The 144,179-nt window shown below is 33.8% G+C and overlaps 1 protein-coding gene across 2 annotated transcripts; it reads right to left on the bottom strand.

The window, feature by feature from the left end:
* Positions 1 to 40,642: 40,642 nt before the first annotated feature.
* On the bottom strand, positions 40,643 to 79,182 carry LOC142975890 (uncharacterized). 2 transcript variants are annotated; one of them, XM_076119018.1, is made up of 11 exons: positions 79,018 to 79,182; positions 68,310 to 68,370; positions 49,409 to 49,496; positions 47,095 to 47,205; positions 45,720 to 45,835; positions 44,745 to 44,930; positions 43,967 to 44,287; positions 43,499 to 43,595; positions 42,269 to 42,387; positions 41,306 to 41,374; positions 40,643 to 40,941 (listed from the first exon to the last, which is right to left on the bottom strand). In XM_076119018.1, the coding sequence occupies exons 2-11, from the start codon at positions 68,361 to 68,363 to the stop codon at positions 40,810 to 40,812; spliced, it is 1,293 nt and encodes a 430-aa protein (XP_075975133.1). In that variant the 5' UTR covers positions 68,364 to 68,370; positions 79,018 to 79,182; the 3' UTR covers positions 40,643 to 40,809. The 2 variants fall into 2 exon arrangements, with proteins under 2 accessions (XP_075975133.1, XP_075975134.1); XM_076119019.1 differs by lacking the exons at positions 68,310 to 68,370; positions 79,018 to 79,182 and adding an exon at positions 49,569 to 49,685.
* Between the last annotated feature and the right edge of the window lie 64,997 nt (positions 79,183 to 144,179).

Below are 144,179 nucleotides of genomic sequence, written 5' to 3'. Positions count from 1 at the left end.
TTGTATTGTAACCTACAAAATATAATAATAATACAAAGAGGTTTTTCTTTTATGTACTTTGTTTGTTCTCAAAATTTTAACATGAATTGGATGTAGATACAACATGTTATATAAATCGGTAATGGCTTTATACTTCCAAGAAATCTGAACTTTGGGCCCTATGTATTTTATGCTGGGATTGAAAATGTTAAAGGGTTTGAGTTCAGTTGATTTTTGTGGTTTATTGTTGACAAAAGAAAAGAAAACACGCTTGAAATTCGCTATAACAGTAAATAATAATATTAAAGTAACTTTGTAACTGGTGAACGGCGTTGTATTTCATTCACTTCTACTTACAGCTTTAGGTATAACGGGCGTGATATAGTATAGGTACGTGTGACCAGAATTTATAATAAGCATGCATGGTATTGACATTTACATAGTTATTTTAGGTGTTGTCTGCATGGGACTACATTTATCATAATATTTACGTCTGTGACGTCATTATCGCTCGTCAGTGGCGAAGCTTGTATTGTTTGGTTAAGTGCATGCCGCGCGGGGATCTTTTGTGCTCGCCCGCTCTCGGCTGCACCGCGCCACGGTTAATGCTTGATAAATACTTAAGTTCAAAGGAGATTATCTGAAGATGAATACAGAAGCCGTTCGAGGTAAACGGAAATTGTTATTGGTAGCACAATTTTATTGACAAGCTTATAATAAAAATGTTATGCCTGTGTTTTAAAAGAGGCATCGTGTTTGCTCGTGTGTATAAAACGCATTTTTTTGTTACAACTGTTGTTCTTTTGGGTTTAATAACGTTTATGAATATAATTTAATTAATACAAAAAAAGGCCACTAATGTTTTATGACAATGCATAATACGGTCAAAATTCTTATTCACTGGCGCAGGGTTCCATCAAAAGTAATGTGTTGCATGCATTTACAATAGACCCAAGTACAATTCAGGGTATTTCAAAAATCTTGTCTCCACAAGGACATCAAGATACAATATCACCAAAAATATAACATTAGCAGTTATAATATAAATGAATCTCCCCACTATTTATGAAAAATGACTTTGTCATTAAATTACAATTATTATGGAAAGACAAAACCTTGTTACCAAATATAATAGACAAAGGTAGAAAGTTCAGAACTGAATTTCCCATGACAAAGTTCAGACATCGCTTACATAGTTAGAGTACACGACAATTGAAGTCTCGCATTCCCCAAACTAGTCAGGTCCCAACTTTAGCCGAAACTTAACCAATTTCATAAGAAAATGTCATGTGTAAGGAAGTTTTACAAAGGCATTTAAGGTAAGAAACATTGGTTGATTTGATGTAATTGTATTAGCCTTTTAAATATCGTAAGGACTATAACTGAAGTTCGTCTTTTGATATTATTGTTTAACTAGCTGGCCCGGTAAACGTTGTTTTGCCATATAAATTAAAAAAAAATAGTATCACATGATGAAGTAGTGAGATATTTCAAGCTTTTATTCCTTACAAGTCAAAATGTTGTATTTTATATAATGTAAGGTATTGACAGCAAGTATTAAACTCTAAAAGGAGCAAGATAATCACTGATATTTCTGCAATTCATTTCCAATTGTAACGTCATCATTAGCAACATCGATTGACCAAATGACCAATGAGGTAAGCCGGATTTGAAACTGGAATCCTTCTAATTGGCGAACTGACAAGGCCGTTGCAAACCACTGTGAACTAGAATTATACAATTGCTCGATTTGTAGCCAATAATAATAATCTGACTGCCTCCGTGGTGCAGTAGTTTAGGTCGCCACGCTGATACCGTTGCGTCGGGAGGTCGTGGGTTCGATTCCCACACGGAGCAACTATTTGTGCGATACACAAATAATTGTTTGAGTCTGATTGTGCTTTGCGTCGGTTGTTAGTATGTTTGTAAAAGTCCCCGCGACACAAGAGTAATTCTTAGTGCGGGAGTTGTCTTTTTGTATATGCACCAACTTCTCTCAGAAGAGTGCCTCTAAAACTCAAAAGAGTGAGACAAGATACCTTTACTTATTTGAAATGACCGAGTATTTGTTAAATATCTCTACAAATGCAGAAACTTCAACCACTAAAATGAGATTTAGTTTACAAATCACAAAAATTGTACGCGTATCACTACAAGACTCTATTAAGGTTTACGACCTACGCATTGTCTAAAACAAGCGTATCTGTGAGTAAGTTTTTACCAATACTTACGATAGTGTATTTTTTTAAAACTACTACTCTATTCTAAAGACTATTTCAAAAAAAGAGGGTAGTATTTTTTCATGAGAGTAAACTTGTGCGTAACATTTGGCAAAGTTCATTGTCTATTATATTCTTACTCTTAAAGATATGAGATAGAAATATATAAAAAAATATATATGAATGATTACTGGTAAATTACTGTTTCTTAATTCTGCACAACGAAAGTTAAATAAAATTACTACTAAAGCTAAGTTTAATGCAATAACTTTTATTTATATGTAACCCAAAAAAAATATACGTCAGTTCGTCAATACAAACTTTTAAGTTACTATGAAAAATGTTTAAATTAAACCAAGTTCCTCGTATCAGGTTCATTAATTAATAAATAAGTGAAGTGCAACGCTCATTCACTGGAACATTTTAATTGATATTCTCTAACTCTTAAGGTTTTCAATATACCAATTAATAATAATGTCTTTATGAGACATGTTACGATAGTAGTTTCCACATGACATGACTTAATGGTGATTAAGTTCTACTAAAAATGCATTTATGTTTAGAACAAGATGATAACGTATTCAGAATAAATAGGACTTTATTGTAGTAAATGTTTGTACTTAAACGATAAATAAATCTATAATATAAAAATGAATCGCAAAATGTGTTGGTAAGCGCATAACTCAACAACGCCTCGACCGATTTGGACAAATATTTTTTTTAAATGTTCGTTGAAGTTTAAGGATGGTTTTTACGGCGAGAAAAATTAGAATTATCGCTGGAAAAATCCTAAAAATAACCCTTTTCTTTTTCTCATACAAATCTATATATATAAAAGAAAGTCCTTATAACTCAAGAACGGCAGAACAGATTTGGCTGAAAATTGGTAGGGACGTAGCTTAGAGCCAGGAGAGGGACATAGGATACTTTTTATCCCGCTCGACCGTGTTTGAACATGCTAGAAGAACAGAATATGGAAATAACAACACCAATCAGTCATGATCTCCTGGTAGCTGTGGATCTATTTTCCGATCAGAATTAGGCCTAAAAAACTAAAAAACGGCTCTATAAACTATAAAAACACTCTATAAACCTTTTCACAGTTACCAGGAGATCATGACCACTTGCTTGCTAAACAACTTTAATTTTTATAGATTTAGCTTCAAAACCGACGTAATTTCATAGAAACTTTTTCACCCCCGTTAAGGCAGAATTTCCAAAAATATTTATTGCGTCATTCTTAATTTCTAACTATGTAGCCAAATATTAATTTTAATCGAATTAACTCCAAAACTGACGGAGTTTCATACAAACTTACCCCCTCTTTCTACCCCCCTAAAGAGCGAATTTCCAAAGAAAATAGCCTATATGTTAGCGAAGACTAATAGCTATATAACAAAAAAGTTTCATCTAAATCCGTCCAGTTGTTTTTGCGTGAAAAGCAAACAACAAACAGACAGACAAAAAAAATTAATCATATTTTTGGCTTCTGTTGGTTGTATGAAGACCCCCCATTTTAGTTTTTCTTTAATATGATCTATAATGTGCAGACATGAGATTGTTATAATTTTATTATATGTATAGGTTTACAAACACTTTTTTAAAATAATAAAATGCCATTTTTATTTTAGAGACAAATACAAAAATATAACAAACTACATTCAAGATTTCTATCATCTATACTTATATTATAAAGCTGAAGAGTTTGTTTGTTTGTTTGTTTGAATGCGCTAATCTCAGGAACTACTGGTCCGATTTGAAAAAAATCTTTCAGAGTTAGATAGCCCATTTATCGAGGAAGGCTATAGGCTATATAACACCACGCTATGACCAATACGAGCAAAGCCGCAGTAAAAAATGTTTCAAAAACGGGGAAAATTATCTGTTATGTGACGCAAGCGAAGTTGCTCTCATATACTACGAAGGATTTAGTTTATGTTAATTAAATGGCCAATATGTGGACATTCCCCACTATCAGCCTAGAGTAATAAGTATAAGCTGCAATAATAACTTTTGCAGGAGATATGAAACGGAAAATTTATTTATTTATAAAAGACGCTCAAAATTTTGTTCTGATTTTAGTGTTATTTTTCTATATTGGAACAATTTGATCTCGCTCAAAATCATTTTTAGAGCAATAAGTTCCGCCATGAACAATGTTAGTTCCATGTAATAAGGGACGAGCCTATTGCCATTTACCGTGCACGTTACTAAACTCCTAGCTACTATTGAGAAATCTTTATATATATAATTCTTCTGTAAGTGAACTAATCATAAACGACTGGACCGATTTCGATGAAATTTTTTGTGTGTGTTCAAGGGGATCTGAGAATGGTTTAGATTCACAATTTTGTCCGCTGGACAATGATTTTTAAATTATTTTTTAAAAATTAAAGACGTGTAGACGGGACAACGTCTGTCGGGTCCGCTAGTAAATAATAAATATCAGTGGACAACTCACACTTGGTCATTTGATTCCAAACTAAGCAGAGCTTGTACTATGGTAACCAAATAACTGATGAACATACTTATATACGTCTAAATACATATACTTAGATGCATTAACATCCAGGCTCATAACAAATACTCGTGCTCATCACACAAAGATTTGTCTCGGGTGGGATTCGAACCCACCACACGCGGCTTAACGGTTATTGCGGCGAGGTAACCACTTTAACCACGGCGCCAAACGTGCAGGTAACTATATAAGCCTTTAGATGACTCGTCCAAGACCGAAGGTTCTATGGACTTGGTGAGGCTGCAGCTGTTGGTACATTGCAGTGGTCCTCCAACATATTATGTTTAACACCCTTATCCAGGTGCTTCAATAGTCCTAAAACTACATTGCAGATTATTGTCCCACAATCCATCCCATTTCCAATCGAACTGCGATATCAATTGACGAATTCGATTACAACATTTTGCGAATTACATTGTACTTTATGATAATATGATATTGTGATATGAAAGTAAATGATGTTAATGAACCACAATTATGGTATTTTAATCTGGAACATCATAATAAAATTCCGAAAATGAAATATAATACGATTGTTTTAATGGTTAAAATTACACAATTTGATAATCGGATTCAATGTTTCAAAAGTATTGGAAATGCGGCATGCATTCAATTTAGTAACAACATCACGATAAATTGTTGTTTTTTGCGATTCCGGGAAGTATTTCAACTGATAGAACACTATATTTAAGCTCTCTAAAATAAAAAAAAAAGAAAGTGTACATTAGAAAGGGAAATTGTTAGGTTCAGGGTCAGAAACTTTTCAAGGTCACTGTATTGGATTTATAAGTTAACTTATAGTAATAGCTACAAATATTAGTCTAGAATAAAAATATCAGTTATTTTATGAACGTCTGAGTTCGATTGCCTACATTAAAATTTATTGCTCTTAAATAATTGCCCTTGCATATCTGGCCGGTTGCCAAAGTTTGTTGTCAAGGGTATAGGGAGGAGCCAGGCTTGACTGATCACCATTTGACTACTGAACACCAATAAGTTATAATAGTACGTCTAGAGGACACATTCATCTTATGTAAACGTCTGGTAGCGATAACCCTTAACCCACAACTAGATAAACGGGACACAATAGATTTCCTACTGTAACGAGAACAGATGCGTTCGCTGGTAAAGGGTTAAATTGATACTGTTGGGATACAACACACTGGTTTGTGTGTTCAGGTAATTGTTTCTTAGCTTTTGCGAGAAATAAACGAGATTCGTGTCTAAATTTAACACCTCTGAGTACAGTAAAATGAAAACAAATTAAATTAATTAATACTTTCGAAAGTTCCAACCATATAATGAACGGTTGCAAGTTGATTATAACTTTTTTAACATAATATCCGTACCAAAAATAGATCTATCACGATGGATTTTACATAACGGACTTTACATAAATACAAATGACAACTGTATAATCATTTTGCTTTATCACAAAGGCTCGATAGCACGTACAGCAAAAATAATTAAGCGCGAAACCGAAACACGGCGGCGCATCAGTCACGGCGCGTCCCGGTGAGAAATATCCGGGCAATATGTTCGTCGGTATATCCGGAATAATCCCAGGACGGAGCGATGCAATTTGTCCGGGGACCCGTCTTCATGCGTGCCTGTACATTCAAAAGCACGGTGTAGGCTGGAACGAAACGTGACCACCGGTTTCAAAGACAAACGGAACAGAAATACGATGTGAAGTTAGACTAAGTTTCAAGAGAGGCTTAGTCTAACTTTAGGATGTGATATATTTAGGTACATTTGTTACGTATGGGTTTACTTTAAGACCAACTGATGTTCACAAAAGCCTACCTACAGTTACAAAAATAATTCCTACAGTCTAGTTACAAAACTATATTTTTTAAGGAATAATATTCGGTGATCTATATCTAGATTTAGACAACATGTTCTGTATTATTAACTAATTAACTAATTATTATAAATTACTCTAATGAATCAGAGAAACACACTCGATTTACCGCTAATCATCTTATTCTGTTACCAAGAGAATTTAACACAGTAATACACGAACACACACGAAGGCGAAATAAATATGACAAAACATGTGCGCCTGAAAATTTTACGAATAGTTCTTTAAGGTGGTGATATACGGCACACGCTAGTCCAGAGTGGTGAATTATGTCCTTATCCGCGCTCGCTATGAGAGGCAACTTGTCCCAAAATTGGGACACGACGTACACGTACTTTCCAAAATATAAAATAAAACATTCATAAAAATTTTACGACGATGCAGGTACTGTAATTTTTCGAATTTATCCAGTCGCAATTGTGGTTGTCAGACGAGTAGGTACATCTAGCGGGTTTTAATAACCGATCTTCAGTAGGATATGGGTTATTCCCGTGAGGAGTTGCTGGTCTCCCATCGGGCGCGTCCCCAGGTGGTGGATAGGGGATTGTCCCCCAATCATGAGGGATATCGGGATGTCCCCCGGCGCGAACCAAAACCAGCATATTGAAGGGTCGTCTGACTATATGTTGTTGGATGATGCCTTGATTTTCGCTTCATGGTATTCCTCTGTTAAGCAGAGGTCATTATGAACGTGGAGGATGCATCGGGTCTTATTAATTGAGATATTCAATTTGTAAGACTGGTAATTATATTACCACCGTTGCAAAATCGTAATCCTGGAGTCAGGTGTCGTGGTCATGTCTCGCGGCTTGATTTCAGGACCGAGGGTCTTGGCTTAATCGCCCGGACCACGAGGAGATAACCTCTATAAAAAATCCCTAATTTCTACGACTGGGGCGCCCTTCGGGGCCTTGCGCGGTCGTAGTTTGCTTGATTCCAAGCGGCTGGGGGGTTCATCAGCCATTAGCGGCCATCTCTGGAGGAATTTCCGCCCCTTCAGTAGTATATAGGGTTATTAGGGTATGAGGCCACTGCCCTGATGGACTGGATATTTGCAACTCATACTCGTGGGATTCGAATGGATTCAAACAAAACTAAAAAAACTAAAAATGCGAAGAGTCACAGTCGTGACGGAGAATTAAATGCTAACGAGGCGTGCTTTGTACGTCCTGCAACCCCAGTGAAATCTATAACACTGGACAATGATGATGAACACACTGACTGTTCCTCTATGTCGTCGGAATCGACGCTGTCAATAGCGTCAGAAGCATCAAAATCGCGAAAGCGACCTTTATCGAGCAAGAAAGGACCTAGGCCAAAGACACAGTCAGTTTTGATGAAAGGTCAAGAGGGGGAGCCTACAGATGCAGGAAGGTTTTCTGATGTTTCGGAAACTCCATCTACTTCTCATACTACTTGCAACTTTGCTAGTTCTGAAGATGTAGTACAGGAAATTCGAACTCAACCAACAGACCAACTTGGTGCCTGTATTGAAGAAAACTTAATGGCTATTGAGAAGGTTACAGATAAATCTAAATACCTTAAGGGAGATCATGTTAATACTATTCGAACAGCGGCAAGAAAAATACATATTGCTGTCAGGGAACTTTCTCAACGGAGTTCTGCTGAGCTTATGGTTGCCAGGTTGCAAAAGGAGAATGCAGAGTTACGATCGCAACTTGTGAATTTAACGGCAGAAAAACCTTTACACGTTGAGTCAGTAATGGCATCCAAAAGAGATGATGAGGCGTTTTTAGCACGTATCGTGGCTCTTATTGATCAAAGAATCTCTGTTTTCAATAATGCAAAAAATACAGCTTATAGTCAACCACAGGAGAATGAATCGGGAACTAACGGTTCTGGAGGATCTGTCCAAGTCAATTCAAGGAAGAATAAAAATAAGGTGAAACCTACGCGGAATCCGCCATCATCAATTTTGGAGTTACCACCTGTTGCAGCACCAATTCTTCAGCCTGTGCTAGCTTCTAAGGAGAGTTGGACTGAAGTTGTAAAGAAGGGTAAGAAGTCTAACCCTCTTTCTTCTCGAGTTGGGGAGGCATCAGTTAAGGCGAATCAACCAAAAAAACCGCTTTTGCAGAAGCTCCCTGCATCTGCGGCCATATTAGTTACAGTTCCAGAAGGTTCTGTGACCCTTTTAGGGGACGTAATGAAAACTGCAAAGGAGCAAATCAGATTATCTGATATAGGTCTTGGCGCAGAAAACATACGTCAAAAACGGTCTATCAACGGAGGTATTCTTTTGGCCATTTCAGGTTCTGATTGTTCAGTAAAGGCTGACACTTTGGCTAGTCGAATGCGAGAAGTATTCGCTAGCACAGACGTTCGAATTTCTCGTCCGACTAAACAAGGTGAAATAAGAGTAATGGATTTAGATGATTCCATTACCCCGCTTGATGTTGCAGCAGCTATTGCTAAAGCAGGTGAATGTACAGAAGATGAAGTAAAAGTAGGAGAAATTCACCGATCGGCTACGTCGTTAGGAACTGTATGGGCGAAATGCCCTCTATCTGTGATACACAAAATATCTGCTCTCAAGCGTATTTGTGTTGGCTGGGTTTCCGTTCGAGTTGAGGTGTTGCCAGCAAGGCCAATGCATTGCTTCCGCTGTCTTGAAAATGGACATGTTAGACAACAATGTTCAAATACAGTGGATCGAAGTTCTCGCTGTTATAAGTGTAGTGACACTAATCATAAGGCAAGCCAATGCAAAGCACAAGAATTAAAGTGTCCTTTATGCGTTGATCTGGGTTGTCCATCTAACCATCGACTGTCAAGTAAAAAATGTTTACCTCAGACTGGTAAGAAAAAAAAGATTAATCAAGCATTTTCTACAGCACTACAAATTGACAAAAATCCAACATGCCTACAGGATGAGAGCCCAGCGGAGGAAATGGAAGTCTCAAATTCCCAGCCATGAAAGTTTTGCAAGGCAATTTAAACCATTGCCGCAATGCGCAGAATCTATTACTGCACACCATTGCGGAGTGGTCAATTGCCTTGGCAGTAGTTGCAGAACCCTATAATGTCCCTGAACATCCACGATGGTTTGGAGATAATAGGGGTTCCATAGCTGTATACTGGGGAGGAGGGGAGGGAATTGCTTCTTGTTCCTTGTTAGAAAAGGGGCATGGCTATGTCGCTGTAGAATGGGGCCCTTTGGCTGTGGTTGGCTGTTATGTCTCTCCTAACATTTCTTTGGCTGACTACGAACGCTACTTAGACGAGCTAGGGTCTTGCATTCGCAGAAATTTGCCACGACCTATAATTGTTTTGGGTGACTTTAACGCCCATTCCAGAGTGTGGGGTAACAACCGAAATGGACCAAGGGGAGAGTCACTTCAACTGTGGGCAGCAGGACTTGACCTTCGTCTTTTAAATTGTGGGTCTATCAGCACGTGTGTTCGTTGGCAGGGAGAATCAATTGTAGATCTCACATGGGCATCTACTTCTGCGGTTCATATGGTTTCGGGATGGAGAGTCGCCGAAGAAGCAGTGACGCTGTCTGACCATCGGCATATTACCTTCGATGTAGTCCTAAATTCCCCGAATTATGACAACGTCAGTATTAGACACTTCCAACGACGTTGGTCCCTTAAGCGCCTCGATAGGAATCTTCTTATCGCTGCGGCTAATGTGGCTGCTTGGATAGGTCCTAATGATGCTAGTGTTTTGCCTGATCCGGAAAATGAGGCTATTTGGTTTAGGGACACTATGAGATCCATATGCGATGCTGCAATGCCGCGGGTTAAGAGACAAAGATATCGAACTGCATATTGGTGGTCACAAGAAATTGCTTTGCTTCGAATTAACTGCTTGAGGTACCGACGTCAGTTTCAGAGGACTCGGAGAAGGAGACGATCCACAGCTGAAGAAGTTGCTACTGCTTATGAGAATTATCGGGATGCTTCAAAAGCGGTCCGAGATGCGATAACGGAAGCCAAAACTCGGTCTTGGAATGAACTTTTAGAGGGACTTGACAGAGATCCGTGGGGACGGCCCTACAAACTCGTACTTGGAAAACTTCGACCATGGGTTCCTCCTTTGACAGAAACTCTAGAGCCGAATCTGCTCGAAGGAGTTGTCAGCACTCTCTTTCCTGCAGACCGTGTGAGTTCTTCAGTTTCTTCCATAGCAACTGAGTGGTCTGTAGAATTAAATGTGACGGAAACTGAGTTGAACCGTGCAATTCGTCGATTAAGTGCTCGCAATACAGCTCCTGGGCCAGATGGAATACCGGGTCGAGCATGGGTGCTTGCTTTGAACGCTCTTGGTGATAGGTTAAGAAGACTATTCGATAGTTGTTTTTGTGCTGGCAAGTTCCCATCAATTTGGAAGGAAGCAAAGTTGGTCCTAGTGAGAAAGGAGGGTAGAGCAATTGACTCTCCATCAGCGTATCGACCGATATGTCTGCTGGACGAAGCCTCAAAATTATTTGAGAGAATAATCGCTGATAGACTTAATAAGCATTTATCTCTTGTTGGTCCTGACCTTGCTGATTGTCAGTATGGCTTTCGACAGGGGAGGTCTACGATAGATGCTATACTCCAAGTACGGTTGATATCTGAACAGGCTGTCAATCAAGGGGGAGTGGCATTAGCTGTTAGCCTGGATATTGTAAATGCGTTCAATTCTCTTCCCTGGAATACAATTAAGGATGCTCTTATATACCATAGAGTACCTTCTTATTTGCGAGCCATTATTGACGCATATTTAGATGGCAGGCGTATCCAATATGTGGGGCGTAACGGGCTGCAACAAAAGGAAGTGACGTGTGGCGTTCCACAAGGGTCCGTTTTAGGGCCTTTGCTATGGAATTTGGCTTACGATGCTGTCCTTCGCGTTACTCTACCTGATGGACTTCATGTTATATGTTACGCTGATGACACTTTGATTGTAGCTTGTGGAGACTCGTTTTTGGAGACAATTCAACTTGCTGAGCTTGGAGTGGCTAGGGTGGTGAATAAGATCCATGAACTAGGTCTGAAGATAGCGCCTCGTAAAACTGAGGCTCTATGGTTCCACAAGCTTCGTCGCGGTAGAGAACCTCCAACCCTCTCACTTCTGATTGACGATACGATAGTTCAGATAGGCCGTCACATTAAGTATCTCGGATTGGTTCTAGATAGCCGATGGAAGTTTGATGAACACTTTAGTCAACTCATTCCACGTGTTGAAAAACTGGTAGGTGCGATGCACCGCATTCTACCTAACCTTGGAGGTCCTTGTGAGGAAGTTCGTCGCCTGTATGCAGGAGTAGTACGTTCAATGGCTCTTTATGGTGCTCCTGTTTGGTCAGAACGTCTTTTAAATGTCCGTCGATGTAGAAAAAAATTCTATAGCATGCAGCGCAAAATAGCTATCCGTATAGTGAGAGGATACCGTACAATATCTTTCGAGGCGGCCACACTATTAGCACGTTTTCCCCCTCTAGACATATTGGCTGATATGGATGCAAGGGTGTATAACCAATTACGCTGTATGCGGCTTAGTGGCGAGGGCACATCATCTAGAACGTATGACAACATCAAGCGGCAAGAGCATAGTCGTGCTATCCAAATTTGGCGTGAAAGGCTTAATGAGCCACAAAATATGCATCAGCGCATTGTTGAAGCAATTTTGCCGTCTTTTGAGGCTTGGATAGGGAGAAAGGAGCGTATCACTTCCAGGCTTGCTCAAGTTTTCACTGGGCATGGCTGTTTTGGCCAATATTTAAATAGAATTGGGCGTGAGGTTTCAACGCAATGTCACCATTGCTTAGATGATATGGATTCTGCTCAGCACACACTACAAGTGTGTCCTGCATGGGAATTGGAAAGGCAAAACTTAAAGGAACAAACAAGTCAAAACTTGTCTCTACCAGCTGTAGTGTCGTCCATGCTAGCAGATAAATCTGCGTGGAGGGCAATGGTTTCATTCTGCGAAATTGTAATGAAGAAAAAAGAAGATGCTGAGAGGGAAAGGGAAAGATCTGATCCCACTCGTAGGCGTCGACGTCGACCGGTATGATGGTTCATTGTCAGCTGATGTTGGTTTTTTAACGGCGTGTGGTGATTGATTTCACAAGAGGTGTGCTTTTCAGCAAGGTACATAGGAAAACTTTGGATAGCATTCAGCGGTACCAAAGTTTCCCTGATTAGTGCCGTTGGCTGGTCGAGGGTGGTTTTAGTCGGTAGGAATCCGACATAACACGACTTTCAGTACCTGTGAAAGTCGGGTATCTTACAGAAGATTTCCCCCTCGTTAATAAAAAAAAAAAAAAAAAAAAAAAAAAAAAAGGATATGGGTTATTGGAAATTACTGCATTTCTAATCAAAAGTAAGAACACTTGAAAAATTCGAAAATTCCTTTTTAACACGAGATACGTTCACCGATGTGTATAAAAACACAAATGAATATTCACTAAATTAAGTGTGACAATCAAAATTAATTTATACTTATAAAGCATATTAATTAATATTATTTCTCACATTATAAGTACATAATCTCTACATAAGAGACTCCATTTGCAAAATACTTAAAAGTTATTACTCAACGTGTTCTAACTAAGTTGAACTTAAGTTGGTATTTGCGATTTATACGACTGTTGAACTGACTAAGGAATCTTCTTCCTCGTATCTATTTATCTTTTCATTCTCACATATATTATGCACAGGACGCTTTTACTGTAATGGCTTTAGATATTCAAATTAAACTACTTTTATTAAAAAATACTGTTTCCAGAGCACTGGCATATAATTCGGGTAGAAGTGGGTTTATTTTGAAATAACCCAAACGGACTGACTGCGGAACTCTGACTCATCTCAAACGATTTCCAACTATCTCAAAGCTTAATTAGATTAAAATCGGTTAAGTGATTTATCCTTTAAAATTTGTCAGCCTAACAGACACTATTATTTTTATTTTCAATATGGAGGTAAGAACTTTTCAAATCACAGTTTTACCTCTATAAACATGTGTAAAAATTGTATAATTAATTATGGTAAAATGATCAAAATGATGTCTACTTTATTAATAAGTTAAGAGCTTGCTTCTTTTTATTTCAAATCGGTGGCATCCTTATGGTGGAGGTGGTATAGCTTGAGTGACTTTATTTTAGTACAGCAGATATTTAACGAACATAAAACTAAGTTAAACGGTTTATACCGAACAAATCCCTCGGCGAAGTTTAAGCGAAAACGTTCAGAAAATTATAAGATGTTTAGCTTTTATCGAAAACTACTGAACTACAACGGCCAAATATAGTGGATTTTGTTTTTACCAAATCAGTAACAACATGTTTTCAATTAAACAAAATATTTTGTTGAGTCTTAGAAAACATTAACAAGTTGCAATTTCTGAATAGAAAATGTAATAATCGAGCGGAACGACCAGCACTTTGTATGTTTTCAGTTCGACTTGCACATCGAAAAACTTTAAACTTTCCGAAAGTTCCAAGAATAAAATCAACGGCGCGAAAAACTGTATGAGTTTTACTCAATCCAACATGTCAATATCTTGGCAAGAATAACCAATACTTGAAACTAGCGCACAGCTAACAAAAGATCTCATCTAATCGTCTTGATATTTCAGACGGCAATTTACTTGACAACTTTATAATTAGTTTTTTAGTGACTAACTAGGAGGCAAGTTTATAATTACTCTCGCAGATAAAGACATAACTTTTACGCTCCGACTCAAATTAGCAGTTCATTACAGATTCTGTTTCGGAAATACCTCTTTAAAAACTCTAGTTGCGCTTGAATTATTTTAAGACTAAAGTGTTCAAGAAGTACGAAACAAGCTTCAAGATTGTGGTGAAGGCCTTAAATTAATTCACAAAACAAATCTAAGAAGAAAAACGTCAGCAGAAAAGCCCTGAGGCGTTTCACTCGAGGGTTTTTAATCAAACTCCGGTTTCGGGAAGTTGTGTTGCGTCTTTTTTGTAACACTTAGTGTACTTATTTAGCACGAATATACAGTGCACTTGCGAGAGTATGTTACAGTATAACATGCAATTTTTCAAGGAACAAATTCGATTCATTTTGGAAAGGCACGTTAAAATGGCCCGCAAGTCACAGCTGTCATTTATAAATATTTTTGACAGTCGCTACTAGACTTTTATGCTTAGCTCATACCTCGATTCTCTACCACTATCGACTACCGACAACCGGCTAGCTATCGAAATTTTGACATTTAGAATGTACTGCCAAAATGTTTCCTACGACACCCGTCAGAGGCGCTGATCAGATTTTCATACAAAATTTCTCGATGATAGTTCGGTTGTCGGTAGTCGATAGTAGTAATGAATCGAGGTACTAGTCATAAGCTTGAAAGTCTGCCAACCAGTGTTACCGAGAGGGCATCGTGTTATAACTCAGGTAACTGGGTTTTAGAGGTTCGATAAGCAGTAGCTCCATGTAAATTACTAGAATTCAGCTGCCTACAGTGAAGACTAAAAACCGACTAAATACCAATCAATATACATTCAAGTGCACCGTAATTGCAATTAAAAATAAACTCTTGTCCATTTAATAGAGTTGCAAGATACAATAAGATACTTACAATATACGCAATGCGTCGCCGAGCGAATGATTTCTCTTTTGAATTGGACCGTGCATTTCGGTCGTGTTCAAAGCGCTGCGAAACACAGCAGTCTGCGGTACTTATCGCTATCAATAAGATTCTATATACGATCCATAATATGAATCCCGCAAACCAATCACCGCTTTTCAGTCAAGCACCAATGGCTTTAATTAGACTGAATGGGAATTCAAACTAAAATATACAAAGCTACTGTTCAACCTCAGTGCAGTCAAATAATTATAAGAGACCGAAACATGACGATCATTTTATACGGTTTGATTGACAGCAAATGGGGTATAAAAAATATTTTTGCAAAAGTTTCCTGATAAATTGCGTTTTATAATGCGAAATGATTTTGTTTTACTAAATTGCGATTTTATAACTCGTATTTACAGTTTAAAAAAATGTGCATTGAAAAAATAAATGCTGTAACGTTTATCAAATTATATTCTGTCAAACACAGCGCTGGCTGTAAATAATCGACCATTCAATAGCATGGAATGACTTCTAGACATTTTGATTTTCTCAATACAATTGCAATAAAATTATAAATATGACAATAAACTCGGTCCACTTCGATCAAAACGTAAACCCTAGACAAAGCATTTTTAATATGACATGTGTTTACAAAAGCCAGTGTAGGTAAAGATTATTTCGTTAAAATGAGTCTGCAATCTTTAAATATTGTAAGGTTAATACCAACCAGCCTTCAGAGCCAAATACGTTCCCTAAAGTGGGGGATTAGTTATCAATAAATCATATAAGCCAAATCCCCATACTAGTTAATACAAGCGAGCTACAGGGCCGAACTTGCTCCGTATCTAAGCGGACAACAGCAGGGATCCTATGGGGCCACTATCGGGCATATCCGCACACATTCGCCGCACGAATTAAGCGAATGAAGGCGCTGGTCTAAGCTTAAGTTAGATGTAATACTTTGATGTAAATATTCCACTTTCCAAAATCTTTGTTCAACTTATTATTATTTGTAATAAGGCAAAACAATTATAATTATCTAGAAAAATATTAAGGGGTGGTTTACCGTGAAAGCTTGTGCTTTGATTACATTTCATTCCTCTTTTACGTATATTATGTCCATTTCTTGATTAGTTTTAGTTGAAACTTTGCCAAAAGCTAATGAGTTCTCAAGTATCACTTCAAGTTTTGTATTTTGGTCACGAAACAGCAAAGGAAATCAAAACCTCAATATCTAGTGCAATGGTAGTAGTATGAAGTCTACCTTATCTTTACTTCGTAAAAGCCATTTCAGTTCATATTATCTTTAGTGGTTTATATTCACCCGAGTCCCGTTTTTGACTTGGACACCCCACTTAAGGAGCCATCTATGTATTTATTCGCTCCAGTCTACACTGTAGATAGATTTTGAGCACAAGCTACTAGAACGCCAAGTCTTGCCAAGGATATTTCAGTGTTTGTGGATATATCCAATTTGGACTGACTGAGTACACGTTTCGTAGAAGCTGTTGTATAGACCACTAGCTTGTTTGTTGTCTTATATGTAGAATAGCAAGGTTCGTGCACTTGTAAGGGTTTGTATTCATAATATTTGTACTGGTACATTTCAATTCTGTTTACTATTAATTCATTCAGTGGTTGCAACTCAATTGTTTGTTCGGTTAAATGTGTTCGCAGGAGCGATTGCGATCTTCATTGAAAAATTACTGTATTGCCGTGATAAGCAACGCTCATAAAATACTGCGGCCGTTACAAACGTGTAAAATACGTAGGCAATAATGAATGGAATCGGAATTAGGAATGTCACAATGAGTAAGTGCAAACAAGCGAGTCGGAGTGGCCTCAGTAGCTTATTGTAACTGTTTAAAACAATATTCCTATTTTATACAAACCATAAAAAAGTAATACAAAATGTTGAAAGCTCATTTATACACGACATGAATATTAATGCACAACAAACTGACATAATTTTGTCATTAAAACATTCGGCCTAGGTATTATACGGACACTAAATAATTCACGAACATAAAGCCATATCGCGCATCCATCGTGATGGGTTAATCCTAGATAACATGAACTGTCATCGGATATCAGAGAGATCATTAACAGTAATGTGTGTGCCCCCAACAACCATTGGGTCGTAAATCATATCTGATAACTGACTATGTTTGTCTAAGCCTAAGGGTGCTTCTCCACCAGAAATTTGCTATGCAGCTATGCTACGAGGACGTAATAGCTATGCTATGAAACTATGTGACCGTTTTCGCCAATGCTAAGCTATGTAGCGGTGCGCGAAAGATGCGCTATGAATATGCGCTGTCGCAAAGTAGCATATGTATGTCTCCACCACTTGCGACTACCCATAGCATGCTTCCATAGCTCACATCCGTAGCACGTATCCTTTCATATGAAAAACATATCTTAGCTGAATCCGTTTTAACCAGTACTATGATATGTGCATCAGTGAGTATGATTGGTGAATATCAAACGTAGCACATCCCAGGTGGAAGGTGAAAAGGCACCGTAATACAGAGATATCATATTAACGGCCGCTTGCACCACTTCTGTAACGCGTTTACCTAAAGTAAGTACTATCGACTAACGAACATTTGAAAAAGTAAGGTGAAATTATTTCCTTAACATAAGTGATGTACAATCTCATTGTAGTTTCTTTTAAAAATATACAACTAATAAACAGACGAACATGCTTTGCTTGACTCGGAAATCTAACCCGGAACCTCGTGATCAGCGGTCGTACACATATTACTTACGAAAAAAATTGTTAATTAAAGACGATTAATCGGGTTTTTGATAACAATGCACTCACACAAAAATATGTCAAATCATCAAAATTAATTTATCAACCAAAGTCATGCAATATTAAAATCTTCCTTCCTCTTTCCTTCTTATTCAATCATCTGGATTAAATGAAATATATATGAATTATTCCAACCTAATATTTGTTTCATTGTAGCAGATTATAATATGCAATTATAATAGCTTTTTGACCTTAATCAACGGTTTCAAAATATAATACAATAAGAAAGTGTGCGGTAGAAACAAAAATAAGGATGTTTTCGCTCATCGAACGTTGTTTACTTTGCTCCTAATAACATCGCAAACAATCTTTAGAGCCTTACTTAATAGCCATTATACTTTAATATTATGGACTTTATTGCACTGGTATAGAGTATAAAATTGTTTGCATTAGATACGTGATAGTAGCTGAACGTAATGAGAGGACTCGTGAAATAGTATCTTCGCCATTTTTGTTGCAGTTTTATATTTGACGCACGCTTCGAATAAAAAAGAAGTTAAGATGTACGAATATCATCACTTAGATAATTTAATGGTATATTATATAGCAAAACAGAGTTTTTTATTCTTTGCCTAGTTTCATGAGTTTTTATACAACTGTAAACGGTACTTTAATAAATGAAAGTATCAAGAATCGTTATAAAAGTCTTTACTATCAATATTATTAGATTAGTATTTGATCTCACATTTGATCAATAATCGTGTATAATTGCTTTATGTTCCTATTTCAAGCACAATGCTTATGATGTTACTGGCTTTTGATCGAAATTGCACGAGCCATCGCCACAGGTAATGCATTGTGGTGAAGCATTATCGTAGCGCCGATTTAATGGTATCGCTTAAAATCATTGAGTAAAATAAATAGTTTATTCACTCTCAATAAAGAACGTTTAATTTTGAAAAAAAATGTAAACTATAAATTATAAAACAAGCATTGTATTTAATTTTATTAAAGCAGGTGTTTTAAACGCTTTGTAATCACAGTGTGTTTGCTACGCATTTTAAATGAAAATATTTCGTTGTATCAGATAATCGTTTTGCAAAATACTTAATTATATGAGTATTGGAAACCTTTGAGAGGTTTCCAGTAAACGGGGCTTTAACGAGTTGCGAACAATAAATGTTATAATCAAAATTTTGCGTTGCAGTAACATCGGGAAACATAAATTACAAGGCGTGTCGCCGTAACTTCATTTCTCCATTAGCAGGGTCATGCTACCTTTGCTAAATTACGTCAATGATGGATTGCGTGAAACAGTCCATTACAAATTACACCTAGGCGCGCACTTGCCAACGTTCTAGATATAAATTATCGCAAATTACTCCAAAACTCAGCATGATTTCACTTCAATAGAATCCTATTAGGGTCGCCCAGCCCTTTACCTGCTGAAGTTAGCACCACAAAAGTTCGGCTTTGTCACCGTATTAACCGCACGCCACTGGACGACCTAAAAAGCTACTTAAAAAACTATGAATTTTTATAAAGTAAGTAGTTTGGGTGGCTCGGAATATTCTTGTAAAAATAGGAAAACATTGGTTGTTTCAAAAAACTACGGATGATCACAAGCTCTGTACGATATTTTAAAAATGTATCAAACTGTGAACGCTTCGAAATCGAGTCAGGATTTAACTTTTTTATATGTAACTTTCAGGTTCTGGGTTAGTAAGTGTCTCACTGCTTACGAAACAGGACATAAAGTTAAAAGTCATTAATTTCCAGACATATTTCCTCGAAACTGCTCTTAGTTGAAGATTAAAATGTTAAAAAGTAAACTAAAACATTTACTCATTTTACACACAAAATATTCAAAGTTCAAACACGAAACGTAACATTCCGAATTCTTCGTACGTTTCCAAAGAAGTAAGTTAACAGAATGATTTAAAAGTGTTCCGACGTAATAAAACTTAAATAACCAGACTCGTACGGTTCGGCGGATATGTTAACATTGTTGGCAAGGCATCTGCAAAACGACTAGCAGGAGTACAAAGTATAGTGTAACGAGCACATGAACAATGTTGCCTTAATGGTATAGTCGGACACAGCTTTGGAATACCAAAGGTTTTTGTATAACGACTCGTTAGTAACAGTAGTAGAAAGAAAATGGTTGAAAAAGTGGTCAATGTTCATTAAAAATGTATGTCTTTATCACTACCAGAAATCAATAGATTTTCAACAGTCGTGCAAACACAAATGATATAGTAGATTTTTTGATCACGCATTACACCTTTAAATCGAAAAGGTGATGGAGTACTTCGTTTAGTTTTGTCTGAAAAATACTGACAAATCGTATATTTGTTATTCTTACTATCTACTTACTAAGGTGTAAATGCATGTATCAGTGACAGCATCAAAACGACAATAAATATAACAGAGAGAGGTGGAAAATTCCGAAATATCACGCAAAAAATAATTCTCCTTTTTTTCTCATTCCTAATGCGCAAACAGGAAAAAGGATTTACCGGAAAGTACGCTGCAACAGGCTGAATTGATTGATGGTTTGAATGGGGAAAACAAACCAATATTATTCGATGATTATGTATGTGTAAGTGATAGACGAATAATGACATGGGAAAATAAAGGAAATATTTGCAAGCAATAAATAAATTCACATTTGTGATGGATCAGATCAAATCTTCACCAAGTGGTGTGTGGTGCTCAGTTACCTAAATCTAGTTTACTACTTTGGGATGCTTTCCATTTTTTCTAAATAAATATTCTTGATTACTATTTAATACTGCACAGTGATTTAAAATCAAAACTATTATTTCTTGCAGACATTAGCCTAGTCTCGAACTTGCTATTCAATTTCCAAGCGAATGAATAAAAAATTCTATTGGACCTATTGGATTGGACCTAGCTGCGAAAAATATTGAATTACAAAGACTATAGTCTCATCGCGAAAACACGTAGTAAGGGTTTTGTTTTTGAAACGGACTCCCAACAAGCCCAATATTCCGAAATATCCTCCAAACGAACTGACATTAGATTTCATTGAACCGTGTCCAACGCTGGGACTGTCGTGGAATTTTTACGTATACTGTCGTCCTGCTATGAACCTAATCCGTTACATTTCATAGAATTTGTTAGTCTCTGACAGCAGGTTAATTATTAGTTTTAGACTAACTTGTTGTAGATCATCATCAAGCGTAATAAATATTTAAATAGCTTTGAATTTGCACCTGCTAAATATTACAGACCGAGACTATACAGCGTACTACCGCGCGATTTACACCGCGTAAATCCGCTTGTGTAGTACTTTTATTTCCTACTAGTTGACTAATTCCTGATAGATGTTTTTTCTCTCCGTAAAAAAAATTGCGTGAGCCCATTTTACAAAACAATAAGTAGAATTGTTGGAGTCGCCTTTAAGTTTTGCGTCTAGCAACACATTTGGATATTCATTTCTGCGTGTAAAATTTCAGCGTTTTTGTCTCCAATGTTTAATCCCATGTTATCAACTGTCCTCATTTAAAATTTTACTAAAATCTTTAAAACTTTAGTAAAGTATTAACACAGTTTATTTCAAGCATCTAAACAGACTACAGCTTTGTTTTATCTAAATCTACACTAGTTCGCCACATCGAACCGTGTGGCCTTGCGGCTTCGACATCCTATTGAAAGCTTCTTATCTGCCATCGAGCTAGAAAGCAAAATAGACTAGCTTTCGTAGCTTCTGATAATAATATGCACTTGCATCACATAATTAAAATGAGTATTGAAATAGTGATTATACCAGACGACGTTTGTAATAATTAAATGAAAAATCAATGGCTTTTTGATTAAAATCAATAATTTATTCGCCTCAGTTTCTTACTTCAGATTTATTCTGTGTTACAAAATACGTAAATTTACGTATTGGGTCCAATTAATTTTAAAATATAGTATTAAGAAAAACAGTTAAAAAACATTTTAACCCAATACTGTCCCAACTAGAACTGACATTGACTTTGGATGTTTAAACAACTATCAAAGCAAGTGTACATATATTATTTGTAATTTGGTATAACGTATTTGTAGACAAGTAAGGTCACAAAATGGAAAATTCCATTCAGTTTGGCAAAGCAACAAAAACATTATTCTCGTATTCTCATCTAACAAAACGACCGTGAAAATAAGTCAACTTGATCAATAAGAATACTCGGCAAATATTATGCCGGAAATTAATCCATCTATAAAGGATGATTATTCTGATGTATTTATTTTTCCTAAGTCAATGTAGCCTAAACAAACCTCGGCCGTGAGAAGTGGGCCAGTGGCGTGCGGCACTGGATTACGATCCAATAGGAATTGACTCACTTAGCTTAATCTTGCTCGACATAAGAGGTGTTTTTAAATTTTAAATGATAAATATGTTTCTACATTTTTTAAACAGTAACAATATTTACTATACTATACTATTTAGTTCAGTTTAAATTACAAATATAAAAAAATACAAATATAATAAATATTTGTAATAAAGAATCATAAATTAAGAATTAATTGTTCTATGTTTAAACAGTAACAATATTTACTATACTATAGTATAGTAAATATTATTATTATTAGTATAGTAAACATGGAACAATTAATTCTTAATTTATGATTCTTGTTTCTTTTTTACTAAAAACTTCCACGGGATAAAACATTCAAATATTTCGAAAACATAAAAAAATATCAGATTTTTACATTTATTCATAATATTATATCATTGACATACTTTGCTGCAATAAGAAGTATAGTGTTACAACTTAGTAGCAAACTTTGGCATGCAAGAAGAATCAAGATTGTAATAACTAGCCTGTGTATTTTAAAAATAAAATGGCCACATAAGTCTTTGTGTTGCTGATGTTCCAAATTCTGAATTTAGTATATCTCTGTCAGCCGCGAAACTTAAACACAAGGCTCTGTGCTAAATTTTTGGTCTATAGTTAAAAGAAGATTAATTATGATCTTTGTGAAATAGTTGTAAAAATTGCGTAGGTAGAATATAAAACCTAATAACTGTGAAATAAATTTCCTCGTTAACACAAAAGTATTCGAAAACTTATTAGAATTACGAACTAATCACATCTTAAAGATAATAGAAAACTTTTCGAGGTATATAAATTAGGATAAGAAATTATACGTTTGATAAATGTCAAAAATGTTAAACAGATTTGACTTACGAGAACTTTGTAGAAGTTAATTATTATTAATTACTTTTCTACCAAGCTTTATGTTAGTTTCGGTTTTGTAAATAAGTTTTCGTCTAAAAATTCTTACGTCGGTCTACGTTATTAAATAATCCACACTGAGAATTTCTTTTCAGTATTTTTGCTAATTACTTTAATTATAATTGAGGTAGATTTATGTTGAAGAATTAAAATTAAGACAACATTACTTTTATAATTTCTCATTTTTTTCGGAAATACAAACCTAAATATTTTAAATTATAAACTTACTTACTTAGAACGCTCGTAATACGAGCTTTTTCCTAATCTAGAATAGAGCAATTTGAATGAATCGGTTAATAAATAGAGGCAACGAAATCATTAAAGTGATTGCAGGAAACACAATCATCATTAGCAACAATTCGCCTTCACGCAATCAACTGGATAAACACAAACCAATCTACCGTGATCGATTTGAAAATCCTCAAATCTAGGCAATGCTGAGCAAGACAGAATAAATTAAAATATGATCTTAAACTGCAAGGGAATAAGGTTGAAATTAAGTAAATCACTGCTGTCATAACGATATGGAAAATTTTAGCGCGTGAGCTGTCGTGTGTGTTCAATGTTCTGCAAACGTGCATCAATTGTCCTATTTCATGGCTCGGAGCCAATAAGGGTGAAATTAAAATTCGAACCTCGACGCTATCTTTGCATGAATTGTGAAATCGGAAAAGCGTTATAGTGAATGAAATAATCTTGAAATACTAAAATATTTAAGGGTTTTAAGAACGAAGAAGGCTCAGAATTTAGTTAGGTTCACTTTGCGAGTTATTTAATGTTATGGTTACATCCAAAAAATAAGATACTACTAGAGCAAAGATAATTTTGCGCAACTAAGAACGTAAGAAAAATAGTCATCATTTAAGATGTATTCGTATTATCTCCCTTTTTTTCACATTTATATGTATTGTTAATGAAGCAATACAATATGACAAAGTAAATAAAGAAAAATATGTATGTACCTACTGCTTCTATAAAATTCTAAAGCAAAGTATTGTAATCAAAACGATAAGCAACAAACCTAGCAACATTTTATCGAGAACATTTCAAGGAAAATCTAAATAGAACAAAAGAAACGCACTAGACCCTTTGTCGAGAGAAAACTTAAAAGGCTTTTTACAACGTTCACAAGTACGGGTCGTCGTACAAACGTAACAAAAAGGTACTTACTTTGTGACAGCGTATAATAAAAATTATGTCAGCCCTTCGTAAAGGAAAGTGACCTGAAATGATTATAGCTAATTTCTTGGAAATCAAAAATTTAAGCGGGTCAGATGAGGTCAAGGTCAGGGTTGGAAGATTGCCTTTCAAGACAACACACAACTGACTGGGATATACTAGTTCAGAATATCACAACTTAAACCTTGTAAGTATATTAGGTACTTACAGAATCGAATATACACTAATAAACGACAGAAGCGAGGTAAGAGAGTTTCCTGAGCCACTTCAGTGCTTGAATTAACTACACAACTTATTATTTAAAATAATAACCTTTCATGAAAATAAGTGCATTAACATAAGAATCCCTTGGCCACTGCCGGATTATGACGGCATAAGTTAAAAACTTAAAAAAGGATTCAGAAGAGTTTTAGCATAATTCATAGTTCATCTTATACCAAGTTCATTTAATTAAGTTCACTCAAGCTGGGACCCACTTATTAATTCAAAGTTTTATTCAGTTGCGGTTATTCTCTTAAAAAATTAAGAGCAACAGATTTACGAGCACTCCGTTGGAAATTCCATTAAAATGCATGTTTGGGAAACGGAGTTAATGGTCAGTTAAAATTATTTTATTATTTATGAAGAAAAGAAAATAAAGCATAAAACTTGCAAGTTGCAGACTTGAGTGTGTTGGTGATGACGTAAAGGGTATCGTTGAGCGAAAAATCCAATAACGTGGTTGATTTTATTACTAGTTTCCGATTCCGATACCATTGTGGTTTTTGAGGTCTTAACTAATTTCGTGTTATGATAAGAGTACCGCCAAATTCGGACATTATCTACTGTAAAACAATGTTCTATTTTATTACTACACGTGATATTGTTTCTAAATAATTTTATACAAAAGTTAGTGAAACTAAACTGTTGTTTAAATAAACCTTACATATTGTGTGATAGTTTATTATTATACTAGAGTTAAATACAGCTAATACTTACACAATACAATGCTGAAACTCCCAGTTGCAACACCACAACGTTAGTGTAAGCTGCAAGAACTATATTTTGATATTTGTTTGAATAATTCATGTTTAAAAACACCTCAACATATATTGTAAATTACACAGCTTTGCTCTGTGAAAAGTGTTGAGAACTAAGTCTCGGTTTGTGGCGAAACTTTATTCCATTCTAAACGTTCAAGTCCAAATAATATTTTTCAAAGAATGTAACAGTGCAGAAAGATAACGTATGAGGGAAAGTTTGCATCTGCATTGTGGATGCTCTCTGAAATATTCTCATTTTTATTATAAAAAAACTCGAATATGATGTAAATGTAATGTGTTGGTACGAAGCGAATATGCTCTGAGCTTTTGTTGAACTTGCGGGTATAATATGCATCTTTTTAATCAAGTAATTTGTTGCTTGTATATTCTGCTGTGAAAATATTAATATTAAACTTTTGGATTATCGAAGTTGCGGCAACATTTGTATGTAAAATCTTTATATCCTTTTATGAAACTGAATATTTGCTTCCCACATTGAGTATTAAAAAAAATATTTTTACCTCAAAGCAAGATATAATTGAAATTCAGAAATCCGAATTTATTTTTAATGCAAGTATTGGACCTCATATACCAACAATTATTTGTTTCAAATGCTAACTAGGTACGTATGTGTAAAAAATTCGAAGTTTGAACATATTATATATTCATTCCGAGATTTATTCTACGTGTTTTAACGGATATCCTGAATTCTTGAACATTATTAAGCAAACACGTTTCAATAGGTTTCCCATAACTAAGGAAGCTCCATATCTACCGAAAACAACATTGAAAATTATACAAAGCCTCCTCCATCATAATTAGTATGCAAATAAGAATTACCGGTGATTAAAATTACATGCACGAACATACTTTGAGAGTTTATAAAATATTCATATTATTCAACTGAGTTTTACTTTGGGGTGTTTATTCATTGCATCTTTGGAACAGACTCTTATTGAATAGTAATATGTTATGTTTAAGAATGCGTAAAAAAGTAGCCGAGTTTTAAATTGTAGACTTTTCATACTTTTAGCAAACATGCTTCGTACTAGAAGAAGTCTCAAAATCGATTCCCACGTTGGACAAAATATTTTAAGTCTTTTTTATTTTCTTTTATAATACTCTTAGTAATTACTCATAAAGCATATTTTCATTATTGTACCGTCTTTAAATCTTAAACAAATTTCAAGTACAGAATATAAGCATGGATTGTACCAAGTGGCGATCTCTGGTCTCAGAATATAAAAAAATCGTTGATTTGTGTATGTATGTAAAATCTCAATTTTTCATTTTCAATAGGTACATGTCAATTGACGACCCAATCATAATTCATAACCACTACTCTAATCGTATGCATTTGCAAAAGCTTTTACCCTCTTTGATAAATTTACTGCACCAAAGAAATGCTTTATCTGGGGGCACGGAAGTGCCCCCGCAAGTCGAGCAAAAAAAAAGCGGCACGGCCGTACCATCCTTTTCTCGAAGCAATTCGGGCTATTTTCGACCCCCCTATAATGTCGTTGTGGATAAAACAAGAAGCCTGAATTTTCAGCAACTAATTATTCATTGTATAAACACGGTATATTTAAAATTTCAGTCAATTTGAACCAGTAGTTTAAGAATGACAACTTGTTAAAATTTTGAATTTTGTCACTCACTGATTCACTGACTCACTGACTCACCGATCATCAAAAGTCTAAGGTACTTCTAGCAGACTTAGAAGCTTCAAATTTAGAATACAAATAGGGTTTAGTGTCTTAATCATGGGAAAAATTCAATATTTTCTAATTTCAGTCCAGTTTTCTAAATACACTAACTGCAACATTAACTTTGTAATCCCATATAAATGTATAAGATTACAAGATTACATTTGCAGTTAAGAATAATTACTACTGAAGAAAATAATAAATAATAGGTGTAGATAGGTACATACTATACGAGGCATAACGGGAGGGGATATAGGGTGGGTAAGGGTGTTTAGCCCATGAAAATGAAAAACATTCCCATAGGAAAATATGTTGAATTATAAGAAAAAACGTCTTTCATACAAATTGGACTTATGTTCGTTCTACAAAAAGAAGTGAGATGCCACCAAAAACATTCTGTAAAAACCTCAAGTCTCGCAGCTCAGTCTTTCTGGCGTAAAAAGTGGTGAGATCTATATAATACCAAGTCGATTAATCTATTTCGTCTCTACTTAAAGGACCTTCTGTCTTAAGTTATTATATAAGTTATTATCATGCCAATATTAAAAATATTTTACGTTTAAAACAAATAGATCGACTTGGTCATCGCATGAAAACACAAATTCGCCATAAAAATTTCAGGAGCATTAACTTCTCGTCGTGCTGTGTAGTGTAATACATACAAATCATGCGATGGCCAGGGCGGTCTATTTGTTTTAAACGTAAAATATTTTAATTATTGGCATGATAATAACTTATGTAATAACTTAAGACAGAAGGTCCTTTAAGTAGAGACGAAATAGATTAATCGACTTGGTATTATATAGATCTCACCACTTTTTACGCCAGAAAGACTGAGCTGCGAGACTTGAGGTTTTTACAGAATGTTTTTGGTGGCATACTAATATTCCTAGCATATTTATACTCACAAAACACCGCAAATTGCTGGTGACCGCTCCCTTAACGAGTGATGTTAAAAATTTACTCGTGAAAAGCGTTAATGGCTTGTACGATTTCACTACAACTCTAATTTAGTTTTACATTTCCGCATTTAAATACCGAGCTTACGTCTGGACTTGTCACTTGTTAAAAGGTGATTTACATAACATTTTTGTATTTTTTTAAGAAAATGCCGATATTATAGTAAAGTTAAGAGTGTTAACAATAGTCAAATTAGAAACAAACTTTAACAGCAAGTTTTATTTCTCTATACATGGTTTAAGATGTGTATTTATGTACGTACGACTAGCTCTCATTAGTAGCTGTACATTAGAGAAACACTATCTAACAATATCAAATTATTTACTAGAAATCCGCTCTCATATCTTCACATTACATTAAAACAACGTCATTTCGAAGTCTACAAAACCATTATTTGAATTCCACATTTAAATTACACACGACTCGAAACGGTTGTATAATACGTTGATGCCATTTAAACTTGTTCGCTCCCCAAAGGAAAAAGCGAGAGACAATTCGTACATATAATTTAACCGCGTAGAAGCAAAAAGACAATCTTGTACGTAACGTTATTACAGGATATCTTCTTTACAAAAACCGTTTAACGTTGCTTTTACAATTGGCAAAATATTTTGCTGCAAAATAATATATTATATCGATACCCAATTTTAATTTTGCTTTTATAATTTCCTTTGTAACTGTTTTCATTTTATTCTGGTATTTCGTATTTTTCTTTACATAATTATTATACTCGTGTTCGTCAATATTTCTGAAGCATGCTTTTGTTTTACTCCAAAGATCGTATTTCTTTGCTACGCCTTCACGCCATGCAATACGTGTTTCCGCTACGAAACAGTGCTACAAATCTCTACGACAATTAAAACGCTACGAGTCACGCTATTGGGACTTATTTTCTTCATGGCATTGCTACGTTAAAAGGCTACGCATTAATTAGAATTATGGTAGATTTGCAATCATTCGCATATGGTTAGTCACTGAACATAGGAAGGTCTGTAGGCAGCTTTACGCCTAGAACATGCTACAGTCATTACATAAAATTGCCAAAGAAATCCCCGGTACCCTATTTGTAACGTAACGCTAAATAGTTTCTAAGATATTCTTTTACTTACAACATAATTAAGCCGTGATTAGGTTCTACGCCTGAATATATGGCTAGCTCTGAGCTGAATAAGTTACTGCCCAGTTGTTTTCGATACCTAGTTTACTTTTCACTCCAATTAGTGATTTTAGTAATGTCAACACTTATAAAGCCATTATAGTTATTTGTTTATAAATTTATTTGGTACAATCTGTACGTTCTATCATACTCTATAATTTTGAACTATATCTGGCCACAATACCTTAAACTAGAATCAAATAATAAAATTTCCATGAAAAATGTGCCTACCTACCTCATATAAAGGGACGTAACTTATACATTTCGACCTATATTATAATACAAATATGGTCTAACACAGTATCTTAACAATAGGCTTCTAAAACAATGATCGAAACCAAATTACGTCCATCAATAGCCTTTATCTTATATTTCTATACGATCCCATTGAAGTGGAAGACATAGGAACTTATTCAATTAGAATAGAGAGAATTTACACATGAAATTTAACACATAAATATTCGGAAAACGAGCACGTGCTAGATTAAATAATTTGAAGCGGTATGTAGGATAGAGGGTCTTTGAGATTGGCGTGAAATTATGCTGAAGGGACTGAGTGCATTAGACAAAGTAACTATTGTTATTTTATTGTAAGTTTTAATATTTATGCTCCTTGCAGGCAGAGTGGTCGTGGCAAGCAAGTCATGCAAGGATTGAGTCTCGAGCTAAATATTATTTGCTTTTTTCTACAGCATTTTAAATATCTATGAGTGAAAACTTTATTTTCATAGGCCCAGTTATTTTTACACACAAATTAACTTAACTAGCAAATGCTTATTACAAAATGATGTCATCAGCAACCCAAAAAGTTGACTTTGACACCAGAATATTCACTGTAAAATATATTTTTTTCGCCTCAAAAAGAAAGTATTTGGCACTACTTTTAGCCATAAAGTAGGTCCCAAGAATGTAATAACGCAAACGGTGACATGTTCCTAGCCTTAAGCGGAGTCATTTCCCGGCCAGCTCTTACAAAATACGTTTTATTTATTCTGAGAGCTTAGACACAAGTACTAAAACTCCATATAAATATAAGATTACGTGGTTTGAATGCATATGTGACTATACTAGTTATAGTCTTGACTTAAACTGACTTCGCTGAACATGGCCCAAGTTTGATTAGGGTCCAAAATTAATTCTCTCCGAGGACGCTGATCTAATTTCGAGAACAGTTATCAAGTGGCTGGGGAATGTTTGGGTGTTCGCCTTGATTCGTACTTGCGGCAAGTCGACAGTATGAACATGGTTACTTAATGGTTTCAGCTAAAATACTCTGTGGCTAGACTTGTTGCTAGTGGCCGTAAAGTGCCAAATACCTAAGGAAACAGCAAATCTAAATCACCGCAACTTTTATTCCCATTGTTTTCAAATTAAATAGGAGCCGCCAAAAAAAATATTTATCGACCTTTGATGTTTAAAAGTATTGCCTATGAATAATTCCAATTACTTGAAGATTTCAAACTCACTCTCAACTAAGTTGGAAAGCGGATTTTATCTGATAGAAGTACAAGATGGATTCCATTATCACTTAAAATTTTGAAGGTCAACAAGAAGGTTTATATTAACGTTTCACCTTAAATGACTTTTGCGACTATTAGTCTTTATATAAAAAAAAACTCAGAAAGCTAATAGCATTATCAAATAAAATGGTTTTAATTTCTTTTAAACTGGCTCCAGTAGAATTCAAGTCTTCGTAATTAATTTGTATTTAGTGAGAATCATAGAGCGTCCAGCAAAATTTCCGAGAATTTCTCTTCAGAGATTGATCATTCAAATTTCTGTTTATCTCCGTCTCGTATTTAAAGAACATAACGGAACAAATCCACTATATCTGTAAAATTTTGATTAAAATATTTATGACATGACTAGCTTCTGCCCGCGGGTTCATCTCCGTAAAAAGATTACCCGTAGTAAAATGTATGTGTGAATGCAGGTTATAAAAGGTCCCAGGACCCAATTCCATTTAAATCCGCTATGGAGTGTTATTGGCGTGAAAGAGTACCAAGCAAACATTTACTTTTACATACACCCATTCTTAAAAACTTCTGCACTCATACATTCATAAGATATTAATAGGAAAGTTTATGTATAAGAATTAGTAACCTTATTTACTGTACAAAAACAAAATATTCGCCTCAAAGTAGGTATCAATGCTAAGTCGTTACCTAAGTGAGGATACGCACTGAATTTCAGATGAGCTGAACATTTTTTAATGCGTAATATAAGTATTCAAATTCCTAAACTTCTGTATAATTTCAAAATGTTCTGTACTAAGAGAATCGGTGTGAAATAAAATTAAGTTCATTAGGACTGCTGTAATTTATTCAGCCCTTCAATCCACCCTCGGTGGGTAACCATTTTTCTTGGAATTTCTAGAGTAAGTTATCCAGTTTGAGGAAAATCATTTTCATAACTCGCGACCGAGACGATTTTGACAAGATTTTTTTAATGTTCGCGGTAATCTTAAAGCAATATTTTGGACAAATTGCGTATATTGTCAATATGAATGTAACTGATGGGTTTTTCTTGGTAATGCAGGCGATGATTTGAACATTAAAATCAGTTTTAACGCTAATTATTTTGATTGATATTTTCTATTTTCACGAAATTCAAAAGTTATGAGTTCAGTTGAATTTATTCCATAACGTAGAAAGAGTTTCTAATGCTACTATTACATTTTGAAATTATTTTCGTGTCATGTTATCTCGAAATATCTTTTATTTATGTTGCAGACGAAAACTTTATCATATCTTAATCATAAGTTTTCTAACAAAACTTATTACTCTTAATAAAAACGAGTAACATATTTTAGGTGGAATGAAAAATATATGACTTCAATAAAAGTCACTCAGTCTATAACAGTTACAGATATAATAATTATACGCAAGTATATTCATCAAGTTGTCTAAAGGATCTATTACGAGGTACCATTAGCAAATAATTTATTTATAACCATACCTTACTTTTGCTAAATCACTGCATTTGTTTTTCTATACATCTTGGCACATAGCACTATGGAAAAAATACTGTACGTAAAACTTTACACAGAGAATCACGCCGTCTTTTCATAGTGATAGACTGCTACATAGCAACTTAAGAACTAAAAAGGAACAATATTTTTACATTACTTATTATCGACATAACCTTCCATTTCATCAATTAATCAAAAAATTTACTTTAACACTCGTCTTGTGCTCCAAAGATCAAAAACAAGTAGAGAACTGACATTCCGTTAATTAAATTAATGTAGCAATCAAATTCATAAACTAATTAAGCCTATCAAATGTTTAATTTCATTTGAGGAAGTTCGTAATTCGATTGCGTACAATTTCAATGTTTGTTCTGAAGAAAGGACACTGCGGTGTCTCTAATAAGATCCTCTTGTAATTAACTTCAATACGCAAAGTGTGGCCGTGTCTCATTCCTAAATTTAATTATTCAAAGGAATTCTCTGTACTCGTGTTTAAAGGATTTTCTGTTCAACGTAACGAGTTATTATTTTACATAATGTATTATTGCGACTGTTCCGTTAAGGCGTTAAGTAAATGAATAAATGTGAGTGTAATGTTTACATGGTATTATCTATGTATACCTTAAGTATAGGTTTGAGTCTGAGACTCAACTTACAGTCGTTTCAAGTCAAAAAGACGCAAGTAGGAACAAATGTATAGGTTTGATGCTTTACCCCAGCTATCATAATCTTTCTGCGTTTTAATACGGGTATCTTGATCTAAGAAATAACTTAAACTAAGCATTATCTAATAAACACTAGTCTCGTATATTATTTAAGTTATGCACATCAAATATGATATATATCAATAACAATATTGCCGCAATCATAAAATTATTGTGACGGAAAAAATATTGCCGTTACCATTTCAAAAGGCATCACAAAACTCAATCAAAATTTCCAGTCACTCTATTATTAGACCCTGAAGGTAAAACCACAGAGATTACGGCACTTGAAGTATTTTCAAATGATTTGGGTTGTTTTAATTTAATTAGAAGTGTAAGAACGTAACGAGGGTCGGTAAGAAGTTAACACTACGGTGGAATGGACGCTGAGCTCTTATCTGTTCTAGTGAAAAGTACAAACTTTGGTAAAACCCCTTCACTGGATTACTTAGGCTTGTAGTTTTCAAGTTTTGGAATTGTAAATAGGCTATTGTAAGGATCTTGTATTCTTTGTTATACTAAATACTGATCCTCTCAATAGAATTGTCATAATATTTACATAGGCTTCATTTATTAGCTGCAAGTAGCAAAACAGCCTTGTAATTAATTGCCCATCTTAGTTTCAAATAGTGTACTTCCTCTTATAAAAATTCACTCAAAACTGTGATCTTTAAATGTTCCTGTATGATCCCAGATTACAAAAGAATACACTGGTTCGGAGTTAATTTCCTGCAAGTTCTAGATCAATTGAACAGACCACAGCTGAACAGATTGTTGAATTAAGATGTTTACCCAACACGATCTCAACGCTGCTTCAGTTTAAACGATTTTATTCTAGAATTATTTCAATTCGCTCGTCGAACGACATCACACGTCTCGCGCAATGCAGCTTGGTATGCCACGAATGTTCCATCGGTTGGATTTCGCGTTCGTATTTGCATTAGACAAAGAACACCGAGGGGGATGTAGCTGCAGCCGCGGAAATTGGCTCCACTCGCTGTCGTACCCCCGAATTTCCAACTTCCTTAGTATTCTTCTAACGTACCTTAACAAATTTTGAAGTTTGTTTTGATAACTACAACCATAAAAGATGTCGGCTATAAAATTACTTCATACTTTCATTTTGTCGAAAAGCTGTAAACAAAGCAACTCCACGGTTTATGAGTCCACATTGTGTATTATTGCGAGTTTTATTGTCATCTCCATGTTTTTATTATGCTGCAAGTAGCGCTTGTTATTATTCGTGTGTGGCATAGGGAAGCGTGAATTTTACGGTATTTTGATATCTCACATAACTTATACAGAATGTGAGCACGTGGCATCAACGTTCTTAGAGATGCTGATTTCGTTTCTCATTTGAATTTATATGTGCAAAGAAACGGGTTAAAATTCAAAATATAAAAATATATAGAAGTTGTCAGAACTTGAACTGCTTGTGGAACTAAATAGCTGTGCGAACTAGTTAACTTTTTACGATTAAAGTTTATTTTTGTAAAATAACTAAAGACGCATCTAACATAGCCAAAACTGTTCTCTAGAAACTCTCCATGCCGTCATTCTATACCATCATATTTTATATAGGTTCAAATGCACTTTACAGCGATAACCCCTGCAGTAGTGATGCATAGTCAAATATCTTACCACCTAAATATAAAAAAACAAACAATACTAAAATAACAGTTACGTAAGTGAGTACTTCTGAGTATCGAGAGTTTGACATTTAAAAATGTACTGCAAAAGTGGTTTGTACCGTGCACAATAGAGGCGCTACACAGTACCTCGATTCTCTACAACTATCGACTACCGACAACCGGCTAGCTATCGAAATTTTGACTTTTAGAATGTACTGCCAATAAGTTTCCTACGACACCCGTCAGAGGCGCTGATCAGATTTTCATACAAAATTTCTCGATGACAGTTCGGTTGTCGGTAGTCGATAGTAGTAGAGAATCGAGGCACTGTACACAGTAAATATTTTAATTCACTTAGAATCGATAGTTAAAGTACTGATAATATCAATTTTAGTACCAACAGTGAAAAAGCTACAGTTTTGATTTATAGGTTAATTTAATAACTAACCACTAAACTACTAAACCACAGAATTCATAGACAGCCACAACCACTAAAAGTAGCATTTAAAATTAAACTACATTATATGGATTAAAATATCAATATTATTTTATCCATCGAGAATTTTTATAGAGTTTTATATTGGCTTTAGCAAATTGCGGGAGTGCGATATGCCTTTGGGGACCTCTTTCGATAGAAGTGGAGGCTTTTATTTTTCATTGTTCTTTATTTTAAAATATTTTTAGTAAAGGTTTTACTGTTTCGGTGGTATGGTTTGCTTTTAAAATTATGTATTGGAGTATATCTAAAATCGTTTTTGGAATAAAACGAACACATTATATCCATACAATTTATGTTATTAATTTTGGTTTCTGGGACTCCAAATATTTTTTAATAAAATATATTTTTCCCTACACAAAGTTGTGTATCAAATACATAACTTTGTTTTGATCATGAGCAATCTACTATTTAGACAGTTTTTATCGTGCAACAGAACTAAGTAAAAATCATCTCATTCTCTACGATTTTTTATTAATTTCATGGCGAAACACTACTCTTAATGAGTACCGATCTAATTGCCTTATCATACAGTAAAACAATTCGATAATAATCCTTTACAACAGTAACTGCTGGGTCCAGTCTGTTGTTCGTACATTCTGATTAAACAAACTACAATAAATTCCGTGGAACTTTTCACGCGGCACAATGTAACCTATTTCAACTGATTGTACACGTAATACTCTCGTTAATAACACTTAATGGCTTAATACAATCACTACTGACAAAATTACTGGTTTTTAAAACATTCATAATAATACTCAGCAGTTAAATCCTACCTATCCTACTAATATTAAAAATTTTGTGAAAGTTTTGTGAGAATGTAAAGATGTTTGTTACTCTTTCACGCGAATACTTCTGTACCGATTACGGTGAAATTTGGTATATAGGTAGCTGAAGACCCAAAATAACACATAGGCTTTTCATTCCGGAGTTCCCGAGGGATCGGGATTTACACGGGAAGGGTATCCACGCGGACGAAGTCGCGGGCAGCCTGTAGTACATTCATATATTCGCCTGTTTCCTGTAGAGACAGGCAGACATCAAAGAACACCGATTGCTGTGATCCCCACAATCTACTTTTACTTTATTCCCATTCTCATTCATCTTATCAAACAAGACCGCTGGTTATGAGAACCACGCACCTGACCTTTTTGAGCCATTACCGATATAATCTGTGTATGTCTATCCAGGGCTAGGGCGTCATCTGCCGGCGTTTTAATGCTTTCGCAAACATATACGCAATAGTCGTTATTTGTTTTGCGGTTTCTTCTTTAGACATTTTTTAGACAGATTTCGCCCATCTTCTCGTTTAAAATTATTCTCTACATATTTTTGAACAAAATAATGCTAATAAAAGTTAAGAATATTTACTACTTACCTCTACAACAAATTCAAACTGATCTATATTTTTTCCTAAAACATCAACTGGCCTATCACATTCGTAAAAGTTAATGTTTTAAAATACCTATAAAACTAGATATACAGACATACATACGTAAAATCATAAATTTTTCCAGTGTAGAAAAAAAATGTAGCTAGTGATTTAAGGTACTCAAGCAGTCATCATACATCATGTTATAATAAATCCTTTTACATTTCCGAAAATATTTTCTCTATAATACGACTCGGCGTTCGCCAAAGTACGACTTCAAGTGTAAGCTTGCATTTTATAAGTCACATTTAATTTTACATTTCCGTTGGTGCTGCGAACGTTTCCACATTTTCATGTCTCGTGTACTTTAATAGAAGCTAAGTATTTGAACGTAACATTTTTACGTACTTTACGAATTTTATTTGCACAAAAACTGTAAATTGAAAGTTATTTCAAGTGAATAATTAAAATTATAAGCTTTCGGTAATTCAGTGCTCTTTTGAACCACAATTTTTTCCTGGTTGAGTTAAAATAATTTTAAACTAAAGCATAATTTCTGCAAAGTTTTGTCAAAAACACATAAACAGGAAAAACAGTTTGAACGATATAAAGGAGAATGGGCACTCCTGGGCGGTCGGCGGCCATTAATGAAAGTAGTGTCAAATTAAAGTAATGATAACTAGGAACAACTTTTACTAAGAACGTTTCGCTGCAATCCTTTCAGGAAACAATATATTGACATGTAAATATAATGGAATTTCATAGAACAAATACAATTATTTCGTGTCTGTAATGCATTTAATGTTGTGTAATAACGTTACATCTTCTTATAACGATTGCAATGCCATCAAAATGAACAATAATCGTAACTCGTATCTATCTATCATATGGTTCACCAAGTTTCAAAGTTGTTCAAGCCGCCCGAATGTTATCTTAGTTGACAACAACCGGGACCGACTTTTTACGTGCCCTCGGAAGCACGGAGAAGCTCAGTTCAAATACCACAATGCGGTCACCCATCTATAGAATGACCGCGCCAACGGTTGCTTAACCAACAGATTGTTTACCGACCAGTGAGCGCAACTGACTATGAACGCCTCGTTTTTAAGCTGAGCATTCAAGACAGATAAGTCGTCTCAGTGAATATATTATAGAAGAGCAAGATGTTTACTTGTTACGATATTTATACAGGGTGTCCCAAAACTCAACGATAAATCGAGACAGGATGAAAGGCCAAGTCATACCGGTTCTAGGGAAAAAAAAAATAAATTCCATGTCACTTAGTTCAGCAATAATAGACACTTTTCAAAAAAGTTGAAATTCCACACCCTTGGTCGCATTTTCAAGTCCTGTGATCACCAATGTCACTATTTCGCTGTGTTTTTTAGAATTTCGTGATCTTCATTAAATATGCTATTAATCGTAAAACAAATTAATGTACAAAACATTGTCAATTTAATAAAAAAAGTTAAGTTTTAGTGAGTCATGGTTCACAAAAATATCGTTAGTTAACTTTGACGTTTCATATTGAAAAAAAAATGTACTACACTACCCTTGGCAAGTTATTTCAAAAAATGGCGCATTTAATCGAGATTTCAAAATGGTGCAATACTTGCCACTTTTCTTTCCATTTAAAATGTAATTTTTATTTGAACGAAGAGTATCCTCGCAGATGGATCGGACACAGTAGTTCAATTTTATGACCTCCTCGTTCCCCCGATCTAAATCCAGTAGATATTTTTTACTGGGAATGCATAAAAGAAAAAGTCTATTCGAAATCAATACAAACTCTATCAGAACTTCGCCAGAAAATTGACACAGCGTCTAAGGAAATAAATGCAAGGAATTTTGCTTGACTGGTGCAAAGGTCTTTTGTAAGGCGTTGCAGAGCCTGTATTCGTGCCAGAGGAAAACAATTCGGAATTACTTTAGTTTAAGGAGAATAATTAAATAAGAACCCATCGTTCTTATTTAATTCGTTCATTCTTTTTTTTATTACTATTACCTATTATGTTTATTTCATTAAATGTTGGTTATGGACTGACTCAATTACCTCTTTACTAAAAATAATTGCTTTCCTCTGGCACGAATACATGCTCTGCAACGGCGTACAAAAGATCTTTTTACCAGTCAAGCAAAATTCCTTGCAATTATTTCCTCTGACGCTGTGTCAATTTTCTGGCGAAGTTCTAAAAGATTTTGTATAGACTTTTTATTTTATGCATTCCCAGTAAAAATTATCTACTGGATTTAGATCGGGGGAACGAGGAGGCCATACAATTGTACCACTGCGTCCGATCCATTTTCGAGGATACTCGTCGTTCAAATAAAAATAACATTTTTAATGGAAAGAAAAGTGGCAAGTATTGCACCATTTTGAAATCTCGATTAAATGCGCCAACTTTTGAAATAACTTGCCAAGGGTAGTGTACTACATTTTTTTTTCAATATGAAGCGTCAAAGTTAACTAACGATATTTTTGTGAACCATGACTCACTAAAACTTAACTTTTTTTATTAAATTGACAATGTTTTGTACATTAATTTGTTTTACGATTAATAGCATATTTAATGAAGATCACGAAATTCTAAAAAACACAGCGAAATAGTGACATTGGTGATCACAGGACTTGAAAATGCGACCAAGGGTGTGGAATTTCAACTTTTTTGAAAAGTGTCTATTATTGCTGAACTAAGTGACATGGAATTTTTTTTTATTTTTCCTAGAACCGGTATGACTTGGCCTTTCATCCTGTCTCGATTTATCGTTGAGTTTTGGGACACCCTGTATATTTACATGTTATGATTGTTCGAATATTAATAATGTCTACATTTGTATGCAATAATATAAATAGTACTTTTTATTTAATCTCCGAATATAAGCCAAAAATATGTTTTTATACTATTAAAAGTGCTCAAAAACAAAAATGTATTTTGTTCGTCATATAAGTGCGTCGCGGCAATAAAACTTCTACACGGTAATTATAGGACTAAACTACATTAAAAAAACAAAAAATCAAGTTTGGCCGCGGATCGCCCAGGCTCCATACTATTTTGCCCATTCTCCTTTTACTCGTAATTACTACTATAAGGATGTTTACGCGTATGATCTAGCTCATTACGTTAAACTTCACTATGTGGACCCATTATAAAAATATTACGACACATTACAGTACTAAGTTTAGACTATATCATACAATTGTTATAATGACATTTAAAATATAGTTTAATTGCTTTCCGCATCATCAAAAAACGTATACCTACCAGTATTCGCAGCTGTCGCGCTGTTTCATACATGTACGAAAAGAAAAATTATGATAGCAAAATGGAATTGCTTCATTTTATCCATAGTTCTTACACAATTTACTGTGTCAGTATTTTCTAAATACAAAGTGACGTTAAGAGGCATAGAACCGTGCAGCGAAGCAGATCCACCTTATGAAAAAGAAAGTGTTATGACGCTCAACGTCGTCGCCTACAACAAAAGTGGTATTTCCTATTTCAAAGGAAATTTAACCATAAAAGAAAATTTGCGAGGATATTACTGGAAAATAAAGACGGGCGTTGAATCCGGCAATGATGTGATATACTCGAATACTTATAAGAAATTGACGTGCAAAAGTGTGATTCCCAAGTTGATGCTGGCGGCCGCTCGAGTGAGGTACAATGAAAAATCTTGTGAAATTATTAAAGGGAACTATTCTTTTAATAAGATGGACTTGAACAAGTTGCAACCTGGAGCATATTATTATCCTATCAAAGAACTTGGAGAGAGCGTGGTGTATTTCGGTGTATACGGCGCCAGAGGCACGAGTATCTGCACTCTCTCTCATTACGTTCTCAAGGCTAATTAATTCAAGAATACTAATGTTGTTTCTACGGTATAATTGCTATTTGCTGCTCAGCTGTTGCAGACATCTTTCATTTTGTATCTAAACTGGTTTTTAAATTTACTTTACAATGTAAAAAATAAATTCATTTGAAAGTGTTATTTTATTTCCATTACACTGCTAATCTTGATTTTGATGTAGCTGATTCTACGATTTGGGTGTAAAGCGCTACAGTTAAATATAAAAGTGATACCTATGTATTTATTCAAAAGTTTTTGTTGAGAAGCTGTATTGAGAGGTAGATAACAACTACTAAGCTATTACTTTTATTAAAATATTTTTTGGCAGAATAAATAGCTCTACTCTAATGAGACCAGTTGCATAAAATACAATTTCGTGAATTAACTTTGTAGATTATCATATTTTTGTAACCCAGAAGGAATGAGAAAAAATAATACTACTAATAACATTTTAATATTTTATTACAAAAAAATACACTAGGTAAATATTATTCTAATAGCAACTGCAATGCATTGTAACAATTATGTACATCTCAACATTCCCTTTGCGGGTAGTCAAATATTTAATATTGTATTAATTTCAGGTACAAGGAGTTTATAAAGGTATTTCCTTAGTTAGATTCTTGTGGAGCTGCCTCTGGTTTTGCTGGCTCTTGGACTATAATTACTTGTTTGTTGGCCCTCCTTCTTGCGTGAGGTCCTAGTCTGACTCTAGTAGGCTCGTTGGAGGCTTCACCGGTTATCTGTAGAGTAAAGTAAAAGACAATAATTAAATAAATTATTGTCCCCTTTATATCGCAGTACATGCGACTACACTACAGAGAATCTAGTTAGAGGGTCGATCTGTAAAAATATTAAAAACTTACTTTCCAGAAGGCTAACAACTCAACAAAAGTAGGTTGTTTTTTGGTCCTTTTTCATTGTGCAATTATGATCAAGTATTTTAAACAAAATTGAACTTAATTATCACGAGAATCTTATAATTACTTTAATTCAATAGAATTTATAATTTATTACAGTACTAAAGAAGTGTACTATTCGTCGCTTCAACTTTTATAACTAAACTCATTAAGAAGGTACATAATTATAACATTTTTCAAAACTCACCTGAACCTGTCTCCTTCCAGCGTTGTTCTCTAAGAATGTGTTTACCGCTGACAGAGTGTTAATGGGTATCTATAAAACAATTGTTATACTGTAAAAAATATTCTCTCAAATAAAAACCGCACACATACAAAGCCATACTCACCACAAACCAAAACCTTCAAAACAAAAAGAACACAAAAAAAAACAAAATTGTTTAAACATACCAAACCTTTTCACTAAATATTAATTTGCTTCCGTGGTAATTTTCTTCAACTCAACAAAAAACCTTTTGCAACACCAAAGGTGAAATAAAGCTTATCAATTAAAAAGAGGTTATTGCCAATTTAAAATTTGTTTACAACCGCCCCAAATAAGAAAAAAAGCAAGAATTACACAATAGCTACGTTAGGTATATAAAGAATATACTAAAGTACTATTAATTATTCGTCAAACCATGCAAGCCCAAATCACCGTAGTTGATTAAAACATCGCTGTCAATTTAACGCTAATTTATGAACATTGAAATAATGTCAGTTTAAATCAGGGTGTTGTTATTAAGAAGTTTGTATTAGAAGTTAGTATTACACGAAATGTAAGAATGTTGATGTATTTGTAAAAGCATGCATTATTATAGAAAACAAAACTGTGTACAAATAACAGATTTGATATGAAACAATGGACCTTCGAAATCTTCCTACTTTTTGTAGCGCAATCCCCTAAAATATTGGTAGAGAATCGAGCGACAGTAGCTCGATTCTCTTCCACTATCAATTACCGACAACCGATTACCTATCAAGAAACTTTACACTAGAATCTGTTTAGCGCCTCTACCGGGCACTGTAAGATCTATTTAGACAGGACATTTTAAATGTCGAACTCTCTATACTCGATAGTACCGACAGTACAGAATTGCGCTACTGTTGTTTTTATACAAGCAAGTAGGTAGTTTTCGAAGGCAGTAATGATGTATGAAGATGAACTTACAGAGAAGATATCGTCAATGAATTTGGTAGCACTCGGTGTCTGTACCGATACGTGTGCTTCCGATGATGATGCTACAGTCTTTGATGCAGGCACATGCTTCGGTGACACTAGGTCAGATTCTGTAGAAAATTTAGTACTAAATGAGTAATGTAATTAGACACAATAAGAAATACTAAAATGTTAATTTACAAAAGAAATAGCTACGAAAATCAAATTAAAATAAGAGTAGGTATGGTTAACAAAGGATATGTAGTCCCAAAAAGAAATTTATAGTTAATTTAAAGATACTAGATATATATCTCCAGAAACAAATCTTTTTGTAACTAATAAATGTCCCCATGTATCTTTTTAATCGCCACGCATTGGCAATATTTTACTAAACCAACAAAAAAACCTTTTTCTCATGTAACAGGGATACAAAGGGTTATAAACGAGTATCCAACGAATAAAACTATTCGAAAAATTACTGAAAATGTAACATTTGCATACAGTATTACAAATAATCAAAAGGAGAAGGAAATTAGGAAAAAATATTACATTAATAAGGTAGGATAGCGGGTCGACTCGTTTCATAAAATAGAAGTTTTATTGTACTGAAATTAAAATAAACAAACCCTGTAATTTTACGAGTGAATACAGCTGTTATTCTGTATAAATTTATTTATTCTTTTAATAAGTCCACCGAAGACGTTTCTTCCTAAAAGGGGTGCTCGTAAAAAATAAAAACGTAATAAAAGCTAGGTGATAAAAATATCATCAAGATTAGGAGGGCAAAGGAGAGGGCAAGATTATAGTGCGCCATTCCCTGTAGGTCGCTCACGAGGCTTATCACAGTTGTAAAAGCGATATAAAATATTTTTATTTAAATTATACCCTGGTACCTACTACAAACTGATCTTACTCTTAAGAAAGTCTCGCTTTAAATGTTCAATCTTTATTTAAAGACCGGAAAAAATATTATGACAAATTTTACTGTGATATATTATATTGACGAAGGAGCCAATTTTGGGTAACGAATCTAGTTTAAGCTAATCTCTTCATTTCTTTTACTGTTATTATACACAGCTAAATAATCATTTGTTTATTTTCGTAGAATATATTTTAGTTCGTCTCATTAACATTACTAAATACAGATATCTTATCACAACTAAACGAATGTACTCGATATAAAATTAAATAACTAGAGTATACACAATAATACACATTAGTAATGATGGTGAGCATAACCACCTGCTTGAACCGAAGCTGACTTCTGAACAGAAACACTCGTACTTCCAGCTGTGTTTGTCAAAAAGCTATTGACTGCTTTTAATGTGGCAATCGGAATCTGAAAAAAAACGCGTCATTATTTAGACAACATAATACATCTGTTGAAAGCCATCAAGTTCAATCAACTTTCAGTAAACAATACATATTTAAGTAAGGAGTGCTGACCTTTTTGTGCAATATAAAAACAAATAGCGTATTGCGAGTACTTCTTCTAATGGTGAAGGAAAAACCACGTGATTCAACCTTGCGTGCGTGAGAGTTCCTTAACACAGTTCTTGAAAAAATGCAAAGTCTCCAACCAGTACTTGGCGTGGTGGACTTAAGGCTTAACCTCCATCTCATTACGGAAGAAGACGTTTGCCCAGCAGTGGGACAGTGATGGAAATTCATTTACTTATTTATAAAGATTTTAGGAAGTAAAGTACCTACATTGAAAATATCCTGGAAGAAGGTTGGGCTTTTCTGTACGGTCACTCTCTTTGTGTAAGTCACTTCCCCGGATCCGCCGTGGTTAGCATTCACATTAGCACCAGCTCCAGCAGAAGCATGAGCTTCTCCTGCGACACCGACATCAGCTCGTCTCTCAATCGGTTGGACGGTTTTTACTACTTCTGGTGCAACAGCGGCCTCGCCACCGGCTCCAATGTAACCACCGATGTATGCCGTCTTATGGAAATGGTGGCGGTGGGGCTTGTGTGCACGGATGATGGTCTTTTCAACCACTTGAGGTGGTGGTGGCGCGACGTATACCTTTAAATAATATGGACGAGTTAGAATTCAGAAGTAAAATAGTAGTACTAAATGTGTTTTTAATCTTTTTATGTTGGTCACATGTTTTTTATTCGTTACTCATAGTTTGATAAATTTTCGTAACGCTATTTGATATTTAGACATAAAAAAGTAACAACATGAGTTAATTCACGGGTGCAGTTTCGGTTGGTTCCATAAGTGCTGTAAGGTATAAAATTATAGACAATTAACATTAAGTGCTGCAATATTTCGGCGGTCTGGAGGCCTCTGTGTGCACGAACATACTTCAAAATCTTAGAGATAATACCTGTTTGTAATAATTATACTCCTGTGGCATCAACCACTTGGGTTCAGTAAACCTTATCTGGGGAATAATAAACCAAGAACTCATGTGTTGAAAATTATTTGGCTTATAGTAGGTACTTCTATGATCCCGGGTACATCTTCGTTTACTCACTTCTTTGACAATGACAGCGGGTTGGGCTTCAGCTTTTACGTCCACATTAGCTTGAACGTCAGCTTTTGCAACTGGTACTATTTCATTAGCGGCTTCGAAGTTTGCTTCAGAATAAACTTTCTTGTGCACTGGTTTTACTTCTGCGGCTGGACCAGCAGAAATTTGCTTGACTACTGACGCTCCTCCCTGTTATCATAAAACTTGTATTAATTTCACTGCAAACTATTAGTTTATCACATGCATACATGCCATAGGCAATGATACGCAAGTACGTTTGCTGCAATAATGGTATGAAAAACTGGTTCATGCTACTAAGAGCAAAGTATGTGGATGAAAATAGCCTAATGCCTATTCAAAGCACCATGCGAGATGTTCGCAGCACAACATGAATGGTGAAAGATGAAGTTCCAAAAACAAGACTTGAAAATGGCGTATGGATGTGCATTGTGAATGCATGCACGTAGAAAACGTTGGTATTTTTACCTTATTCCTGTAAGAAACCTCACGTTAGACCTTGACGAGTTTTTCTGCTGATATGTTTCGACTGAGTAGAGTAGATACAGAAAGTACTAGGTGCACATTTGATTCGAATATTCTTACTATAATTATTGAGTAAGTAGTTATTTATAATGATAATGAGTGTTTTTTTTTGTAGCGGAAAAAGTAATTTTGAAAATGTGTTCGAAGTTTATTTATTTATGTTGTCTATTTACTTCTTTCAAATATGCACCTAGTATAACATGATAATGATGTAAAAGATTTCCTTCTCGTCGCTTCACTGAATGATAAGACAGTTATTGTTAGATATTTATTAAGAAAATATGAATATATTATACTTAATACTTAATTAATATATAAAATGAATATAAAAGAGTATTGAATGTAGATTAATTCCTCCACCGATTAATCGAAGTCTCCGAAGAAAAATTTACGTCTCTCTTCTTTCCTTCTAGCTTTTTCTGCTTTGTGACCTACCAAGCCTGAGGCAGTAGCGAACCCAGCTCCCGACGATCTGTCCGCTGCTACTTCACCTCCTAAGCCGGCAGCTGCTCTCACGTTACCTCCAGCAGTCGCACCAGCGTATAATCCGCCTGTTAAAGAACAAAAAGTATTGCTTCAAAGACAGAAATAAAAATATAGTGAAGAACTTTAAATTAAAGATTTGTGAGTGGGCTTGTTTTGACAATTTTTAATAGCAATTGCGAGCCGTTCATTATTAATTTTTCATATCGTTGTCGGATCAGACACATTGGATCAAATGCTGTATGCAACGTAATCGTCTTTAAAGAGTGCGTGATTTATGTAAAACTAAGCAAAAGTTTACGGGGAATTACTAAAATCCTTTTCATTAAATAACTCATAACCAAGACTGCATAATGGAAACAAATTGCAACAATATAATTTTCTATCAACACAAAACGGAATATTAATATTAAAAACAGCGTCATTAGCTATTACAATATTCATTAAACTGGTTTCTTGAAAACAATCATTATTATAATTATTCTCGTCCATAAGTAACCTAACATTACTGCAAGCGTTAATCTGTCGATTTTTTCCTAGAACATTGAACAAACGTTATACGACTAATAGCGCACTGACTGCAAAGGTCGGGCTAGAGGTGACGACCCATTCATTGTACCTGCGACTTCATTAACTCTCGAAAGATAAAGTATTACTAAGATAATACCAGCAATTCTTCTACTAAAATTCTTTCTTTAAATACTCACATCAGCATAAAATTAAACGCATCTAAACCTTTATGTTTTCAGTGAGGATAATAAACAAGTTAGCTTACACTAAAATATGTTTTCATAATTTAATCATTGTCATTTTATAACAAGAATGTAGACCCGTCTTTGATATAATCTTAAGCCATTTTAATCGTGTGTTTCAAAACTTCTCTATAGTAAAGCAGATTATCTTCGCATATCGGCGAGGATTCACGTGAGATAGAATAAGCTTAGATATTATTATATTAAAATTCTTAGTCTATATCGTCTGCCTTCATTTTGATCCAAGTTTTAGATTTTACTAGTCTATATAATATATGCAAATGTTTCATATGCAAAGCCATCGTCATCATCGTATTTTTTGTCAACCCACTGCACCGTCAATTATCGAGAGTTTGACATATTTTGATAAATATACTGAATGTGCGAATATGTAACTACGGCACCCGCTAGGGGCGATGATCAAATTTTCATACAAAATTAGTCGAAAACTACCCAGTCCCTTTTCTTGGCACTTTTGTCTTAGAATGCAAAACTGCAAACATTTTAATCTTTTTTTACCTTAAGCCATCCAAAGCACAATATAATATTTAAGAAAACAACAACAATTTGCATACCTTGTGATTCACCACGAGCATCAACTGATCCCCCTAGTCCAGCCTTTGCCGCCTGGCCGAATGGTGTGCCTGCTTCAGCAAACAGGCCTCCTCCAGCACCACCATTATTACCTGAAAACGTTAAAACAATTAAGTTTTTTAACATATTACTTCTAGAATCTTTGAAATACGGGAATTAACGTATAATTGCATAGCAAAAACTACATACTAATGATTTCAATCTCGCTACAAACGATATTTTATTAACACCTCAATTGACGTAAATAGCGTCGATTGTTACATGCAATCATATACGTGGGCCACTACTTATATTTTGAGCCTAACTATGAAAAACGGTAAATATGTGAGTGGAAACTACTTTATCGTGTTCTCGGGTATTCTTATGCATGATCTAGGTAAATTTTTATCTGATCGAAATATTTTTTTAATATTTTTTTTTCTTTCCCGAAGACCCCTTCAAAACAGGGTGTTTAAAAGCATAAACTGTTTCTTGTGCCGATGTAAAATCAAGGTTAATGCTATTTATTCTTGACGTTTTGGAACTAAATAAAGTCATTTGATGTCAAACTGTAGTGTATGGCGAGAAACTAATTCATTCGATTATTTTCGTGCACATAACAGCCGGTTGTTTAACAAGATGCGTTAGGGCGGGCATTGTCATTATGGCACTCGACCTGTAGGATTTTGTAGATTTTCCATATTTTAAACCAGTCTTTCGGTAAACTTTTGATTGTAAATCGATAAGAATTAACCATTCTACATTTTTCTAAAAACATTTTGGGCCGTTACAAAGTTTTTATAAAAAATCAAGGGACTATTTGTTTCAAAGTGCTTCGAGCGCGAAAAACTTTTTCTGGATTTGGTTCATGTTAAAGCACCCATGAAGTCGATTGACGTTTACTTTTCGGCTCATGCACATTGACCCTAGATCTGTGGTCTGTCACGATTTGATAAATGTATTTTGAAGCAAAACGATAGAATTTTCAAGCATTTGTTCGCACTAATCGGCGCGAGTACCTTTGCGAATTCTTGTAGAAAAAAAATTGGCTCATCTAGAAAAAAACTTCTAAGCGGAAATGTTCTCTCCAAATATTTTATATCTAAGAGTGGAAATAATGTATAGAATTGTATCGATCTATTGATGTGTCAGGAAACGAAACTGCATAATTAATTTTCGCACAGCATCGATTTTTCCGGACACAACTGGTGACCTTGGACGCCCTTCAGGAATTTCATTGGTGAGGGAAAAATAATCATGATAGAACTCTACATATTAGCGTTTTAAATTTTCAAAAGATTGGACTTTATCACCAAGATAATAAATAATTCGATATAGACACGACTGTTTCTATAAGTCACGTTGAAAGTCGTAAAAAATATTTGCACGAAAATGTTAACATCCTAATACCATTTTCCCGCACACTTACAATTTTCGATCGACGATATTGAAAATATTTTCAGCGCAGATTCCAAAACTTTCTTAGGAATGTAGTAGTCAAAAAGGTCAAACTTTACGATGAAAACACCAAATGGGGTCTAAAACAATCAGATTCGTCAAGGCTCAAAATATAAGTAGTGACCTAAGTATAATGACTGATTGTTTTCCATTATCAGATTGAAGAGTGATGATAAAATAATAACTTGTTGTTTGGTTTCAAATATATATTAAAATATACTAGTTACTATAAGGGTCTCAAATATTATTTTCTTTGTAAAACGTTCAAGGTGTTTATAAAACTCAATTCAAGTATCCTTAAATAAAATAACTCAATGTATGAATAAAATAACTCAACACAAACATAATGATTTAAAAGAGCGAGGTTCAAGATTTCCTTTTCATAGCTAAGAGCCTCATTAAACACCGTTATTATAAAAAAACATACAGCAAAATCTCATTCTATGTTTAGAAATGTTATTAAAAAAATGTGATATTTCGGTCATTATAGCATCGTCCATCCGGAACGAAAAATAATGGTAAATATTTTTTCCGGGTGCGCCATAGAAACCAAAAAAGGATACAAAGTATTCATTTAAACTTTACTAATAAGACAATTACTACCACTAGACTAGACTTTAAAAAATTACGAGAATAGGGTTGTTTCGACTAGTTTCAATAATAGTATTAAAGAAGTATTAAAGACATGTATTAAAGGCAATGAATAAATAATACAACAGTTTATCTAACGGAAACTTCCTTTCTGGATATTATTTTCGTAAACAAACAACTGCTCGCCTACATACTTAATACGTCAATAAACGACACATAATACAGATACATATTTCCAGACTGAGACATTTATAAAGTGAACCTTACCCAATAATCCTCCGAGACCAACGGCCGCATGGTATCCACCGAAGTTGACTCCCAATTTGCCTTCTTTGAAAGTAATAAACTGTGGAGCCTGTAAAAAAGTAATAAAAATATTACAAACTCTTCTTATTATATCAATATTGTTGGAGTATTTTTATTATACCATTTTGCAATGTTATAGCCGAGAGGAGCGCCTATCAAAGCGGTGATAGACGGGTCAGCACTGACTGACACTGGCAGATATTGTTGAATAAATTTACTATCACAAGTAGTGTTATCGTATTTATTGTTCTGAGTAATATTTTAAACTAGCTGACTCGCGGAACTTTGACTGCACCACATAAGAGAGAATGGGTCAAAATTTTCCCTGTTTGTGTAACATTTTTTATTGGTATTCTGCTCCTATGGGTCGTAGCGTGATGCAGATACAGCCTATAGCCTTTCTCAATAAACTGACTATCTAACACTGAAAGAATTTTTCAAATCACACCCGTAGTTCCTGGGATTAGCGCGTTCAATCAATCAAACAAACAAACTCTTCAGCTTTATAATATTAGTATAGATAGTATAGATGACATCAACGTGTTTTTATTGTCGAGTAATAATTCAGTGTCGGATAAAAAGCCTTTCAAACAGATTACTATACAACTACTACTTAAATTACATCTACATTACATTCTCGTTTCCCCAATGGCCTAGACAGGGACATTTGTAAGTGCTATTACTTAAAATATTTGTAATACAGCCGTAATACACTCACGAATTCTTTCATAAAGAGATCGTCGCCGTATCGTTAGTACCTTGTTAGTCAACTAACCGTCAATCTAAAGTAGGGACGCCGCAAGAGCGAAGTCGTAGTTCGGACATTTGGACCTCAAGGCAAAATGACTGCGACTGTTAGACGTCATGGTGATATATGGACGTCGTGGTAATGCAATGCTATGAATGTATTTGAGTTCCAAATTTTATTCCGCTAACATATCAATGCTACGTCAATTCAAGCTTTATATGTTTTTATAATGTATGTACAATAATTGCAAGCATATTACTTGCTTAAAAGGATCCTATAAATACAATGAATTATAATTATCCAAACCGAACGCGGTAAACGTTTGTATTTAAAACAAAATTCGACTCGGGAGAGTAACTAATTGAAAATTTTATGGAGGTGAATCCATAAATTGTGCTTTAAACGATCCTGTGCGCTAATTTATAGGTTTTATTACAAAAATATGAGCACATTTTGCATTAAAGGTTTATTTGTTCACAATGCTGTAATACGGGTATGACCAGGGGGCAAATTACTGTGAAAGTTGTTCGTAGCGGATAAATGTAACTCTCTCTCGGGTTGACCAATGGGTTCTTTAATGTCAATATTATTATGCAATATTTGTTTATTTATTCTGTTTATGTTTTTCGCTTGTCTTGAACCTGTATCCCCGACAAATTAAGATAAGAATAGTTAAGCCTCAAGGAATGCTATTATACATTACTTCGACTATTGAGTGGTGCGTCAATAATGTAAAGTCTAGTATGGATTTTCCTTCCATGAAAATATTCGATAAAAATACTTTCCGTTCACACATCAATGTAAGAATAAAGAAATAAATATTCTCAAACAGCCAACACTCCGAAACATTCATTTACGTTTCTGACAGATCGGTTACAAATTGTCATCATTCAATTTTTTATATCTCTCCAATCGTTACGTTCCTTCAATTTATGTCCGTCATCAAATATGACTTATTGAAGAAATATTTACTTTTACGTTTTATCTGTTTAAAATTGATTGCTTTTGCGGTTTCATATAACAGATATAATATTCAAATCAAATATTTGGTATTTCTCGATAACCGAGTTTACGGTATAAACGGTTACCGGTTATGGTTAGCGTTTTTAACGTGGTATAAGTTTGATTCCTACATAATACTCGAATTTGGCTTAGTCAACTGGTAACTCTAGTTAGTTAACCTGTAAAGTATTATTTTTAACTTTAACATTATATTTTCATTACGACCGCGCATGATGACTAAGTCAAAACTTATAATTCTAGAAAGAACTAGGAAGCAATATGAAATTAATCGCTCAGTATGCATTAAAACGATAGGAAATACCCATAGCCGCATAGATTTGTGAGTCACGGTACAAACACGTGTTGGACGCGTTATAATTTGCGGTATTACGTTCTGCATTGGCATGTAGACTATACGCACATCGCATGCCTTATAGAATTCAAACCTTCATTCAAAATTTTATTACGGAAACCGTGCGAGACTGACACACAATAACACAGACAATAAAAGAATCTAGAGTTTCCGACCAAAATAATCTTGAAAAATATAGCTTCTTTGGCATATGTTACACTAAACTAAGAAGTCACGAAAATATTGTTGTAGAAAATCGCCACTTCGAATAAAAAGGTCGCTTTGACATATGCTAGAAGAAGAATTGACACGCATAACGTTACGCACGTTATAACGTGTATCGACAAAGTTAGATTCTAAAGATTAACTCGAAAGAATATGTAAATCATGCCAATATGCGTGTAACTTAATTCATACAAATGTATAACCCTGATTGACATAATGTACCAAATTTCTACTGTACAAGCTACTCTATCTAGAACTTTTGCGTGCTTATACGTACTTTTATGACCCCAGAACTTAAGCAAATACATCCTTTATGCGGGTGGCCTAACGTTAATTTAATACGCCATAAAACTTTTGTTGGACGACTACAAATGGGTATATTATAAAATAGTACGTTTGATACGTTCACTAGTAAACAATGGCTTTTAAGAGCCGTAAGAAGTAGTTATGCAATCTTGAAGGTGGGAATAATTAATGAGTGTCTTGGCTCTGTATAGGTTGTTCGAATGAGGAAGGAATAAAACAAACGGGCAGTCTTAGATAAGTCTATAGTAAACAAGTATTTTGAATAATATCTACATTTACGTCTTGTGTTTTTATTTATAGTTGTTTGCTGTGAATTTGCCTACGTTGAAAGATTTTTAGAAAAGTAGCGCAGTTGCGGAATATAGTTTTTGTAACAACTACAATAACTTATCTGGAAACTAAATTTATTCATCTTTAATTCATTCTTGGTGTATATTTATTTTGTTACTGTTATATTCTTGTATATTTTAAAATAAAATCATTATTTTCACAAAATTAACAATCATGATAATTTTTTTCGAGATATCATCAATCGTCGGCAATACACGACCAAAATTATCAATAAGGCTGTATTAGATAAATCATAAATAACAATTATAATGAGCGTAACAATTTCCGATTGCTATAAAAACAAAGAAATCTCATGAGACAACAAGGGGTCGGCATAATATATGAACATGCATAATTCATAATACCAAAGCAAATAATTATAACGAATGCACATATGAAGTCAAATTGTCGATGTGTTTATAGCAAATCAATCGATATTTTCGGTGGTTTTTATTTGTACGAGTTTTCGCAGTCGGCAAAAAAGAGTACCTATCGAGAATTTGAAATTTATCACAATCAGTTCCTTTGGCATCCGCTACAAGCGCTGAGTTTCCATGAAAAAAAATTTGATAGCCTGTTGTTAACCATTAGCGAAATTCACTGTAATCGGTAATATCGCAATAACGAGAATTTGACATTTAAAATGTACTACAAAAATAATTCTCGCAGCCCCCTCTAGAGGCGCTGATCTGATTTTCCGGGTGCCGTACCACAATTCTCTACCACTATCGACTAACAACGACCGGCTAGCTATCGAAAAAAAATTTGAAAATAAATTGTATGAAAACCAAATTTTTTGCAGTGTATATTAAATGGTCAAACTTAAATATTCGAAAGTACCGACTGTAGAGAATCGCGCTACAGTTACTGTTCGTATTATTGCCATCTTTGTAATTGTTTGTAAATATCCTCTAATAAAAACGAATCGGGCATATCCTATTAAGTTTGTGAATTCAATAACAATCTGCCCACACGCTATAGTTTACGGATGATTTGTTGATGTGGAAATGGTACACAATCATTTATTGACTGATAGAGTTTCTTTACACAATGTTTACTATATTTCGGTTGTTTGTTATTCATAGTTACATATTGAAAAAAAAGTGTTTATTCATTAAGTCATTAAATGTGAAAAGATGTATTATGCTTAAACAACTCTGTCAAAAGGTTTGGGTTAGATTCCTGGGTTGGGCGAAGAGCTATTACATTTTTCATTTTCTTTTGAAATACTTAAGTTCTTCAGGGTTTTTAATGGTGGTTAATATAAGGCTATAGCCTTAATAATATCCTCGCCCTCTAATGGATGGAGAGGCGTTTAACAGACGCGATGAATACTGAATAATTTATGTACTATTTAATAAAAAAAACTACACAATAATAATATGTAATTAAAATTAGATACAAAAACAGTTTGAAATAAATTTTTCATCGTCACTTTTTTCGCGTACCACAAAATGCAAAAAGGAAGACTTAACATTGGTTTTTACTCACTCCTTTACTGTTAAAGCATAAAATAAAATTGGAACTTGCGTGCGACAGTCACTTTCGACTTTGTTTACAGCCATTGCTCCCGCGTCACCGTCAGTGCGAAGTGAATAGCAACGCTTTGAATGCCCGCTATTGCCTGTGTGCATTGTGCTACGTCAATTGCGGTGGACATGAAACGAATTGACTTGTTACTGTTGTAAATCACTCTTTGGTAGCACAAACAGTACAGGATGTAGGTTTGCGATATTTTGTAGAAGGATTTCGAATGAAAAATTACGTAGAGAGGCTATAGATTTGTTAAAATAAGAGCTTGTTTTAACATTTAATGTAATAATGGAATCTTCTTATAAGTTTCAAATTGTGCCTAACATTGCTTATCTACTATCCATTTTCTATACAGAAAAAACTTCAATCATCTATGTGAAAAATAAGTAAGATATACATATACCACGTATTTAGGTTCGCAACTGTTTTATTTTCTTACAAGATTTCGTTATATCCGTTCGTATATTATTAACGTTTGATTGGTATAAATCAAAATTTATACCAATCAAACGTTACCATACCAAACAAATTTATCAAGACACGTCTCGCGTCGCACCAAGTCAAACTTAAACAATATTATAGACAACTACAGGATCCCGGTCTAATTAATCAACGGTTGCATGTCACTTGCCACAAATTTGTTCCGGCATGTTGGTCAGCCACAAGCGCCCACCCCGTAGGTGACACAAGGTGACAAGGATCACTCAAGGGAACTATACGCAGTATACTTTGTTGCCAAACCAAACTGCATCGGTTTTGGTCAACCCTCTTTTGGGACTGACCCATGTTTAGTGGATTTGTGGTTGACTGTTTAATGAATTATGCAATATACGTTTGCTATTTGGATGAAAGAATATTGTGTCTAAAAGAGCTAAACATTTAAATGAATATAAAAAAGACATCAAAATGTTAGACACAGATTTTTTTTTACTACACGTTTGACCCTAGTCGACAATGTTTTCGAATGTATAACTTTAGAAAGTCTATATTTAAAGTGAACAAATCGATCGATTAATGTATTGTGATAGTGAAATATAAAACTACAGTATGTCTTTTTCATTAGCACAGTCATCGAAGACAAGGCAGCTTTCGTTGTCGATAAGTTCATAAAGACACTCAAACACAAGTTTCTTACGAAGTATATTTCAAGCTTCATTCAACAAGACTGCATCGAAGACGTCAAACCACAACAGTTGGTTGCTTTGTTAATTCCTGTTCGTCTGTCCTTAAGCCCAGTGTGATTGCGCCGGAAGTGGGCTCCCCACAATAGCTCAGCGGGCTTTAAATTTATGACGTTTTGATCCCCAATTAATACACTGTTGAAGGAAGTTCGAAAGCAATATTACGTAACAGGTTGTATAGATTTGTACCCGACTTGTTATTTATTGTAAATTATGTCGTATTGTGATTGCCAAGCGATATTTATATGTGTTATGTCGTGTTTTGTCGAATGGTATTTATTATAATTAGGAATATTCTTCTGTTTGACAATAATAAACGTTATTACTAGTGTTTTCAATATAATAAGAGAGGCTAACGTAATCTTTGTCATACTCGAATTCCAGGTCATGGACCATGAAGATTGTATTCTCGTACCTGATTTCATTGGTGTTGAATGAAAATTACAAAGATCATAATAAAATAATACTTAAACAAATAGTCATACAATATTGACTACCGAAATTCGTATAAAATAGACCTCTAACCCTCAACTGTCGCGTATAAAAACGTATATTTTTAATACGCAGTAATATTTCAAGATCCATATCATTCTGGCTCACTCATAACTAAGGTGCTTGTACCACCTACGATTTTTATGCGAATACGAAGACAGCATACAAAGTAGTCGTGAGTCGCGGAATAATCGCGATATTTAGTAGCGAAACCTTCGAGACTGCGTGAAGAGGAACGTTCGGGTTTTATTTCAAAAGGTCCTTGTGGCATACAGTTATCGGTGGAGCGTTAAATAGTTATGATAAGTACTACTAAACGGTTGCGATATTGAAACCGTTCTCGTGAGTTATGATTTTTTTCAGGATATGTTGATTGCAACTAAGTTAGACCCTCGTAAATCTGATAGAAAAATAGTAGAATTTCAAACAAAACATATTGTTATGAAATAGATAAGGAACTAACGTAGCTAGTATTTTTCATAACGTAAAATGAATCGAAATACTCCATTTTTTTCCATTCCATTTAAGACTAAGAATGAAACTTGTATTGTAGGGACCTAACAAATATGCAAACAAAGACCTATGTTTTGCACAGTGCACCCAAACTATCCTTGAGGCACAAAACAATGGTGGAAATCAAAGCCACTCGGCGCAACATCGTATGTTATAAACACTATCAATGCTATTATTTTGAGTCAATAGAATCCAACTAATTACTAGGTCATTTGACCAGACTAACGACACCGGTATAAATTACAATAGCAGTTAAATTATCATTAACATTCGGGAATTCCACAACCCATTCAGAGAACATAATATCTGTGAGGGTCACTTGTATTTAAACCAAATATTGTATGAACTATTGCAATATTTCAATTTACAATATATTTGTCACCACTAATGTTTCATAGTGGGTGGTTTTCAAACATTGGTTAATTCGTTCTGTTTAATAATATGAGACGAACCGTTTGTAATAACCTGATTGGATGAATTATGAATTCAATTTGCAATGCCGCAGGTAATGTTTGGTGATTAGTACTAGTTTAACTTTGTGTATTTAGCATGTTTCTATGAAACAACAATATATGTCATGAATAACTAATACATTTTATTCGAATGTCTTTCTAGAAGCTATCCACCACGTGGGCGTATAAATGTCATGTTACTTTAAAATAAATGATTGCAAATAAAAGCTGTAGGTGCCTACTTATCTAAAAAAACCTCAATAATTAAATTCAACGTATCGTAAATAACCGCAGCAAAAAACGATTTTACTATTTCTTTTACACACTAAATTAGCCTTCCAGACATGGTAAGGATCTAATGGTAAGTATTTTTAAAAATAAACAATGGCAACTTTCAAGGCTTACACTTCTTATGAAAAAATATGCGTAGTATTACACAACTAACAATTTAGCATCACTCATGCATTAGTTAGAACTCGTGATTTAGTATTTTTGATGTATGTTTGCGCCACCATTGTCCATGGACGGATATTTCCATGGCGAGTAGCCACACACAATTACACAACATAATTATTATATCGTTGGCATTACGACATACGGGTCACGTAAATAATTACTACCATGCCTTTGTGTTGATTCAAATTATGCAGCAGCAATTATTGCACCTTACGTTGCTAGTTTCTAGTATTAACTGAGTTTATCTGTTCAGTTTTTTAAATAACTTCCGCTATAAGTACCAAGTCATCAGGTCACCAAGGCGACATAGCCGATTACTTATTGTGACTAGACGATTTGTCTGTATAACGGCCGTTCGTTTCTTTGCTGTAATGGTAAAGCCTTGTGCATTTGGGCTATAGAACCATGAATTACTGAAGTATATCTGAGGTTCTTATAAGATTTGAAGGTTAATTTCTAGGGAATTATTTATAGAGCTAGATTAAACAGACTCACAGCAATAATGAAATAAATCGCTCAGATATCGTGATATCGTGTAGAAACTGCATCCGAGACGGTTAATGCAATGTTATAGGCGTGAGGTCCACCTCATTGCGTCACACGCGCCGTCTGGCATGCAATGAATTATACTTGCGGTTTAGTACATTTCCAAACATTCAGTACCTGAGAATTACTTCACAAACTAGCGATATAACTAAAAAATACAATGCCCAGTCACGCAGTCAATGAAATACAGCCTTAAATCATTCGGTTAGAAAAATGCCATTTGTTTTTGTTTACGTATTTTCAAACCGCGAAACATTTTTACAATTGAACGGTACAGGTCAAAGTAATGAACAAACAAATCAACAACACAACAGATGTCGTACCTAACAGTAAAACGATTTAACTTTGATTCGGTAATTCAATATCTAACTCAATTTGAAGATGTTCCGTACATTTTGATTCCTTTGAGCAACAACACAATGAATAATTCAAATTTGGTCATTGAATCATTTAATTTTGGCTTCGAAGCGCTCGAAGTCAATTTTCACAGTTCCTTTGGAAAGCAACAACAAAAGGTGGGATGTTTCAATTATTTGTTAATGGGATGATTCGATTTGTATATTTTCTGAACAGTTAAATCTGACACCTTGTAATGAAATGCATTTACTTTATTACTTTACACTTTATTAATTATTGGTAGCAACTGGTTCAGACTGATGCCTTTCGAGAGAGAGAACGGAAACAAGATATATTCAAATTGAGCCTCTTGATTGGAGTATTCCTCTTTCAGCACCAATTTTGTTTAGTACCAACGGTTGCAGCATCTTCTATCCTAAAGTTTAAGGTACCTAGTCAAATCTACTTTATTGAAGAATCTCTGCTTATTAGTGGTACCTACTCTCATCTAATAATGAAAATTCGAAATTGAATAATGTGTTAGAAACTGCAAGTATACATTTTTATATTTTCTCAATGACAACTTTCTATTCATTTAAGTTTCTCGGTCATCTTCAACATTTATCGCCGTATTGTCCTGCTATTATATAACTTTCAATGTTCTTATTGGAACTACAGACAATAACCATATTTACATCGGGTGAAGGTTTAACTAAACATTACTACAATAATTACTGGGAAACGGCTGTTTTAAAACGTAATAATAAGGCAAAATGTATTTTATATCGTTTGAATATTTGAATTAAGAATAAAGAATGTTTCATTACAAGTTAGAATAGATGAATTAATTTTATTACTTCAAATCCTATTCCATCAACATTTGCGATTGTTTTGCGTTTGTAGCTGTTGCCATAGCAACGGTTTACGGTGTCAAAATACTTCCTTCGAGAACATTCAAATCAGACGTAAGCGTATGTAAACATTTTATGCCAATAAAAAAATATATAATTAGGTAATTGACGACAAGACAAATGAACGAATATCGACAAAAAAATGTTCTTTGTATGGAAATACCGAATAGAATTACATCACAATTTCGTGTTTTAGTTAAGACCCATTGACGACAATAGAACTATTAATTCAATATTTTCAGTACACAATAACACTCTTGTATGTTTCCTAACCATTGATTGGCCCATTCGTAGGCTCGAATATAAAAATACTGTAAAAGTACTTAATTATGAACAACTATTAAAAAACCCAATACGATAAAACATACATAACAAACGTGCAGGAAGGTATGAAGTAAATAATTAATCAAAATTGTGCAATACCCACAATAATTCGTAGTAACATCCTGTAAAACAACTACAATTTCAACAGTTCCTACGTTACTACGAAATTATTGTTACAAACGCTTCTAATAACGACGAAATACAATACAATCGTTCATTATATATTTTAAAGAATATTGTGTTTTAATAAACATAAGATATTACGAGATAAACACTTAAGGTTTAAGAAATGAATTGACTCTGAATAATTGATATAAAGACTGATTAAAACCAAATTACTGACAAGCAAAGATAGCTTTACTACTGTGCTCAATAGTACTACTTTATTTTTTAAGTGACGTAACGTATTGACGTTAATCCAATTAAAGCAAAAGTTGATCCTCGATAAAAATTACATAGTAAATATAGCCTTCAAAATCAGTCTCACGTATAATCAAATTTTAAACTTTCAAGACTTCTATCTCTTTAAATATATTTGATTCCCCCTCAGTTATATAGCCCTTAACATTAGAAAGGCCTAGTTACTTATTAAACAAAATATAATTCTGAATAGGTATGTACTGAAAACAAGAACATTATTACTCTTGTATTTTGTTTTTCTTGTACGAGTGCTAACACATTCCTAGAACTATACCAATTAACGATGTAAACCAGTGTACCGTATTGTTAGACTATTTACCTAATTATAGTACCTAACCTTTCGACGAAACATAAGTACATTATGTTTACCTAAATGAAATTGTACCTAATGAATGAAACTATAGTAGAATGTCTAAAGTTAATATTTTACATAGCTATTAATTAATATCGAGTTTGTATTGAATTAAAATATCAAGATTTTTGAAAGTCAGGACTAGCGCTAAAAATTTGTCACTCAAAATACTTCTATACAATTTGATACTCAACTCCTCAACTCACCTCAACTCCAACACCTTATGGTGACAGCAAAACAGATACTAGCTTATCAATGGGGAGCAAGAGTACAACGTCCCCCCCCCCCGCTCCTGCTCTTTGAGTACCATAGAATATATAATAGTACCATCAATAATATTTTAAAACAGTAGCCATGTTTGATCGTGGGTCTTCAACATCTTCGTACTAACAACAGAAAATCGGATCGGTGATTTAGCCGTGGCAGCGTAACAGACAAACATGCGGTGTGACATGCATCCAATTCACATCGAATCACCGACTAGTACTGCAGATCCCAATCAAATGCTTTTAAATCACAAAAAGTCATGTCGCTCCTTGAATACAAAAGGGCCACAAATCGAAATCTATAAATTTTACAGGAGAGCCAAAACAAATTTTTGAAACTGTTTTTTTATAACATTTCATATATTTATTTATTAAATATAAGATGTTAATATATCATTAGATGCGTATTTTTTAGCTCTATCTTTCTACAAAATAAACTTTGTAATAGCTGTTACCTATTAAGAGAAAAAAGCATATAAGTCCCTTTTGCATTCAAAATTTGAACCAATATTATGAGAAATATGTCAAAAATTAAACACAGTTTTACAAATAAAAATGGTAAATTGTACTTTTTTGGTAAAAAAACCGTATCAAAAAGTTTAATAATAATTACTAAGTAAAACCATAACTGAATAGACCAGGAAAACATTGTATTAAACAATCTAAATGACAAAATCCTAACTTTTTATTAAGTAAGTAAAATTATTAAGATCAACTTTGTGCGTAACTTTCATTATTTAGTAAAATTAAACATCAATCATCATCATCAATCAATGGGTAACGTGACGAGTAGACTGAGTGCAGCAGGAGTATTAAAGAAATAAGATAATAGAAAAGGTTTTTGAGTTTTATAAGCCTTTATATTTAGCATTCGTGGATTATTCCAAAGCTTTTGACAGCATTATCTCTCTTCTCTATTATTCTCATTCCGCCATAGAATCCATCACTCCATCCAAGTCCTACTTAAAGATACTATGTAGAATCGTACCTTCATACATCAAACTCATCAAAGCAATAGACAACATTATCATTCCAAGCGTGAAACAGGGAGCTATCTCCCAAATTATTTACCAGCACCCTCAGAGAAATTTTCAGGAGCCTGGCGGTGTTATGGCAATCAAAAGCATAGTTGTAAGTGGTAAACAGTTAACAAACCATTGTTTTGTAGATGACATAGTCCTCTTCTCTTTTTCGGCATCGGAACTCGAATCAATGCTCAAAGATCTGAGCACGGCAAACCTTCAGATTGGACTGAGTAAGAACCGTACAAAAACCCAGGTTATGACCAACAACACAAAACGTAGGGTCGAGGTAGACGGGCACGTCATAGACTATGTCGACGAGTACACTTGCTAGGGCCAGATAACCTCTTTTAACAACCGACGGGACAAAGAGTTGGACAAACGTGTCACAAGTGCCTGAAAGAGATCCTGGTCCAGGAAAGAGCTAATGAAGGGTAACCTTTTACTGTCACTGAAGTGAAAGCTCGTCGACATGTTTATACCTAATACCCGTCCTTACCTACGCTGCCCAAACATGGTCCCTTACGGAAAACCAGAAAGAGCCAGAGAGCGATGGAGCATAGTATATTATGCATCAAAAGAACAGATCACGTCCGAAATTCTATACTGCGCTCCCAAACTCGCATAGCCGATGTAAGGGAGAAGACCGCCTGGCTGAAATGGAACTGAGCCGGCCACATCCATACTAATATTATAAAGCTGAAGAGTTTGTTTGTTTGAACGCGCTAATCTCAGAAACTACTGGTCCGATTTGAAAAATTCTTTCATTGTTAGATAGCCCATTTATCGAGGAAGGCTAAGAGTACCAGTAAAAACAATTTACAAGAACGGGGAAAATATGACTCTTACGTGACGTAAGCGAAGTTGCGCGGGTCAGCTAGTTATCCATATGCATTCGGAAAGGTGGACCCGCATATCTACCAACTGGATGCCAGAAGATGGTCATAGCAGACGCGGGAGACTTAAATGGAGATGGCGGGATGACCTAGACGCATTTGAAAAGGACTGGTCGGATCTTGCCCCTGAAAGAGGAATTTGAAAGGAAAGGGTGCCTCTTTACTTTGCCTGCATCAAAATGTATTATTTTATTTTTAAAATTGTAACGAAAACTAAAATTATTATCATACCAAACGGTCATATTTCTGACCTTCCCATTCTAGCACACTAAAAATTATTATTTATTCCACAATAATTTAATGCAAAAGGGACGTATTTCAAAATATGCTACTGTTATATTACAAAATATAATAACAAATACTAGTGTTTGAATGCAAAACGGTCGTTTTCAGAAATATGGCACTTTTGTATTACAAAATATGGTCACAAATACTATAGTTAGAATGCAAAAAGGACGTTTTCCAAAATATGGCAGTTTTGTATTGTAAAATATAATCACATTAACTTGAAATTGTGCACCCAACACAGACATATTTTGGATTGTGGCACTTTTTCATGCAACTGACGAGCATTTGCGTTGAATCTCCGGGCGCAACTCGCAAAGTGGCTGTTTTGCACTGACATTACCTGTCAAAGTGAGCTAATGCAAAAAGGCCAGTAAGTCAGTGCAGCTATAATATAAGCAAAAATGATGGGGGTTTTTTTTTACTATAAAATATAGTCGGTTCAGGTGTCATTTTTGCAATAAAACGATTTTCATTTTTTTTTGAGTTGTGGCCCTTTTGCATTGAAGGAGCGAATTGTGTTACATGTGTAATTGATCTCACGACATACTTTACCACAGCGATATCGTTACCGCCTCAATCGTTGCATGACGCGTGCCGTTAATTGATGATAAATTAAAATAAAATTTGGTTTTTATATAAAAATATCCTAATTATTTGAGTAATTAGTAATATTTACCGATAAGAGTTAAGTGCTAACCAAACTAAAATAAATATTAATATGAAATTAATTATTCGCTGATCATATTATACAAGGTCATGATCGCAAAAGATCATGAATAAATCCCACTATTGGTAACCAGTATGTAGTAATAGCATCATACTTTGTTGCAAATGCCGTGGAACGTTTGTGTTAAAAAGGTAAACAAGATACCTTTTGTAGTTTCATCTACTTTAGGTTTAATGTCGATTCATCCCAACAGAATCAAGGAGTAGATACAAACAAACCTAACAAAAAGTATCCCTAATCAAACTATCCCTTTGTAGACCTTCGTGGAAATTTTAATTGATTCCTCTAGAGCTTTGTACAAAGAATATTCTAAAAATATATATGTACGGACTGTACGAAATTCTAGATCGGAGAATTTCGACTTTTCGATTTTTCAATTACCCTCCAACCTCCAGTTTGGTTAGTTTCAATCCAACATCGAAAGTTGTATTTTTCTTTCACTGACCAGTGACCACGTATATCTAAAAGGAATACCATTTATCCCGTTTTTGGTTAAAACTATTTCACTATTTTATCGGGACTTGAAAATACAAACAGTCTACCTACGCTTTTTCTATGAATAAACCCTAGCCAATATTTTCAGCTTTAACTATTTAATTCTTTAGCTTTTAGACTTTATTATAAAAAATCATACATCTTTTAAATATTCTTTATAGAGTAAATGTGAAGCCAGTAATAATACATCAAGGTTTAATCCAAGCAAGTAGGTACGTTTATTTTTAAGCTAGAAGGTAATTTGAAGGGATAATTAATTCATGTACCAAAAACAACAAAAACAAAGCAATCTTACCTAAAAATAAATTAATACGAAAACAATTGGTTCTTTTAAAAATAACTTTAATATTTGCATTTACCTCGTATCATTGTACTTTTTAAATGCATTGCAGCGTAATTGTATGATTCTGCATATTTTGGCAATTATACTATCATATTTTATACCGCTTAATTTCCCGATGGACGCTTTATACAAAACGCTTGCATTCATCACGTTATTCATATTTACAAAATGATTTTCATCTACAACCCGCAAATAGAAATGTTGCTTTTCCATCAAAAATCAAAATTTTCTATGACGAAATGCTTTTAATATTTTTCTTTAATAAAGTCAATTTGCTTGTGGCTGTGTTGAAAGGGTTAAATTGAATTTCGCACGAAAATTTACTTGTTTTATTAAAGTTTTCGATGCGTGCTTCAATCTCCATTATGAAAACGCTACTCTATTATTTTCTTTCTACTAAAAATAAAAAATATTAAAAGAGAATTTTAAAGTCAACTATTTAAACAAATCTCGAAGTCGCGACGTTTGTTTAATGTAGTTGTGACTAAAACCGTGAACGAGTAAATATGCATTTAATAAGCGTTGCAATCTTGTGTCGGCACACGTTGCTTCGTATAATTAACGGCTAATGAATATAATTACTATGACGCAAATGAAGGGTTATGTCTGAGGATCCAATTTATTTTTAACAAAAATTTTATGAAATATTTTATTTTTTAAGACATATAAAGTATATCGGCATCGTCATTTGAGAGGTAATTAATTAAAAAGGTTTGTGTCTTTGTTATCGAGTAGTTATCGATAGGTTTGATGTATACTCATAATTGTCTTTTGTGCGAAGTTGATAATGGCTTTTTATGAAGGTGACGTGTGAGTTATCGTAGAGCGATGTGTGTGGGACTGATATTAAGATATCTTTATATGATATTATATTAGTATGCAGCAAAAATATATCATTTTCTTAAAAGGTTACACTGTTATTTCATATTATTTACAGGGAATGTCCCTGTTTCCGTCACGGGGAACTCTAAAAATGATAATTATGCGATATACCCGAAACCGTGGCTGGAACCAGCAAGGGTGGGTGACTGACCGCATAATATTTTACAAGTCACAAAGCGCTCGAGGTTGCCTGACAAAGACAAATCGTTTAATTCTACATATGAACGTGGGCACGCAGGCTAGCCAAAATAAACACGAGTTTTTAGACAATTTCTAGGATTTTTATGAGGGCTCCCACACAATTATGATGTGGTAAAAATTTTTGCATTTTTATTTTTTTCGTGTAAAAAATTCAACCACGTACAATAGTAGCTTTATGGTTTAAAGCTTTTATAAACTTTATTTACTGGAATAATGTTAGTGTAAACTTTTGGTATACGGGATGAAAATTTTCAACTTTTTCAATCCGTGTACCGAATTTAGCACGTTGAATTTTGTTAATGAGAGACGAAGCATTATTTAATTCCTACTTATAGAATTTAACTATTTTAGTAAGGACATTTCAATATCAAACACTGCTTACCATTAATTTGGTTTTCAAAGAGAACATAGTTATCGTTCGATTAACTCAATTTCGAACATATTATATGACATGTTCATATATGAGAGTGTGGGATTTCTAATTATATCACGTCTATTTTCAAGAAAAAAAGTCCACAAAAAAATGTATCACTTGAAGTGACCGAGTAGTGTATAGTAAACTGGGTATAGTTTTATAGCGGAATGGCCGTGTATGATAGATAGATGCGCAGTAAACACATCATAAAAACTTTAGGAAAATAAAACGCGTCAAAACATTGCCAAAGCGTGCCGTGGTAAAACTCGAGATGCTATTTCTCAATGTACATAAGTTATTTGATAATTTCTTGCAATTTAATCAAACAAAGTCGCAGTTAGAGATTACAATTCAATTTTTTCAAAGCAACTTCGGCACTAATAATTAGTTTTATGTCACCGAGACTTGGGTTTTCATTACATTGCAGCTTTGACGTACGATGCTAATTACTGTAACCTAAGGGAGAAACCAATGTACAGCATTGTGTCTTTCAAATAGTTGTCAACTGAGATACATGATACATGATAGCCTCCCAGGTAGGTTACGCTAACCAAGGACTAGGTACAAAAGACTTTACTTTGTTCGTTGGAAGGATTTACAGAGAGCAGCCAAGCATGCAAATGTTCTCACGTCCTCATAATTATCCTTCGCCGTTAGTTCTTAAGACTGTGTCTTAATACTTAGATAATTATTATTTTATCGTTCCGTTTCCTTAATTAGATAATTATTATTCGTTTTAATTAAATATAAAAACTGAACTTTAATATATTTCTTCTTATCAAAGACAACTCTCGCTCTAAGAATTGCTCTTGTGTCGTGAGGACTTTTAGACACATACAAACAACGGACACAAAGTACAACCAGACTCGAAACAATTATTTGTGGATCGCACAAATAATTTTTCCATGGAATCGAACTCACGACCTCCCGACGCAATGGTAGCGGCGTGGCAACCTAAACCACACTGTGACGAGAAAACATGTTTTAAATTCATGCAAAATTATATCAGGCACGTGTAATGTGGGCTTAAATCTGTCTGTTGTGTGTTACAAAACCTTATACGTTATTCAAATAGAAATTTCTAATTACATGTATCGCAATAAATATCACTTGACATTGTGTTCAAAGTACTAAATTCGTTCCAAGTCTCGTAAATATGTCTACGAAAATTCTGAAGAAAATCTCATATTAATTATAAGAGAAAATTAATACCCACGTATATTCTAAATGTCATTCCAATTAGTGCAGAAGGTGAACTTACGAGTACTTGTGTAGTAACGCGTTGAATACTAATGTAAACGAGAGTTTTATTGTTATCTGGCACTAGCTGACCCGCGCAACTTCGCTTACGTCACATAAGAGAGAATGGGCCAAAATGTACCCCGTTTTTGTAAAAAAAAATATTGCTACTCTGCTCCTATTGGTCGTAGCGTAATGATATGTAACCTAAAGCCTTCCTCGATAAATGGACGTACTGAAAGAGTTTTTCAAATCGGACCAGTAGTTCCTGAGATAAGCGCTTTCAAACAAACAAACAAACTCTTCAGCTTTATAATATTAGTATAGATAACTACCTGTATATAGGTGATGTGTTTCGTACTTCCTTGAAGCTTCCCGAAATATGTAGGTGTGGTAGCGAAATTGAATAGACGTTGGCCTTAGTTTGATTTCTAGACTAAGTGGAGAGTACTGGACGTAAAATTATTGGAGGTTAATTAACCAATAATTATTTATAACGTACATATGTGCTTATTGGACTTTGCTTGACGACTAATTGATACAAAAAATCTTGTAAGGTCGTATTTTTATCTTCATCAAACAATTTTCCAGTTGAACATTAAATCAAAAATGTCTAGCTGAACCATATTCAGAATGAAAATACAACTACTCGTTTCATTCTCGTATTATTAAAACATTATTCTAAATACTTCGGACAGAACATTAACCAAAGAAAATATAAGAAAAGAACGAAGTATTATTAGGTACTAATAAATTCACATATTTTAAAACATAAAATGGGTCCTAAAAGTTCTCAAGCATATATGAATAATGTATTCATAAGTAAATACTTTCAATTTCATTATTTATTCAAACGCTTACACGCGTGATTTTAGGCCCGGGACATTTTAATATAAGCTTGTTTTATGGTAAAAGCCTTGGCATACTTAGTAACTAATGTTATCGTTTTATTAATCATGAGATATATTTCTGAAAATAGATTTAAGAGCCCAACGACGCACATCTAAAACTTATATCTATTTAAAATACCTTTTGGTAATATTAATAACTAACCCCGATTATTTTCTGTCGTGGGCGATACCCAAATCTCGACCGTGGTTTTTAGACGCGATTTGTTACTGAAGACCACGGTGAACACTTTTGATATGTAAAATAAAACTCAAAACTCGATAAACTTTTTTCTTCCGGTACTATTTTTGTGCGACACCACTCGTAGTCAACATGCTAGTACAGTTCAACCCAAAACCAACATTGACGTTGCATACCTAAACAAATTGCATTGACATCTCATGAAACCGTTTTGCAACTGTTTTTAAGTGATGAGCGTGAGTGATGCGTCATAAGTGTCATTGACCCATCGGTGAAGTAGTGAGAGAAAATACATATATGGCATTACCACAGCCTGGAACGTATCTAACCACGCAGTTAGTAACCTCCAACCTTGTTCAGACAAGCCGCTCACGTACAGCGGAATAGAATTGGCAAAGGAGGTGGCCCTTAGTAGAGTCGTCCCGTCTATTACACTGCCACTAGGCTAGTGGGGCATTAAAACTAGTTATATAAAGGTAGTATATTGCTTTCAGGAGAAGACTGTTGAAATTGTACTTACTGTGTAAGCTTGGGACAGGAGCACAGTCAATATTAATATACTTGGTCGCCACATTTTTTACCTGTAACCAAATAAGAAATAAATTAATTGTTGCTCCGTAACTGCCAATCCAAATATTCTGTATCTATATGTGACATTAAAAAAACTGTACGACAAAGGTAAAGTATATTTTTTTATTACGTAATGTGATAACGTGATTACTGGTGAGAATCGTATCAATCAGTACCTGTCAAATACAAACAACGCAAAAAACAAAACAAACATACTAAGAGAAAAACAGCATACATAATAGTTGAATCATTGAATAGCGCACACATAAGAACAAGATTTATAATATGACACACAATACGTGTATTCAGTGCATTGCATGACTGCAATACAACTTGCCATCTAGAGTGTGTAATTAGATATGAATCTTCACTGCAGTACTTTCTAGATGTGAGTTACGGTTCAAAGGTCAACGGAAAAACATCGTCTTACAAAAACCTGCCCACTTTCTTCAATACTTTTTACCGAAAAACCATTTCGTCAAAAGTTCTCCGCTCTTTATTAAAATCGAAAAGGACTTTCATCAGAAATATCTTTGTACTAAAATCTCGAATAAAATACCTGACTTCTTTCTTTGATACCTTCGAATACTTGAAATATATAAGACATAAAGAACGTCTGCATGTTTCGTATCTGATGTGAATGAACGAACATTTCATCAAATATTTTCTACAGATGTCGTTTAAATACGTAAAATTCTTGCAGATGTTTGAGTTTGAAGACTGAATGATGCATACATATTGTCTGATATCGAAACATATTTTTGTGGCATAAAATCTAAAATCTATCAAAATACATGGGCGGTTTAACATTGTGAATATGAATGTTGACAACAAAATACAATAAAGTTAATTGAATGGGTAAACGAAGTAGATACTGAATCTTTTGATTTGTATTTAATTTAAAATATACATTTTGCACTCAATTGACATGCAAAATATGATTGCCAAACTAAAAAATGACGCTAACGTGATCACACCTCGGCTAGAATGAGTCAGCATTGCAAGCAAGAAGTATAAGACTACTAATTGCTACCGGTTACAAAAATCGACGTTGTAGTACAAATTAAACAAACATTCAGCATCCATATTTGTGTACAAAACAAAACAATAGTTCTAAACTTGTATTCAAACATCAAAGAGATAAGCAACTCGAAAGCCGGAATTGTTCCGAGGGCCCGCAGCTCCGTTATTCATGAGACAACGCATGTTGACCCCAAAGCGTAGTTCTATGGAGATTGCGTAGTTCGAATTTCAATAAACCACCAATAATGTCACTTAGTTATGCTGTTACGATTTGAGATACGCACGGGTTACGCGTATTCTATTATTGGACTAGCCAAAATACAACTTTGTGTTGACAATTTTCTGTTTGCCAGTATACATAGTAGTCGAAAAATAATTATTTAAATGCCTATTATTGTATTATCCTAACCTTAAACTGCAAATCAGTAGCCTTATTTTAAAAGTGCATAGGTTTATTTTTATATCTGCTTGTTAAGTCTAGGTTTCACAATCTTTATTAAGTTCCAAATACATAAGTTCTAAAAATACGAATGTGTGAGTGTTTATCAATCAAAATTAATAACTACCTATGAATTTAAAGATATTTTAAGCCAGTATATATTGTCAATATTGTGTATGACAGAAAAAACACGTTACTGGCTAAGCTTGTTGATTCAGTCTAAAAAAATATTATTCATACTTTTTTCATTTCCCTGCCGTTTCGATTGGCATTCAACGTTTGATTGATATTCAAGTCTTTTTGATTGGCTGCCCAGGTATGGCTAGTTCAGATTGCACCTGGCTTTTACACGCAGAAAACGTGTGTTCGTGTAATAAACTACATAACATGAAAAATACAGAGCTTTAATATGCCAATGTATAAACTAAAAATTATTTTTATTTAATGAAATTGAATAATTTAATGAAGCTAAATTTATAATATCTTTGTCAAAAAAACAAAAAATACTACAATATAGTCATAATCAACATAATAATTTTAAAATAGCATATAATAAATAATAAATAAAATATGTGATTGAAATGAGGCAAAATAAAACAAAATCGGTTCGTTTCGTGGAATAGTTAGCCACACTACAGTGAATATTGGACGTATCATGCAAACTAATGTTCAATTACATTTATTTTTAGTCATAACTGTTTCAAACTTTATTCCAACCTTGAATTAAATAATTTTCCACACTCGTGTTATCGCTACCGTTGATGTAATCTAGACGTGTGTATTTACATAATATACCCGTATTACACTAGCTGTATTTTTAATGTTTTCCTTAATATGTTTGCTTTTTGGTGGATATTAAAGCAAGGTTTTGACTTTCAATTGCGAAGCGTAAAAAACAGGTCTTTACGTTTGGTCCTTTAGGAGATTGTGATATTGAATACCACAGATGCTAACCTACCCTTAAGAATCGGCTAAATTAAGATACCTACCAAAAGTGCTTGTGATTATTCAAGCAAATATGATTAAGTTAATAAAAAATGAAGTATTAGGTTATTCTTACTAAAGAACAACGATACGAAATTAACCTGGTTGGATACTATGATATTGTCTCAGTTAAGTAAATCGTTTTGTAGGATTTCTGTATCTTCAACTAAGGTTTCAACGAAAGGATACTAACAAAACAACATTCTTAAAATCAAATACTGAACATAAACATTTACTTCCAAAGATCAATGTCGCAGTTGAACAGGATAATCTTAACAAAAATAAACCGAATATTGCAAAATGTACTCATAAATAATAGCTCGAAGTCAGGGCCAAGATGAATCGCATAGCGCCATGGCGTCATAAAGTGTTCTTGTATCGTTGCAACAACCCGTTATTCACTTTCACTCGCCTTTACGTCACTTTATAGTTATTATGACGCATTGCTCTCAGATCACACGAATGTTGTATAATGACTGCCTCTGTATTTTTATACTATGCCTATACAATCTAGTGTTAAATTCTTGAAATAAATGATTTTCAGGTTTTCCGTATCATTTATTATATTAGTATAATACTCTCTGAAGAAATCCGGAGTTAAATAACTTTCCTGGTATATACGAGTGGCCTAAAGAAAAGGTCCCTCAAGAAATATGTTGAACAACTTTCAGACGTGCAGAACATCATCACAATGTTTTGCTTTACCGTTAAGTTATAAACATATAGCTTTGAAAGTAAATAGTTCTGTGTAATTTAAATAAACAAATCAAAATAAAAACTTCGAATAAATCAATAACTAGGTTTTTAGTGTCGAAAATGTCCATCGAGACACCTAAATGTTTGCCAAGATTGGTAAATATTTGCGTCAGTCGAAGGCTAATATCAGTCTAGGTAGTTATCAAATGTGAATTTACACGTCACGTTTTGTGGTTGGTGCTTCATCAGGTCATATTTGTGATTTTGACCGCGAATTATTCATTATGCTTTGCGATTTCACAGTTGTTTGTTTTAACTACGTGTTTGACTAAAGTTTTGAAACTGATGATAAAGATTGTGTTGCATTTTAAATGCAATTAATTATTACCTTACTGTTTATTCGAAGGTCAGAAAGTTTGTGAACACAGTTTAATTACAGGGTGCTTATGTTTATAAGCAAAGGTATTGAAATAAACCACATCAACGGTAAAAAACGTCAGTAGAATTACCGAAAAGGAGTCATACCCGTAGTAATAAGTAATCATTACTAGATTGTAAAATCCATCAACAATCATCAGCCTAACCTCTTTTCCAACAACATTGAAGTCGGCTTCCAGTCTAAGCGGATGCAGCTGGATACCTGTATTTTTCATGGATCGACTGGTATTTCAAAAACAATTTCTTACTTGCACTACTGTTTGAATTGTTCAAATACACTTACACTACACTTCAAACCCCTAACAGGAAAGCGTAGAATATCGTGCTACCGAACATAGTCCGTAGTCTATCTACTCGTTCAGTTTTAGGAATATTCCAATTTTCTACGTGAGTGAAGCCATTAGTCATACCTGTGCGGGCGACAAAAGGCCTGTCTGTCCTAGACACAGAGGAAACCATTACATATAGTCTATTAAGCTCTTCCCTACACGTTCCAATAGTGACCCATTGTATTTCTATTAGGCATAGTGTTTTATTAACTAGGAAAAAGGTTTTGAAAGTCTTCTTAATGAAGTAATGAAGATGTTATATGAAATAAACTCAGAATCTAAGTGCTCTTTCTTTTTCTATGTCATCTTTAGTCATATGTATAAAACCTCTATTCTACATAGAATAATAAATAAGTATAGTTAATATTCTTTTTATGTCGAAGTGGTTGATGCAATGTCAGGCTTTTCGAGTTCACTAATAGGTCTTTGAATTAGTTTGAGATCTTAGCTTTAATAGTCTTTTCACAATAAGATGTTTATTGCAAATACCGCTACGCGACTACTCATCAAATGTTACTTATCCTACTCATTACAGCGGGCTATAAGCGCCTCAAAGGTAAAACGTTACATTTTGCAATCACTCATATTTTGTAAGGCAATGTCTCATACTAACTGCACAGATTGCCGCTCGTTATATTTATTATGAAACCTCACAAATTGTTCGTGCAACAAGTTTCAAGTTCCAATTGTAAGTAACACTTAAATACCGTTCGTTTACTGTTAGGAGATTTTACAGTTGGATGTAGTTAGACTATTTGACTGCCTCTGTGGCGCGTCGGGAGCGTATGCGACGGCCGGGCAGAGGTTTCGGGTTCGAAATAAAGTTCGAGACTATTGTCGAACTGTATTTCGAACCCGAAACCTAAGAAAACCAAAGAAAACCTAAGAAAATCGCTAAGAAAATCTTAGCGACGAACTATAGTTCGTGTCTAAGATTTTCTATAGGAAAGTAAAGGCAAGTAGATATTCGTACCTCGGAGAGTACATGACATCGTCGGTTTCACACCTGAATCTAACGTGTCATGTCAAAAACTGTTACCCCCGAGCAACGAGACTCGGTAAGAAAGAGTACTTGGTCTGTGTTTAAGCTCACACTTCGAAACTATGAACGAAGTCCTGCACAGTCGGCAGGTTTTAATAAAACTAATCACTACAGTCATATCAGCTAGGAGTTACTAAAGCACATTTAGTACTTCATTATATTCGATTGAGTAACTCCGGATGCATTACCTCTCTCCGAGTGTATTCACTACGCTATTCAATGCACACTGTTGCACACTGACAGGCCATTGACCTCACTGAACCTAGCACGAAGTACCAGGACAATGTATACTTAATGAACTTGCCGGTTTCACCACTAACACTATCCGATAGATAAAGTAACAGCAAATGTATGAATCTAATGCTCCCTTTATTTCCTTCCCGGTATTTTAACAGTTTGTGTCTCTATCTATTGGATAAGTTATATGACAGTTCTCTATAAACTGTTCCTCACTGTTGGTAAATTAAAGAAAATATACTGTCAAATTGAGAACCTCCTACTTTTTTGAAGTCGGTTTAAAACGGTACTCTACCGGAGGTTGTAAAACTTTTCCAGTGCAATATTTATGTAATACGAAACAAGAACTAGGAGGTATTTTGGGCCTGTGAAGTTATTGTATATCTAGGTTGACCATTTGATAACCAGTAAGCACTACATCGGTCTTTTCCTCCAACGGCGGTGATCAATGCGTTACGTAAAATAGTCATTGTACTGCAAAGTGAATCTCAAGTTATAATTTATCAACTAAGAACAAAATACGCATACCAGAAACAATCAGCAAGATAATAGATTTTTTTTTGTGATTTTTTTAAATTTTTAGTCTTTACTTCGGTAAACGGTATTAATTATTACAAAGTTATTAAAAAGTCAACGCCTTTGCCGATAGTTAAAAAAAATGCTTCAGTCAAATTTCTTTTAGACGCGACTTCCATCTTAATGACTTAGGTCAATGTCCTGTGGCAACTAGCTGAACTGAAATATTTTTAGGTATTATTTTATGGGTTAATGTGCGGTTTTGACAACGCTGGCTAACGGTTAGTCATTTATTACTAAGGTGACGGGTTAAATTTATTTGGGGCGATGCCCGTTACAAGTTCAATTAGACAATCTATTTACTTCTTTTATTATATACGGAATGATAATGGCTAGACTTTTATGTCTCATACCAATTTAGGAAGATTTGTTCTTAATAACGTCCAATGCCCTTTTAAAGTTACCCTATCAACTATGAGAACCAAAACTACCTAATGGATCAAACCTTTTCATATGGTTTTTTCTAAGAAATTGGTATTTTCCTAACAACTTAATGATTGACCAATCTAAACATATTATTCATATTCTATGTACGCTGGGTCTTCTATTTAGAAAATCAAGGTTTTAATTTCCCATAAATCTTTCTTATTTAGCGTGGTCAACGCAATGACTAATCAGAAATATAAGTAACTAGCTGACCCGCGCAACTTCGCTTCCGTAACATAAGAGAGAATGGGTAAAAATGTTCCCCGTTTTTATGACATTTTATACTGCTACTCTGCTCCTATAGGTTGTCACGTGACATAATAGCCTTTCTCGATAAATGGACTATCAAACACTGAAAGAATTTTTCAAATCGGACCCGTAGTTCCTGAGATTAGCGCGTTCAAACAAACAAACTCTTCAATTAGAAATATGTGCTTTTAGCTTTAGAATATCAAGTTGTTTTGTAATTTTAACGCGTTTATATTTTGTTTTCATTTGATGATACAAAATCCTCGTAATAATAATGAATGAATGAAATTATTTCAACGTGTGAATGATGATTAATCATCAATGAAATAAAGTCAATGAATATTTTATTCATGTAATCGTATTCAAACATTTATAAATTGCGTGGTTAAGTTGCGCAATGCTATTAATCTCATTGGTCCAGATGTTGTTTATTTTTTTACCTGAGAGAGTAAAAAAGAACAGCTGTGAGTTTTTTGCTAGCTCTTCCCTTCGCTTCTTTCTATACTCTTCTGAACTGATAGTTGATTCTGTAACGACCATTACAAATGTCAACATCTGACTCACATTATTAAGTGCTTTTATAGGTACAATGTTTCTGGCACGTCCTTCGATCCAACAGCTGGATATTGTTGTAATCTGTGTCTCTGATTCGGGTTATAGAGTTAAGATTATTGGGTATAAGTTAAGATTAATCGAATATTAAGCAATTTTAAAAGGGCACATGTCTTATTTCTTTCTTATGTGAGATGTGCCCCTTTCAAGCATTTACAATAAATGCAGTATACTATTAAGTATTAACGTTAAAAAGAAAATTTTAATAACTAAGCTATCAATTACGCGAAGTATCCAAAGAATCGATCGCATTGTTTAATAACAGTCTATCAACGTTCTCATCTATGAAACTTAGTTAACAACTATGTTCATTAAATGTACTGTTGCTTGTGCAACTCAAATTATGCACATCAATTATATTAAACTTGATACTTGGCCTTACGAAACTATGAATAAACAAATATTGAATACAAAAATTATGAGTAGACAACAATATACCGTCAAATAAAGAGACCTTTGAATTGCTAAGTCATGATGAGAAGAATCATACAGCTGACTAAATCATGGTGCAAGCTTATATTGCTTTCAGGGTCAAATCTACAAAAGATGTAGTTGTGGAATACTTGATGTCTAGAAATGCACAAGTCATTCAGAGTTACTCCTTTATTCCCAAAATTCTTTATAATTAAAATCCCGATGCTAAAGATTTTTAAAAATCAACAGCTTTGTAGAGTCTTGTTTGCAAGTTTCACACCTGGCGAATGTATACGAAATAAAATATAGAACAGTCAGAATCAGTCACTGCGGTCTGTTTGATACAACTTCTTTTTGGACACACAAAATTATTGATTAAAATACAGATAATTCGTCCATGCCAAGTTTTTCCACTGAGGTATCAAAATATAGCTCAGTCCTATCTTATATAATCAAAGTTCTTGTTTCTGTGTACACAGTACCATTTATAAACTTTAAATTAAGGCTATATGGCGGATCATCGACCGACTCTTACGCAGAACAAGTGCGTAACACAGTTGCACTTGACCTGTGTTTTTGGAACACGCCAATTCCGTTATCGACACGGATCTGTTACGTCACTACACTCGGCTAGTTTGCCAATATCAACATTAATTTTCAAGCATTCGCAATGTAGTTTTAGTAGCTTTATCTATAGAAGGTTTTTCTAGAAGGATAGTAAAATAAACTCAATGTGATATCAGTAAATTAACGTGTTAAAAATTGTGTCTCAATACAGAAGTAATACTAAACTGAGGTAATAATTTTAAATTCCCAACATCAATCCTATGATGAACTTTGCTCATATCACATAATAAAACTAACAATTCACAAATTTTCACATAAAAAAAACAATTAACATCCCGAGAAATCTTCAAATCATAAATTAATTCACAGCTTTATCTGTTTATTATAATTCGCGTGACAGCCCAATAAACACTTATTCGCGACTAATTAGTGGTGTGAATTGTGATACAACTATCGATAGCGTGTTTAATGCTCACCAACATTCTACACTATACCTACATTGTATAAAGCATAAGACACACACAGTGTGGTTGCGGGACAGATCAAAGTGAGAATACAGCGGCTGTATATCTAGCAGTCGTATAGTAACGCGATTCTTTACAATTGGAACCATCGATTATCGAGTCTGATATTTAAAATATACTGCAAAAATAGTTTCTACGACGTCCGCTAGAGGCACTGATTAGATTTTCATACAATTTTTATCCATAACTAACCGGTTTGATACTCTATGGTAGTAAAAAATCGGGCTATAGACAACGACACACTCAAAGCGGACGGGGATCGAGAAACGCGAGTAAACTTCCCGTTGTTGTAAAAAGAGAGCTATCTGGTATTTCATTCTGTAGATGGCCAAGCTCGCTTGCATTCGACCCGCACCCACGTGTTGTGTGAAGACAATCAACCGCGCGGTTCACGCATTGTACACGCCGTTACACGCTCTCTGTGTATCACGCATAAATGGATTGTACCGTTTGTACCACAGTCGAGGCAAAGCCGACTAATTGTCACGCTAATTGCTACCGTTCGATTCTATTAGCGATTATGTAACCGGTAATTATATTTTATTATGTGTTTGACTGGATTCGTCGACACACTGTTATGATGCTATGGTAACGATTTTGAATTGAATTTTGTCGTTATGGTAATGCGTTGTATCTGATGGGTAAAAGTTATCATATTTACGAAATAAATAGACCTAAAGTAGCCACCACCGGTATCAAATTAAAACCAAATGTAGCTTAGCTAAGGTAAATAAATTGGCAGATCGAATTGCCAATATTTTAAAATTGCGTAAGTCTATTTTCATAACATAATTATGGAACAAGAACACCTAAAAGTTAAGTACAAAGAACTCTACTTTAAAATAAATGATAAAACTGGATTCAAAGCTAGTTTCTATAAAACCATATGTTATAACGCTATAATGCCAACAGGTGTACAAATTACATTGAACAGCAATCAAATAAGCAATCAACGTGCGATGATATCCATCAGAATGCAAATCAGAACTCGTAAATATTAAACTATTTATTCTTTTATGTGCTTCAATATATCCTGGTTTATTGTACTTTTATTCGAACTAGCTACAGCTAAAATCATCAAAGTATCGCAGGGTTTTCTCCCTATGTGCCTAATTACATCAAAATCTGTTAAGTAGTTTTGTGTATAAAAGCAATATTTGTACATACGATTATATCCATTCAACTAAACATAGCCTGAATCAGGTAGATTATAATACTGTCAAGTTACCTATAATAAAAAATCAATCATCATAATAATATTTTCTTCAACTCGAAACAAAGGATTATTTACACATATTTCCAATTATAAATCCAACTCCTAATTGAAGAGAGCAGTAACACTTAAAATAATTCAGTCCTATTTAATGGGGCTAAGTTTATAACATCGTCTAAAATCTAGGCAGTAAAAGGAGCTAAAAGAAACCAGACTTTTACAAGAGTAGCGTGTTGAAAAAGCAATAAAAGAGCAGACAATTAAATAAATAATGAAAAAAAATGGTATCACGTTAAATAAATGGAATAATTTTGTTAAAATAAAGCAGTCACGTCAGTATTCTACACATTTATTCGATTGTAAGCGTACGCTTTGAAGACTGGAATACAAGATTAGCTCTATTGTTCGACTCATACTGCCTTTACAATGGATCAACAAATAACTACTCTAAGGAATACATTAATTACAGTTAAATCATTGTTTTCACATTTTTTCCCTTAAGACCCTGAGTTCGAGCTGCTGTTTTATAATTATGTTAAATTGCAACGAGGTTAATATTCTGTTCTCATTCGTTTATGAAAATAATCAAGTTTGTGACAATTAGCATCTGTGTATTTTTTTCGCTATGATTTTAATAACAAAATAATCCGACTGTTTCTTTAAAATAGTATTTTCTTTTCTTAATTAAATTTTGATGTAAATTTTCAACAGTTTAACTAGAAATGTAACGCAATAGAATCCCAAGAAGGACAGTTTTTAATTACGAAAAAATAATTTCGTTAAACGATGCACGCGAACCGCTTTTTAATAAAAAAATCTTAATTTAAAGTAAGCACAAAAGACGTTTTGATAATTTCTATAATTAAAAAATAATTACGGAAGGACTTACTTTTTTTAATAAAGGACACTCCACAAAAAACACAAGTCCAATTTGAAGTGTAAAAATTTCGAAACGTCGAAATTCGAACGCTTGTAGCGGGTATGATCGTTTGAACCGTGCGTCGCGTGCGCCGTTGAAGGCTTTGCTAAACAAACTATCTACTTCTTCAATATAGGCCTTGCCATTCTCCTGGTCACCGTTCTATACTCCAGCAGATAACCGGTATCTTAGACTACATTTACACCGAATTTTATATTAATCCAGTTTTTTTATTGTTCGTTCAGACTTAATGGAAACTAATTTAGAGTTAAGTGCAAATGTAATTTGAATTGAGTGTGAGTGAAGCTTTTTTAAATTAAATATTAAAATCCAATTAGTTACCCATGCAATAAAGTGCTCTATAAAAAGCAACTTAATTGAATAAAAATACGAAACATTTGCCGTCAGTTTCTTTTCTTTTCAATTCTATTAATTTAGAAATTAATTGAAGGCTTTACGAGTGTAAAAATGTTAAGCAGAAATATTTAATGTTTCATAACTAAAGCAATAAATGTAACTATTCAGAGGAATAAAATGAAGTTATATATTTTTTTTAAATAAGTACACCTATTATATAATATATTTTTATCGAAACAATTCTGTTACACTGTATTTTGTGACACGTAATAAATATGAACCTAAATTTCGAGCTTCCTTTATTCTCAACTATGCTGATACCGGCGCATCCTGAATAAAATATGTAAATTCCTGGAATACATTTTCATTATACCGTGGCTTTTTTCCACATTTTAGTGATTCCTGGAAATTCTTCTTCAAATATTTTTACGAAGCGACAATATAAACTTTGACTTTAATAAAATGTCATACATAAAATAAATCGCACCTTTAAAACTGTAAACAACATTTATAAATCAATCGCAAATTCTAGAACCCAGTTTAAGGATTCGTTAAACTTCTGGGAAATGGAAGGTTTTATTAGATTAAGCATTATTGTATAATTCTAATCACGAATTGAAATATAAAATGTTATTCCTAGAGTCGATATTCAGAGTAATAAATGGGTTGTTTATTTATCTATAATTATATTATAGCTTAGTTTTATAACCTTAACAAAAATAATGGAAAAATATCTAGAACACGTTCATTAGAAAATGTAAAGGCAACAAGTTCCTCATTGTTTCGTAAAGTTTTGTTACGCTTCGGTGTAAATGGTGCCAGCGGAATATTTTGTAATTGATTTGCGTAAATGAATTTAAAAGAAATCTTATTGGGATTTCCTTGTTTATGTGTTACATTATAATATTATAAGTGAACAAAGTACATCCATGAGCAAAACAATGAATACACTATGACATTGTCAATCGTAATTTTTATATGAAGTTAGCCATCATAATTACACAAATATTTTAAAATTACTTAGAAGTCAATGAAGTCCAGTTATTTTACTATTTTCACTTAATACTGTTGAAATATATTAGTATATTTGCTTTGACTCTACAATATAAAGTATCATGACACATGTTTTGGTTTGGTACAATTATAAAAGCATTATTCTGCAGTTATTAGTCGAATAATTACTGTTTTGTTCGTCCAAGCTCAGTTTTATTAGTTTATAATATAGTTATTATGGGTGATAAACATTAAGAGACAATTATTAAGCTATGTTGAATCATTATTGGGGTCTTTGGGTTACATTCGAATATGAAAGGTATGTATATTAAATACCTGACTCGCATCGCATGTTTATGACAAGTGTAATATAATAAAACCTCGCATTTGTCTACGCGTTTCTTCTTATTAATATTTCAGAGCATTGCAAATGGTTTAAGTTTATAAAGTTGAGACGGAAAATTCAAACCAGTGTATCTAATATCCTTATTAATATATCATTAGCAATATACTTAAGAAACAATTTTATTCTGTTGTAAAACATTCCACTGGACATATTATTGTTTCCTACCGTATACATAGGTACTATAACATTGTTTTGCACAGAGCTTCGATAAACTCCTCCAACAATCGTGATCCTCGGCCATTTCTTATAAACTATCCAAATAGGTGACCAAGTCATCACGCCATTGTTAAAACTTCGTATAGAAACATCCATAGTTCGAAGAAAAAAGTTTTAAAGTGAAATGCTTTAAAAGTGCAGATCAAACTTTCATACAACATTTTGATGGATCGATGGCAGTAGTAGGTATTGTGGTAGGAGATCTTCCCCCAATACCACAAGTTAAAATTCTCTTTATGAGTCACAAAAATAAAGAATAGGATTAATCAGAATTATACCTAATTTGTTCCCTTATCGTTAAACCTTTGAACTGTGCTAATTTTTTAATCAAAAAGAGAATTTACCTACACAATATTTATAATCTTTTACAAATTTAATCTTAAGCGAGACGACAACTCGTCAACCTGTGATTAAGTGCAAAGAAAGAGATAAAGAGGTCAATTTTGTTTTTTTATTTACCGGGTTTTGCCCAATAACTTTGTCTTATCTATGAACTAACAACTGAACCATTTAATTATACCTATTTGGATTAACATAGAGTTCCATAGTCAAAACAAAAAAAAAGAGGCATGATCTGGATATCGAGTAAGACAAACAATCTCAGAAGTAGGTACTTTTTTCTGGGGGACGCCCTAGCAAATCATACACAGATCATATCGGTGGTGTCTTGCAAAAAGTTTAAGTGCGCCGTACTCGTGACCGGCGGTCATGTTATAACAAGATGTATGGATGCGAATGAAACAAGGGAAGTTTGTGAGGTTCGTTGCAAATGACGTTCTTTGGTCTCTGCCTACCCCTATGGGAAAAAGGCTTAATATTATGTACATGTCACGCCTTTGCCCCATAATATTTTTCCCATCCAATACATACATACCGGCATCCTCTGCCTAGTAAAGCTATTGATTATATCAACATAAACATTATGAGTATGTCCCACACATACACATATACTACATACATGCAACATTTAAGCGCGTGCCCTATAAACATAAATTCTACTGCAAATAGAATCACACTATCGGTTACGTTGGCGCTGTAATCGGAAATCTCTATCGCCATACATCATATATTATCAATTATAGTTTTAGAGGGTAGATCCTTATTTCTATTGTAATTTACATACTATAAACAGTTTATGAACCTTCGACTATTAGTTAAGGGTTGGTTTTGAAGGTTTTATGTTAGTAAGAACGAACATTAATCTAAATGAACCGGTACGATTTCAGTTATGGTGTATTATATATTTTGTGACCATAAGTTAGGAGAAAGGTGTTAAAAAAACAGGTTCCAAGCGTATTTAGCTCAAACTCACTTTTGAGGTTTTACCAATATGCCAAAGTCCAATAGGTATTTTATAATACATTGACCCCAAAGTTTGGACTTCAGACTTGATATTGGTAAAATACTTGGACTTTGAAGTGAAAGGCTGCGGCAGGTGTTAAATGTAAATAATTCCTTGGTTTGCTTCACGTTGCAACTTCATTGCACTAACTGTCAAAAAAATTATATTATTAAATATTAATTATATTATTAGCCTATATATCCCATTTGCTGAGATTCTTAACCAATAATTCCAGACTGCGTGCAGGTTGTACCTACATATTTTAAATGGATTGACGAGCGCGATTTTCTACCACTATCTAAAGCACCTCTAGCGGGCGCCATAGGAACTATTTGCAGTATATTTTAAATGTCAATCTCGGTATAGTCAATTGTATTGTCTGTAAAAAACCGTACTACTGTAGCTCGATTCTTTACTACTATCGACTACCGACAACCGAACTGTCATCGAGAAATTTTGTATGAAAATCTGATCAGCGCCTCTGACGGGTGTCGTAGGAAACATTTGGCAGTACATGCTAAATGTCAAAATTTCGATAGCTAGCCGGTTGCCGGTAGTCGATAGAAGTAAAGAATTGAGGTACTGATAGAACCATTTTATCGTAGTGTTAAAAAAAAATACTTTAAACGATTACCATACCTATATAATATTTAACTCATAACCAAAACACTCTCATACACAGAATCACACTCATTTCCTCCAACAACCACGCAGGCGCCATATTGAAAATTTACTCGTTTATATTTCACCACAGTTTACGACTTCCGGGGACAAACTCGAAACAAAACGATACAAATACAAACAAGAAAGTAGGTCGTGTGTAGGCTTCATTTTCAGATCATATTCTGGTAACATTTTCTGATTGTATTTTCTCTTTTCTTTGTTTAGAGGCATCTTGAACCACAATTTGTACACCAAGATTCATAATACTGCCCAATTTTGAAAGCAGTCCAGCCTTATCCTTCGTAGACGGTTACAAAATATTAATTTACGGACAACTACTAGTAATTGGACTTCAGTTAAGAATTTGCAATTTTTCTCTATCAAATTTTTCGGAAGACGGACTAACAAATTAACTTATCATAAAACAAACAGCATCAAATAATAATATTATTATGTATTATTAAAATTAAGTAATAATCAGTTTCATATCTCTGAATAATTCATTTGAGACCAATTCAATTCAAATATATGCATCTATTTACCTTATTTCTAATTTACTGCATCAATTAATATAATTGACAATCATGTCTGATATTACAAAATTGATTTAGAACTAATTTCCCACGTTATAACATAAACTACAGATCGTTGAATATTGCCAAACCCTCCAGTCAAATTTATATGCCGAAATGATGGCCTGATAATTCAAGCGTATTTTAGAACGGTTCAATAGGATTCAAATTAGCAGATAGATCTAAAATAAAGCTAATTTAGCTCTCGGCGATATTCTGTAAAAGCAAAGCGGAATTTGAACGGCATCAGTGCAATTGGCTAGCGAATTTGTATTTTTTAACTGCAGCAAGAATAGGAATGGGCATCAGGGAATTGTATTTTATTTTTTGACTAGGCGCATTCAATTTACGCAAAAAAAATGCTTAAGGCTTTTGTTCTTAAACAGCAACTAAATTTTTTAATAAAAAAAATATGCACCTACTTCTATCCATGCCTACTTAAAATACATTAGGATTTTACGTATACAATGCCTATGCTTTGATACTTTAATATTTAAAAACGGACGTTTGAGAGTATTAAAGTAATGGCCATAAAAAAAATACATTAAAATTCTGCAAATCGGTTTCATAACGATTCCGAAAATTCAAAATTACCTTCAGATTAAACAGAGAAAGCTATTCTTAGAACTACAATAAGAGTCTAAATACATTAATTGAATAAAAATCTTTGTTCAGTCGCTGCTAATAGCTATTTACAAGGGTTTATAGCCCTTAATGTTGAAACGAACAACAGAACAAAACACTTTTGATATGACCCATTAAGCATTATGGAAGTATCGTAACAAAAAACCTTAAAGAAACGTAATACAATGAGAAAATGTTCCATCATTAATCCGTAGTCATAAAAAACGGCGAAAATTATTAGCCATTTGCACGCATCATCTTACAGTATAAAGTTTGTTGATCTTCTATTAAATGAGATGAGCTTTTTATGGCAGGACTATTTCTGAGAAGTCGGTAATTTCGTAAGTAAATTAAGCTTATTTAGAATGTTTTTATAGGATATTTTTGTACTGTATATTAAGTCTTTGTGTAAAGCTTTTCTAATTCAACAATGGGAGCTAATTTTGCACTTACAATAATTCGATAAGTGATCAATGAAAACTCTACAAAAAAGTTAATTGTGTAAAATTTCATGGAATAAAGTTATATAACATCAACTTCGTTAATGTCAATTGAAGGTAACCTCAAATAATCCTTAAATAATCTGTTTACGATCAAAAGTAAAATACAAGTCCGTCATATTAACGCATAAAGGATCTCCGATTAAGGCCAAGCTCTAAAAATACAATCATTCTGCGGAAGCCGACTCAAAACCGGAGCTCACACATTTCATCCAAAGGATTAACACAATCTACTTTAGCTGTACATTATGGTATAAATTAGTCACTGGCCGCTGTTATTTGAGAGTGCGTACGCATTTGACGTTTACCACACGTTGGTAATTTATAAACAACGCATTAATAAGGTTTTATTTCTTCCTAAGCTGATCCGGTATAGCATACATCGATCGAGTACACGAATTTACAATTTTCTGTACAACACTGCACAGCGACGCAACGAATATGCGCTAGACGTTTTGCGATTGACGTCAGGGTAAGAAAAAAATAAGCCTTATAATACAAAATTTAGCTTTTCGTACACGCTTTTATAGGCAGTAGGTTTCATCGTGCAAATTATGTGCAGAGTTCACCTTTTAAAATGAATGTTGACAAAGCGCGCTTCAAAGCTCTGTAATGTGTGCAAGCTCTTAGTCGCAATTTTATTTCATAAAATACTCTTTCTGGCTCGCAAACCTCATCAAGGTAATAAGCCGTTCTATTTTTAACGCAGGACCAGTTAGGGCATTGACGTCAGTTGTAGAATATAAAGAGTGAATGTGTACATAAAATTATTCTATCTATAAAGAAATCGTTTAAAAGCGAAATAACTTGGGAGCTACTTTAGCTTTTAGTATTTAATAACATTACCATGACTTTGCCTCTAGGATTATAACAATGTTTAGCCCAAGAACTTAAAGTATTTTCCAATAAAATGCGTGCTTGCTGCGTTCAAACTCGTAAAGTTAAGACTACAAGAAGATACTATCACGTTTCCGTTTATTCTTATACACGATCGATGTCTACATCCTTTTTCTGAACTTAATCTACTACAAGTAAACAATGCAGGATTATAGAGTTAATTTATTTTCATAGAATTTTAAAGATTTAGGAAATTAATTTCTTTGCAAGATTACGAGCGATTAAATGTTAAATTATAGAACTAATGGTCCCTAGTGCAATTCACATAAAAATAACTGTCAAATATTGTGTGAAACACGTCTCTTTGGCATTACACGGTGATGCGTGGTCGTGAATGTGATAGTTCTAACGTTCACACTAATAACCCTATCGTAAAAAATACTCTGTTTTTAAAGTTAAAACGGCAGGCGCTAATAGCCATTTAAGACATATGTCACAATGTCATGTATGTATTTTGACTCTTTCTTTTTTAAGCTATGAATAGAGATAGGATTATGTGCATGAACTTGACAAGATAGATTATTTTTTCCTATCTATTTTGAGCGTAAGAAATAGGGAGAAACATTTCAAAACGCGTGAATCATGCCATAATATATAAACAATAACTAAACGCTTAGTGATTTAATAGACAAATAGATCCTTGCACCTTAAAGGTAAACGTTATGTATTACGGTCCAAGGTTCACTGCTGTCTAGAGACTTCGGGTCTTTAAACCTTAGCTTTATGGGGTTCGCTAGTTGAAACTATATGCAACATTTTGTAGGAAAGTAGAGAAGTTAATCAAAAATAAAAGATCACGCCGTTACCAGTACCTCCGGGAGTTTCATTCCCAGATAGTACAAACATCTGTATGAGCCGTAAATAGCTGTTTTGGGTCTGTTTGTCAGATATATGTGACAAATATTTTGTGACTAAAAATCAAACTAATACTATGTTTCTCATTAATACCATATGTAGTTTGGTAACAAACTATTAGGTAAATTCACTAGTAATCATTTATTTTAAACGATTAACTAAATTGTAGTTAGGAATGTGTTTTGACGTTCCACATCAGTAAACAAACAAGATGTACAAATATGATCCAAATAATTTCCAAAACCAATTATTGTATAATAACAAAATATGAAAATAATAGAAATAGGTTTGTATTATTTCATTATCTGATCGGAATGTATTTGCGTGCTACTGTGACGTTATTTAGCGTATAAATGAATCAAACTCTCGGTTTTTTCCATATAAATATACTACCTGACTGCATCTTAAAATAAATCATAATTAGGAATATCCCAGTAACCGTTCAGAGTGCCTAAATATATGCTATAATTATATTATCAGCAAAAAACGTGTCCGTAATGATGAGAAGAAATAACGAATGGTCACTCAAGAGGCACTCGTCCTTCCCTCCACATTCGGTCAAAAAACTCGGAGAGTTGTTAAGTTTCGACAATATACAGAAGTGCGATCAAAGGTCAAACGTTTTATTTTCTCATATAACTTGTATTTTTCTCGGAAAATTCTGGAAAAATAAAAAATGTGTGGGTATGTACCACATCCGTTCGATAATTAATACTGGTCGAAATATACCGGGTAGTGCATCATGAAATAGCAAACAAAAAGAACACAAATGAATTAAGAAACTCCTGCTTTTCCAAAGACTGCTTAAAAAAGTAACAAGTATGCACATAATATATCACTCACTCACTACACTTTTTTAACCGAATTAGCTCTTACAAATTACAATCATATTTAGAGTATTGAGTAGTTTCGTAATCTACCTTTTTCCCAATTTAACTCATATCAACCGCTATCGTTTAGCAGCTGTAATCACTACTAACATTAACTTTAGAATCGTAGTCTTACAAAACAATCGGCACCAACAAACTTACCTGCAGGAAATCATACCACTTAAGTTTTAACGTGAGCAGTTTACGACGTAATCAAAGCAAGAGAAAACTGCATTCAGCCACGGTCGCTACTCGACGGGAATGCACCAACTAGTTCCACAGATTACTATCGGCAGCTATTCTCGCTCAACTAATGAGATTGTTTGCTGTTTTTAAAGCGCTGAGTCGAGGAACTGAAGCTAGAATGCTTTTTATATTAAAGTGAATTTTGAGTTGTTGATAGATTATTATTATGCATTATTTTAATGGAGTATGCTTGAGTTGCTGGCTTCGTAATAACAATTATGTTGGATTAGACATCAATACGGTTTCTTGACGTAAAATTTGCTTTAATAAAAAAAGTATTTTTTTCGAAAAATATTGTATGCGGCTTATTACTTTACACTCCTAGAGTAAAGCATTTTAAAATATAAAAGGTACAGAGATACACCTCTGTACATGTCGCTCTTGTTCGAATACAACAGGTGTGATATTTTTAACTGCTTTACATAAAATATTATAACCAATTAAATTGCGATAATGCAAAACCTGTTATCAGTGTTTATGAAGGGTTAACAAGTTCAAAATTCGACAATTATTACATAATTACAGCGTATGTTACTGTAATTAGTTTTAATCGGCTCTACAGGAGATTAATAACACATTTTCAACAATGCTTTATCCAAAAAAATCACAATAATGTGTAAATTAGTCACGTTTATTTCACAAACTTGAATATTATTAACTTTAAAATCTACATCTATAATAAAATCTCAATTTCGAATAGCATAATTACTATTTAAGCCAAATAAGAATAGCGTCACGTTTTGGCCTAAAGACTTGATACCGAAGCAGTTTTCAAACATCTGTTGTAATATTATTAACATTTATACATGTAATTAAATGTCACATTATTTATTTATACCTATTTCTAAAGTCACGGGATCATTGACCTCAAAACTGGTTTGTTTATAGTTTTACTTCAACAGGTGTAAGTTTTACAAATCGTAATTTGAAGACGTAGACCGTGGTTATTCTAAATTGATTAATTTAATCCCTAGCTATTGAGATTTAAGAGTCCATCTCTATAATAAATACGATTTTTCATCATTAAACATTGAGCTATAAAAGCTTTGTATGATGTGAAATGCAACGACACAAATCTTTTATTTTAATTTTACACCAAAATATATTTTATCATTTCTATATTTTCTCATCGTTGGAAGGTGCTGAATACACTCCAAAGGAGATCAAAATTGAATTTCGATTATGTACGGACCCGAACGAGTCTACATTGCTAATGAATAGCCGGTTTTATATGACATTTTTTTCCCAATTTTCACAAATTCAAAGGTGTCCTCTTTCGACCGTTTCTTTTAAACGGAAAGAAAAGCAACCATTAAAAATCATTAAATTGCACAAAGTTTTCACCGTGAAAGGTGGAAGTGAATTAATTCTAGGTAGCACTTTTTATTCTTGGCGCCTTCGAGTATTTGTTCGTGATTCCTTCTTTTCTGTTAATTTGTCGGATGATGTCAGCTTAAACTGAAATTGAATGAAGAGACGTGAGACTAACGAATTTACGTTATTAGCTTTCGTTCTCCATCATTCGAATTTGCTATTAACTTCCAAATATATTGAGCACCTTTATATGAAAAAGATTACTTGTCTTGTACTACCCACAAGGGTACTTGAAATTCTAGTTTTTCATCCTTTACAGACTAACTAGGTGCATTTTAGAATCAGGAATGCTACAATTTCAAACATCATTCTCTAACAAAATAAAGTTGGTAATAGCCTCTACTTTACTCGTACAACACTTGAATGAGGCATGCTTACACCGATGCATAGTTTAAGAATGCAGCTACAATTTAAGTAAGACTCTCAGAATTCGCGAGTGGAAATAAACAGCCATTGTTCTGAAGATTTACGTTAAAAACAAACTGTTATAGCAATGGCTCCCAGATTTAAGTTTAAACAATGTGTTCTCTACGTTTATTGTTTTCTACTAAAGTGCAATTGTTTTATTATAAAGCTACAATTGTGAGACAATCATTTTGATTCAGTGTTCACTGGATTTTTGTGCTAAAAGCTTTTGTTGATCTCCATTTTCCAGAACTCGTGGATGTGGCGTTTTGAGGGCTGCGATACTGCGGTTAAAAGTAAAATGATGTCCAAGAGTGACTTGCATTATACCCATTATAAAACTGTTAATTTTTAGGCAAGCGATGACATAAGTAACAAGTTTGATCTGTGACTGAAGCATATAAAGATTTTTATTCTGTTTCACCAGATTACTTAGAAATTCATGATATTTGGAATATCTTTTTCACGTCACATAATAACATATTTATTTTGTTTAATTATCTACTTGGAAGTAACTTGTTAAGTGATACTTAGAAAACACCGAGACAGACTTTTCACATACTTGCTGAACACAGTTCAAACACCACAAAGCGGCCAGCAAGAACGTCCACAAATTCTGAATAATTAAAAGGCCAATACATGGAAAGAACGTTTGTCGTATATCTGTTGAAACGTCTGGTTGATTGAATTAATTAATAATGATCCTATGTAACCGAGATTCGTGGAAGTTCTAGCTTAGTTGTGCAGTCTAATTACGTGACCTATTTGCAAGGGCTATCTCCTACACAACTTATGTACCGCCGCTGTTTGTGATGTTGATGAATAATTTAAACTATTAAAACTTGATGGAGTAGAAGTTTTGTTGGATAAGTAATTTGATTTTGTAAGAGTTGTTACGGATTGACTATAATACCCGGGTTCAAGAAAATGATAATAAATTGGTAGCACGTAAAATGTATTGGATACGAATCAATTATGCGTCTCGGGATACTTTTTTTTCAAACACACTAGCCGAAAATACAAAAAATTACATGTAATTTGAAAACAGTACGTAGCTAGAGTATCATAATTACAACATTAGAAGTAAGGATAGAGTTAATACAGTTGTCCTCGTTAGGCAGCCTATATCTTTCCTATTCATTGTCTTCATATTATTATGCTTAGTCAACCTCGATATTTCCAAAACCAAATTATACGTCAAAGAGCTTATTAGCGAAGCGATCGTGTGTACAGCTTAAGTGTCACATTAATAATGCATTGTTTGATACCTGACCGCATTTGAATTCAAGTGCATTCCTGGAACTATATAGAGATTGACCAGGAGTTTGATGCTACACACATTAATTTAGTGACAGTGTCTTTCCACTCCTACTCCTATTTCTATTCTGATTTCCACAAACTATATTATTCCTTAATAAATATTAGTATTATTTAAAAGTAAAAGAAGATTTTTGATAGAGACAGTTATTCATTTACGAACTGTCAACCTTTTTTGGCGATCACAAGTAGAGAATACCGCTTTACGAACACACGTCCTAAAACTTTTAGCTTAGCCTAAAGATTGCGTCACATACATATGAGACGCAATTGTTAAAGTCCATCTAAATACCTAAGCAATCCGGCGCATTAGAAAAATCCGTTTGACATAGGTACTAACTAAGATAGGATCCTAAAACCGTCCATCCAATATCAGTCTATTAATACGACCTAAGCGTATTAAATCAATACGTAAACTATTATTTACTCTTACGATAAGTTATAAATCTATAATCGACCGTCAATATTAAGGATGTGAGTGCCAGTACCCTACGTACAAGTTTGGGACTTCCTTTAGGGAATAACTGGGGCGAAGGCTATTTATTTATTATAAATACGCCACGCTCGACTTCGGGTTGTAAATATTTGATTTACAAATCCGATACCTATTGTATACTCTATTTTTTCTGCACGATTGAATTTACTGCTCTATTTAAATATATGATACGAATATTGAGGTTTTATTTTTGTATTAACTAGCATCAGGTTGAAAAAAAATACGCCTGGTACTTCAAACAACAGGTCCCTTCGTTTATATTACAAAAATTAATATAACGTAATTGAGTCAATTTCGTGGAACGGCTGCTATTGCTTCGAAAACAGTAATAGTCCGTATCGCAAAATGAATTCTTAAACTTGATAAAATATATATCTTAAAAATCAAGGGAAACCGTCACACACATTTACGAACAATAATTATAATTATTCAGGTTTTATTAGAACCAGACAAAATACTTAATACTCGTAATGATTGTACGAAATGTGTCCCCTTGGAATATCCTTGCGGACATTCGTTTGTAAATGCACGAAGCCATTATTTGTTCAACACAATACCTAACATTTGAATTGACGCACAAATTCTACCAAAAAAAGCTATCGCTTGCCAAAAGTGCAATTCACACCACATAGTTAAGTAGTTGTACGTCAAACGCTAATGATAATGTTTATTCACTAATTGAACATTACAATTATTTACTAGGTGACCCATGTGGCTCTGCCTGCATACAAAACTTTTTTACACAAACTTAGTCTTTATTCGGATGAATTTTAAATAAATAGCCCATTTTTCGTGATAATCGGTACAGCAGAGGAGCCGACTACTGGCATGAAGGAAAAGATTTTCATTTATTATTTGTCTAGAATAATATTTTACGATTATCAAACAAACTAAATATTTGTTAAGGTCGATTACAAAATTGTAAGAAAACTTAATTGAATAAAAACTATATCGTATCGACTAATTCTTTATACATTGTCTATGAAACAATAAGAAACAAAACAAAGCGCAGGCAAAGATTTCTCATAAAATGAATTTTTGCGACACTTGGGAGGACGACAAGTGAAACCTGCGCCGAAAGGTCAAGCAGTTCAAAATGAAATGCATATTGACAATCATTCCCCTATAGTATTAAATAAAAGACACTAATTTAATATCCTGCAAGAAGGTCAATAGTTGCACTTAACTACATCTCAATATCCTAACTTAAACTAATCGCTTTTCATTAATGTCATAGCTTTGACTTTGACGTCTCAACTTTGGCTTATAGCAAACCTAACTTTGTAAATACATTATCTAGATATATGTACCTAAACACTGTGAATTGCGTCACCGTTATATAGGTGACCCAATTCAATAGTTCGAACTGCCATGATGTAAGTATTAGAATACGTGCCAATTGCCTGTGATATAGGAGAGGAACTTTCAAATACGATTGTAGTCGTTAGTCTTGGTTTGGTTTTTAACTAATGACTAGTTTTATTATTCAGTTGGGATCGGAATTTGCAGAGCTTTAGCTAATTTGCAATAACATACAAACATTTTTTTTTTATTATTTATAAATAGCACGATATGTCCTAATATGACATATCCTTCAAATGGTTAACGGTACAGTTATACACAGTGGTTTAAGTTTAAAATGTTTTTTAGATGTAGGTATACTTATTAGTTATTTATTTCTTTAAATTAATTTATGTGGAGTTTGAAATATCCAACCTCACATAAATTACTTTCATAATTTGCCTAACTTCAATTTCCTAACTAACTTTTACCTTAAGCCTACCTTATTCAATTTCTAAGAGTGATGTTTAGACGTTTAAAATAATAAAATAAATATTATAGTCAGCTTTATATTAATATGTCTTGTTATTCACTAAAAAGACCATAAAATGTAATGCACGCACTGTCGACATTCAAAGCTGACATATTCTTAGTTATTATCGTAATAAACACTTCCGGGCAAAAGATTTCCATGAAGGCAATTAAACTACTTTTAATCCAGTTGTTATTATTTATGTTTTTTGTCTGCATTGATTTATTTATAACTGTATCAAAGCCTTCACTTGACTGCTATGCTTTTAAAAAATATAGCGAAGGACCCAAAGAGGTTCATTCATTCGTCGTATGGTTAATGGTTAACCTAGTGTCAAAGTTGTTCAAGCCGTCCACAGGCCTTTGACATGGCTTTACGACTGTTGCCTTATTGACAACAACCGGGGCCGACTTTTGTATAACATAATATTAACACGTGTTATTTTTTTGTAAAATAGAAACATGACTTTCAGAAAGGAAACTGTTTTAATTCAAAGAAAATGTAACGATCTTAAGGTAAAAATAACAAAGTACAAGAAAATCAAAGAGCAAAGTTAGAAGAAGCACTTCGTTCCTATTAAGAAATCTGTCATATTTAGCAGAACAGTGAATGAATGAACATTTCCCAAAAATACTCAACTACCTGAAAATAAGTTTACAAGGAGAAATTGTTAAGGGGTTCAATTTCTCGAATGGATAGTTTTCTTTGGAAAGTTTCGAGTTTAAAGTATATTTCACTCAAAGTGTTTTACGAAACCTTAAGGTCGAAGCAACAAGCTTGAAACAAGTCGTTCTAGGAACACAACATTCAAGAATTTTCTAAGTTTCTCTCCATTTAACAACCACAGGTTTAACACTTCTTTGAATGAACTAATCTCGAATAAGAGTTCGCACACAAACGCGGTTCACCGCAACATCGCGCTAGTTCCGCCGCGTAGCGATAGATTTGCGTTGCCGAATGATCTACTACAAAAATGTGAATGATTAATCCTAGGATTGTTAGCACAAGCAAGACTTAGTTTATTACACTTTACTATAGATAACCAAGTCGCTCTTTTTTAATATTTTAGAAGACATTACTACGAAGAGATTAGAGAAGTAGCAGTCGTATTACGAAAACTTATTGCAGGAATGTGAATTTGAATGAACAAATTGCAAATAAGTATTAGCAATTTATAAATATTTATTGTACCTAAGTATAATTAGAAAGAGTCGGTTATCATTACTTTTCAATCCACCGTTATATTACCTGTGTACCTATGCATTTTTTGGTGATTTGCTTATATGAAATAGAAGTTTCAATGGCACAGATACAAAGAAAAGGGAATGAGAATAAGCAAAGGAATAACTAATGATGGAGTTACTTGACGCTTGCTTTACAAAAACAAGTTGTGTATTCTTAGGTAGCACTAATGTATTGCAGTCCGATCCTTTTAGTTCGTTGACGTCATAGGTAAGACCGGTACTTTATTGACGTATTAGACAGTCAATGTGTTGTAAACATTTGTATTTTTAGATGTTTTAGCGTTCCGTCTGCATAATATAAAAGTTCACAACTTATTTTCCTTTTTATATCAGTATCGTAAGAAAAAAGCAAGGCAGTATGGCTTTGAACCTTACCTTCTTTCCTAAACAACTAACCATTTGAATTAAATAACAATCATAACGGTAATTATATTTATAGCAAAGGTTCATTCTCTTTTTCACATTGTCTTTAAACCACATGAAGTTGTTAAGAAATAAATAGGTCAAACTATTATTTATAAAACCTTTTACAAACAGAAGAAAACTTAGTCAGTTCATGAACTCTAAGGAGCGTCTACACAAAGAATAATGTAAGAATATTTATAAAGTTTACTACACATAGACTCTGGTTATTGTGCTTGTATGCAGAAACTTAGAAAGCAAACGTCCCAGTAACTTTGTTTTATAAAATATGTCATGAATGATACAAAGTAGTTGAGAAATGTAGTATGAGTTATTCTATAGTAAAAGAAGAAGTAGATTTTTATTTCTAACCTAATATACGAATCACTTACTAGACCGATAATATAGAAAAATCGTGCAGAAAGTTCATCCGTCGCATAATTATTCCCTACAGTCGGTACTATGAAAAGTTCGACACATAAAATGTTACTGCCAAAATAGGTTCTACGGCGCAATAGGACATCGTAGCTTCGCGTTTGTATAGTAGAGAAATCATTTGAATTAATTAACAATGGCGAAGGCATGGTTCAAAGCTCAGTCTAGCTCGGTCAATCAAGAAACGGAAACAATACGTAATTGCATTACATGCCACTCTAGTTGATTGATTTATTGCCTTTATGATAATAAAAACTAGAATACTCCGGTTACCAGCTGTTGTAGCGGCAAATCATTTACCTTACATAATAATTAACGCAATACGACCTGCAATTAGATACAGTTATTAATCTCTAGTATAATCTTCGTGGGATACAAGTGAAAAAATTTACATTGTTTATTGAATTACTCGAGATTATCTGGCGGGTAACGTTTGTAGTACTTTATACGATATCAAAGAAGTGTGTTGAACCTTTGGACGATAAATCTATTTAAAATGCCATTTTTTTTTTATATTATTAGTTACAACAATACCAACCCGTACCCGTAGGGTCTAACTAACTAGGTCATAAACGATTTTTATTTATCAGCTTGTCGTTTCGGTACTTATCATAAAGCGCAAAATTCTATTTTAATTTTTTTTTGTGTTCTCAAATGACCCAATTGTTGTATACAGGAGCAAGTACGTGAAAAAATATAAAATTTTTGATATCACGTGCAATTTCATCAACCTCAATTACAGTTTTTTTGCAAATGTTATAATAAAAATCATAATTATACCCATTTAAAATCAGCAAAGTATTATTTTACGGAACTAAAAGTTGTTTTGTAACAAACCATGCCCAGTTATAATTTATTTTGTTTTGAATCAGATCAGTAATTGACGGAACATTTTGTGACAAGAAAAACCCACCAATTATTACGACCACAAATATTAATGTACTTTCCATTGATGCTAAAAATAAGTTATGATTGATTATTTTGTTTGTATATACGGTGATGGAGAACATTCTACGCGACATAAAAAAAAACATGATGAATTAAGGTAATTATTTATTGCAGGAAAATTGAAATCTTTGTAAAAGTAATTAGATTTGTTAATGAACTAAATATTTAATGATAACAGAAATCGGGAACAGAGAGTACTATGTCTGATTCAAAAATTTGACTCGAAAGCATGCAATAAAAAAAAAATTAACACAGTAATTTAAAAAAAATAAATAAATAAATATCATTGGACAACTCACACACTTCCGGTCATTTGATTCCAAACTAAGCAGAGCTTGTACTATGGTAACCAAATAACTGATAAACATACTTATATATTTCTAAATACATACTTATATAGATAAATTGACATCCAGGCTCAGAACAAATACTCGTGCTCATCACACAAAGATTTGTCCCGGGTGGGATTCGGACCCACCATACGCGGCGCTATGGTTGTTGCGGCGAGGTGACTGCTTAAACCGCTGCGCCAAACGTGCAGTTAAATGTAGAATTAATTAATTTATATGTAGATATGGTAATTTGTTTTGTGTTAGATATTATGGTGTTTTGTTTATAGTAAATTAGTGCTTATGCAGTATTACATTAGTGTTTATAACTGTACAATTAGCCAAACATAAAATTGACGCAAAAGCAAAGATTTAATTTTTGCTTAAATTTCATGAGATTAAATGTCGAGTTTAAACATTATTCCATTAGTATCGTCACTGGCTACTAAACTGATCACGATGGCTTCCGGCCTGATCCAGTTTTTATGCTCCCGTAAATACCTAAATTGGATTTAGCAGAATTAAGTTAAAGACCCTTCTAACAACATCACTTAACAAGAAAAAGTCAAACACCTTGCCGTTTATTGCCCACTTTTTGAAAGGAGGAAAATTCGAACTGCAAAGGTATTACTTAGTAGTACTTATTAGTACTTAACCTTTAGAATGATGACTTTTTGACTGACTTTTAAAGACCTATGATCATACATACAATCAAACAGCTTATACCGGTACGACTGCGAGTTATAAACAATCAGTTCAATTTCTTTTTCAATCAAATTAGCTTTTGAGAAACCTCCGAAGTAATATCTTTGGGCAATTACTTAATTGTGTGTATTAGAAATAATTATCACTTGTTCTATCGGTTAAGAAAACATCGTGGTGAAATTATGGATGCAAAACCGCCAACCTGCATTTTGCTAGCGTGGTGACCTAAAGTATAACTCCTCCTTCGTTCGCACCCTCGCCCAGCAGTCAAAGTAATCTGAAATATGCGTTTGCATAGAATTTGACAGAACACTGAAATATACTCGAAAAGATATAAAGAAAAAGTTTTGTTTATATTAATCCGAGAACCTGCAACATAAGTTTCTACTTTTATATCTAATCGCGTGTATTTAGACATGCCGCCTCATTGTCTGTTTGTTTATAGCAACGATAGTTCCACTGACTTTATTGTGCTACTGACTGAGGAACTAAAAATTATCTCGCTAGTTTTACGAGCTTAGACCTAGCGGGCCGAGGAAACTTTATAGTTTGTCCTTGAAACAGTATGTACGTAATAACATTAAATACGTTTAAGTATCTTCAAGGAGTTCCTCACTGGATTAATCACTCACTAGTTATGGGAAGTTTAAACCATTCCCTTCGCACGTTGATTGTGTAGTTTATGACGTGTAGTTGTTTAAGTGCGGCGTGTTTTGCTTTAGTTTAGATGTTTAAATGTAAATTAATGAGAATAAATATAAAGAGATTGTTCTCTGTTCTGTAGTATCTGTTCACTAACAATAAGCGTCCAAGTAAAAGTCATGTAACCTCATAATGCGGAACGGATCAAACTATGTAAAGATATAGTATTTTTAATTCTAATTGAGACTAAGTTTTTATAAAATTACATCAAAATTGTTAAGTAGTTTTGACATGATCGTGTAACAAACATCCGAACTTTCGCATTAGTAGTTACTATTGCTACGATATACGGAAACAATAAGTAAGATATGTATGTATATTCTCCGTATCAACGTCAATACATCAATAGATCACCCTTAAGTTCATACAGGAACATCATACAAACATGCGCAGTTTGTATGATGTTCCTGTATGAGACAGAGGTTAATTGTGTAGGACCGTGTAGATTGATTATTCGAGACAATTAACCTTCCAGCCTCGTCCATCTTGAATCTATTGTATTATCCGACATTACTTCAGGTTGAAAGCACACGTTAATAATTATAGATGTCAAGTTCTATGAGAAGTTACTTAACGACGATATTGGAATAAGTGGCCGTCTTAGTAACAAATTAATATCCTTAAGTTGGGTAACTCTGACATCCGACCTTGATGAAACTTTGGATTGGTTTCATTGAGAACCGATATCCAAATGAATTATTAATAGGTACTAATTTTAATGTTCTTGTAATGTTATAGTTTAGTAAAGTCACACTTATAAAATATAAATTAACTCTGTTTTTAGGGATACATACCACTTAGAACGATTTTATTGCATCATTTTATAAATTGGGGATTAAATGTTCAATTTTACATATACTTTATACTGTTACTTTTTAGTTACACGATCACCTTCGTTATTATAAAACAACCTGTGTTACAAACTTTCAATTTGATTTACTATATTTTCTTAAATGTTTTGTTTACTTGAAAGCATTTATTTTTTTAGTATATAACATCTAAAAGCTTTTCACCTATCGATTCTATAAATATATTTAAGAGTTCTATCGTCATAGTTGACTAGAATCTCAAAGCATTTGCGTCACAGACAGCATTTGTATTCTATAAAAACCTGTAGTGCATTTAATGTCATTGACCTTTGGCATCTAAAGGAATTAAATTAGATGTCTTTTTTGCTCGACTTGTAGAGATTATCGCGAAAATATAAATAGCTACTGAGACCTGAGACTAAGGCGAGATGCCATTAAGTTTTTTTTTTATCTAAAAGGTATGAGTATATTGCGCTATTACTGATAAGTACAAGCTTTTAATTCTATGGGTCTTTATTTTAATTAGCGTTTGGGTGTATTATATAAAGAAACATGTTAGTAACATGAATTACTTAGCAGGGACTCGTATGATGCATGTTAGGACAAATCTTTATAACTCAGTCACGCCTATGTGACTCAACAATTTGTAACAATGTTTTAACAAAATGTTAAAAATAGTTACACGAATAGACAGAATACTTTATGGGGTCGCAAATTACATCGAAGGATTTCTTTTTCCAGAAATTTTAACAACGTTTTATAATGTATAGAGCTTTCAAATTCACCCACACATAAGTGGTTCTTGCAATATCACTCATATTTAATAAGTGAAAATTCTTAGAACCGCGGTACATTCCTTGGCACTTTATATTATAGAAATTTTCGTAGAAATACACACCTGAGTTAGTCTGGTGTTATAATAAAAGAAATTCCATCGGTTTAATATGCAGTATTTTAGCTTCAGAGTTGAAAGGTTGACTAAAAACAATTGATTCATAATAATTATAGATTGTAGAATATTCCAAATCTTACACTTAGAAAGGATTACAGTACCTAAATAATAAAGTGGACTCAAGTTAGGAAGACCTTGACAAATTTAACAGTGACGTGTTAGAAAAAATACTTGCCATATTATTTTCACTGTCTACCTCTATAAGGACATGATGATTTGATGACATCAAAAGTTGATGATCGCGATAGACATAATACTAGCTTTATACTTTATCTCTTCTGTAATACGCAAAAATAACGAACATATCATTTTATTCTTCATTTGCAGTATTGAAATATTCAGATCTTACAATGAAGCTTTTACTATATAAAGGCTCGCAATACTCGTAACATCACTCAGATGTTATTACTCAAACTATCATTTAACGAGACAATAACATTGTTGTAAATTTAATTAAGAATTAGGTATGTTCGTAACTTAATTAGAAACTGTAATAATTGTAACCATTTGCAAAGTCGTTATTGAGTTAAGTATTAATGAATATAAATAGGTTTCGTTGAAGCTGTTGTAATTGGCTTCTTATAACTTAAAATTTTTAAACAGCGGGTATTATTTTTCTGGCGTAGACAAAGTTTTTTAGTTTTAAATAAAAATTATAATGAATTTGTTCAGGTGTTATAGTTATTTTTTACAAAGACGATTAATATTCATCTTATTAAAGGCTTGACATTCAACTGCAAAGTAATTAAATTATTTTTACGGTCTATAATAATTTTGATAATATTCGATATAAATACTACGAACTAAGGTAAGCAGCCAAAGCTTTAAAATGTAAATTAAATTTATTAATCCGCATAACAAAACTAAAAACAAATATTTTTTCAATACTTCTGTAATGAAGACAGACGTTATTGTTTGAAACATTTAAACCTATTTCAAGTACCTGACACGTAAAGCCGGCATCACATTTTAGCGAGCCACGTTCTCAAATAGCTTTAATATTGAACTTTCAACGTTACAGCATTATTTTTTATCGTCTAGATAGATACGTGACACATCTGGTACCGGCTTATTCTGTCAGATGCGTAGATGCGTCGTAAAAATATCCTATTCGTGTAGTAATGGTTGTTTAACGGGGTTATACCTTGTTTTGACAATACGGAATGAGGTAGGAGCTTTTGTACGCTTTATAGTCGGATAATATGAAAGAAGTAAAGCGTTTTACTAGAGTGTGTTTACACTTATCGTAGGTGATATTACACATAGCGTTTACGATGTAGGAGACAGACGATAGAAACTAGTGATAAAATATTATGGAGACGTATTGTCTCTTTGTGTTGGTTTAGCAGATTTGTTTATGTTTTTCGTATCCGTATTTTTCAAGCTGGGGTGTATTTTGTTAGCATTTTACCTGTATAAGTCAGTGATGTATGTAACTGTTGTATGTTCAATTATTCACGGGTAATGTCGGACAATGATTGTCCATTAATGCAGTCCTCATTGTAATTAATCCTCATCTTGATAGTTCGTAACTTCAAAGACTCAAACTGTACTACAAAAAAGTCAATAACGGTCTTAACCCGCTTGGCTACCATCAATTGACGTACATTGTTTGTTTAAACAAATATAAATAGATGTATTTACTCATACTTATGATCATGATCATTTGATTGTACTCAACCAAAACTGGGTGTAAAAAATCAATTTACATTAAATCCCAGTATTTGATGTCTTGAAGATATTTGAACGAAGTTGGAAGTCCAACAACGGCTAAAATCAACATGGTTTAAATTATTTACTTTACTAGAATTGGGGCCTTTATTGTACTAGTTTAATTTATGCTTATTAGGTGCTACTTAGTTATAAGTTAGGCAAAGTTTTTGTGTACCTAACTTATGCTAATTAAATTTTGCTAAGCATATAAATATACATATATTAACTTAAACTTAACTATGTAATTATTTAAGACCCATCTTAGGCAGCTACAATTAAATCAATCTTTTAGTTTATAGTGTAATTATGTGGTTTTCTAACTTTTTTCACATGCCTTTAAACAATTTGCATGTAAATCAACGCATATCAGTACATTATGAGGCGCCCATAGCCAGTTGCGCTCACCGGTCGGTAAACGATCTGTGGGTTAAGCAACCGTTGGCGCGGTCATTCCATAGATGGGTGACCGCATAGTGGTATTTGAGCTGGGCGTCTCCGTGCTTCGGAGGGCACGTAAAAAGTCGGTCCCGGCTGTTGTCTACTAAAATAAGAGTCGTTAAGCCATGTCAAAGGCCTTTCGGGCGGCTTGAACACCTTTGACACTAGGTTGACCACTAACCATACGACAAACAAACAAAACAAGTACATTATCTTCTCGGAATAAAACATATCGTGTCAGGCGGTCAGTTCAGGAAAGTCCGATTTTAGAACAATTCTATGAAGTCATGACTGCGCACAATCTATTTATAATATTTCATAACCAGTAGTTACAAATATTGCGGTGTCGCGCGAAAACGTAGTGCGCGCCCGACCTTTAAGGATTCCGAGAACAATAAATAAAGGAATTTCTAGGCTTGATTGTAAATTACAGAGATATTAGATTCCTAGAGGTTGTATTTCAGTCGAAACCTAGAACAAAATCTTATTGAAACTCAATTCTGCTAAGACTTGAAACAAAGAAAGGCCTTCATTACACTTGTTAAGATTCCTCTGCCGTCTACAACTGTCTGAGTTTCAAGGCCAACAAGTACCAAGGATATAAAATTCATAATTTTTTTTCTTACTTTTTGCATATTTTATTAGAGGTAGCGTAACTTGAACTTGTTAAGGGAATCTAATTACTGGATATACCTTTCAAAGTTTTAATTTACCGACTTTTAAACTAGTACGATTTTTTATTCAGCCTTATTTTCATTTAATATAATTGAAATTCAAATAGGAAATTAATTTATTTATTTTATTATAATTGAAGCCCGTTTTTTATAATAAAAATAAACAAAACCAAGTGCATATATTTTGAAAAGACGAGTAGCACAAAAACATACCAAATATAAATTTTAACTTCAGTGGTTGAATACAATGCATCGCTGCACAAATGCATTTAAATTAATTCCAATGAATCTTTATTGTCTGGATAATAACAAACAAAAACTTCCGAAGATCTTATCTATAATCTTCACAAACTGGAACGACCGCTAAACATAAACACTGAAACAAATACTTTAACTCCAATACCCATATTTAATACATATATTATTTCCGCAACATATCCACTAAAAGGATCATAAACACAATACACAATACGTAGCCTCATGCAGTAAACAAGCAAGGAGTATAAACACCGATTATTACGAGGCCATTTGAAATACACCTGCTGTACTATCAATACAGTATTAACTGGTGACATCGAAATTTAGTCGCCTTAAGCTATGGGTGCATTAGTGAGAGCCTCAGGGTAAGTCTCTCCTTACATTCGAGACAGTTCAAATAAAGACGCTGTTTCGAGTCAAGTTACTGCTCCATGAAGCGCAATTCCTCGCCTGATTGACTCGCAACATGTGTAACTATTGGATACGGAAGACAATGAGCCCGGTATTGTATCTAGTGCAAACTGAGAAGGGATTGCGTCTAGCAGTACATTAGATTAAGTAAGGTGAATCTGATTAACATCCAATAATTTTACTTCAGTGCACAACCTTATAGGGATAGAAATAAAATAAAACGGCTTTGCTTGGGTTTGTTAGGTACCTTCTGTAGGGTGATAATGAACTTTCGATCTCATATACCCTTGGTCTTGAATAATTGACATGCACATAAATACTTGATTTATCCAACTGCCTGTGATACAGGATTATATCCTAGTAAAGGCTCCCTAACTTTATGTGTACTATGTAATTAAATTTATAAGACATAAGTTAAGCATTGTACTCCTACTAATTTTGTATAAAATTATATTGAATCGAATTTGTTTAGTTTAGTACTAACTTAGTAGTTAATAGGTATATCTCAAAATAAGCAAGTTTTAAGCCTAATTCCTCCAATGAAGTCCTAGCTTTATAATTTCTCGGGCAGTCAAAATACGGAGCTTAAACACTGTATTAATTTGGTTCCCTCGAAACAGTAAGTGTTGCTATTTGAAATTCAATTCACTGTTTCCAATTGGCTCGGTGTTGAGACTTGAATGTTGATGAGTGCTATTCCTTGATACAATTAATGTGTCGTATGCGCTACAATGTTTGCAAATATTATGAACATTTTTAATGAAAAGTTCCATGTAACTGATGATGAAATTGGCACAAAATTTATTACGAGTAGGTAGTGCAGAACTTAACAGTAACTATCTAACATTAACTTTTTAGTACTAAAATAGGAAATGTACATTTATTTTTTTCTAAATCTATGATTGTATTAAAAGATGTAAAAGGATGAATCTTAATAAAAAATATTTTCATGGAAGCAATGCCGCACTCGTATGTTGCTAGAGCAAAATATCTTCAGAAAATTTTCTGCAAACTTTCACACGTGACAGTGTTACATCTACTATTATTTTCTTCACACTCTCTTCAAGTGGGTTGTATCATGTAATTCTATGAAAAGTATAAATTGTTCTACGTGAGGACACAGAGAATTTTCTGTCGCTAGAATCTTCGTAATACAGTTACTGAAACTGAAACTTTCAATGTTTCTTCGTATTGAATCCGTAAATTGCTACAAAAGTGAAAACTTAAGACAAACTTGAAATTATTCAGTAGTCTCTAATTAGTTATTTGCAAGAATCGTATAATTAATTAGTAACTTTTAGATACTGTTGATTTTTTGGAATCCCAAACTTTTAAACGAGATAGATTTTTAGGAACTACCTTTGATATCAGGAAATTCTAATTATTTTTTTCAATAATTCTAGTAACTTTTACTTTTAATTCCATCCACGTGGAAGGGATTCTTAGTAAATTTATAATATTTTATGAGTAAAAACATTTTTTTGATGTTACTTAGGAAAAATGTAGCCTACCTGTTACTTAGTGTTTTTTTTATTATTTGAGATTATACTTTACGAATCGAAAACAAACAAACCGTTTTTAACATCACAAAAATACCACGTGATTTTTTAAACACATAAACATCTACCGGTAACAGATTACCTAACAACTTTCGTCACGACTGTATTGGGGAGAAGTATAATAAACACTCGGCTCCCACTACAAATCCTAATCGCTAACATTTCCTAACAATCGGATATTTCGACTTCTATTCACAACGAAAGGTCGAGTGGTACGGTTCCAATTTTGAGAAGCACTTAAGTGGTTTTCCCTTTTTTTGTATATACATTTATTTGTACGATACCAAAACTACTACGATAGTAGTAAGTAAAGTAAACATAGGTACTTATTTTTGATTGAGTACCAAGAAAAAATAGAAAAATACACATTCTGGGTAAAAAAATAATGTACCAAATTTTATCTCCTCATCATTTGAACCTAACCCGCACTTGGCCAGCGTGGTGGGCTCATGGCCTAACCCCTCCCTCATTACGGGAGGAGACCCTTGCCTAGCAGTGGGACATTAATGGGTTAAATTTATTATAATTTATTTTATCATTTGAAAGTCGACTGATTAAAAATGTTTGCGGCATTGAGTCAGCCTTCATACCAAATAGTGTACAATATTAAAAAGATCGTTAAAAAATAAAAATGTTAAAAAAATTGGTTACTGAATATTCGTTAATATTCTATTTGATTCGGAAAAAATATTAAATCCCTTTCAGTTGCCATGCGGGTAAAGAATCAATCATTTAACAAACTACTTCATATATTACTATATTTCAATGACACACGTGAAAGTATCATAAATCCTAGTTTTATTGTTTCGTATCACGGACACAACATAAAGAGGTATTTTTCTCTTCAGTATTGTGGTATAATTTGTTTCGAATCTACTTAGAACAATGGTTACTGATGAAAAACTTTTGCGCACGAAAAGTATCTATTGTTGAGTTGTTCCGCTCTGAAACGGACTGTCTGTGTAAAAACTATATACCTAGCACAATAGTACCTACACTTGTTTGTTTCAATATGGCTGTTGTTTTATGTGGGTGTAATAATGTTCTACTAGTTTATTAATTCTGGATGATGTTACTAAGCAAGTGTACTTGAGCAAGAATGTTTTCACACTGTAATCAATTTATATGGTTATTAAGATATTCTTGATTCTAGATAATCTACAATGTAGCCTCGTTTATCAAACAGACTATATTCTCTCATAAATTATCCTTTAAATCAAAAAGTGACTAACTACGTTGAGACATTTAGAAAAATATGTTATCATGTAAAAGTATTTCGCTTAAAAGATACTTGCAGCGATCTTTTCATAGGCACTTCTTAACTTTAATACAAAGACAAAAAATATATTGTTGTTATAAAAACAAAAATTAATATAAAAAAGAAGTAAAATTACAAAGAATCTCTCTAGTAAAAGATTTTTCAACATTGTGTCAACAAGAGAATACTAAAGGATGCACTCTGCTTTAGTAAATATTTAAAAAGCTTCCCTTTGATACACTCGTAGATAACGATACTGGTAATGATAGAATACAAGGAAAATGTGCACGACGACTTATATCAACGGATAAGTTATTTTTGTAAGCAAAAATAGGTCGGTTTTAAAAATACGCAACCGTCGGAGGGCTTTACTGACTTAGTAACAGCAAAATTTGGGCACAATGAATGTGAAACTGCAAAGGTATTCATTTAAAATACTTACGTATCGTTAGTTTAGTAAAGAACCCGGTTTTCCAATCCTTAAAATCTAAGGTTAAAACTAATAGCTACAGTAGTCGTTTTCCAAATATATATTGATCGACAAATGTCTTTAAATTATTTAATGTGAAGATTAAAATGACAATACAACCACTCATACACACGTCTTTATATTTTGTTAACCTAAATACCTATTGAAGAATGTAACTAAAATATTTGTATTAAACTTGCCAACGTTCCCTCAGGAGTACATAACCCGAAGAGAAATTTCAAAACTCTAGAAAGTACAAAGTAAAAAATTTAGTTACTGCAACGAAAGAAGAAAATTCTCAACTACTAACTTATATAAAAAGATTTTATGGAACGCTACTAGATTGAGCCGTGTTCTTAAAGTTAGAAAACAGATTATTGCATGTCTGGCATTTACAGAATAGTTGCTGGTGATATAAAAATGTGAAACGTCCTTTTGTTATTGGTTACAACGTTACTTTTATTGAGCCGAAACAGAAAATAGAGTTGAAGAAGTCGAAAATAGAGATAATATAAAAACTTTATTTTATAGACTCTCAAAGAAGCTGTTGAACGATGTCGCTCGGTATTTTCATCTCAAAAAACTTTTAAATATGGGCGAACAGAAATAGATTCGCAATATTATAATACCAATTTTGAAACTTGAGCACAAAGCCGTTCTCTTAACAGAATTTATTTTTAGCAAACCTCATCCCTCGTATAATCACGCAGGAATTTCATTTGGCGAGGGTTGCCGTACTTCCGTCTAAAAATATCTCACAAATCACAAAACTTATGAAGCTGAAATTTTACACGTTAGCGGTCTTTCACCGAAATGTGCGCTTGATTAACTGGGCGTTACGTTTACAAGCCACTTCAATACACGAGCCAACATTCATGTGTAAATGGCAATATTTGAATGGCGAAATATTTTTTGCTCGTACCCCTGATGAGATTAAAACACGCTAGTCATTTTATTAAAAAAAGCCGTTGAAAATCCGAACATGATTGTATGCTTTAAAATGTAAATTTGGTAACAAAAAAATGTTTTGGTTTCTTTTTGGTCGACAACAAGAATAATAGTTCTGTTGAACAAGATCATTACTTTATTTTCCCGATAACACTAAAAATCGCCTGACTAAATAAAACTTATGCAAACAAGGTCAGTGTGCCAAAAATACAAGTACTGGTTTAAGATCAGCCAAGTGTACGTAACGACGTCTAGTCTAAGAAGGTCTCGAATTATTCGCCGAGCGTTCCATTTCGCATCACTGATAACAGTCTTCGTGAGAACGTCATTGTGCCTTCAAAACTACAAAGCCGGTTCTGCCAAAATAATGAATAATTCGTGGTTGTTTTGTTTCCTAATGTGAAGCACCAAATTTAGCTTTGCTGTTTGATGTTAGTGGCTTTTTTTGGAACCTTAAAACTTGAAGTTTGAAAAATTTACTGGAAGTTACAGTTACAGTAAAAACGTTATATATTCAAAAAGACGCTTAGCTAATGGTTACAACTGAACGTACTCCTGTAGGGTGATTTCTTAGCACTACCGATTATAAATAAAATTTGAAAGAAAATCTGATTAGCGCTGGCAGCGTATTTTGCAACATTTTTCTTTAAGTCAACTCAAATGTCAAACTTTGCTTGATAAAAGCGACTGTAGTAAATCGCACTCCAGTACTTGAAGTAAGTAGTAAATAATAATTTGTGAATAAATTTACAAACCGTTTACCACTTCGTACAACAGTTAAAACAATTTTAGCAGTAAATAAAACTTGTTTTAATGGTTTAAATTGATTATTTGCAATGTCCCATATTCTGCTAATCAAATCTGATAATTTAATTTTGACTATTTAGATAGCTTTATTATTGCTTAATCACTGTGAGCAAAGTGCTACTACTAATAGGTTTCATATTTTGACAAACTGATTCGGGGAAGATTGCTATTATGATATCGCAAACAATTATAATATCGCAAATATTACTGGCAAATAATAATCAATTGCAATATTTATTAGAGTTTACTGATTGGTTCGTGGAAACTAATTCAAATATACGGTATTAATGTTTTAATAATAAAGATGCTTTCGGCTTTGAATTTTAGTTTAAGTTTTATAGCAACATTTATCATATCCAGAATTAAACTAGCCACGTGACATGTATACGGCCCGGTGCTTACGTATAAAAACATAATATTTTAAATATACATTAACTAGATATTTCGCATATTGATAAGAAGGCGCCCGACGTATATCAGCTGTTTTCTAAACCGATTTTTCCCTTATTGGCAAAATATAAAAGAAAAATTTAAGGAAAATAGTGGCGTTGTATGGTGGGATACTGTAATCTGTTATCAGGCCGTAGGGCGGTTTATTTGACGTTCATAGGCGTGAGGCCAACTCGATAAATGATGTTGATTTATGAAAGCCCTATTGAGTTGTCAAAATATAAATTATTGTATGGCTATGAATTTTATTGAGCGCGCAAGTTTTTTCCGTGGATTTGACGTGAAAATATTGTTGAAGAGTGTTATCTATAAATTGTTAGATCGTGCGTTTGGCTTCGGGTAACGAATATATAGGTACTACTTGGCGGAAACGCTAGAAAACATGCACACAAAAACATTCATATCTGGAACAATCTCAACAAACCTTTTTTTGCTTTTGACCGAATGTCTGAAGCTATTTAATTAATTTGTGACCGAAAATGCGAATTTCTAAAATAATTTACGTAATCTATCTAAATCTTTCACTTTAAGCAATGTTTAATTAGTAAACGAGCAAGCCATGCAAAGTAAGCGTGCATCAAAAGAAAGATAATAAAATCATGATTTGGCGAGTTAAGCGTTCCATCGCTAGACCCACATAGTTAAAGTTTTAATTACTATTTCAGACGCAGAATGTAGAAAAGGCGAGACACAATCTCATTACCCTGCCATCGTATGGAAATAGTTAGCTACCACAAAATGAGGCAATTAGTTTTCAAATTTGTGGGTATGTGGGGGTAAATTAAGTACTCGCGTTTCAAGATTTTCAGCCATCAAGATCGGAGACGCTTTGGTTTGGAAATTGAGTTACTTTATAATTTTCTTGTTTGATGAGAATTGTCGTATTAAGTTAATGCTTCAAACTATTGTAGTAGAATTACCGATTAGATTTGTAAGTTCTGTTCGTCTACACTTTTAATAACAATCAGCCTGTTGGTTCTCGCATTAGAACTAGTAGTGCTTGATTTTATAGTATTTCTGAGAAATAAAATATAAAATACAATTAGGGCAACGAGAACTTGATAAAGTTACTTTTATAATATACGATAATATAAATAGAATCCAGAGGTATATGAAGATAACGTATTATAATACTGAATAGGTATTAACTTCTTACCTAAGTACGAGTATATGCAAAATTTTTTAGACTTGCAGTCATCACATATCAATCATATCAAAATTTCTTAATGTTTTTATTTGCTTACAATTTAGCTAAGTGACACTCCACTATCAAAATTTCGCCGTCACGCTATGTTGCTACACTAACTAAAAAGTACCTAGATCATGGTCGCATCTCAGCAATCGAAACTCCACTATTAATATTGACGTTATGGCAGTAATGTTTGTTTCTGCGCTTGTTATTCAATCTCAACATGTTTGTGTAGACTACCGCTTGCGGTACACTTACTCGGGTTATGCCTCAGGGATTAGGCTAAGTGTACACAACCGACCAAAATGTAGATATAATCACCTAATTCTGGGCTAAGTTGTTGCGGCTAGGAGGTTGCTTAATTTAGCATGTGTGTACGAGCTTATTGGAAACATTGCGGCGATATGTTTGAATAATTTATTGAAATTTTGATGTCAGACTTTAGTGTTTGGTAAATAACTTTAAGACTTAAGAAAGGGATATTGTCGTCAACTGTATCGGGCTTAAAATATAACGAATTCCTTAAAATGGTTGATAAATTCGCCGTATGGAAGTAATAGTGGGTTATGTATGAAGAGCTTTGTTCGTGGATAATGGACATGCAGACTTGTATCGTAAGTTTAATAACAAAACAAAACCAAGAAGATCAGTTTATACCTAAACCAAAAAAAAAATTCGCTCTTGAAATACGACATCATCATATCATTTACCAGAATACGGTACTAAACGTTATAATACCAAAAGTCATAGTCGTACAATTATTCAAACGACGTGATCTCATCGAAGCCATTAAAGTCGATGGCGTGAAACTTAATGTCGGAAAAAACACGTAATTTGAATAAGTGGAGAATAAAAGCTTTATAGAAGCCCACCTCGACAATAAATCGGTTAACGAGTCGTCTATGGAGCAATTTGTAAACATAATAATCCACCTTTCACATTTCCACGATTAATTGTCGCCTAATTGCTCGAGCGAATTACTGTTTTGGGATCCCACCACGGATGGGCAACGGTCTTTTCGCGAACCATTTGTGGTCAACATGTTTTTCTGGTGTGTTTTCTGTTTTTGCACCATTGTGTGCAATTTTGTTTTCGTTTCTATCTTATGCTGGACAATGCTACGATTTCCGTCTTTGCAAATGAGATAAGTATTATAAATTCATTGCTATGCTACTTTAAATTAACTCTTAAGTCACTTTAATCGCCACAATCATTAACTCCAGAATACTAACTAAAGACCAAAATGCTAAAATCTCGAATAAATTCAAAGTTGCAACCAAACGAAACGGACCAAGTAAGCTAATAAAAGAGAATTTCCTCTTTATACAAAGATCAGTTCCGTCAAACGTCAACTAAGTTGAAAACTAACGAAACTCGGATCCTTTGGTATTCAAGCGCGACACAAAACTCTGAAGTAATCAGATATTCTAACTTCGTACTTCATTCGCTAATTAAAGATTTCAAAGAGTTGTAGGTAATTAAGTAATTTAGTCACATAAGAAGAAAGTTTGGCGAGGTCAGTATGCAGATCACGTAGTATGCTTCATAACTCACAATTAGGTGCTTCTGTTGTTATTGAATTAACCTCTAAAAGGGTTCAAGGGGCAAACGGAAGGGATTTTTCAGTAATCAGTAAAATTCGCCTTGGCAAAAGACTGCTCTTTTTGTAAAATTTGATTAAAAAATCTAAGAAAACCAGTTTACGGCCAGTATGTTAAAAACAACCTGAGGCTCAAATGAATAAAGTAGAGAATTTCCAAATTTGTCACAATATTCTTCAACAAATTGATACCCATCGATACCATTCCGCGAACAGCCATCTGACTGAATATGTTCCGAATAATTAATTAATGCATAACCCAATGTTGTACGAATTAAATTTAATGAATATAAATAACATATGGCATTTTGTGCGGCAGTTTTGTTATTTCAAAACGGTGATTAACATAACATTGGCTCGTATAAAACGTTCGAAGTTCACAAACGTGTGCATAATGAAATACAGTAACTTCAACTGCTTAAACTAAACGAACTTTGCATAATAACCTTCGCGAACTTAGGATTTTCCTTGAGTGCTATGAATTAATCAGCTCCAGTTTTTCATTGTCTATTAAACCCCTTCCTGCAAGAGAGGATATTGTATACAGTAAATCTTGACTGTAGAATATTCTACGTTGCTTTTCATTTCCTTGTTATCTTTGTACGCGTGGTGAGCATTACTCGGTTGTTTTGTGGTTATGTCACCGTCAGAATTCTCATACATTTTGAAGCTAATTTTAACTTTGACATCGCATTGCTCGTTGCTGATCCAATAATTAATGTTATAAGCAATATTTGAAACCAAAAAAATTAGGCTCAAGAACTGTTTTGCAGAAACATTATTTCGTTGTTCTTATAAGCAGAGGGATAGAGATACTTATTCACTGTCTGTTTCGTAGAGTATGGGTGCTCTTACAACTAATATTAGTCGTCGAGTAAAATAACTGGCAACTACTAAACAACAGCTAAACTATTTATAATCCACACGTGGAGTGACAGACAGGTACGCACACCAAAAAGTCCAGAAAGTTTTTAATGGACTCTCCTTAAATATACATGCGAAAGTTTCTATCTAAATCCTGAAAAAGGTCCTCGTTTGCCCTGGGCTGTGTGTTCGGTGATACACTTTGTCCCAAGTAAATATTCATCGATAAAGTATCAACCAACTGTAGTCAGCGTTTAAAAGGCATTTCAAATAATTTGCGAAATATTACGAAAGTAATTCATTTCGCGAAAAATACAGCGATTTCTGAAATATACAAAATGCCACTGTATTCTAAAGAAACCTGTAAGGAACTTCAAAAAAACAACTTCAAAGCAAGCAACGAAATACCTTTGTGAAATACTGAAGGGATATTTTATAGGGCTCGGATCGTTTCCGATACAATAACGTCCTTGATGAAAAAAAGCGGAGTTGGAAAATCGCACGTCAAGTTTAAATGTCGAATGTCAACTGGAATGGCGTTATGAATTTCTTCTGTCTGGCACGGAGCCCTTGCCAAGGGACGTTCGTATTACGTCTAGCGTTAAATAATAAAATGAATGGTTTCGGAGTTCAGCCAACGTGAATTAGTACCAATAGTTCTGTGCACAGATAAGGCAACCAGTAGAAGCAGTTTACTTTTACTACTTTGAAATTCAAGATTTAGTTGAAGCTCTAATGAATGACAAAAGGTCAGATCAGCTTGTTACTCTCAAACTTTTAATACAAGTTAGTCGACGAAATGCTAAAATGAAGGATTGCGAACATAATTTTGTTCTAGCATCTTTACCCAATTATCTTCGTCATTAGTAGTGTTGAAAGTTTTGTTCATATCTATAGCGGAGAAAACTTGGATATTGAGATTCTTGTACAAATTGTTTTATTAGCTTAATAAGTAGGTTTACTACGTTCATCACATTGCTAGGAGATAAATTGTTAAGGATCCCTTAGAAAACTAGCTGGCTGGTGTTTAGAAATGTGTTCGGTAAACTACAATCATCGTTCGCATTTTCGCATGCCTCACGTGTTACTGGCCGACTGTCAAAGTTCCAATCATTGATCGAAGCTGGAAACGCATTTATCTGTACCAAATGGTGAAGCGATTATTGCCTTGATAACCCATTCATTCTACTTGTACACTGTCTTGATTAAACAACAGATATATCTTAATAGAAACAACTAGAACTGTAGGGCGATTCTGTACAGTCAGCACTGTTAAGTATCGAAATTTTGACAGTTAGAAAGTACTGCCAAAATATTTCCTAAGACACCCATCATAGGCCCTGATCAGATTTTCTTACAAAAATCGATGATAGGTCGGTTTTCGGTAATCGATAGTAGCAGAGAATCGAGCTACTGATCTTTATTATTATCATGCATACGGAATGAAAGGCTATTTTACTATGAGCATAAAAGGAGGTACATTATGAATAATGCTCTAGTGTGTCTTTCAAGCTAAAATCTGAATTCGTACAAATGCACGTAGCCTCTACGGCAGAAACCATACGAAAATGGCAACGACAGGGCAACTCTAAAATGGACTTTCCTACAAAATTTACAGAAGCCTCGCAAAGCGTACTCAAAAAACGAAAGATGGTCGCTAAGCTAAAAAAAAATTCGTTCTTTATATACCACCGTTGAGCTTAAAGATTATTTCAAAGCAGATTTTTTACATTTGTAGTCATTTGACAAATAAATTACTGCAAACGTTCAGACAGAAATAAATGACACAAATATATTTTCTACGCACTGATGACTTAGTAGCTTTATACGTAGTTTTTTAGGCTATGTTTCACGAGACGGTGCCTAGAAAAATAGCGATATGTCTTGATATATCGTCCATTAGTAAGCAGTATTTGCGTAGGCGCTGAACTAAGTTATTGGTTTTGGAGACCATAAATAGCTGGTGATAAATGGTCGTACATTATTAAAGGCACTTGTACCAAATAAAACACTGTCAGTGACCCTGTATTTGCCGTATATCAGGATTCCATTTGTCATAGAATACAATATAAAAAAATATATTGCGATAATACTTGCCAAAGTAAGTTAGTGCTAGTATTTATATTCAGGAACTTATAAAGGAACATTTTTGATATTTTTTAAATCCAGTTAATCACAAATTACTTGTCGGGATTACTAGTCGTGGGTAAACAATGTTAATTGATATGAAACATCAAAATGTACTTAATAATTCTTTCTTTTATTTTTAAACTATATATTTGCGCACAAACAAACCATTTTAATTACACTTTAAAACGTTGTAAGCATTTGAAATAAAAATAATTAAAAAGTCCTTTTCAACTAACGCGAATAAAAACACTTGAAAGAAAAAATATAATTTAAATAGTTTGTTGTTTGTATTAAACTAAGTTAAAGCAATTACTTCAGAATACACATCATGACCAAACATTTTTTTATTAAATGTGAATACAAAATTAATTTCAGTTTAATAATAATTTATTAGCCGTAATGAGTACAATATTATGTTGATAACAACCGTTTGCTTACGATTTTAAGAGCGGTATCAAAATTATTTTCTTCAAGAAGTAATTATTTGTCAAAAATTCAATTAACAATAAAATGTACAAAAAAATATATAAAATTTTCGCTAGGGACTTTTACGAAGCGCACTTTTTGTATTTTTTTTAATTAAAACAAAAGTCCCAAAACAAAACAAAGTTGCATAACGAAATTAAATTGTATTTTCTTAATAGAATTAAATATTCCGCTCTACTAAAAGCTACGCTATTCTTTTTGATATGGACGCCTAATTGAATCACATTTTGTTTGTGCACAGAAATTTTAAAACGACAATAACGCTGGAGGACGTCTTGCGATGAACATTGGCTGAATAATAGTTGCTCTGCTAGAAATAACAAATTGAACAGCAACTAGAAAACAAGTGTATGGGAAATACAACCCAAAACATGTGTAACATAGAGTTGAAATTTGTAAGACTGTTTTACAGACAGAGAGAACTCGAGCATTATTAGCAACGAATCGTACGCAACCCCGACTAAATGGAGTTTAGAGTGCAAATTGAATGACAAAAGCTTGCTTCGTCAAATCAAGACAGATAACCGTGTCAGTTGTGTCTTAATGCAGTTGATTGTATTGCTTTGGAGAAGAGTGTTTGTGTTAATTCAGAAACACTCTCCTGAGAAAACGTACAGAGAGAGCGCTAAGCATTCTTTTTCTGTAGAATACAAACATCTAACCAATTATGAAACTGTCAAGACTTTAAGATTTATAAACTTCATCTGCATCGAATTTTCCACAGACATTTTTTTCTTACAGTTGATGATAACGTTTTTTTTCATCATTGGCCTGTATTCATCTATTGCAGATGATTAAGGTGCGGTTAATATAACAACTCTATATAATAGAGTTGTTATGATGTGAGTGCACCTCTATATGATGATATAGAGGTGCACTTTTGTTCGTCGATCAAAAGGCTTATGCGTTTTTTTATGTAAGTTCTATTTACCTTTCTTTTCATACGTGTAAGCGACGTCTCAAAAATTCATCTTTCAAGTGCAGAACTTTTTGAATAAATCAAATAAACTTAAATTGTAAGCAACATTTTCGTATCCAAGATATTGCAGACATTTACCGTTTGAGTACACAATTTTGTACCGCAAACAATTTGAACATACTGTTTAGTAGCAAGTTGGCAACAATACAAGTCCCCAGTCAATACAGAACGTTGTCCCAAGTCAATAAGAGGACGTGGATTTAGTAGATTGTGACTTTAATGCTAATCTGTTTCTGTGTGCTTTGGTCCTGTGCGGTCTTTGCAATGTTTAAAAATGTATGTACTAGTTAATGGAGATGGACAAACAACTGTAAAGAATAAACGCTGTTAGGTAACAAGCTTGATGATAATTTTGCGGTAGCTCAGACAATCCACAAACCATAAACTCGTTGAACAGGTTACTTATTATCGCAATATACTAGATAAACTAAGCTTATACATTTTGAAAAATTGAACATAAACTACGTTACTATATATTTATGGCAAAAAGACAACCGATTTTTATTACGAGCCGTATTCAGTCGAAAAAAATTGTGCCGAGAGAGGAATACTGGCATGTCGAATATCATCAACAATTGGATCTAACTTCATATTTTATTAACCATACAGCCTTCTAGGTTCCCTTTCACATCTTAGTATCGTAAAACAAAAACGTATCGAACTGCATGCATTTCAAATTATGGACAAAAAGTCCATGAATACATTATTTATCGCTTAGTTCCTAAGCGATTCTGGCAGCCTATGTCCCGTCGTGTTCTCGCTCTGTATTTAGTGCCAACCAGAACCTATAAGTTACCCATTGCACTATTTTACCTCTAACGAACCTTCCTACATACATAATACACGCCTGTTATACCCATAGGCATATGTAGGGGTATAAAAAATACACCACGTTTCGCAATTAACAATATTAGTCGCATGTAATAAGGGACGAGCCTATTACCTGTTTCGTTACCTAACTCCGTGCTACTATTGAGAAATATAAAAATCAATATTATTATTTTTACAGGAGTCGAACCAATGATCAGCAGTCGGTTACCGACCATGCCACAGAAGCAGACTAACTGCTTAACGAACATTCGATGAGCGAATAATTTCTGAAAATCTCCCGTTTTGTTTTCGCTTCCAAGGATTCCGTAACGACTGTCTTAAAAAAGTAATCAAAAGTAATGCAGAAATAATATGTTGAGGAAATTGTTTGAATTTTTAACTTTACCGTTTATAAGTCGCGGTTGAAATTTCGAAACATAAAATTTATGCTATGAATACATTTTGACTGCTGCGGTTTTGAAGATATTTGTTGCGTTGAAATTCGGAAAGATATGAAGTAAAAAGTTAAGACTCTACGTAACTGTTGAAATATAATGTCGATTTGTTTCGTTAACGCAGAGGTAACGAGGTCCGTTGGTTTAATGCTCTTTTCTCTTCTTTACTCGAAAAAACTCAAAATCTTCGACTGAATAGACGCGTCGCTCAAAATTGTTTTCGGATTTCGCTACGATACACATAGACAGCTCGAAATTAAGCGTGCGTTGCAAAAAGTAGGGCATTTTTTAAAGGTTAAGTAAATAAGCCCGGGAATTTATAATCATTACTTTTTAGGTTCAGAATTCTGACTAATAATTGGGTTTGTATTTTTTTTAGTGTAAACTAACTATCATTACTATTTGTCAGAAGGTTCAAAAGACATATAAAAATAAAAATAAACTCAGTAACAGATGTAAAAGCTTACTTACATTCCTCCAGTTTTATAACAAAGTTCTTGGAGTAGTACTTCGTAACTTGGACTATTTGTTCTTCAGTGATTTAAATACTGGGACATATTTTACAAGCGTAAATCACAACTTTTAGGAAATTGCTAAGTTGTGTGAGCAAGTTTACTAGTGTACAGGAAAAAATACTTGGTAAGTATACGAATAGAATGTTCTAAGATATTTAAAATTTTAAGCAAATGGTCTTAAGTGCGATTGAAAATTAGAGATTACGCTATTTACTTACTTGACGTGGCGATGTTTCGATCGAGCTATATCGATCGTGGTCACAAACTGACATCTAGCGTGGTCTCGGTAGAGGGCTTAAAAATACTTAGATAATCTAATTGTGATAACAACTAATAGCATATTGGTAACTTGGACACTACACTCATAAAACTGTGTAAATCGTCATATTCTCAACAGATTTTATCACGGACGGGCGAACGAACAAAGGGCTGCATTCCAACAAGACAAATTGGGGGCGCATCTAGAAGTCAACCGTAGCTCGTCGAAACTATTGGTTGGCCGTAAATTAGAACAAATGAACTGATATTTTGAGACGCTCATAAACATAAAGTGAAATGTACATAATTATAATATTGTATGATTAGTCTGAAAGCTACCACTTCAGAAACTATGACAATTTCTATTTTACAATACCAAACCATTTTTGACGTTAATTAATTGATTTTAATTATAGCTTTAACATCATCCAGAAATTTTCTTTTTCTCGAAATTCATAACCCCTTTTTGTAAAAATTCAGAGAAACTCTTCTTCAATGGACTTTTAAACAGAATATTTCAAAGCACAACATCTTCAATTTTAACTAAGTGTGATTTCGTAGAAAAATCTTCTTTTTCCTGTTATTTATATTCAACGAAATCTTTTAAGCTACATTGATGCATATTAAATTAATCTTCCGTAATCCTATGCTTTAAAAATACCTTCAGAGATCCTTTTTCATTCGAGTTATTTATTTGTTTCGATGCAATCCTTATTCCGACGCGAAACAATAAATCCTGTTTGAACAAGATATTTTTACGGAAAAACAACAGTAAATATTGGAATAAATCCTTTTACACTGTTATTTTAAGTTAATTAAGCGCAGGTCACAGTGAAGATACGATTACAATCAGATCAGGATTGAAATTTTCCATCTTCAATCTCTGGAATGAATCAGCCGGTATTGAAAACTGCGAGTTGGCAACCAAGTTAAATTGCCTTTAAATCTGGGATGCTATTCAATTTACGTGGTAGCCGATGCCTTTTGCATTCTTCTCAAGTTTCATAAAGTGTAAAAACTTTTGAAAATTATGGCGATAAATTCTCCTCCGATTGTGTACTCGCGGAAATTTAAGTTTTACGGGTTTTGTAAGAGAATGATAGAAAAGTTTTTGGGTTTTATAAAGGTTTTCCTTAATGTTTAATGTTTAAAATTAAGATTTATTGTAACATAATTGTATTAACGAAATGGTGTTGACATATTTCTCAACAACAAAACTTTTCTCTTGCGAAGTTTTCATCTGTTCTATCCAATTATATAGAAACAGTTATAAATAAAAACCATAACACAGGCACTACAAGGTGTAAATATTCGTTTAAAATAATATTTTTTTCAAATGATACAAAAGTTGTGAACAAACCACAGTTTAAATAAATTGGTAGTACTTTCTCTAGATGTTCAAATAAATAAGTATCTTTCCAACAAACTTTATATTACTTTTAATTAACCTCACCACAATATTTACTTAGACTAATTAATACATATTTAATATTATTCATTATAATGAATAGACAAACGTCATTTTAACCAGAATAATGAATTCTGCACAAATTATTTATGCTTATTAAAGTTTGTAAGAAACTTGGCAGTCACTTTTAATTAACTTGAAGTGGTTGTTTCGGTTAGAGCGTAAAGAATATTATTTAGGAGTCACATATTATATTCAAGAGTATTAACCCTAACTTCTGTCTCCAAACTTCATTAAAGTAGGTAGTGCATAATCTTATTTACTTTATATGTGGTTCTTTTTTGTTTCGTAAATGAACAAAAACGGGTAAAAAGTATAATTAAAATTAAATCGAATCAGGATGAACATTTTTAGAAAGCTGCTGTTTTCTCAAAGTAAAATTTAATTTGCGTATTACTTTTTCAAGTTTCTAAGGATCGTACCGAGCGTTCTTTAGTCTCAACCTACCTATGGAAAAAGACGTGATTGTTGATGTACATTGTCGTTCGAGCAAAACATAAATAGGTTTCTAAATAGACGATACTGAAAATGAAACTAATTAAATTTGAAGTACTAATATATCAGCGCTTATATCTGGCTTCGTAGACTATCATCTATTTGCACAAATAGTAAGTAAACAAAGAGCTCGAGGCGCTCACTAATTCTGTAGGAATAGCTCAAGATTGCGATAGCACGCAAATTCAATTTGCCGCCAATAGGCGCAGTGCAAACTTACGCTGTCATCTATTCCAATTGCCTCGCTTCTTAGCAAATTAGATGGATATGAAAATTTAAACAAATTTCCTCTGAGCCCTGGCTTTGGTAACTACTTGCTTCCGCTTGCAGCTTTGCGTATATTTAATCGTTTTGTCTTTATTCTCCTTTCAAATTATGCATGAAAAGGAATAAAATGAAAATTGCTATATTGCTAAGCGTTTCTGGGAAATTTTAAGCTTGGTTAGTTTTATGGATAGTAAACTAAGAGTAGGTATATTATTAGTGTTGTAAAAAAATTGTTAGGTAAGAATTTTTTCGTTTTTCATTAAATTTTGGTAAACTGAAACGATTACTTAGTATTAAGTACATCTACGATGTATAAATAATTGTCCTTAAAATAATAGTTTCATCGAGTTAACATAATGGTAGATCTATTCAAATAAGTCCGATTTCATATAAAATAAAACGTTTTTTACCTAAAGAAAGCTCTACCCTACAAACTCGTCCCCCGTTTATACAGAAATCTTCCTTTGCCTTCCATACATCCATTGTGTTTCTACCAACTAATTATGTGTTTACAATCATAGTTAATTTACTGCAAGACTCTCCGTATTCATAAAGCAGTACACGGCTCTAAGGTAAATAGTCATAGAGCTTATAATATTTACACAAGTTTCTGCCATTGGAACTACTAGAAACGGGGGTTCGTAGAGCTACTTAATAGTTAAACGGTTGAGGTCAAGTGAGTTTGTGTGAAACGTGACGTGTATTAGAGAAATAACTTACGTTGTTACTTGAATATTAATTAACGAAACTTCGAAGGTGAGGGAGGCCTTATAATTATAGTTCATTACACCAAGTATTTACTTGCGTTACATTTCCTTTGTTTATTTGTATGTGAAATGTGGGTAAATAATTCTATTGATTTATTCACTAGTTTATAGGTAAATATTTGCTGAGGTGGTAGATTGAATTTGACAACAACAATGTAATATATTATTGATAATAATTAATGGTTACCAAGTGTATAAGCGCCTTCGATAACGGCCTAGAATTAAAATCGTCTATTCCAAGTTATTTATGTTTTAATAGCAAAATTAAATAAGGAATATCTTGAGTAAATGTGTGAGAAATAATGTAAAGTTTCTAACCCGCCCTTCCTATTTTGATGTGAGACAGTAATGAGGTTTGTACTCACGTTACATCAATATGTATTTCATTAGCTTAATGTGGATCTTCGCTAGAGCAGCCGAGCACTAACAGAGCACGGGGCAAGTTCTTTCAGAAGCGAGCTCGTTCCAAGTTCGTAAGTCAGACCACACTAAACGAATTCGTGTAGATTTTGTGTCTTGGCATGTCCTCAACTCCTGTGATGTGGACCCACCGTAAGGGACTTAATTATTTTAGACTAGTGGACCCGCGCGACTTTGCTCGCGTATAACTTAGGAAAAGTAAAAAATATTTTTTGACCACCTGTTCTAGCCCGCTCATAGAGTTCAGCTAACTTTTGCAATGTAAGTGCAAAAAATGTGTTTATTAAATGCACATTAGAAATCTTGAAATTATCATTGGTTCTCTAATATATTAAGCGTGTTATTATACATGTAAACTTTCCTGTTAAATGTACTTATCAAAATCCATTTTGCAGTTTTAAAGACATACCTACATAATTATACATACAGACAGACGCGGGAAGCGACTTTGCTTTATACTATGTAGTGATACCCTATAAGTCGGCTACTCCAGTGACCGGTACCACACAATAGGCACAGATAATAACAGTACGTTATCTTGTTATTCGTCATTGTAGGGCGTGACGTATAGTACGTATGTGTGAGGTCCGAAGGGAACCCGGAACCGGAAGGGTTGAGGTGTTCTATCACGCGTTCACACTTCGTTGACGAGATTATAACTTGATGGTGTTAGGAATGAATGTTAACAATTCCATATTAACGACTTTTAGCAGTCATTAATTATGTGAAGTAAGCTGGATAAGCTTCTTTTGTTTTCTGGATTATATTATCTAGATACAGCAACGCAGTTTTCTACAGTCCGACCTTTCGAGTATAGAAATTTTGACTTTAAAAAGATACTGCCTGAATAGTTCCTTCGACACCCGTTAGAGGCGCTGATCATATTTTCATACAAAATTTCTCGATAGCTAGCCGGTCGGTAGACGATAGTGATAGAGAATCAAGCTACAGTATTGTCAGTTTAATTTGAGCATTAGAATAATATGTTTAAAAAACCTGTGGAGTATTCATTGTTTACATAATTATAAACTCTAAAAAGTAATCAACCTTTCGACACAACCTTACATATAGCGGTCTTGTATAGGTTTTAATACACCACATACCAATATCAGATTTACCTTCAAAACATAAACGAGTTCCAAATCAAGCCTTTGTTTTTCAATTCATTGTTGAACAGAAAATGGTAAAGTATAAAACGGTACGTAAATAGAGGAAATACATCGGAAATAAGAAAAGATAAAAGAAACGGTTCACCGCCGAGTTAGCCGAGAACAGAATCTATTTCAACGCAAAACATTTGTATCTTAATAAAAAAATCTATTGCGGTTTCCCGCACTCGCCACGAAAATGCACTGTGGACCACCTCATCTTGTTATTTCTTTATTCGATTATGGAAAGCCTGGATTCTATTGCTGCGGTTTTAATGTTGCTTCACAGTTGAAAATAAAATGCCCTCTGTCTTGTATTTTCTCTGATTAAAAAATATTCTGCGGTTGTTCCGAGAAATTAAATGTTTTCTGCACATTATCGAACTTGAAATATGGTGAGGTTTTATTTATTTTAATATGTTTATAATATACATAATTGGCTACTTACCTAATATATCTGGAGTTATCATTTAAATATAATAAAAATGGGCGCTTTAAATGATCAGTTGATCACCTCCCGAAGCATCTGCATATTTTCAAAACCTTAAATATGAGAGCGAACGCTTTAGGAAGTGTTCACGATTTTATCTAAAGTATCTCGCAAATGGCGAGTCGACGGATTAAATAACGAAGAGATTAGTCCAATCTGCACAAATGGCCTTAATGTGAAAACATGATAATGTTCAATTTACATTACGCGTCATGCAAACCACATTTGCGCAAATACCTTGATAACAAAGCATTGTAGACAATATTGTACAATTATTTCGGCGACACTGCGCCCCAGGATTTGCATAATTAAACGTATGCTAGTTTCAGCAGCTTTACCCGTGACCTGTGTTGCAATATTAACTGTATGAAGGAACAATGCTTCGGTACTACATTACCTACACAGAAACTCGTTCAAGCAAAGTTCTTCTATCGGTAACGGTAGAACCGCAAAGTGATAACATAGAAGCGTAGAATTTGAAAAGCTACCGCATATGGTTTGGCAGTGGAACGAACGGAACGTTGCATGCGAGGTCCGTACAAACGTGTAATGCAAATGAGCTGTAATATCGTGCAGTCGGGCTTTAGAAAATGCCAAATTGACATTTAAACTTATTGCCTGTACGTGGGGCGATACGAAATTATTCAAGCTCCGAGCTGTACACGAAATATACGAGTGAACGAGTCGCCCGTGATGCACTTCGCCTTCCTACAACTATCGTATAGGTTTCCTATCAGGAGCACTTTGCTCGTAAGACGTATGTTTTTAGATGCGATTCCAGCGTTCGACTCAGATTTCAAGTGCTTCTTAAATTTTATATTTTTCTTCGAAATTGAGGTTACATTTTTCCGAGACATTTTCTTCAACGAACTTACTTATTTTATTAGAGAGAGGAAGCTTTAACTTTAATGCCGTAAGATTAGATTTTATGCAACTGGAGCTTTTAGTTATAGTTAGTGGGGATATTAACAGTAATAACGCAGTTTTAAAACCGGTCCTTACTTAAAAAGGGGCTTTGATCACTACAGTTTTTGCTAACGATAACATTTTTATCAAAGCCTAAGCATTAACGAACTACTTAGCACTTCATCACCGTTATCTTCAATGCATTACCCTCCTTGCACTAAACTGTTACTATCGAGGACTGCAATACATGTCCCGTACAGACCACTTGTGTCCTATCGATCTACATAATTATCTACAATATATAATCAACCTTCGGTGCTTCAATTTAGAGTTCAATATCTCTTTAGCACGGTTTGTATCGCAAGTGTTGCCGATAAAATGTTTTAAGCTCGAGAGGATGCTTCATACGCATTCGCCTACACTTTCTTTGAAGCGAGAACGTTATTCCGAGGTTTTAAAACTTGATGCTTGAGATCGAGAGCTGTTGAGCGGCAGGACATTTTGAGGTTATCGAATGTAAGTCAGTAAGACAGTGAGCCATTTATTGTGCACTAACTGTGATAGGCGATAAGTTCTAAAGTACAATCATAAATCTGCTTTTCCAGTTCTATCTTGATTTGTTATTCCAACAAAATTGGATTTGAAATTTATTTTTACAATGCCCATCGAATTAAGAGACCTTGTTCAATTTGAAATTCTATACATAGTTTTTATTTCTCTTTTTGATATTATATTCTTCAATGTCTAATTTATTCATTGAGTACTCTACTTCGTAAACAAAAATCTTAACATCGATTTGTACTTGTGTTGAGCATGAGCTATGGCCACATATCACGAGGTTTGGGCATTTCGCCAGCAGTCCACTACCTAGCCGACTTCACGTCACTATTTATTATGTAACAGACCAATCTTTGTTCTACGTTTTGTGTTGCGGGCGAACCCTCGATGCTTATTTATTTACTTACCTATAAATATATCATCGTCATGGCTTACTATACGAGTAAAAGGTGATACGTGGTTGTATTTTACGCAAACAAACATTTTTCATGATGAGTTGACGGTTCTGGGCGTATTATTATTAAATATCTTTGTTATATTTTCGTCATAATTCTATTTTTGAGGTCAAAAATAAAAGCATGTTTATAAACAAGTATTTTACTTTTATAAATATATACATACACAGATTAAAGTAACAAGCAAATATATTTTGTCCTATTTGTATGAAAACACATTGTTTACCATTAAAATGATTTTAATAAAAGATTTTTGTCAGTGCAGTGAAAATATGATTCAGCAAAAGAATTTTGCCGAATTTCACAGGTCATTTTATATCATTTTCGCCTGTAATTTAAATTAAAGTACATTATTCTTGTTCGGTAATTAATTATGTTGATGGAATTTTTCGAAATGTTTTTACTTTTGCCTCTGACACAACGGTCACCTTGTTATTTCTGAAAGTAGCAACAAACATTGTGGTAATTAATTCATCAATTACAATGATGAAAAGTTTCATGAAAAATGAATGTTATTTTCAACGAAAATTTATATCTGTTTATTGCCCGGAAAATTAGCTGTCAGCTTGAAAAATGTGTTATTTATTGCTTTTGGCTGTATTATAATAATTTAACTAGGACTCAATCAGTGTCATGCTGCTAAAAAATTGACTGACGGTTTTATGTACTACCTACTATATACTTTTTAACCTAATTTTAACACTTTAAACTCTTTTTGCATCTCTGCAGTTTTTAATGGCATTTAGTATAAATTTCTAATGCCTTATTTTTTGACGGTCGATATAAAGATGGAAAAGGCTTTCGAAAAAAATTGTATGTAAATCTGATCAGCGTAAAAAATATTTTTGCAGCATATTAGCTTGATTCTCTATTAATATCAACTATCAACAACCGGCTAAGTACTTTGACATTTTGTATGAAAACCGAATTAGCGCCTCTAGCGGGCGCCGTAGAAACTATTATTGCAGTCTGTTTAAAAAGTCAAGCTTTAACTGCACGATTCTATACTGTCAAGTATTGCGATAGTATAGAATCGCGCACCTGAAGCCACCCAATAATTGTCTTTTAAAACTCACGTTACCTGATGTCTCACAAGAAAATTCCATGTGGATAGAGCCGCGAAGAAAAGCTAATACTTTATAAGTTTTTTATTGACTGCTATGAATTGTGTTTTATGAGAAAAGTTTTTAACGTATATTTTCCGGTAACTTGGTTACTTACAACATTAATGTTATTATGTAAGGCACCTTGGATGTGCTTACTTTTCAACAATATTATATTAAAATAAGTAAAACGGTTTCGCGTCGCGTTAACTTATCTGGGGGCACGGAAGTGCCCCCGCAAGTCGAGCAAAAAAAAAGCGGCACGGCCGTAACATCCTTTTCTCGAAGCAATTCGGGCTATTTTTGACACCCCTATAATTTCGTTGTGGATAAAACAAGAAGCCTGGATTTTCAGCAACTAATCAGTCATTGTATAAACACGGTATATTTAAAGTTTCAGTCAATTTGAACCAGTAGTTTAAGAATGACAACTTGTTAAAATTTTGAATTTTGTCACTCACTGATTCACTGACTCACTGACTCACCGATCATCAAAAGTCTAAGGTACTTCTAGCAGACTTAGAAGCTTACAATTTAGAATACAAATAGGGTTTAGTGTTTTAATCATGGGAAAAATTTAATATTTTCTAATTTCAGTCCAGTTTTCTAAATACACCAACTGCAACAATAACTTTGTAATCCCATATAAATGTATAAGATTACAAGGTTATATTTGCAGTTAATGAATTATTATTACTGTAGAAAATAAAATAAATAGGTGTATTTAGGTACCTACTATATGAGGCATAACGGGAGGGGGTATAGGGTGGGTAAGGGTGTTTAACCCATGAAACTGAACAACATTCCTATAGGAAAATATGTTGAATGATGAAAAAAAACGTCTTTCCATACAAATTGGACTTATGTTCGCTCTACAAAAAGAAGTGAGATGCCATCAAAAACATTCTGTAAAAATCTCAAGTCTCGCCGTAAAAAGTTGTGAGATCTATATAATACCAAGTCGATTAATCTATTTAGTCTCTACTTAAAGGACCTTCAGTCTTAAGTTATTACGTATGTTATTATCATGCCAATTTAAAAAAAAATACCTTTAAAACAAATAGATCGACTTGGTCATCGCAAGAAAACACAAATTCGCCATTAACATTTCAGGAGCATTAACTTCTCGTCGTGCTGTGTAGTGTGATGCATACTAATAATCAAATCATGCGATGGCCAGGTCGATCTATTTGTTTTAAAGGTATTTTTTTTTAAATTGGCATGATAATAACATACGTAATAACTTAAGACAGAAGGTCCTTTAAGTAGAGACTAAATAGATTAATCGACTTGGTATTATATAGATCTCACAACTTTTTACGGCGAGACTTGAGATTTTTACAGAATGTTTTTGATGGCATTAATTTTACTGGGCCATGACTCACTTTATAAAGTTACGTAAAACGAAGCTGTAGCAGTAATTTAGCTATAATGTAGACAAAAATACATCATGGTTTGTTTATGCTAAAATTTGTTTATAAAGTAGAAAGAAATTCGGTTAAGCCAATTGCACTTAAGTTTTTTTTATGTTTGCACTAAAATCATCTAAAATACAAGTAGCTAGTTAATTGCACTTGAGCAAATTACGAATTTCATTATAATCTTTGCATTATCACCGCCGTTATACCCTTCGTTTTAACTCTATGAATCATGGCTTTTAGAACTTTTAGCGAACCTGTACTTAGGCCACTTTGCTCGTAACATAATTTCCGATACTCGGTACCCTTGGGTGTTTGTCATTTGAAATTACTCATAAAAAAGGTTTTGCGGAAAACACTGTGATTAGTTTTCATACAACATTTCTTATTAATCAATAGTCCTTTGTCGATAGCAGACAAAAACACTACTCTGCTTCAAACTTTTCGAAAATAACAATATAAAGTGCTTAAATAATATCCCGAGCCTCTGTAAACAACAATAATCCTGTTTAAAGTGCTAAGTTGTTACTTATTTTACAAGTACACAGTTAACTTCCCCGGTTTATTAGCAGAGAGACTGTGCGCAACAATTGGATAGAAACTTGCCTCTTTACTATTCCGAGCCTAATACATTTAATTTCGCTCGACTCTTTTTAAGTGCAGTATTTTGTTGCCTCTTGGAAACTGTAAAAGAATGAAACTCTTCTACTATTCCCTTTGTTTTCACAAAAACGAAGGTCAACAAAAGACTTCTTTACATTTATTACAATTAATTATTTCATAAATAGAAATGTCATCTGCAAATACGAAAACGGCACATCTCTCATAACAAAGACATAAGACATATTATTATGACCTTTTGGAAATTGCATATTCAATTACAGCTTCTTCGATATTTATGCAAGGATTTTGCGGGATATATTTCCTATTCCATAAAGCAAGTGTGTTACCTGTACCAAATATATCCGCTTTGTAACGAATTCGCGGTTCGACTAAAATAACATCAAAGCTTTTGCCGTATATCGGGATTGCCCTCGCAGTAGTGATGGATTAGTGATAGCAAAATGGATGATCGGGATCGGCGCATGTTTTAGAATATTGCTGGCCTATTTAAATTACTTTTATACGAGGAAAAATGGGGAAGGCTTTTACGTGTAGTTTTTTTGGTGTTCCGTTTTAAAACTAAGCTGCAATAGTAATAAATGCTAACTTAACCAAATAGTCACGTAGGCTTATTGTCAAAAATGTTTTGTCATTTAGTCTATTGTGTAGCTAGTTCATAGCTTTTTTGCGTCGACTTAATTTTAATATTCAATTGATAAACTTATTAAAAGTTCGTGATTTTATCCAAAATAAATAGCTATAATGACTGCACTGATATCTAATGCAGTAGGTTTAATTTCAGCAGTATATGCCATTATTTGTCACATCTAACAAGAAAAACAACCTCTCACTTTAAAACAACTAAACAAGTATATTAAGCTTCAAAAGATAGCAAAAATAAATAACAGAGTAGAAAAACAAAGAGATATGCACACAATGATGTGGTTCATTCTGTGCTACATCTACTTTGCCTCTACAGCTCACGAGGGAGGAAATATACTTTTCTATTTATAGCCCGACTACGGAACATAGCACAGAGCGCTTTTATAATTCTGAACGTTTTATCGTTCACGGTATTAAGAGTAAATTAATATAAATTGTGGTGTAACGCTTCATGCGTAAGTCACCAATGTGCTATTTCTAGATAGAATCTTTAATCTTAGGTATTTTACACTATCGAGTTTCAACTACTTTTAAAGTATTTCCGTGACTTTCTAGATACGCTTACTGCTCTTAATAAAAGTAATGAGAATCTCTAAAAAATCAAGTTAATATTAGTTAACACAATATTAGTGAAAATGTGTAAATCACTGCCAAAAAATGTACAACTTCTGGTCACAACGTTCAATTCTGTGTTAGTAGATAGAAGATTATTATATAACCTGTTACCTAGAGCTTGTTACTTGTGTAATAAAACGCCTTCAATATTTATTGGCAACATACATATACTAGACACTGGCTGCTATTAGAAAATATCCTGATACTCCTCTAGCTACCACTTAGAGAAAATTCCAATATTAGTTTAACATTTGTATAATATATTGGCTTTCTATCTCAGTAGCGCAGAGGAGAAGAGAAGAAGGGAAAACCTGCGGGCTTATCACGTATCTCAGTTGACAGCTAGTGTACGTCAAATTGATGATCGCTATTCAGTACATTACTGCTTAAACGTAACGTGTTTATCACTATAATCTAAGGAAAAAAATGTACAGCATAGTGGCTGTCAAATAGTTGTCAACTGCTGACAGCTAGTATACGTCAAATCTATGTTCACTATTCAGTACATTGCTGCTTTGACGTAACGTACTAATCACTATAATCTAAGGGAGAAAACAATGGACAGCATAGTGGCTTTCAAATGGCTGTTAACTGAGATACGTGATAGCCCCCCTGGTCTCTACGACGCCCGCTAAAGGCGATAAACCGATAGTCATACAACATTTCTCGACAGCCGGTTGACGATTGTCAATAGTGGTAGAGAATAGCAGAATAGTAGTAAACTAAACAGTTATACTGTGAACACTAACAATTGAGAACCAGCTGAGGCCCTACAACGGATTGCGATTGAAATTATACGGCTGCTGTATACATTTTGTATTAGGCTTCAAATAGATCCCAGGAACAGTGACAGTTGTGTCTAATTAGGTCTAATTTAATGACACGTTTAAAGTTTAGGCACTAGAATTCCTGAATCAGTTACTAAGAATACTACATCCATAACTACTTCTAATACAAACTACTCTAATCGAGTCAAAACAAGACACAACGTTTATAAATTCTAGTTCTAAGTTTCTTAAAGTTGGATCTAAATTCTGGGAAAATATATGTGTTTGGAACCGTCTGACTGTTTGTTAACAGATTTATTGCGACACGTATGGAGATAACACTCCTCATTATTGTGCCACGACTGTTATCCCACTAGTGGGTAATTAAACAAACACCTCTAGCTCTAGGAAGCACTACCATGATTAAAGCCTTGACGTCATATAACGCTGAACTATAACACCAATTACAGCGCAGCTACTGCATCATCCAATTATTCGGAGAAACACTCCCTCAGCACGATGTCTAAAGATGCTAACTCCGCGTTTTCAAGATCCATCCATTAAGAGTAAAGACCCAATTTCCTAGCAACAGTTAATCTCGGCGTAACGAGTCCATTAAGTAGACACTACGTCCATTATAGCATCGAGGAAGCTTATATAAAATATTATTATGTGATACCAACAACTGGGAAACTTTCATCTTTTAGAAAAATATCGAGTATATAGGACTGTGAGACAAAGTTGTGCCGACCGTTGCAATCAGTCAAACTCTGACTTTATATACATTTGTGACGGTAATATCCTGATTGGAAGCCATTAAAGTCATTGCTCTAGTAACCTTCAGATATTTTTCTGATTTCTGACATTGCAGTTGTTTTCTACTTCTGAAAAGCTAGTCTATGTTATGCTATCTAGTTTTGTCGTCGCTTATAGCTTTTTTGCTAAGCATTGTAGATTAAATATTATTAAAGACATGCTAGGTACTACGCTGACCATACTTGCAACCATGAGATTATTACAATAAGGATATTTGTGTCACTTCCTCAACACTATCCCTTATACTTTTATGAACTTCTAACGTCCCAAGACGGAACAGTAAACGGCACTGGTCAATAAATTTATATAGTTTAACTTGAAGCTAGTGTTTTCAGTTAGTACGTAATATCGGAACAGATAAAACGTTATACTAAAAGTTGTCGTGTAAAACATAACTTGTCGTGTTTAATTAAGTACGAAATGAGATTCCCTAGCGTAATGAAAAACAAACTCAGACCGGACCCAGACTGTTGTCACACAAGGACGCGGGAATAAAAGCACACATTGAAATTTGAACGCTGTTTGGGGAATGGAAGAGAAACATTCATTGTACTGTCTGTCTCGTCAACGCTGATGGCATTTTTTGACTAAAACCTTTTTTTGCGTTGGATTCCGTGTCATTTCTGTTCCTAACAAGTTATTTTACAAAGGCGTTTATAGGGTACTAGCTTTTGTGATTACGACCGCGTGCTATTCTATTTTTGAAGGAGCTCCTATATTTCTGGTAGGTACTGTAGATCGACTATCGACTACCGAGAACCGGCCAGTCATAGAGAAATTTGGTATGAAAATCTGTTTAGCACCTCTGACGGGCATCGTAGAAGTAATTTTGGCAGTACATTTTAAATGTCAAACTTTCGATATTAGACAGTACCAACCGTAGTGAATCGCGGTACTGAAACCTGTATTTATAGAACTTATCGCTTTCAAATCTAACACTTGACGGAACCCATGGGCATTACAGACAGAAAACTTGAGCTAAAAGCAAAAAGTTTGAGCATTTCACATTCAGGTGATAGTAAATATAGCATACTCAGGGACAATTCATTTAATAATGAAAGCTGTATCCTCTTCTCTCCTAGTTTTACAGTAACGTAACAAATATAAACGTGTGTTAATCTGGCTTAGGTACTCTCACTTGAAAGTTCTTATCACTTCTAAACAGATTTGGAAAACAAATTGAAAGGTGACTGAATATAGCTCGAGAAGGAAGCCTTCTATTTTTAACAATACGCGAGCGAGATTGCCTGTGTATTTATTGGCTCATAAGGTGCAAAAATAAGTCTGTATTTGAATTCGAAATCGTTCGAATTTGTATGTATTTAAAACAGCCTACGAATATGAAGTATGAATATTTCCATTAAGCAGATTTGTCGATTGCATTTTAAACGGATTCGCTACGTTCCATTTACGAACGTTTTAATAAATAAGCATTCAGTGAGAAGCTCTTACGTAAAGCAGAGTTCACACTGATTGATAATGATGGATGATGGGAAACATGGAGGGGTCCTACCATTATGCGGGATACAGTGTGTACGAACATATGCAGGCTACGTATGTTTGTAACACAAGGTATATTGCCAAGTCATCCCATTAAATTACTCTGCAGCAATTTTCACAGATACACGTCTAATTGAAATGAGGAGCAGCGATAAAGTAATTGTTTGAAAAATAAATACTTTTGTCAAAAACTTTTGTGTATCCGAACTGATAATGGTCAATAGAAACGATTTGGAAACTCGCCATTCATGTCTGATCGTAAGTATTAATCATTTTAGTCATTTACGAGTGAAAAACAAAACTTTTCTCTTATACTTAATACACGTACACAAAATTACGATAATGTGAGAAAATATGACATTACTAGAGGTCGCCCAGGATTAAGAATAGATCGCAACTTATTAGTTTTTATTACTTTTTTGTTTTTTTATTTTTATGTATGTCAAATATAACACATTTCCAAGTGTGTAATGAGCTTAAATAGAGTGAAGAGATTTTCTTTAGCATGTTAAGTATATGAATAGGTATAAATCAGGAATTTCTTTTTTAATTTTAAAAATAACCTACCTCTTACAACAGCTGTAATCATAAAGCCATTTCTACTGTTTAAAAAACCAAATTCAACTTATAAATACGTCCCGTATTTCCTACTCAAAAAATGTTTAATGTTTTGTTTCAAATACTATTCTATATTTGTCCCAGGAACATTCACAATTACAGAAGATACCGCAATACCTTTGTCTCATTTGCGTTGCAGCTGAAATCCGAATATGTGCGTGATGTTTCTGTGTGATAAGCTCATTTCTTATCAGGCTTGCGTGGGGGGGTAACATATGATGCTATTACTGTCGTACCGCGATATTTGTCATTGGGTTGTATGATTTTGTATATAACAGAATGTAATGGTGCTTACAGATCCTCGCAATAGTAATGTAACATGCTATGTGACGCGTCATGTATCAAAAGTGAACCAAGTATTTCACGACCAAGCGGCTGCATAGTACGAACCAAATATTGTTTCTTGTCTAAAGTGGTGTGCGGGCAATGAAAATCATGTTACCGACCGATGTCACATGCTTTCATCTAGTAAATTTTTTGTTTTTATTATGTTACTTTTGTTATGTTTTATTATGTTTAGCGGTTTGCAGTAATATTCAGTAGAACGATTTTCTAGAATCGGAACTATCGAGTATCGAGAGTTTTGACGTTTAAAATGTACTGCAAAAATAGTTTCTGCGACGTCCGCTAGAGGCGCAGATCTTCACAAAAAATAACTAGATAGCTAGCCGGTTGTCGGTAGTCGATAGTGGTTGAAAATCAAGCTACAGATATACAAAGTTACTTGGCTCGTTTTATATTGCATTAAAAAATGTAATATAAATGCTGTAGCTTGGATGCTAGTTGCACGCAAGCTTTACATTTAAAGTGCATGCTGCGAGCGTCACAAATCATGCAAGCAGTCATTAATTTTGACAGCTTTTCAAATGGATAAAGCACGGATTCGTTGTGAACCTGCGGTTAGTTCTCGAAATTCTTTAGATCTGTACCTCCATTCTCTACCATTATCAACTACCGACAATCGGCTTGCTACAGACATTTTGACATTTAGAATGTACTGCCAAAAAAGTTTCTACGACGCCTGTGAGAGGCGCTGATCAGATTTTCATACAAAATTTCTCGATGACAGGTCGGTTGTCGGTAGTCGATAGTAAAAGAGAATTGAGCTACTCGCTATCAGTCGCTTGTTACATTACATGTTTCATTTCGTCAATGTGTACGCACCATAAGGAATCTGTGGTACGCCGAGTTTTGATTGATAACGTGAAGTGTAACTCATTGTATGGTGCGAGGATGTTTTATGAGGCGTTCGATGCTTGATTGTTTCTATTTAGGGAATACATTATATAGGTATGTCTACAATACAGCGCGTATGGTTTATATATGTTTCTCATAAGAAATATTACTTTCTAGGTTTAGTACTTGAGTCTCAATAGCGATTACAAAGAATTGTTTTCAGTCCGGCTGCTGTTTGTTTTCTTAATTTGTATTTTTTATTTGAAATTCGGTTGAAAAACGAGATTCTTTTTTAAAACTCGTGTAACTTTTTTGTTATGGTATTGTTTTCTGTTTAAATGATCAAAGGTTCACGCCATTTCCTGTACCTCGCACGAACGTCAGCCCAAATCGTGTTAAATCCCTCCAAGCTATATTACAAAAATAATTTAAAAAGCTACATTTATGCAATAATCCAGACATTTTCCTGCCCTACGGAAACTCAATCTTATTTTTTGTTTATCAAAACAGCAATTCGAATAAAGTTGCTTACGGTCAGACAATTAGGAAATTAGGTAAAACGGCCTCGAATTTAAAGCCTTCAGTGCAAAAAAAGCACTAGTCATAAATTACGTAATGTCACGTAAGACTTTCGTCTACAGAAAATATCGCATTTCTGAAAAAAATCAAAACACAAGATCACCATACAGCCACTTAAGTCGTTCTTGTCCTGGAGGTCGAAAATTTTCTTCGATCATAACGTATATACGAAACGTTGATTGTAATATACGCGGATATCTTCATCGTATACGCAAATACTCAAGCAAATCGTAAGACTTCAAAGAAATTATCAAATAGGTATATCAAAATTATTCGACGAAATTAAACTCAAGGGAAAATTTAAATTTGTTCTTTATTTATTTTCTTCCCGTTTTTTATTGAGGGGGAAGTGAGATTAGGTTAATCTTTCTCCGGATTCGTTCTTATAACTGGCTATAGTCAAATCTGGATTATCAAAAAAGCTTGCATAAAAATACGGCTGAAAACCTCTCGAATCGTCGAGCATTTCTACGATATTTTTTGTCCATTTAAACTATTAGGATTTATCAACGTTAAAAATTCTAAAACAAAAACCGTTGCCAAAATAAATCTAAACTGGGATCTGATCAAAATTCTGTAAAAACTTTAACTGAAGAGATTGTCAACATTTTTTCCGACCTAATAAAAGATTATCTTGGAAAAACTATCTGTAAAATGCAAAACAAAGGGTTGTGCAAAAAATTTTCAACTCCCCTCCGAGACATAAATCGAGAGCCATTAAGTTAACGTCACTCATCGGTCTTTGAACTTTAATTGATTAAACTTTGAGGAGGATCGCACGAGATCGACAGGGTTAAGGTATCTGCTTTACGTTAGTTATAAAAAGAACAGTTCTAATCAATTGTAGTGCTGTAATAATGATTAAATACATTTATTTTAAAATGAAAAATCTATGCAGTTAATATTACGTATAATACCTGTGCAAAATTATACTAGCGAACTGGCCCTACTAATGCTCCGTTTCTGAGGCGCATTAAGTTCATCTTTTCAAAGTGTCATGTTTATATCAGCTTAAATGCTATTGAATACATAAACTACCGCTAAATGTACCACAAAAACCAGACATTAGTCAGAATGAAAAAAATACTATATTTAAGTACAATTTAGTTTTATATACTACGCTTTCATATACCCAATAATATACTTAATTACTTAACATCAATAATCCATTATATCAATTCGCTATAGAAGAAATATAATTAAAGTAGTAGCTGTTCTAAGAACCAATTTGTGATTCCTAAAAGTGTATTTATTAATAATGAAAGTTCCAAAGTCAGTGCGCCAGTAGTTTCTGATTGCTATTGGCGCAATGACATTGGAAATTCATAGAAATTTTCTAATAGTTCATTAACGGTCAAATTCTGTGTACTGAACTAGTCTTTCCATAAATAACAACACGCTTGTTGTCAGAACTAAACCTTTTGAGATAAGAATCAAGTAAGTACTTATAATTACTACATTTATAGTTTTATAAACCTTATACAGAAAAATGAAAGTATGTGTTATTAAACGACCTATATTTAACTTTTGGGAAAGATAAATATTATCTCGAATGATTGATTTGTTTTTGTAGAGTAGACACCTAATTAATATTTGCTTTACATCGAACCAATCCAAATAAAAAATATATTCTCATATCTCTTAATTGACCCAGCAACAGTCCATATTGTGCTTTCATAACAAATCATAAACATTTCCAAATATCAATTTCAATCAACTAAAACATTTTATACAAAATTCAATTCTGAACGGCAGCCACGTTGAAATCTCTTTAACTACAAATCACGTAGCTCGCTATTTCACACGAGAAGACAGGTTTTTAATCCATTTATCACTGAAATTAAATTCCAGATTTGTATGGAAGGAAGGGTGTGCTGTAATACCTTTGGTCACGGAGTCGTCGTCTGGCTGCAAGCCAACTGGGAGGCCATGGAAATAGGATGCAGCGTCAAACAAATATGGGAGAAGATGTTGCCTGAATTCATATTACGAGTAGGTACGACTCCAAGACGTAGATAACGTACCGTAAATTTTAAGTGGAACTGTGAAACTCAACATGCCGCACATGTTTTGTGTTTCACAAACAAACTTTGTCGTCTGGAGTAACGAGGCGAATTTGTACGAGTACTGTCATTTATTTAGTTATTTAGATGTGAGTATTCTCTGTTATAAACATTATTATATGACTATTGTTGGATAAAGCAACCATTTATGATTTTAACTGCAATGCAACTTGGCCTGTGCAACATTTCTTTATCCATGCAATTTGTTCTGAGGCTCCAACTGAAAGCAAAAATAGAGCTCAACTTTAATCCGCTAATGGAACAAAACGGTTAGTGATTTTTAAGAAATGGTCACTGTAGCGCAATTCTTCATCGTCACTACTATCTACAATCGGCTATTTATCAAGTTTTGTATAAATATCTGACTTCTAGCGGGCGTCGTAAAAACTATTTTTGCATTACGTCTTAATTGTCAATTCGCACCACTGTACATAGTTATTTATACGTTAGGCGTTTCTAAGGAAATACTTTGATTTTGCTCGCAGAATCCCCAAACCTGTCTTGAGGAAAAAAGTACCTACTTTCATTCTTGTGCCGGGCCGCGCTATTTCTTTCAATATTTTCGTAAAAAATATCCGAATATAATGTATAAAATAACCTACTATTTTCTTATCTCATACCGTATAGTCTTTTATGACACCATAAAAATAACCACTTGGCTGTGTCAAAACATTTTAGCCTTAGTTGAAGACCCGAGAAGCGGTGAACGACCTTATTACAATAGACATCAATTTACTTTAGGTTTTTATGTCAGTACTACAGACCTCTAGGATTTCTCAAGAGCTCAATTCTCGAGATGGTAACGAAAGCAATAATTTACAATAGTGTTCTTATTTACTAGGACTTCAGATTTTTAGATTGTTTGTCCAATATTCTTTGCGGTTTTAACCAAAATACATTTTCTGTAGCTAAAATACGTAGACCTAGTTCAGTGAACCTGGATTCCGCAGGCCTATTATAATAATAACAACCAGTCTAAAGTAAACATATCACAGTAATTAACTTTTGTAAATAAACAAAATTTCTCCGTATTTTGCTTCAGTCAAATACTGTTCCAAATTCGCCTTTCTTCTACGTAAATCATTCGTTTAATAAATATTTGCGTTTTTAAAAATTACTAACTGTATGAATTGACTTATATTTATGTGACTGTAACTTAGTGTGATTTCAAAACAGTTTTGTCACCAAAAGCATTATACCTCGAGAGGTTTTCTACTTGCCATATCCTTAAGCGTTCTAGCTTCGCCGTACATTTTGTAGTGGCGCGGCGCCTCTGACATTTGCACTTGTCCCGCCCCGCAATCCCGTATTGGAGTATCTGAGTATTTTACTATCGGCAGCAGCTGCAAAGAGGAAACAATTTATACAGATTGGCTAGAACATGAAAATTAGTTACTTGGGATTTTCTTTCTGTACTGTGTTCCGTACAGAAAGGTTTATTTTTTTGCGTTATGCTTTCGAACTAAGATAACCCAAATCTGTTTTAACGTATAACCTATATATATCTCGGCAGTATCGAACTATTTTAGAAATCAATCAATTTTAAAAATTTTAATCGTAGCTACTTTTACATTGTCTACGATCATTCAAGTCTATTGACATTTAACTCTTAGATAGACGACCTAGCTAAAACTAGCCACAGTCACTATACATGAAATATTGAATCTTTTTTGGGAGGAATGATCGATCAACTTGTGTGGACAACGCAGCCTTATACATCACAAATATGACACATAACCCTGAAGACAAGTAACCTCTATTTTAACAGTTACTCTACACTGTAGTGTTTTAGAAGTCACGCGGTCTCTGCGAACAAAGTTACTCTGTATTCTAAAGCGCTCAACTTGATTGAAGCTTAGTCTTCATCCGCGCTATTCTTCGTGCATCAAACCAGAACAATCCAAAGTACTCTTACAGGTTTCTTGTGTATGCTTAGCCTTATTTACGCGGTGTACGCTCCAACAATTATTCGGCTCAGCGCATTCGATTTGGGCAAAGCTTCCATGACTTGGCATACTTACTGGTAACTTCGGCGTTCGCTCGTCTACCTTCGTAAAACCTTTATATACAAGCTGAATACCGTGAGATAGAATTAAATTGAAGTTTCTGTAACTTGGTAAATTTAAATTATGAAGTATTTTCATGGGATTATTAATGGAAAACTCATAATCGTTTAGGAAACCAAGCTTGTGTTTGTAGATAGAAATAAACTACATTTACATACATTTACAGTTGTAGGTTCTAATTGTTCACGCATATTAACAAATCATTTTAGACACAAAATCACCATGTTAGCAAAATAATATGTATTAAAGAAAACCAATCCATGTATGATACAGTTATATCGTTTATCCTATTTCTTGTAATTCAAAAACAAGCCTCCAACTTTCACGACACATTTACACATTATTTTTCTTCACAAATTCTCGTTATGAATACAACATGTATGAAACATAAACAGCATGTTCGCAGTGAGTTTTATATTCATAAGGTACTAGAGTATCCATTTTGTAAATATAAAAACTTATATTCTTCACAGGAGCACTTAACTCTTTCTTCTTTATGAATAAGGAAAGAGGCAAGTGGTCCTTTAAAACTCATACCAAGTTGAGAACAAGTACGCAGTTAAAACAATCTCGGTGTAAGAATTTCTCAGACTGCTCATACATGAACATAACTAAATAAAGTACACGAATTGGATTCTGTTTGTAAATAAACACCGAGAAGAATTTTTAGTTTCTATTGCGATTTTTTAAGTGTATTCCTGTGTTCGCAATTGCTGATTGCATTGCAACTTACACTTAAAAAGCTATTCGTACATCTTACAGTAACGCGATTTTCTACACTCGGTATTATCAAGTATCAAGAGTTTTAGAATTAAAATACTGCAAAAGTAGTTCGTGTATCACCCGAACGTTTAACGAACGTTTCAACCTAGAGGCGTTTATAAAACAATATTTCTCGATATCTTGGCTAGATATCGAGAAATATTGTTTCATAATAAATATAGGTTGTCGTTAGCCGATAGTGGTAGAGCATAGCGCTACAAATGCCTAGTGAATTGCTGATTCGGAATGTAATGAACTTATAATTCCTTTTTGTTTTTATCGACGAAAGTAGAACATAGGCAGTATTACGTTCTAGAGGCTATAAGGCTTCAGTGGCACTTCGCGGAGTTTCACTTTTGAAAAGCTGTCATTTTTATACTTCAGCCTGTTTCAAATTTTGTATGACTCCATTCAAACCATACCAAAAATGCAACTATTGTATCATACAATATAACGTGGCGCGCAATGTACCCAAATTTTTTATTTCCTACCAGCAAACAATAAAATCCACATTAAGCTATCGAACATTTAAATCTAAAAGGTTTTTTAATTGAGAACACACGGACATAAAACCGTTAAATATAATACAACGCCATTTATTCCGGTGCAGTGTGTTTGTGAAAATTCAAGAGATAAACGTACAAAACTTAGTGTTTTGCGTCCATTTACAAAATTTATACCCGGTTGTGCAACTACAAAAATTTCTGGGCACCTATGTAAGAGCGACGATATTATTTTAGTTTACGGGAACAAAGTTGAATAAAGCTTCCCGGAGTTTGTCGACTGTTAGTCGTAATTCAGTAGTTGATACTAACGGTGTATAAACAAAAGTTCGTTATACGCAGGATACAGTCCTATTTTGTATTACGTAAAAGGCTGGTTCCAAGAATCTAAGTAGAGTTAAGTTGATATCTAAAATGCTGTGTAATGGGGATTACTTTAGAAAACAGACAACGATTTGGAGTATGTGTGTTCTAGCAGCAGTAGAACCAGTCCAAAAGAATAAGTGACTGAAGAAAAATAGATTGCCAACTTTTTGTACAAAAAGTTACACGTACCAGTATGTTCACAAGATTAGCTGTAGGTACTTATGCGACATGAAGAGATTAATGGCCACGACGCCCTCAATTACGTTTTGGTATTCCTAAAATATTTACTCGAAAAGTAGGTTTTAAGTAACCTCAATCCTTCGCTTAGAAGGGAATGTTTCATCAATCTAATACATATTAATAAAACCCCAGACGGTTTCAGTGTTCATTAATCTATCTGAATCTTCGTATTTGGTTTTCTTTAAGGATAATTTAAATTTTAGGTTAACGCTAGCAAAACCGCTTTACAAGTTTATTAGCCCTTTATTTTTACATATCTAATCCGAATATAGGACAAGACAACAGCAGAATACATGAAGCATACCTAAAACATCATGCAAATTGAGCACTGATTGTCATTCTCATAAATCACTTTCCTGGCAAAAAGTCGACAACAAGCGTTTATCATAGCTTGGCACCGTAAGTAACAAAACAACTAACTTAAACAACAAACACAAAGTGACAAGAAAATGTTCACAAAACAATATTGTGCATCCCCACCGGCTCAGTTTCGGGTAAAAAGCTAAGAAATAATATTATCGGTGAGCCGTTTAAGATTACACATACGAGAAGGAAAGAATCTTGGGGTATACTCTCGGTATTTGTGTTTCCGAACAACCGTACCAAATATAGATTCATCAACTACATCATAACAGAAAAGATATGGAGTTTTATAAGAGTGAATAAGAGTGAAGATACTATAAAATTTCAACTTTCAATTTATGCGTTACGAAAAAAAAATATTGTCAGTATTTACACTTTTAGCAAAGCAGATTCTTTTTGCGTAAAATCTGCCTGCCTGTTGAAAATAACAATTTTCAAATTCCAACCTTCAAAGATAACACAGGTATTATACTAAATGACTCATCGATTTTTGGGATCTGGTATAATTATAGTCAGTCCGACTCGACTTTATTCATCAACTTCATGACTCGATATTTCGACTTCTATAACAATGGTAGACCCCAACATTCCGGTGTGACGCGCTTGAGCCTACTCGCACTTGGCAATATGAGTACGTGCCCGGAATTTGGGCGCAATGTCGCTGGCAGGGTACAAATGTAAAGTTATGGGCACAATGCGATCGTCCATATCGCGGACCAGAGATATAGAGGCACGAATGTGCAATATCTATGTGTTTTGAATGGCGATACTGTGCCCAGGATACTGTAGGTGTTACGAATAGGAAAAAGGGTACTATTATTACTGATTTGTATTTTATTTAACGAGCTTAGTTCAGTAGGTTTTTTTACCGTTTCTTACTTGCACTATGGCAACTTTTTGTTGCCAATATATGGAATTAAAATGAAAACTTTTTTTCGATTACATTGCAAATATATTTGTAGACACAAAAGTATTTTTATTTTTCCCAGTTTACTAAAGATATGGGGCATATTCCCGTTAATTTAAGGGCCCATATATCCGTAATTGATTTGGTATTAAAGACATTATTATTCTATGCCATCTTGAAATAACCTTTTCATTTTGTGATTCTCACTTCACTAGTATTATTATCTAATAATATTGAAAAATACATTAAATAGCTGATGCCATTGACATTTGTAGAATGTCGTGATGAAAACTAATTTCGTTAGGTATCATATTCTGTTGTTATACTTAGAACAAAACCCATATTAGACATTATTATTATCCGGCCGGAGTTTGGTAACGTGCTCTGTTTCACCCACTACTTCATGGAACTAACATTGTGAATAGCGAAACATAGCAGCAGCTGTATATAGTGTATATCATATACTTCCACATAGTACACCTTTGGATGTTTTATTATATGTTATACTAGCTGACCCGCGCAACTTCGCTTGCAACGTAAGAGAGAATGCGTCAAAATTTTCCCCGTTCTTGTAATATTTTTTACTCGTACTCTGCTCCTATTGGTCGTAGCATGATAATATATAGCCTTCCTCGATAAAAGGGCTATCTAACTCTGAAAGAATTTTTCAAATCGGATCAGTAGCTTCTGAGATTAGCGCGTTCAAACAAACAAACAAACTCTTCAGCTTTATAATATTAGTATAGATAACGGTATACTTATGTAATGTCATTCAAACAAATAAGAACTGTGTGTTTTTGGTCTCTGCCTACCTCTATGGGAAAAAGACGCGATTCTATGTTTGTATATATGTATGTAAGTATTGTGTTTTTACCTAAAAGTGCTTAGTGTGTCCCAATACTAAAAACAACTATCTCCAATAACGCGCGAGTTCGTTGTATTAACTTTGATACGTAGCTGTCGTGATATTGAGCCGCTCTGATAATACGCACAATGACATGTACGTTAAATGTGTATAAAACTGATAATACCTGTACTGAAATAGATTTAGCGATGACCGACGAGGATGAGGACTAAAAGCGAGTTGAATAGTATTGTAAACTGTTTCTACTATCTCTAATAATTGTAGTAGTTGTGTGGATCTGTGTTGGGTATTCATTTACTTATTAATATGTTGTTTTTTTGCCCTAAGAGCCCTGCATCACAAGGACGCCATATCGGCGTCGCTGGCTACGTATCCAAGCAGTTACTATTGAAATGTCACCTTGCCACACCATCGCCACGTGAAATAGGGAACATACATTTTAATATTAACTGCTTGGAAGTCTGCTGTCCTAGTGAGGCAGGGTTCTAAATGTTTTTTATTAGGCATTTATGTGTCCTATTGCTGGACAAAGGCTTTTTCCAAATCTGTTTGTCCTGTGCACTACTCCGCCACGATGGATCCGTAAATGCCGTAAAGTCACCATGCCATCTAGGTGTTATAAATTTAACAATATTTGCTCTCCTCGTGACAATAACATTTCTTCTCAATACTTTCTTAGTCTTTAAAAATAAAATATACCTATGTCAAAAAATAATGACTCGTACAAATAAATATCACTTTACTCTCGATCCAGATAATATCGATAATCCGCTTATTGGCAGACGGCTACAGTGGGAATTATGGCAATGATTCGTCGTAATCATTCAACTGTTCCACTTTATTGCACAGATTGCAGTACTGTTTCTGTGTAACTCATTGAGCTATTAAAGTTACCCTATTTTATGGCTTTATACCTGTTATAGTTTAATCTTAGGTGCAGACAGAGATGTATCAAAATGATTTTTTTTCGTCGTTTTTTATGTTGACGTTTTTAAATAGAGATAAAACCTATTGTTTCATACCGATCATGTAACATTATCGTGACTATTAAAACATTTTAAGACAGAAAAGTCGGGGCAAAAATAAGGTATCTTTAAAATTGTCATCGCGTTAAAAAAACGTTTTCCTAAATAGTATTACGACTCAAGAAGAATTGGAAAGCTCTAACAACTTTCTTTTACTCGTGATAAAGTCGCATGCACTTCCACTTGAAGCACTGAGAATAATTTTGAGGAAGTATTAAAATTTATAGATATTGTTTTCGAAATGAACGATCCAGTTCGGAGCTACTAAACTTTCAATTATAATCCAATTTCTAATCCCTCTAAAACTATAGCTGTACAGGCGAACTATTTTGTATTTCAAACTAAAATACTTGTGTCAATATAAATCATCAACTATCTAAATTTAGGCAGTTTGAAGT

Source organism: Anticarsia gemmatalis, chromosome 10 (genome assembly GCF_050436995.1).
Source record: "Anticarsia gemmatalis isolate Benzon Research Colony breed Stoneville strain chromosome 10, ilAntGemm2 primary, whole genome shotgun sequence".
Classification (NCBI taxonomy): domain Eukaryota; kingdom Metazoa; phylum Arthropoda; class Insecta; order Lepidoptera; family Erebidae; genus Anticarsia; species Anticarsia gemmatalis.
The sequence above is the reverse complement of the archived record's forward strand: the minus strand, read 5'-3'. Positions and strand labels throughout refer to the sequence as shown.

Coding starts and splice junctions, on each gene's coding strand:
- LOC142975890 (XM_076119018.1), bottom strand. CDS start 68,363: ATGTGGCGACCAAGTATATTAATATTGACTGTGCTCCTGTCCCAAGCT. Junction 44,288..44,744: donor CCGCTGTCATTGTCAAAGAA/GTGAGTAAACGA, acceptor TATTATTTAAAG/GTATACGTCGCGCCACCACC. Junction 43,596..43,966: donor TCTTCCAGGATATTTTCAAT/GTAGGTACTTTA, acceptor GTTTTTTTTCAG/ATTCCGATTGCCACATTAAA.